This window comes from Diadema antillarum, unplaced genomic scaffold (genome assembly GCF_040938485.1).
Source record: "Diadema antillarum isolate AM-2024a unplaced genomic scaffold, OU_Dant_1.0 scf00000059, whole genome shotgun sequence".
Classification (NCBI taxonomy): domain Eukaryota; kingdom Metazoa; phylum Echinodermata; class Echinoidea; order Diadematoida; family Diadematidae; genus Diadema; species Diadema antillarum.
The window spans coordinates 278,598-422,776 of record NW_027270948.1 but is presented as its reverse complement, the minus strand read 5'-3'; the positions used below and the strand labels follow the sequence as shown (position 1 = coordinate 422,776).

The 144,179-nt window shown below is 37.8% G+C and overlaps 2 protein-coding genes across 5 annotated transcripts; both read right to left on the bottom strand.

Moving 5' to 3' along the window:
* Positions 1–32,300: 32,300 nt before the first annotated feature.
* On the bottom strand, positions 32,301–98,075 carry LOC139715985 (zinc finger CCHC domain-containing protein 24-like). Of its 3 annotated transcripts, XM_071627536.1 has the most exons (7): positions 97,358–98,075; positions 86,850–86,921; positions 73,329–73,499; positions 36,486–36,650; positions 34,591–34,650; positions 33,700–33,820; positions 32,301–32,561 (listed from the first exon to the last, which is right to left on the bottom strand). In XM_071627536.1, exons 1-7 carry the CDS (start codon positions 97,658–97,660, stop codon positions 32,551–32,553), a joined length of 903 nt encoding a protein of 300 aa, XP_071483637.1. In that variant the 5' UTR covers positions 97,661–98,075; the 3' UTR covers positions 32,301–32,550. The 3 variants fall into 3 exon arrangements, with proteins under 3 accessions (XP_071483637.1, XP_071483638.1, XP_071483639.1); XM_071627537.1 differs by lacking the exon at positions 33,700–33,820; XM_071627538.1 differs by lacking the exons at positions 33,700–33,820; positions 34,591–34,650.
* A 16,732-nt stretch (positions 98,076–114,807) lies between these two features.
* LOC139715993 (non-selective voltage-gated ion channel VDAC2-like) lies at positions 114,808–141,492 on the bottom strand. 2 transcript variants are annotated; one of them, XM_071627550.1, is made up of 9 exons: positions 141,440–141,492; positions 135,776–135,870; positions 135,009–135,058; positions 125,050–125,134; positions 123,287–123,407; positions 121,625–121,735; positions 120,642–120,758; positions 119,716–119,924; positions 114,808–116,571 (listed from the first exon to the last, which is right to left on the bottom strand). In XM_071627550.1, the coding sequence occupies exons 2-9, from the start codon at positions 135,840–135,842 to the stop codon at positions 116,480–116,482; spliced, it is 852 nt and encodes a 283-aa protein (XP_071483651.1). In that variant the 5' UTR covers positions 135,843–135,870; positions 141,440–141,492; the 3' UTR covers positions 114,808–116,479. The 2 variants fall into 2 exon arrangements, with proteins under 2 accessions (XP_071483651.1, XP_071483652.1); XM_071627551.1 differs by having other exon boundaries at positions 141,431–141,450.
* Between the last annotated feature and the right edge of the window lie 2,687 nt (positions 141,493–144,179).

Below are 144,179 nucleotides of genomic sequence, written 5' to 3'. Positions count from 1 at the left end.
GGGTTGGAGTCTCTGCCCTCTTCAAATGGTGAAATAATGCCTTCTGGTATCAGAGTGAGCTTCTCAACCGTACACGCTATACAGGTAAATGAGACTAAAGCTTGCATTGCAGTTGCTTTGATCCCTTATGTATCTTATGGTCTATAAGTATACATAGTAATGTATGCGACCAGTGTATACTATGTGAGTGATTTATTGATGTTATAATATTTTCCAGATTCACCGCTTTCAAATAATGCATGATTTGTGCCACTTTATTTACATAAAGACAGCAACATAAGACCCCAACAATCCTGCAACAAAAATACTGAGATGGACACAAGGTAAGTTTCAATGTAAATGTTATGAACATCTGCTTTGAAGCTACATGTAAAGTGCAGTGTCAAGTAGCATTTGAAACAAAATATGCCACTTCAAAGTACTGTACCAGATTGACATGCTCCCGCGAGTTGAAAAAAAAAAAATTTTTTGCTAAAAGAAATACATATTGTATCACAATGTTTGTAATTATATTCTGAATTAAATTCAACTTTTCTGTTCTGTATCAAAGCACTTTCAAAACGCCTGTATGAAGGGTAACAAGGTTTATAACAATAATAATAATATATCAATTCATAAAGCGCAAAACCTATAGACATATATTCTTCTGCGCTGCTTTTCTGAATGTTATCTATTAGTAGTATTATCATCCTTTCATCTACCGGTGCTAGAAATTGGTCTGAATACAGCACAGTGCCTAGTCCACCAATCTAGTTATCTGTTGTCACAATCCCCTCCAGGCTTTGCACGATAATATATTACTGGTAACTTAGACTTCAACTGAGCAACCAAACAAATTCATTGGCTGCTGCTAATCCTTAGCCTGCTTGATCCCATTATAAAGCAGAAGGAGCTCAGAATAGAACAAGGAAGCAACACTTACGAAACAGGGTAAATTGCTAAATCATTAATTATGGTATACTGCATGTGAGCAAAAATTCTGCTGCCACAATTAATTTGAGTGACACAACAGAATTGATAGGTAGTGTGTGCCATTACAGTTGGGCCTAATAGATAATGAAGTAAACCACTGTAGTGCAATGCACTCTCAGTCCATGCTTCAGTTACAATGATTTCACTGCATCACAATAGGAGAGTTTCAATGGTCTTTTGTTAAGGAACACAAGTCCCTGGTCAACGGTCTGTAAAGCTTGGCTCAATGCTGGCAGTCTGCCATAAAGAACTCCTGCACTCAAAGGTTGCTTTAATAGCCTAGGTAGTTAGGATCATTTCATTTCATTAATATGATGTATCATATACAATGTAACCTAAAGCCCCATTAGTTCAGACTAACATACAGATCATGAATTTCAGAGACTTCAGGGAACGCTCTGATTCCATAACCACAATGAATTTTAGTTTCTGGATAACGGTACAGGCATTTGTGATATCCTATCAAAAGGTCGAGTTAAAGTACATACATATAGTATTCATTTTGAACTATTCAGTAAAACAGGTTCAACAGTAAATCATAACACTGTAGAATGCCAACATAATTCACAGACAAATTGAAACTTGATCAGCACAGTAATCATGAGTTTTCCATGCAAGAAATTATTTTAGAATGAAAATAAAACAAAACATATATAACAAATAAATATCAGTGATATCATGAAATGCCAAACAGTGCAAAATGAAAGTTTGGAAATTATGCAAACCACATGAATTGAATGTTTAATACAGAAGAGAAAGAGAAAACTGGACAGTTCATTTCACATTTGTGTTTTAACCCGTTGAGGACGAGTCCCGAGTATCCGAGTATACTCGGGCAGGTGTCTATGGGAAATGCGTGATGTACCAAAATCAGTCCGTCCTCAACGGGTTAACATTGACATGAATCGCTGTCTCGCATAGTGCATACTCATGACCAAAACCAAGATAGGAATTTGCAATGCCATCGTAGCCTGTCATTAAGTGTCATCAAACCATCAACGTGAACGTACAGGTCCACCAATATTCTCCTTCTCAATAATGATCTTTCCAGAAACGATTCTGGAGGGTTGGAATAGTTGTACTGAAAGCATCTCATACCTTGAGTATGCTTCAAGAAACTCTTTCCTTGGTTGACATACAATCAAACCCCGTGTAGACTGATAATGACTGTTATAAGAAATATGTCATCTAATCATAAAGGAGATGGATTTATTTTGTCTGTTAATAGTGTGCTCTCCATCAAATACGAATAAACTGAAACCAAGCATGTGAGACTCTTCTACCATTGCCATCAAAAAGGTGCACTGATATACTTTTTAAACTTATGTAGCACCTTGCATAATAGCTACTATGGCTCTAGCTGTTCTTATGAGCTTGAATCATTCTGCAATTCATGCAAACACTGTCCTACATACCCATTTCAGCAATCTGAGTGGATTCTAGTAAATCTACATGCATGGTTTGGCAGGTTTGTTTTAATCAAGCTCAATGGAAAGGACAAGAGGTTATTGGATTATATATTGTATGTGAATGTAACATTTACATCACAGCTAGGATGTTAGCTAGCTCGACCAGACGCTGTGCTAAGCAAGGCACACTTGTGTACACTGACAGGGCTGTATATGGTTAGGATGTTAGCAGCAACTTGTCTATCAGCTTGAGGGCCTACAATTTCTCTGTTTAGATTTCAAAGAAAAAGATAAGAATATTTAGATGCTACTTAATATCAAACTTCCAACTTAATACACTAATCACCAATCTAGTTTTGTCACACACATAACACCAAACTAACTAGAAAAGCACTCTGAGAGCACAGACCTCCGCCTAGCAGCTACTTTCCACCGATGATCTTGCTCTTCCATAGAGATTAGTGATTTCCAGCCATACATATATTTATACATGCTGAAAAATCCCCAATTTCCCAATAGCCTTTGTTACATTATAAACCCTCAGCTGCGTGGCGCACATGGCCCTGGCAGAAACCAGAGCACGCACTTTAGTGTGCATATGAAAACCTAGAAACTGTACAGTTTGAACTCCCAAGTTCATTAACCCTACCTGCCAAAATATCGAAAATCCTTCATAAAATCCATAAAAGATTTCCGGATCACTACCAAAATTTAATCATCTGTTCCTTGTGTCATTCTCAAACTTTCCTGCAAGTTTCATCCAAATCCATGCACAACTTTTTGAGCTATTTTGCACACAGACAAACAAACAAACAAACAAACAAACAAACAAACAAACAAACAAACGGTAATGAAAACATAACCTCCTCCTTTGGCGGAGGTAAAAATCAGAAAACACCATAACTTCCTTTAGACAATTTAACAACAATCGGTTTGGTTTACAGGAGGCTGATCATGGAGCTACAACGCAGTGTTGTCATGATTGGTTATAGCTCCATGCGGACCATCCATGGTCTGATCACATAACGACATGAGGCTAGCAGGAGAGACAAATTTTCTATTTGAAAAAAAGAAAAAAAAAGTTTCTTCGCTTATAGTCACACATAACAGTTTGTTGACCAGTAGAGCTATATCGCTGAGACACAGACACAGGAATACGTGAGTACAGTTGAATGCATTCTCAGCAGCAGCACACTCACTGAGGGTTTATCGGCTGTGTGACACCCGAAGAATCTCGGCGGGTCACCACCACCGGTCGGTCGCAGTCCCATTTCTACAGTGGCACGCAGTGCAAACTTCGATTGTCTGCACTTCTCTGCTTGTGGTGTGTGATAGTTTAAACTCAAAATGTTACCCTGAGCGTAGTATTCCTTGAAAACAATATCGGATCACCGAAAAGTGTGATAATAAACTTACCCACGAAAGTTGGTGTGCTGATTGAAACAGGTAGTATTAACTGTTACCTGCAACGGACGTGAGCAGCGATAGCGTGACAGTACTGAGTGCCAGAATTAGGCACCAATACTTCCGGGTATGCAGCTTCCACCACCACTGTACTCGTGTATACTAGTACTGGCTCGTCTTCACGTGCTCAGATCCCAACGGTTACGGTTCATCCAGGGAGGTGGGAAGTGGGATCACCCCCTCCCCCCTAAAAAAAAATAAATAAAATAAGAAAAAATAATAATGATAAATAAGATAAGATAGTATAATAATAAACAACGGCAACAACACACACGCACACACAAATGCAAACAAAAACAAACAAAGAACTAGACTTAGAAATTTGTCATACTATTACTGACATGTTTATCAGACAGAGAACAGATATATATTCGAACTTGGCACTTTACGAACGATATAATTAAGCTTTACGCAATGAATATTGCACAAAATCTCAGTAAAATTGAAGTCTGATTTTCAAATTTAACCCAATCAATAAAAATGGCCACATCACAATACGTATTCCAAAGTGCCAGCTATAACATATCGAAATCTGGGAGAAATCCAAACTGAGTGAAGCTATTGCTCAATGAATATAGTCATATCAATTTTTGTTTTGGAAAAAAAAAATTACTGCCATAATGATAACACGTAAAATGGTCAAATTTTGCAATCGATATTCTCGCCATCACGACGTCATCAAATTGAATTTTGACAGAAAATTTGATAATCTACAATAAGCTAAAATTTTGGTACAAATTGGCCAAGTATTTAAGTGACAATACGGTACTCTGAATTTGATATCTGATGACGTAATTATGAACTTTTTGTATTTATTTCATGCAGAAATTTGATACTTTTATTTCCTTTTGCAAGACTTATAAACCCATTAGCTGACACTGCTGATCTCTCATCAGCTGTCAGAATATGTTTAAAAAAAGAGAAAAATGGGGGTCATCGTCCATCCCAACAAGTTACAAAGGATCTAAAATAAGCATTTTTCGCACGTTAGCACTGTATCATCAGAATGGTGGAAGGGGGACGGACGTGGCAGGGCAGACAAACAATATACAACAAAACCAACAACAACAAGAACAACAACTACAACAACAACAACAACTATAACAACAACAACACTAACAACAACAACAACTACAACAACAACAACACTAACAACAACAACAACCAAACACTACGTAAGAAAAAACAATCCCCATCTTAGCCACAGGGAAAGACCAATGAAGGCGTATAACAGTATAACACTTCAAGTCCCAATGAGAGTTTGGCGACAGGCCAACCAGGCGGGCTGCGCTTTGTAGAAATGCGCTTCTGACCCAAAGGTAATTATCAATATACATGTACAAATATAATTTGCCTTGAGAGTTTGTGGTTAAAACTATGAGTAGAGGTGACTCCAAAATAGTATTAAGACATATTTACAGAGGGGCGCAGCCCCGAAGTGCATTGTACTTTGGGAGGCACCAAGGCCCATTAGAAAATCCAAATTGGGCAGAGTATATTGTTTTATATTTGTGATCAAAATATAGGCCTAAGACATCAAACCAAAGAATGGGAAAATACTCAGTATGAGGCGAGACTTGTGTCGTAGAGGGATCCTACAGTGACCGTATGACGCAAGGCGCGAGGTGTTACAATACTGAGTAATTGTTTATTATCAGTATTTTGTGCCCTTTCACAAAGTGACCGACGAAGCAGCACGCGATGTCAGAAATGCTTTGTGATGTCACAATTGCTTAGATAGAAATGGCTACACTTGACTTTACGAAGCATTGCGCGATGAGTTTCAGAATTGCTTTGTGATGTCACAGTTGCTCAATGTCAGAAATGGTTACATCGCAGAGGGATTGTACAGAACCGCGCCATGTCAAAATTGCTTTGTGATGTCACAATTGCTTTGTGACAGCATTTCACATATTTTACAATGGAGTGTCAAACAGGCAAACATTATGAGATAGTTGAAAATATATGTAATCACGTGAAACTATCAAACAATCACTAAACCTTACTGCCTTCAAAATCTGAACTAAAAACCTTTTTGTTTTATTTGGTTTTTGTTCCAGACCATACAGCAGCGCAGCGACAAAATTAATTTTTATATCATTTACAAATCTTTCGATAATCAGCTATTCCATCAGTGAGAGACACGCTTCGTTTAGAGTTGCAATTTTCACTCTCTATCTTCTTCATTTACACCTGTTTTGTTTTTCTTTTGACATTGTGTTTGGCTTCAGTCTTCTTGAGCATACGTCGGTATATAGAAGAGGCTTATAGAATCATTTCACTTTTAACGATCGTGCCATTCAGACATACCTCTTAATGCTCATTTTTTAGATCAGTTTGCAACGCTTTTCCGACAATGTCAACTTCTTTCGGGCTGTGCTGTGCAGTGACACGATGTCCATCAGTATTGTTACTATGATCTGGCAATGATAATAACTGCAAAGAAAATTAAGATTCTGATGTTTTTACGCCAATGCTAACTCCTCAGGAGTACTTCCTGCTTTGTTTTGACTGCGTTTACACTCTTCCCACCTCCCTGGTCCATCTGAAAGCCCTCCGCTGAATTGGATGGAGAATTCAGGGCTCTGGCCCAACACAGTGCCGCATGCGTCTGCACTGGTCCAACAATATGAATAGCGCCATCTTCAGATTGTGTAACGCCAATTCAGTTTGTCCACGTGACAACTTCTCCTCCTCTCCCCCTCTTCCCCCACACCTCCTTCTCACCCCACCCCCTCTCTCTATCACCCTGCCTCGTCTGTCTGTTTCTGTCTCTGTATCTCTCTCCCTCTATCTCTCCCACCCTCTTTAATCATTTTCTTCTTCATCTCGTATAATACATTGCCATAATGTCTCTTGTACATCTTTTCGTGGCCATACGTTGGGGGAAAAGGCATTGCACGAATACCCCCCCCCCCCCCATCCAGGCCGGGATAGGGGACGGGAGACTTGGCATCTTCAGAACTGGGTGTATATGTAGAGAGAAAGTTACGGAGAGTGCATAAATGAGCTTGGTGAATAATACCTTCCGATATGATTTTTTTTTTAATTGTAGTATGTGTTTTTGTGCCTTTGGTTTGTTTTGTCTTGTCTTGGGTAATAGTTAGTGTTTAATCCATTAAGGCTATTTTTTCATTTTTTTTTCTTTCCACCCCTCGTTTCTGTGTATACAATTCTAGAGTGTACATAGGTGTGAACGTGTGTTAGAGAGTATAGTCCAAAAAAGGATCAGACGCCTGGTAATTTTACTATCATTGAATGCTATCAAAATGTTTGTTTTGTGATGTCAAAAATGTATTATGTCATATGATTTATGAAAAAGGACGTTTTTGTTCTGACCAATAAAATCCAGAAATAAAAATAACAGACACTGCAAGGTCACATTATTAATCCTTTTGTGTTTTTGTTTTTTGTTTTTTATAAAAACACACATGGACGCGTATACACGCAAATATAACACACACACACACACACACACGCACGAACACACGCACGAACACACACACACACACACACACACACACACACAAATCAAACAAATGCTGTGTCAAAGTTAACAAAAACTGGGAGGCTACAATATTAGTCCAAACCGACTTTCTGCTCAGCCGCACTATACCAGGGAAACATTCAGGGGGTGGGGTGGGGATGAGGTGGGGATGAGGTGACTGCGATTGACTTTGGGACCCCATAGCTGTGTATCTTTTTTTTTTTTTTTGTATTTGAATATTACGCAGAATTAAGAGTACGAGAACAGCAGCGCAGAACTATGGTACATTAAAAAAAGAATATGAAACTTGTTTAACCCATGTGTGCTTTGAGCTTCGATCGGCATAGAAAACACTGTCCAAAGTCCTAAATCTGCATGGTGGCCTGTTCAGTAAGACCCATGACATTGAGTAAAAAGTAAGTTCTTTCATAATTGACATTGAGTAAAAAAGAAATAAGTTCTTTCATAGTTGTCACTGAGTAAAAAATAAGTTCTTTCATAATTGTCATGTCCTCGTCCCACCCCACCCTCCCTCCCTCCATCCCTACGGCCGTGAGACCAGGCGAATAATAAAGTTTTGCATTCGGCAGAGAGTTAGAAACTTTTGTGACAAAGAGAAAGACATAACTGCTGTCCTGTTTCAGTCGACGATACAATATCACAAAAGATACAGAATGTAGGCCTATATTCAATCAATTCTCTCAGAATGTAATCAAAACAGGCCATCCGCATGATTTTGCTGAACCAATGACAGAGATTTTAAAGTTACTTATCTTGTCCCCTTCAATGAGACAAGCACGAATGTCATCGAATTGAACTCTGGGTACTTCGTGCCACTTGAAGGGGCCACTGAATGTGTTCGGCGTCTGTTGTCGAAGGCCGTCCGTGTCACGGTCGTTCCGTCACAGCTGCTCTGGATGTGCTGACTTGGCAGACAATCCCGCTCTGTACTCTCCTCAGCTCCATGCAGACTCCCCGGTACACGAGATTGAAAGAAATATCGGTTATCGCTTGTCGGAAATCCCCTCAACACAAACTTCGATAAATTTCGATAAACAGGTGCCATTTTTATACGCCTGGTCCGCACAAAACTTAGCCAGCTGAGTTTGGTAGGCCGATCCATGCTGCATCCGAAGTCTTCGCCCATAATCATGTTGGAATTTTGATGGAGGTGCATCTAAACACCTCAGTTTTATTTGAGTGACGAAATGACAATCAACGATCACCGAACCGAGTCTGTTTCGGAGGATGATTAATCATCTTTGCCGGGCTCATGATAGATGCAATACTCAGAGCAGACTCACAACAACAACAACAACAACAACAACGACAACAACAACAACAACAACAACGACAACAACAACAACAACAACAACAACAACAACAACAACAACAACAAAACAACAACAACAACAACAACAACAACAACAACAGCAGCAGCAGCAGCAGCAGCAACAGCAACAACAACAACAATTAGAAATGTCGCTAAGGTGACTGGGTGTGCCTTCGCCACATAGCATATTCTTCCATAGGTCTCCTGTACATCTTGACGGTGTGAGACGACAGTACATGATTGGTTAAAAAAAGAATCAAAAGTAACAAGTTTGGAAGTTTGATTGCAAAACGCAATGGTATGTTCAGTGTTTATAAATTCCTTGAACCAAATTTTATCTGGATTGCTAATTAGTAGTTAATTCAGAGACAATCATTCGGGAAATTAATATTTTCACTTGACCCTTGCCCTTTACTTGACCCCTTTGCCCATATTTTTCTTCAAATAATCAATAACTGGCAATATCCAATTTTCATGACAATACTTTTGAGCTTTTTATCAAAATATGGGGAACAAAAATGGCCATTTATTATGATCATTCAACCTTTGACCCCATGGCCCAAATATTTCCTTACAGATCCATTGTGTAGTAATACATGTATAATCAAGTATACAAGATTGAGTAAGTATGGAAGTATGGAGAAAATAATCATAATAGTAATTTCAGCATTACATAACAGATTTTGGGATTCTCACCTGGCCTTTGACCACTAACCTTGGATCCCATGAACAAGATATTATCGAGAGAACCATTGCCAGGCAATATACATGCATATAGGCCAACTAAGTTCATAAAGATAACATGAGCCATTTGCAAGATACGGACAAAAAAAAGTGAAATTTTAGCATTGTTGCTTGACCTGTGACTCCAAGGCCCAAAACTTTGCTTATAGGATCTTTATATAGTGATACATTTATGATAAGTTCATGAAAATAACTTCAGGCATTGCAGAGATATGGGAAAATAATGAAATTGTGAGAATTTGACCTTGACCTTTGACCTTGAGAGTGTGCACCCTAAAGTTGATAGGCACAACTTCGTCCACTCATATGCATGATACATACGCCAAGTTTCATTTCAGTGCCTCAAACCGTTTTGAAGTTACGCAATCCTCAAAATCGACTATACATACAGACGGACGGACGGACGGACGGACAACCCGAAAACACAATGCCTCCAGTTTTCTCTGAATAGAAGTCAAGCACCTAAAATTTCGTCACAAAAAAATTGTATGGATATTTTGTTTGTGAGAGTAGTGACGATCCGTGTTATCATAGAGTAATACGTGGTATACGACGTAGATCTCCATGGTGTCATTCAAGCTTATCCAGTCATAATATTGCCTTTCAACGAAATTTTCTTGCCTAAAACTCTTCGCACACATGTATTTATCTTGCCTTCTTTTGTTCTATCGTGATGGTCACACAAGCAAAAAGCTAGCTACATATTTTGATATGGTTACTTTCGAAGGTAAAACTGAACTACTAAAGTACTAATTCTAAACAATGTTATAGCATCTTGCAGCGCGGTGGACTGCATGTAAATGAGTATCATAACGGCGCCTGCGAAACCCAAATTCATGTGAGTTCAGTGAATGTTGTTGTTGTTGTTGTTGTTGTTGTTGTTGTTGTTGTTGTTGTTGTTGTTGTTGTTGTTGTTGTTGTTCATTTTCCATCTGTGAAGATGGCTGGATAGCCCATATTCAGCTACACTAAGCTGGTCTTCCATGGGGTCCAGTTGGATGTGGGGTGGGACCACTTCACCGGGTTAGACACCCTGCTCTTTGCGATGAATGAATGAAGCGGGATCTTTTACGTGCATGAGCTGTGACTCTCTCATACACGGGACCTCCATTTTATGTCCTATCCGAGGGACAGAGTGTTTTGCCTCTTGCTAGAGGGGACGGTATGTTTACACACAACATTGCTCAGTCTAATTGTTGAAATGATTATAATAGCAGGGGCGGATCCAGGGAGGAACGCCCCCTTTATTTTTTTGTTGAAACACAAGAAATAAAAAGAAAAAAATGGGGGGAGGGGTGCGTGCGCCCCCTTTAATTTTGTAAACGCGCCTCCTCTTTACGGAATTCCTGGATCCGCCCCTGTATAGGACACTTAAAGGGATTGTTAAATAGTTTTGGTTGAGACCTAACTTGAGACCTAACTTCAGGTTTCTAACATTTGTTTGTGAGATAATGAGAAACCTCATATGAAATATGAAAGAGAATGTAATTCCAAGAGGAATCAAAAGTTTATTTGATGAAAATCGGTTCTGGAAACACTGAGTACCTGTGGAGCCGGGAAATGTGCAAACGGCGGGAAATGTGCAAACGCCGGGAATTGTGCAAACGTCTCGCCGGGAAATGTGCAAACGCCGGAAAATGTGCAAACGTCTTGTCAGGAAATGTGCAAACGTCTCACCGGGAAATGTGCAAATTTCATCCACGGGAAATGTGCAAACATGACGCCGGGGAATGTGCAAAAGTTCAATTTTGCCTGGAAATGTGCGAATCATTTACTTTAGCAATATTGTGTATAAAGCTGGTAGATAAACTCCATATCAAAACTGCCCATGAACTTCCACCATTTATCATTTTCTTAATGAAATCCTTGACAGATTTTCAACAAAATTGGCAGGTAGCACGATTATGGCAATGGGATCTCAATTTGTTTATAGCAGCCACCCCCCCCCCCTGAAAAAAGGGGAGGGGGCCTCAAAGTCCCAGAACTACGGTTTTATCGAAATTCTTCTTATATTCTGTAACCAAATAAGAATTAGCTAGGTTGGTTCTATAATGACAGTAGTTTAAGTTTAATGGCAGATCCAGGGATGCAGGGCACGGGGCCGTAATTGGGGAGGAGGGCTCAAATTGAAGCCTCAGAGTCCCTAAACTAGTGCTATGAAGACATTAATGACTAAAATTGCATGTTTGATTATGACGGATTCAGGGGGGTCCGGATCGCGGGGGGGGGGGGGGGGGTGATGGGGAGGAGGGTGATTTTCTACATTTTCAGTATCTTCTTGAAAAGTCTACGACAGATTTTCACTAAACTTGTCAGACGGTGATATGATGTTTACAAGTTGAAATTAGCCCCCAATCCCCCCCCCCCCCCCGGCCGAAGGGAGGGGGGAGGGACTTGAAGCCTTAGAGTCCTAAACTCTGGATTTTTAAAATCTTTTTCTGTCGAACAAAAAAAGATACAGCTAAGTTAGTGCCTTGAAGACATTAATGACTGAAATTTCATGTTTGATTATGGCGGATCCAGGGGTGCCCTGATTGGGGGGGGGGGGAGGGGAAGTGATGGAGAGGAGGGGGATTGTCTACATTTACTGCATCTTCTTGATAAATGTCAAGAAGGATTTTCACCAGATTATTATCATCTTTACGGTGATATGATCTTATTACATTTTAAAATGAGCCCCACCCCCTCCCACCGCCAAGAAGGGGGGGGGGGGAGGAGTTGAAGCTTTAGGTCCATAAACTCTGGAATTTGTAATCTTCTTCTGTCGAACCGAAGAATATAGAACTACGTTATATGAAGACACTATACACTCTAAAAACACAAATTTTGAATTAGCATTTAAAAGGGCCGAAGAGTGACAACATTTTCAAAGTGTTGGTTTTCCTGCTAGATTCAACATTTGAAATGTTATTTTAAAAGTTGGATGCAACACTTCAAAAATGCTGTCACTCCTCGGCCCTTTTAAATGTTGATTCAACATTTGCGTTTTTAGAGTGTATAGTTACTAAAATTTCAGGTTTGATTATGACGGGTCCAGGAGTGCCCTGATAAGGGGTGTGAGGGGGAGGAGGGTGATTTTCCACATTTTCTGCATAGTCTTGTAAAATCTATGACGGATTTTCACCAAACTTGGCAGATAGCATCTTTATGGTGAACGATCTAAATTTGTTTAAAATGAGCCCCTCCACCCCCCCCCCCCCCGGTCCGCCGAAGATTGAGGCGGGGGGAGTTGAAGTCTCCCATTCGCTAAACTCTGGATTTTTCTTTTTTAATCTTCTTAGATCTGTCGAACCGAAAAAAAGATAGAGCTAAGTTAGTGTTGTGAAGACTTTCATGTCTAATTATACCGGATCCAGGGGTTCCCTGATAGGGGCGGGGGGGGGGGGAGATGCAGGATGATGAAGAATTCATTTTCAGCATCTTCTTAAACAAATCTATGACAGATTTTCACCAAACGTGGGAGGTAGCATCCCTCACTAAGCAATGGTACAAACCGCGGGGGGGGGGGGGGGGGGGGGGAGACAGGCGTTGTTGGGGTTAGACAAAGGCTCAAACGTAAGGGATTAAGTGAGTATATATATCTCTCTCACCATGCGTGAGAGAGATATAAAGATAGTACCGTGCTTTAATAGTAAGTACAGTTAATATATGGTGTAGGTTCAAGTTTACCATGACAGATGAAGGGATGCCCAACAAGGGGAGGGGGTAGGAAGGAGGCTTAATTTTCACATTTTCGTCTTTTTCTTGAGAACTCAAGACGCACCCTCGGGTAATAAAATCATATTTCAGCTATAGAGTGCTGTTATAGTAATTTAATTCATGAATTAATGTTAAGGGCGGGGGAGGCGGATTTGTCACATATTCAGCTTCTTCTTAAAACCCTTATATAATAGATATTCGCCAAGCTTGACACGTAGCGTAGCGTATTTATCTGGTAAAAAGACCTCAATTTGTTTAAATGAGCACTGCCCAACCCCTAAGGTGGGAGGAGATGGAGCCCCCCCCCCCAATTTCCGTCCCTTGAACTTGAAAGGGACCAAGACGAGGGGGGGGGGGGGGGTTAGGGTCGTTCGGGTGGAATTCAGAATTTTCTTGAAAACCCTATGAAAAACGGAATACATACTTTTTAAAGAAATTTTCTATACAACCAAGAGTAATAGAACACAATTTTATCACATTGTTAGAAGGTAGACTATCTTTGACGAAATTTCAAGTCTGCCTATGACGTTGGGGCTACCCTAGTCTTATCCCTAGTTTTGGCTTTTGGGGAAGGGGAACAAATTGGACTTGTTGCCCCTTCGAACAAAGTGGGATTCTATTACCCTAGAGATGCTTCCTCCCACGTTTGGTGAAAATCCATAAAAGATTTCTCAAGAGCATGCAGAATAATGTGAAAATCCCCCCCCCCCCCCCGATAAGGATACCCCTCGATCCTCCACAATCAAACGTGAAATAAGATATCAGGCATTAATGTCTTCATAGCACCAACTAAGCTCTATCTTTTCCGGTTTGACAGAAGAAGATAAAAAATCCAGAGTTTAGGGACTCTGAGGCTTCAAACCCCCCCCCCCCCCTTCGGTGGTGTGTGTGTGTGTGTGTGTGTGTGTATGGGAGGGGGCTCATTTTAACAAATTAAGAGCATAATTATCACCGTAAAGATGCAATCTGCCAAGTTTGGTGAAAATCTGTCGTAGATTTTTCAAGAAGATGCTGAAAATGTGGAAGATTCCTCTCCTTGCCCTCACCCCCCTCGATCAGGAGACGCCTAGATCCGCCATAACCAAACATGAAATTTCATTCATGAAAGATGTGTCCTCATAGCACTAACTTAGCTCTATCTTTTTCGGTTTGACAGAAGAAGATTAAAGAAATTACAGAGTTTAGGGACGCTGAAGCTTCAACCCCCCCCCCCCCGTCCCCTTCGGCGGTGGGGGAAGGGGGCTCATTTGAACAAATTAAGATCATAATTATTACCATAAACATGCTATCTGTCAAGTTTGGTGAAAATCCCTCGTAGATATTTCAAGAAGATGCTAAAAATGTGGAATATCCCCCTCCACCCCTCCCCTCCCCCCCCCCCAATCTGGGCACCCCTTGATCCGCCATAATCAAACATAGAATTTCATTCATTAATGCCTTCATAGCACTAACTTAGCTCTATCTTTTTCGGTATGACAGAAGAAGATTTAAAAAAAAAATCCAGATTTTAGGAACTCTGAGGCTTTAACCCCACCCCCCCCCCTCCTTCGGCGAGGGGGGGGGGGGAGGGTTCATTTTAACAAATCAAGATTATATTACCATAAATATGACTGTATCTGACAAGTTGGGTGAAAATCCGTCCTAGATTTTTCGAGAATATGCTGAAAATGTGGAAAATCCCCCTCCTCCCCCTCGATCACCTCCCCCCCCCCCCCCCGATCAGGGCACCCCTGGGTCCGCCATAATCAAACATGAAATTTCAGTCATTAATGTCTTCATGGCACTAACTTAGCTCTATCTTCTTCGGTTCGACAGATGAAGAAAAAACAAAAACATCAAGCGTTTAGGGATTGAGTGAGGCTTCAACTCACCCCCCCCCCCCTCCTTATTTCAACAAATTACGATCATCTCACCATTAAGATGTTATCTTCCAAATCTGATGAAAATTCGTTGTGGGGTTTACAAGAAAATGCTGAAAATGTAAAAAAACAAGACAGATGGTCCCCAAGACAGGTGGTAAAAATGGTAATGGTTCGTGCGCAGCTTTGATTGAGAGTTTCTCTTCCATCAATACGTAATATAGGTTAAATGAATGGTTTGAACATTAGTGTATAATAGGAGACATAATTGTGATATCTTCACCTATAGTAATTTGCATGTTTATTATGTGAAGTTGCAAATATATTACTTCGATGAAATCATGCAGAAATGTATGGGCACCGTTTTATGAAAGTTGACAGTTCTGTCAAGTTGTCAGTCTCTTACAATTTCAGTAAAATCCTCGGTTTTCATTTGCTTGAGATGCTCTGGTCACTGACTGTTGCCATGGTAATTGTCAGAGACTGACAATTTGCATGGCTGACAACTTTTATGAAACTGTTCGGTGGAAAGCTCCAATCTTTTTTATTTCATGTTCATTTTTTTTTAAAATTCAACATCTCCCGTTTTGTTTCTTCGATTTTATACCAGGGAGGTGGAGATCATACAATCTACCTTGTAGTGTGGTTTGACATGTGTTAATTTGTGTGGCCGTGTCTTTGTACTCGGCGAGCCATCTTTTGATCAATGTATACATAATGTGTGGTCATTTCCGGTCAGAGCAGGATGTCTAGCTGTGAAATTGTGAATACATTGTATATATTATACTGTATGTTGATCTTGTACGTTGTATCTTGTATATTACCCCTTCAGTGAGCGGTTTATCAAACCCAGGTACATGTCTGATGTAATGGGGGGTATATGTTCGCTGTCCCGGAGGTTCGTTAAACCAAACATGAATACATGTATAAGACTCATTCGTTATTCCGAGGGTTCGTTAATCTGAAAAGGCAAAGTAAAATAACACGGGCCCAAAAGTATTATCTAAAAATCATCTACAAATTCATCTGAAATATGTTGTCAGTGAATAAGAGACACAGTGTGATATCTATACACCTTTTGCAATTTGCATAATGTTTATGTGGTTGTGAATATATTAGTTTGATGAAAACAAGCAGAAATATTTGGAAGGCCCAAGACTTTGTTTCACGTTATCTTTTTTTTTCAACATCTCCGGGTTTTTTTTATACTTTGTTTCTTATTTGTTACCTTGAGGTCACAATTAACGTGAAAAAAAAAAAAAACAACGCACAGTGATCACACCAGGGAGGTGCGAGAGAGACCTGTGTGTTTGACTGCTTTTATTTGTTTGCTCGTGTATCTTTACTCGGCCAATTATCTTCTGATCAATGTACATTAATATGTGGGGTCAGGTCTGGTAAGATCAGGATGCTTGACTCTAAAATTGAGAATACATGTACATCCATGTATTACATTGTACATGTACACATGTAGAGACGTTACATGTAACCTCTCAGTTATAAATTTACACTGTATAGGCACCTAGTGGTTTTATCAAAATCCATGTAGGCCTACATGTACGTTGCAATAGAAGGTAATGTTCGTTATTCCGAGGCACATAAATTCCGCATATAAATGTACCCAGATATTCTTTATTCCGAAAATGACTAACATTTGTGGCGTGACTCCTAAGGTTCGTTATTCCGAAAGTTCGTAATTCCGAAAATGAATACTGTAAGCCATTTCGGGGTTAGCTCATGGACACATGGGTACAATTAATGACCTTTCTTCTTTCTCCGTTGATTAGGCACTCCACTATAGTTAGGGAGGTCACGCAGGGCACCTCCCTGTCATGTTTCACGTGACAGAAGGCATAAGCAGGGAGGTGACTCTCTTCCACCTCCCTGACATAAGCTTGCCAAACGAAACAATTTATGGAATTCATCAGTCATGTTTAAACAAAGGATGAACTTGCGTAGACCAGGTGACCAGAATGATACTTCCATTGGCATTTTGGAAAGCATCCATTTTATTATTTCGCGTGGAATGTATTACAATCTCTTTCTATTGATATTGTCAGATACCGCTTTTGCTGTCAGGTGGATGTGCTGGCAAGCATCACTTATAAGGATCACCTGAATAACCATTACATCACAGATGCTTATCTCAGTCAATTTAAAAACCAACATACTCTGCTGGTACAGATGATATCTTTCTGCTCATGCTCAAAGTGGAACCCCGAACTTGCTTATTACTATTCGTTATTCCGAAGGTTCGTTAATCTGAAAATGCAAAGAAAGTGTGTACATGTATGTAGCAAACGAACCGTCAGAATAACGAAACTTGTTTCGTTTTCTGAACAACGTACATTCGGGATAACGAACTTTCAGAATAACGAACCTTATTTCATTTTCGTATCAACGAATTACTAACCTTCGGATTAACGAACCTTCGGAATAACGAACTAATAACCAAACTAGAAATGTCGCTATGGCGACTGGTATGCCTCCGCCATAATGCATCATGATTCTCCTAATAGGTCTAGATAGTACATGTGGACAATGTGTGATTACATTTTCACAAAATTTGCAAAATATTAAAATGACAAGTTTGTCACAAATGTATTGAATGTTCACCTTCCTTGACCTAGATTTAATTAGATGAATAGAAGAGCATGTATTTGGGGATTTAAGGCCTTTAACTTGACTTTGACCCATTCATACGTTTATGCATTGAGTAATTTTCAAGGTATGGAGAAAAAGTGCAATTTCTGTATTGAATAGTAAATTGTTAACATTTTCATCTGGCCTTTGACCCTAAAGTTCATAAGATAATCACTGTCAGGCAGAACATGCATAAATATGTAGTACGTTTCAAGATAACTTGAGCCCCTTCCGAGATATGGAGGAAAAACTTCGTTCAGCACTTCACTTGATCTTTGACCTTTTGACCTTTGAGGCAAAAACAAAAGAAAACAAAACTTTCCAGAGAATCTCTATTAGGTTATACATGCATACACCAAGTGCAAAAAAAAAAAAAAAAATCCTGCTGGCATTGCTAAAACGTGACGGTTTTGAAGTGTTGCCCTTGACCTTTGACCCCTGACCTTTGACCCCATGAACCCTTAATACTCTAGATAATCACTGCCAGTCAGTACATGTATATATACTATGTTCCATGAAGATACCTTGAATAATTTCCAAGGTACAGAGAAAAAAGGTGAAGTTTTAATATTTTTACTTGACCTTTTGACCTTTGACCTTTGACCTCATGACCCAAACTTTCACCAGAGAATCTTAATTGGGTAATACATGTATACACAAAGTTTCAAGAAAATATCTTCAGGCATTGCATAGATATGGTGGAAATAGTGAAATTTTATGTATTCGACCTTGACCTTTTGACCTTTGACCTTGAGCATGTGCACCCAAAAGTTGATAGGCACAACTTCACCCCCTAATACACATACATGCCAAGTTTCATTAGGATACCTCAAAAGGTTTTGATAGTTACCCTGTCCAAAAAATTCATTACAGACGGACGGAAGGACGGACGGAAGGACGGACGGACGGACGGACGGACGGAAGGATGGACGGACGGAAGGACGGACGGACGGACAACCCGAAAACATAATGCCTCCGGCACCACTTCGTGGCGGAGGCATAAAAATTATGTAAATGGCCCTTGATACATCATGTCGTGGACAATGACCAACAACACACATATATTATACACGTGCATTTGGATAAGTAACATAAAAGGACAAAAACAACTAGAAATGTCGCTAAGGCGACTGCTATGCCTCCGCCATAATGCATGATTCTCCTAATAGGTCTAGAGTACATGTGGACAATGTATAATTACATTTTCAAAATATTGGCAAAATATTGAAATTACATGTTTGTCACAAATGTGTTGAATGTGTTCACCTTCCTTTACCTAGGTTAAATTAGATGAATAGGAGAGCATGTATTCGACGATTCAAGGACTTTAACTTGACTTTGACCCATTCATAAGTGTATGAATACTGTAATTTTCAAGGTATGGAGAAAAAGTGTAATTTCTGTATTGAAAAGTACACTGTTACTATTTTCTTTTGGCCTTTGACCCTAAAATTCATAGGATAATCACTATCAGGCAGAACATGCATATAAATATGTAGTAAGTTTCAAGATAACTTGAGCCATGCACTTCTGAGATATGGAGGAAAAAGTTAGTTCAGCACTTTCCCTTGATCTTTGACCTTTTGACCTTTGAGGCAACTCCCCCCCCCCCAAAAAAAAAGAGAAAAAGAACATTTCCAGATACTCTAGGTTATGCATGCATACACCAAGTGTTAAAAAAAAAAATTGCTGGCATTACATAAATACATGTATGAGGGAAATAGTAAAAATTTGAAGTGTTGCACTTGACCTTTGACCCCTGACCTTTGACCCTATGAACCCTAGATTCTCTAGATAATAACTGCCAGTCAGTACATGTATATATACTATGTTCCATGAAGATACCTTGAACAATTTCCAAGGTTCGGAGAAAAAAGCGAAGTTTCAATAGTTTAACTTGACCTTTTGACCTTTGACATTTGACCTCATGACCCAAAACTTTCACCAGAGAATCTTAATTGGGTAATACATGAATACACTAAGTTTCAAGAAAATATCTTCAGGCATTGCATAGATATGGAGGAAATAGTGAAATTTTACGTATTTGACCTTGACCTTTTGACCTTTGACCTTGACCATGTGCCCTGAATTCACAATAATTCATGCTTTACTCTGGATATTACAGTGTAGGGCCTACTTTATATTCTTCATTATTTGATGTATCTTTGATTCTCGCTGGTTGAAAACGCGGTAATGCCCGTGCCGCAGCTGTTTTATAATACAAATGTACATTGTACATGTAACTGTGTTTTGTTGAATCGTGGATTTTGTAATACATGTGATTCGATTTATCATGAAATTGTATTGAATATGGAATCAATAAAAGATTATAGAAAAACAAAAGTTAAATAGCCGATTAAGAGAGTTTCAGTTTAAACTGGTGCATGGTATTGTTTATACAAATCACCATCTTTTCAGGTTTGGTTTTACTGCAAGTAACTTATGCTCTTTTTGTGAAAAAGAAGAAACATACAAACATTTATTTTACACTTGTGAGCATGTGAAATTAATCTGGGAATTATATGAAAAAATGATAGAGGATGCTGATTTAAAAAATTGTACTTCGGAAGAAATTCTGTTTGGGAGGAAGGATGGTAACAGGGGAAAACACAAGTTGTTAAATCATATTCTAATTTTGGTTAAATATTTGATTTCTAAAAGTAGAGAATATAGAAAACCGCATACATATAATGAAATAAAAAATGATATTTTAGAGGATAGATTTGAGGAAAAGAAATTAGCATCAATGAGCGGAACTTTAACCATTCATTTCAGTAAATGGGAAAATTTGAGAGAAAGTATGGAAGGACCCGGAGCCAGATGTCCACGGGGAAGGGGGAAGGGAGGGGAAGGGTAGTTGGAAGAGGGAGGGGGGAGGGCGAGGGGTAGGGGGCGATTAAAGGGAATATTGATTCCATTTGGTTGTATATCGATTTTATTTGGGTGTATATTGATGTGTTACATATTCTTTTTTTTTCTTATGAATGCACTGTCATGCTGAAAGTACAGCTCCATTTGATTTTAATGACAGTAAGTAAGCAGTGTATGTTGTTTTTTTTTTGTTTCGGTGCATTATATATTCTTTACGAATGCACTGTTTCTGCTGAAAGTACAGCTTGGTTTGATTTCATTATAATTGTGTTTTGTTGAATCGTGGATTCTGTAATACATGTGATTCAATCTATCATGATATTGTATTGAATATGGAATCAATAAAAGATTATGGAAAAACCAAAAAAAAAAAGTTTTGTCTTGGAGTTTGCATTAATTACTAGTAGTATTTCGGGGTGTCATTTGGAGTTTGCGTTGAGTTTGCATTAATTAGTATATCGGCCTTTAATGATCTATCATTGCAATCCGTATTTCTGTGCTTCATTTTGTTCTACATTTTCTGAATTTTTAAAGCAAAATAAAATCTACACGACATCTGTGTGGTCAAAAAATATGAATTTGATGATATTTCTATGAAATGATTTTACCGAGTTTTTGTTGACTGTTGAGGTGAGATGCTTGAAGTACGAGTAAACGTGACGCAAGTCATTCTTCGAAATAGGAATATAGGATGGATTTACTTGATCGATATCTGTTTCGAAACGACTGCTACTTACTAGTAACTGGCCAGAGCCAGGTCCAGGTGCTGTAATTCACCTAATTTTCACCGCTAATGGTTTGTATTAGTTTGCATTAAGTTTGAGTCAAGTACTGTAGTAGGACCCGATAAAACTTAACCTAACGCTTGCGGTGTTTTCATCAAAGAGTATAGAAGCTAGCGCTAACTTCTATACTCTTTGGTTTTCATATCGCGAGGTTTTATTCAACACTGTTCATTGGCTGTTATTGCATTGTCTGATGCGATTTATGCAAACGTCAATACGATCCAAAGAGGTTTCCTAAACAGGTTATCAGATACCTGTTTGTAAAAGCCTTTCGAAGTTGATAAACGCAAAGCTGTTTTGAAAGCCCTTTAGGTCGCCCTACTGCGGTTACGCAACCATGCGTTTCCAGTTTCTGAAAAGACGCGCGCCACGACGTAAAGTGCACACGAGTACGTGTACACAGGTGTATACATACAGCTGTGTGTAATGCACGCATATGCTTGGAACAAGGTGTTTCTTTCACCAACAAGGTTTGAAAAATAGAATAACAACAGTCTCATTCCCTTCGATCCCATGTCTCATGCCGCCACTGAGAAATATTTGAAGTATGTGCTAAACTGGAGCTGCCTCACAGATAGGAAGACAATTGATTCATGTGCCATTGTATCATGACTCGTCACTCTCAAAGGGAGATATGTCTTTATAATTATGACGGTAATTGCTTTTCGCCGTCCCTTCTTAGAAAACAAGCGGCACATTAATAGTACAGGCAGTCAGGGCTTTGGAAAGGGCTCTCGAAAGGGCTATGGAAAGGGCTATCGAAAGGGCTATCGAAAGTTGATAAACGCAGCCGACGAAAACAAGTGGCACATTAATAGTACAGGGAGTGGACAGGGCTTTCGAAAGGGCTATGGAAAGGGCTATGGAAAGGGCTATGGAAAGGGCTATGGAAAGGGCTATCGAAAGGGCTTTCGAAAGTCGTTAAAACTGGGGAAAGTTGATAAACGCAGCCCAAGTAAAATATCAATTTTGCAAATTTTGTTCGCTTTATAAATCAGATAAAGACTGTTATTATAAGTGACGTTGCTATATAATGTCATTATCCCTCGGCCTCGGGATCTCAACTTTATGCGCAGTGTAGTCTGGGCTCCGTCCCTTTTTCCTTGGTGCGATAGAAAGCTACACCGAGTCTAGGAGCTAGACTATATCCCCTGTGACCTTCGGAGCAATACATGTAACTAGGTTAGTGTCTACCAGTAATCAACGCCCCGAAAGTGGTCCTGTGCTGTATGGATATCTGTACAGGAAGTATAACACTCTCATCTCTCATAGTAAGAGAACAAGATACCGTTTCCGTCTTCGGAGTAAATGGCATATTTATTAGATTTCAAAGCATGCAAAACAAATGGCATAATTACAATGGCAATACATTGACTTGGCAAAGTTTACAAATACAGATACATCTCTCCAGTCTCACATGAATAAAGCTTCAAACAATTTAGAGAGACAGAAACATTTTGTCGAGAGATTTCTATGAAAGCTGGTAATGTTACCAACCATTCTATATATAGAATTCATAGCAACATTACAGCAAAGTTATACAGATTGTATAGGTCCATTGACAACGTTTATGCTTCACTTCGTATGTCCCTATTACAAATCATATCAACATGTGATATAGAGCTAAACTTCTGGCAAGTTAAATCAGTGAAACCACATAAAAAGATATCAAATTCAAATAAACCTGAACAGGCATTCCATCATTCTTTCTTTTTTTTCCCCTGAACACGACATGACGTGCAGATGATGTGTGATTTTTATGAAACTTGACTTGGCCGAGTCCCATGAAGCCACTTATATTGGCGAGGTTAATTATCGTGCAATATCTTTGTTCGGATGACTGCTTTCATCTATGAAAGATTTACAGTTTAAAAAAAAGTCTTGTGTGCAATTGAGTGTTTTAGCCACAGGTGAGGTTGGCTGATATAGTGATGTGTGTATAGTTGACTGTAAATTAGTGTAATGGACTTGTCTCCTTGATCATACAGCACAACGTGCCTGGTTATGAAAGATGCCGTTTGATGACAATTTGCTAGACAGCTAGGGCAAACCACAAGGGGTCGGCATCATTTACCATTTTCCAGCATGGGGTTCGTTTGTGAGGTGTTCACCGTCTTCGCCAGGTTTGCATCATTTTTCTTTACTTGAAGGGAATTGGGATCTTTACACATTACAGTGTATGAGTCGTGACTCCCTCATAACACTTGAAACCTTCATGAAATGTCCTTTCCTTGGGACGTAATGTTTTTGCCTTTTTTCCAAGAGGGGAAGATTCTAGACAACATTTCTCAGCTAGACTCACGAGTCAATGGGAACGGAACCCGAATCATTTTGATTGCAAGGCAGGTGCATGCTGTACCGACCAAGTCCCGGATATGTCACCTAACCACCCTGACACGGATTAATAAATGCAAGACTGACTTGAAGAGACTTATGTGAAACATGGCCATTTAACTTTCGTGAGGTTGATTATTGTATGAAACTTATATATGTGCTTTATCAGGATAACTGTTGGTTGGTTGGTCACATTAATCCACATACAAGTGATATGGAGCATATACGATATCAGTGTTACCACAATTTGACCACTTGAACTAAAAGCACTGTTTACTTTCACATAAGACATCACCTTGCATTTTTCTGTCTCTCGCATGCAATTACAGCTCTATATGAGAATAGGAAGGTTATCACAAGCACTTGACATAGCCGATGTACATACTTTCCACAATATTTACACTTCATCTTGTCAGTCAAGGTAGTAACATACAGTATTTCTTTACAACTAATACACATGTGATGGAAGCCAATGAAATGTACTGATAGGTCAGAATATCAAGAGAGAGAGAGAAAAAATATTTTCATGAAGTGTCCAGGTGTTCAGGAAAGAGAATGGATAATAAAGGACATTTTTTCAAGATACTGTTAGCTCTACGAATGCATGGTCAAAACCCTCATCAAAAGCTCAATTTGTTGGAGGGGAGCTAGATGCAAATGGATCAATGAAACAGATTAGATCAGGTCCCATTGTGTTCTCTTCTGTAATTTATACTTGCTTTTCTCATTAGATAGTTTTTGATGTGATCCAGATACTGTGCAGTGACTGTTTGCAATTTGAACACTGAAGGTGAGACTTCTATATTCTATACTAATGTTATCACTGACATGTAAGATGAAAGCAGTCTAGTGAAAGACTTTGAATTTACATTCAGCCCTCTTTTTTCAATTTCTAGCACAGTGAACATGTACCGTGTTTTTTTTTCCCACTGGGGGATGAAAAGACATGAAAAATAGTAATGTCACAAAGTGTGGTGATGTTCATAAACTTTCAAAACATTTTAACTTATGTTTAACCGTGACATCCATCCTACCGACATAAGGACTATCAAGCTTGCATGAGTTGTGCCAATTTGTTGCTTTAAAAACAAAAACAAAACATGGGTTTATGCTATCGAAAAAACAAACAAACAATCACATAAGGTTGCCATATGAGGACTTATTATGATTCGTTGACTGGAAGGAAAGAGTATGCCTCCTACTTTAGAAAAATCATATCTTGATTTCCAGCAGCCAAGCTAACATCTTTATAGAAAGATATGAAGATGCAGAAATATTAGGTAACAAGACTTACACCTGTAACAGCCTTATGGGTGCAATTTATGTCCAGGTTTATCATGACCTGATAAAACAAATCAGTGAGTCCCCTAACTTGCACAATGTCACAAATTTGTAACAAAAGACAATCCCACTGCAGCAATTATCAATCATCCTTTGTTCATACTCACAATCTTATAGAAAATATCCCTTAAGTATTACAGGTCAATTGACAAACCCATATATATATAGAACACTTCAACCTTGAAGGCAAGGTGCACAGCAAAGGTGAGTAAATATATTCATCCATTTTTAAAAGCAATCTAAAATGAAACAACAGTAACTTCTTTACATCCCACTGTATGAATGATTTTTAACATCTCGTTTTGATATATATATCCACTACCTGATGGGAATTTTGTGACACTATAAACTTTCTATACTGTACATAACTTGGAAGCACTCAGCTCAAACATTGCAATACGGCAATTCATAAAATAATCCTTCAAATCAACATACTTTAAAATCACCATAAATCTTAGACCATATACTTGCTAGACTGCAGACTAACTGGGTTATGCATTTTGCACACATAACAACTTGAAACAGAGTAACACATAACAGCCATGAAACCAACATTGGTGCACTAGTGCATGACATCAAGCTGAACTGCAGTGGTTAATTATCAATGCTGAGGCATGAACTTGAGTAAAACAGATCAGCCAGCATTAACGATTGACTAACTTGCAAAAGAAAAAAGACTCCAAAAATCTGTCTTATCTTATGCTTGCTGGATAATCAGGGGCGGATCCTAGTTTGCAGGCACAAACCCTTGTTGGTCGTGAAGGAGTCTGGCCGATTGGAACGAGATAATGATAATAATAATAACCATAATAATAATGATAATACAAGATGATAACACAGATAATAATAACAATACAAATAATAATGATAATTATAAGAATATACCCAAAAGTCTTAAGTCATCTTTGAGACATTTGATATAATGCTTGAACATTCTAACCGCTCTGCACAACTTCTCACATGAACATTCATGTAACCATAATAATGCCCTGAATCCCTAGAGAACTGTTTTATACAACAGTTTGCATGATATTGCTCATACATACATGGAACTTTGCATTAATGCTTTTCCTGAATCACAATATATTTTCAGACAAATGCACACAATTACTTAAGTGTACTTTTCATTCCTGGAATGCTAAAACCACTGTACTCTTTTTACCATCATTATATAAAAATGCAGAGTCAATCAACAATCCTTCTAGAACTTACATTCAGCTGTAAGTGTAAAACAGGTTCGTATCTTGTGACATGAAATAAATCATAAAAGTAACAAGGCAAATAGGACACACCTGGTCTCTATGCAGTCTTCAACCATTTTTTCTTTTTGGCAGATAACGTTTTTCCATGTTTCACCATATCCCTATCTGCTGAAGCAGCTAATCTGGCTGACAGACCCCCCCCCCCCCCCAACTCCTCAATCAAGTTAGCTTTATCTTGCATTGCCTGCAGAACTTAAGATTTTTCTTTCCCCTGGTTATCTCCCCCCCCCCCCCCCCCAATTCGGGTGCACAGTTTTAGAGACAAACTTTCTCTGTGGCTTCTTTAAATACTCTTGTTTTCTTTTGTTAATTCGTTTATGGATGTAAGACCTAACTATAGAGAAAATCTATCCTTTTTTAGCTTCATGTAAAAAAAAAAAATACAATTTCAATAAAGAACATAACATTGATATATGAGACCGGCCAGGTGGGATACTGACTTGAATTGTACCTTATCTTCAATAAGTGATAACTTGTATAGTTAAGGCAAGGAATACTATGGATGGGCTGAGGTGGTGTACACATTAATGCGTGACCTCCGTGACCTGGGCCTTGTTTTATCAAAAGATATTATTGATTATAAATTTCCTTACTACACAGGCTGCCATAGACTTAACATAGAAATCCTTTATATTCAATTATAACTCTTCATAAAACAGGGCCCAGGAAGTAAAATAAAAAACAACAACAAAAGCATTGAGATGACCAGACAATATTTTAAGAGTAGATGTCTACATAATGTATTAGCTGCAGTGTATTTAAGATTATAATGTGATGAGCAAAGCATATCGCTTATCTAACATAAACATAATAACCATTCACAGAACACAACAGTATGATGTGCAGTTCATGACATGGATGTGAAGGTTCTTTAGGGGTAGTTTTCAAGCAATAGTAATGTCTTTTGCCTCCAAAAGAGTGTAATGCTAACATTCTTCACCCAACATAAACCTGAATCTTAACTCCAATTTACTGCAGTTGTATTGAATAAAGCTTCAGCAGAAGACAAGGTACTTTGTGACAACTTCATTTCTAGGCAATTCTGGGTGATTGAGATCAGTATTTGACATCAATATGTATCTTCATCCTGAGTATCTCATCATACACCATTCTCATCTTTTCTCTCAATCTGAACACACTTTGATGGCATGTAGAATGGAGATATCATCAAATCCATGAACTTTTGTAAGGTCTTTTAGTTCTTCACACAGCAAAGTGAATGTGGTGATTGAATATTGGCAATATTAGCATCTTCCACTGTAGCATATCTATATGCAATGTTAAAATCATAAACACAAAACAGGGGCTCAGTTTAAATGGGAAAGGCAAGTGCGTGTATGTGCTTAGGGCATTCCCTCTATTTCCTTAACAATAACAAGACAGGAAGTGATAAGCAGAAATAATGTAACTTTTAAGACCTACATACTAACAGAAAAAAAATTTAGCTAACGTTTTGTTTGATGATACTGCAAATGTAAAGCAATACAACTACCAGTGGTATGCATATTTGATGTATACAACAATACAAAGATGAACATGAAAAATAATGAATATGACGAAAAATATGAATACATTCAAGAAGAAATGAAAGAATCAAGAGACTTGGAAATGTCTCAAAAGAATATTGTAAAGAAGAACAATGTCCTAAGCTGGGAATCAAACATCCAACACATGTACAATCAATATAAGCATAAGTATGCCATGATACAACAATTTAAGATAAATGAATGATAATATCAACAGTATAATACACTTTTTTACCAACAAAAGTAGTACCACAAAACCATGAAACTATCATCACTCAAAATGATGAAAGATATGCTGGATTCTACACACTAATATTCAGAAACATAGGCTCATCTGTAATGTCTAAAAAACTACCCATTTATACACATACATCAAACTAGATACCAAGTTTGTTTAAATGTAATAAGAAGAACATGTTTGAAGTTATTTGAGCTAAATACACATATCACATTCTAGAATAGAAAATATGGCAAAATACTCTGTTCCAGGAGTTCAGTTTGAAAATACTGAAGATCATTTACATAGACCTGATAAATAGAAGACTGATAAAAATAGAAAGAAAAGATGACAAAAAAGATTTTGCTCTGTCTCATTTTCTGATAATACATTAAAAAAAAATCAACGTCATGTTCAATTTTAAAAATGTTCCTTCTAGTTTTCCCAAGGCAACAAATGCAGAAACATCTTGGAAAGAAATATAAAAGGCAGCAGAACTACTTTGAAGAATTCATTTCTACATAACACAGAGAGAAAAAACAAAAAGAATGTGCTCTCCTCTTGAATGTTGAGCAGGCGATATGTTTCTGACCAATATATGCAGATACAAACTTCCTAGATAAAATGTGACACTGTTCTTCTCAAACACACTTGCAATATTTATATACAGTGATACAAAAGTCACAATCAACCACGTCCACGATTCAGAGTCAATATTTACTCTATCAAATGGCAAGAGAAACAGGGTGTATATATCCAAGTAAGAAGCTGTGGTACTCTTTCTCTCATTGAAACTCAATGAGAATTCTTCATCATGACTCTACATATCTAAAATTTCTTGTGGAAATTCTAGACATTGTGCCCAGCATCCCATTACAAACAAACAGCATAGTTGCTGCATGCTCCTCAATTTGTTCTTCAAAGAAACTTTTTCGTGTGGAAAACAACAAAAACTTCTTATCCTAAAAATAAAAACATAATAACTACATCGACTTGATTCGATTCTTCTTCAAAGTATGCCTCATTATAAGAGCTATGTAACTATTCAAAAACTTTGTGCATGCTCCTTAAATGGGATGAATGTCTTCCTGACAACTCCGAAGTGGTGCTTGACACTCTTCTTTGTCTGGGGTTACCATGGCAATCATGATTGTGAGCTTGTATACTGTTACTAGCAAATATTTCCATTGCCAGAATGATTACTTTCTTATCAAGACATATACAGCCAGTGTTTATCTTTTGATTTATAGTATACACCTCAGTCTCCTGTCATAATTATATGCACATCTCAGATCTTGGTTCCATCATTGCCCAAAAAACAAACTCTGAATGCTAGGAAATTTACAAAATCCACCAAGAAATTAGTACACATCTCAAGACTAAATATAGAACTATATACAGCTTGTTAGACATGATATATGGAGTAACATAATATCATAAATCTTTCAACATTTATGATAAAAATCCACATAGGTATGACAAATATATAAATCCACAGCTTGTTGATAAAATTTGCATAAAAGTTAACACCAAACATGTACAATCTTTTTAAAATCTAAATATACATAAGATCTTTTTTATCTTTCAGCCAGGCTTTTTGTTGTTGAATAGACATGGAGGATCACATTCCTCTTTGGCAGTTAAGTTCTTGTCTTGTTGGTGGTGATTTTGACCTCAACTTGAAATTATGTTGCACTTTGATGCACACATTCACCAGCAAAATCAGAGAAAATGAGATGCTATAACTTATTCTTGCTTCACATATAAGTCACCTAAATAAGGATGTGTTTAAGGAACAGATCACCATAAATGAATGTACATGGTTATATACACAAGAAGAAGGAGGTATGTGTTTTCCTCAAATTGATATTGAGCTTAAATAAATCGAAGGCAAGACTTCCGTTGCTAAATAGCATTAGATGGGAATAATCATAAATGCCAATTTCAAAATTAATCTGACACTTTTGGAACTGCATAATCAGTAACTGAATGCAAGTACTGGAATAAAAAGCAACTCAACTAAGACACAAACATGCCATTCTGAAGTACTGTGAGGGGATTTTACTTGAGCATTGGGGCATACATGAATCTGCCTACCTCAAGCTACTAGAGAAAGGAGCTTCCTTCCGAGCACTACATGCCCTTTCTCCTCTTCTCTCTTTAGCAAAAACATGTTTCATTAAATATTAGAGAGAAAGCATGAATATGTACAGCAAGGTTTTCTTCATAAGCGGCGGAATTCACTCCCCTTGATAAGCCTACATCCATCTGGCCTCCTTGATAACATGATTCAACTGGGTGGGTGTCAATTTGATAAGTGGAATGTCCAACTTAGAGAAAGCTTAATGTTACAGAGTATCAATGACTGAAAATTAATCACATAAAAGAATGAAAGAAAAAAGAAATGAGGAAAAAAAACTTTATTGTGGCTTCTAAGTACTTCAACAAGGTTGTGTGCACCACCATCTTTACCAACTTTTTTATTTATTTATTTTCTAATATTCCACTTCTAGGACATTTCACATTCACCTATCAAAATGAGGGAGATTTGTAGGAGCATCCACATGATTCTTTTTTTTTATGCTCAATGGGCAAAAATGATTCCAAAATCAGTGAGACTTTTCCATCATCTTGTCAAGACATTAAGCTACATATAAGTTTTCAGGAAGCCTCCCACAGAATCTGAGAGACTTTGCAGCCCTGGTATATTAATGTCATGATGCTTGCATACTGCAATGCTTTGACACAATGTTTTTACATGGCATCCGTAGTCATTTGTAGACTACACTAGTGGAGGAAAGGAGGATATTTCACAAATCTACCCCCTTCCTTTCAATCATATGAACATACAGGCAGAATTAAGTTCATTATTACGTGATCTTTAAATAATTTGTCCAATTTACAGAAGTGTGTGTGTCCAAAAATATTGCTATAGACTTGTTTTGAAAGTGTCATGATAGGAGGCCATTCCATATTTATTCTGTACATGTTTTTTGAGAAGTCACGTGATTTCTCTAGCCCTCATGTGCCACGAGTTATCACTCTGCAGTAATGAATACCAATCTTGCGGGGCTGGGTCACAGAGAAATAAACCAAGGTAGGACATAGTCTGTTGAAAAAGAGCATGGGCCAGATTTTTGTCTGTCCCTGTCCATAAAGTGTCACAGGGGCCAAACAATCTCGTTGTCTCCTTTGCAAAGAACATATTCCAGGTCATCATCAGAATGGACAATCCTCAGGGAAGCTAATTGCATTTCTACACAGAGTTAACAACTGGAAAGTCTACAAAGTGTAGAACACCACACAGAATTACCACCTTCTGATACTTACTTAACCTACTGAGAGTATAAAAAACAACAACAAACAATGTGCCAGTGGAGAATTCATTCATTGAGTAATCCTTTATACTTTTGGGAGCTTTAGATGTCCAGCTTTTGTTCAAAACATGTTACTGTAGGCCCTATGTCTAACTCTGTGAGTACATTTTTGGGTGTTCATTGCAGACAAGGTATCTTTTTTTATTAACTGGCAAGAGTGAATAACATTAGTATAACAATATCATTCCCTTTTCTTGCACATGAAAGGGGAAAAGACATAAAAATAATATGTGCCAAAGAGTGGCACTTATGTACTGCTATGAGTTGTCTTTTACATATGCTATCTGTAACTGTACTTTTTTAATTCTCTATTAAAGATTTGTAATATTTTTCCATTTAGGTTGTGCCAACAATCAAGGAAAATTTGCTGACATAACTACTCAAAGCAACACCCATGTGCTTTCTCCAAAGAAAATCCTGAAATATGAAATAAGGTAGAATGTTATGTTTCTGGAAGAGCAATAATTTAACTAATATATAAAAAAAACCAAATGACTTCAATTCATAGAAAAATAATGAAAATAAATGAATAGAAAAAACACCTTTCTTTGAGAAGAAAGCTTACCATTGCTTTAGAGCAAAATTAAATTCCTCATAATTCAAAGTCACTGCAGCACGTGGAAATTTAAAGAGAAGTAGATACATGATAGAGATGCTACACACTGAAATGACATCATCAAAAGAAAATGCCAAGATCTGGAGTGGTGATTATGTTATTTACTCACAAAAACTGCTGAAAAGCACCATCCATGGAGCTGCATGATTTGTGGCACCAGATGCACAATGAATTTTGTCCATTAGCAGAAAGGGCAGCTTCTTAGCACGTGAGCATGGACACCTATCAACCACGAACTACCACTAAATCACTAATATCGTGATATAAACTGCACAAAACTAAAATATATATTTCTATTACTTAAGATCCCAATTTGTCTGTCGGTGGCTCACAGACATTGGATACAACTCTTTATTTTTTTTTCTTTTCTATTGTACAATGGATAGGAACTTCAAAGCTCAAGATGAAGTCCATTAACTCTCTGATTATTGCAAATGATATAAGAGGTGACTATGTTGTTAAAAGGAGAGCTTATTTTCATGACACTGAAGATTTGAGTGGGTGGAGTTCACTGGACTCGTCTGCAGTAGTAGCCAAGTGCCTTGCACTTCTCACACAGATGCTGAGGGTGCTCTTTGCTCTGATCAGACACATCCAATCCATCTGGTTTCTCAAGAGGGCGCTATTCATAAAGAGAAATAAAAGAATGAACAACACTCTTTATTGACAAGTTGACAAAGAATTAAGGGTTTTAGGAATAGAGCTGAATTTACACTGCAGCTTCATTGATCATGCAAATGATTTCATACAAACTAGCAACACCATTCATGATACGTAGGTTCAACAAAAATATTAGTGTCAAACACGCAAGCTCAGATTATGAAGACATAACTAGTTTGGTCAGTTATTTTGTTTTCACAAATTATGACAATAGTGAAAAAAGCAATATATCTTTACACAGACAAGAACAAAATATGTGCATTTGACAAAGGACAAGGAATTGGTATGGCTTTACATCAGAGTAATTTTAAGTTAGAAATTCATCTTTCCTCTTTTCTCCTTTGATACCTCACTCTCCATATAAGGCTGAGGATGTGAAAAAACAGAAGCCATTAAATCTATTCTCGGCAGAGACACTGAGAAGACTGACTACTAAAAATGCATAAGTTAGACATATATTATAAATCATAAGTGAAAAATTATACTAAACAGAAGTGTAAAACAGAGAATTCCATGTGAAGAATATCACAGTGCAATGTCCTTTTTTTTCTCTCTCTCTTCTTAAAAAATAGACAAGACTGAGATCTCAACTTTGCATGCACAAGATGAGAGTGAAAAAGAAACTGTGATACTTTCTCAGAATGACTTTACTGACAAGTCACTAGAAACAGAAAAACAGAAAAGTTGTGAATGAATAGATTTTTCTTTCTTTCATTTCTGTGTGTTGTTGTTGTTGTTGATAATATCAGTCAGTGCAGGCTCTAGTTTATATTGCCTCACATGCCAGGGACATGAAATTCACATTTCCGAGCCAATGAACACAGAAATTAAAAAATGTAAAAACAAACATTAAAAACAACTAAATAGGCAATGACTTTTCATATAATGATATCAATGAAAAAAAAAATTCTACAAACTAAACATAGAGGTTATGCACTATGATCAACATGGCCTACCATCACACATTTTCAGTGAGGTAAGGTATGTTGTAACATGATTACATTCTGATTTCTCTAGTTGTTTGAATTCCATCCCTTTGTATTTGATTTTGTTATGATACCAGTGAAATGTTAGGAAAGAAGACAATCTGTCTTGCTTACCAATCCAGAGAGAAGGGGACCCTGCTTCAAACAGGAAACAAGATCGGGGGTTCGACGTACTTTGCTTGTTTGATTGGGGGTTTTTTGCCTTCATACAGCCCTCCTGAGTGGTACTCTGAAACTTTGGAGCAATTAGTTCAGGAGGCTAATTTGGCAAACAATCATGATTTCCGAAAAGTTGTTATAACAGTCATTCCTTTCCCACATTTTAGCCTCCTCATTTTATTTTCAACATTTTTGCAAGATTGCCAGAAAAATGTTCATAACATTCATTTAGGAGCCTTAAATTTGGTTTGATGTAACAGATGGTAAATTTAAACATGTTATCACCTTTTTGTGACACACTAGAAAAAAGAAAATGAAATGACCCTTTAAATCAATTCTTGATAATGTGATCTACAGCTGAATAAGAAACAGTACTTAATTTTTTCATGGCAGAGACCAAAACAGCCCCATTTATACCAAATCAGCCCCATTTACATCATTACATCTGAAAGTGCATTTTCTGGTCACCAAGATAAAACCAGTGAAACTAGTTACCCAAAATGTCTTGCATTCAACCAAACTTTAGGCTATATTCTCAGCCGAGCTTCAATTTACATGATATTCTAGGTAAAATGCTCCAAAGAATCTTAATCAAACTGGATTGATACTATTACTGCTTTCGAATCTACAGACTATGCCATGTGCCTAATACAAATAAATAAAAGATTCTAAATTCAGACTTACTATTACAAAAACAATGATTTTCTTCTTACAAATCTCGTACCTTTCTAACAGTATCCTGTGAAAATTCCCCCTTCAACCACTCAGGAATGCTTGTGCCCTGATTCATATTTGAGCGTTTCATGAACGGATGAGAGAAATAAAGTTTGTGCATAACCTCTATACCTTTATCTTCAGGTGGTCGTATGCAGACACATCCAATCCATCTAGTTTCTCTAGAGGGCGCTGCAAGGGTTTAAAAAAACAAAGAGAGGGGGAAAGCAGAAAACAAGGGAGAATATATATGAGGCACTATAAGCACTAAAACTATACACACAATAATTCATGCAAGATGGAAGAATATGGCAGTGTACATACAACATGAAATCCTGGTTTATTTGTTCCTTATTCCAATGACCTTCCATGACAAAAAATCAATATCTCTGATGGCACACGTGAAAACTTGGTTACAACAAAACTTCAAGCAGTTTTCATTTGAATTTAGTGTTTCATATAAATGGTTTAACAATAACAAATTTGGAACTGGGAGTCTCATTCACTGCCCCCTCTTCAATCAGAAATTGCCCTCCACAAGGAGCAAAAAGAGCTTTGCACGCTATTTTTGAAGCTGTTCCAAGTGTAATATATTCCATGACAGAGATCATCTATCTCTCTTTATTTTCTTTACATCAACATTTTTATAAAGAACACACAGGGACAAGAAGCCCTTACCTTCTGACCTATGAGCATTTCAACTGTATGATTAAAAAATAATTTTAATTAATTGATGATTCATATCCAAGATACACATCTTTGAAGATGTGAAGTTAGGTCTACAAAGTGCAATTCAGTTGTGGTGCCACATGTTGCAATTGGACAACATGAAATTTGCACATCACTCATGCAAAGTATATAGCAACAGTTATATAACAAAGCACAAACAAGTTCTAGATATGAAGGATTGAGTATAACACAAACATCTTCCATACAATCATGCAATGAATAATATTGAACACAGTCAACTTTCAGCCAGTGCACAAGACATAGTGAAAGGAGTTACACATGTAAGTATATTTTAAGCTGCAAGAAAACACCACAACATGTCAACAGGAAATAAAGTTAATTAACACTTTTGAAAATATAGATTACAAGCCATTGTGATAAAGAATCTTAGAAGGTCCATTTTGACAGAAACACTAACAAATCAACAAGGATAAAAAAAAATGATTCTTTACCATTTAATCTAAACAACAAAGTATAGGCCTACATGTATAAGGTATTTATTTCAACTTCTACCCAACATTGGTTGAGTGATTCTTCTTTTATTTCAGAGGCGGATCCAGAGGGGGGCGCACCAGGTAAAGGGCCCCTCTTTATTCTTTGTTAAAACAAAAGAAATAAAAAGAAAAAAAAATTGGGGGGGGGGGGTACATGTGCCCCCTTTAATTTTGTAAAGGCGCCTCCCCTTTACGGAATTCCTGAATCTGTATATGTATGCTTTCCAATTTTGCTACTCTGTGCTATTCCACAATAATGCCTCTGGCACCCTTTGTGGCAAGAGCATGCATGGAATATCCCTCTGCACCCCTTCATTTTCCACATGTAACCATTTATTTTGATGAAAAGATAAGCTAATTTGAATGATGAAGATATTCAAACAATATTCAATAGTGTTGAATAATCTGGCATTTGAGAATAGAAAGAGTCAAATAATCTAACAGAATATACTCCATCCTGTGTCTGTGAGAACCTGGCAAGTCATGTACAAAGTCTTACGTGGGAATTTAAGAACAACGAAGTGAACAAAGGAAGATTGAACTTGATATGTCACTCATTCCCAAAGATCCTCTCAGTCATGCATGACAAGTGAATCATAGAATATACAAGAGAGAAAATATATCACACTCTGTGACATCAATGAGGAGGATTTTGTCAATTCAACATGATAGTATAATTCCTTACAGTCCTGAATTCTACAAAGAAAACATCATAAACTCTCCATTTTCCCTCTTTTCTGCAGCTGCAAAATATTGGCGACTGGAGAAGGACACCGAGTCCCTTCACAGTGCTTGCCATGTTACCTGCTTGTGTGGGTAGACATTGATATGGCACTTGATACACTCCTGCCCCATGTTGGCCCAGCTGTTCCCACTCATCCACTTGCGTTTGCATTTTGGACACTTGTACTCCCCAAAGCACCGTTTTTTGCCCTGGTATGGGGTGAGTCCTTCTCCTTTTGGTCTTGCCTTCAGGAAAAATATAGAAACAGAAAAGAGAAACAGGGGAAAATGATGTCAATTCAATCAAGCTGTGAAATGACAAGACCTTCTGCATACATGACCAGTTATTGGACAGTTTTACAACTATAAGATATCCAGGAAATGGAGGTACCCCCTCTACTGTTGAGCGTAGAGCCAATACCTTGTGACCTCTGTACCCATATCATTCATCAGCTCTTCGGAATTACCCTACTGGGATTGACTTCTAGCACAGTATCTGCACAATGCAAGTTATGCGGCAGCTTTCACTCACGGACGCATCCCTCCCTCCTTCCTTGCCAGCACAGCAAATGACCAATACAATACTGTATAAGCTGTTATTTTCCTGAGGGTTTAATTTTTGCAAATTTCGCAAATCTCAGTTGGATCTCAAATTTAACAACACGCGAAAATGTCTCCATGCGCTAGGGTAATAGCGCATTTACGTTAGCGTCGGCGTCAGTTCGCGAAAACAACATCTCGCGAAAATGTCTATGACCTTGTCATTCGCGAAAATATCTGTACGCGAAAATAACAGCATATACAGTATTTGTTCATGCATCAGCAAATCCCTTATCTTTCCCCTTATCTTCCCAAAATCAAATCATGTCAAACTCTCCCTGATAGAAGTCACATAAGATTGCAGTCTGTGAACAATTACGATTATGCGACTTCCTCAATTGGGGGAGGGGGGGGGGGTGGGGTGGGGGGACAAAAAGGGGGGCATGAGCAATGGAGACCTTGCTTGTCAGAAAGTATAGCCAAGGCAAAATGCGATGCGATGCAGTGCCAACATCAGAACTTCGCAGACATTGTGAGCTAGAAAGAAAACAAAAGATATAACAATAAAACAATAACAAGGAATGTAGCCATGAGGTTTTCTCATCCCATCTCCACACACTGTAAATCTGGTCCAGTCAGCAGTCACCCACACACTGCTCACACTCAATCACCGCTGTACCACAAGCCAACAAAGTTTAGTCAAGTGTATCACAGTACCATATGGTGGCTAGTCCATGAGGCAATGCTCCCTGTTGCAGCTTCAGGGCTAAAGTTCAGGGTTATGGATGAGCAGTAACTGCACGTCTTGCTGTCTACAGAAGAGATACACATTCGACCACAGGCATAGATCCAAGATGATGCATGCATAAGTTGACAAACATACATATACAACTTACCAATGCACAATATGCAGCAACATACTTGTTAAATGAAATGGTTTAAATGTAAAAGGCCTTAATTCTAACAATGCCACTGATAACATTTTGAACAAATGCAATTTTTTTTTGCAAGTATTTCAAACCAAAATATCTGGAGATAATTGCACAATAAGTTATATTACTAAGAAACAGCTTTCACATTACCATAAGAACGTAAGAGTGACTTTATTCCAAATTATCACTGACAATCTGATCTGTTCACGAGAAAAAAAAAAATCCACAAAAACCCTAATGCATCTTACATACAAATTCTCATGTGACAGAGTACCTGGTACAAATTCTTTCATACTCAACACAGAGAAAAATGTGGCCCCACCATCCATTTCCAGCTCACAATGGTGGTCTCCTGCATTCAGTTATCTCTCATATTTAGTGGAAAAATATCTGTTATATATTCATCTCATGTATGTGTTTTGTATATATGTTTATTGCATAATACTATTGCTTATGCTTATCTATTTGTGTAATGTTTTGTTATCATTATATTCGTTGCATTCGTTGTTCTGTGTCTTTGAAATTTGTACTGAATTTGTATTTGATCGAAAAGAATGCAGAAATAAACCAAACCAAATATAAGTTAATTTGTTGTGTGCTAGTTTCTTTTTTGTACATCATGAAGTAGAGGTTCTGAAACTTTAAAAAGAGCATATAACTTCAGTACTATAATGACATCTAAAAAAAAAGTAAAATAAAGTCATGATGGCAAGTGATGTTCATCCACTGAAAACCAATGATGGCCTTGACTAAACAGAAGTGTCTACATACATATTTTTTTCCCCTGGGGAGTAATAAACCAAGAACATGACCAGCAGAAGAGATATCTGTTGCAGCAGTGGGAATTCCCAGAACTCTGGAATCATATATCAGAAACTCACAGAGAATTACCTTTAAAGAAATGATAGAGAAAATGAGATTGTAACTGTGCAACAAACACTTGGAGAAAATCATTCACTGTTGCCATATATATATATCATTACAATTGAGCACAATCACATACTTTTAATACCCATTAACCCTAAAAACTACACAAAACTTGATCTGCATAAATCTCACAATAGTCTTATCTGACTTAAATTTGCTCACATCCCATTGTTTTCAAGCATGCTACTGGTAATGTGCAGTCACGTTAAAAAGTGGGAATTTGGTTTTCAAAACAAGAAATGTTTTGATCCTTTGAACCGGAGAATGACCCCATCAACCCTAATTGATAATTTCCCTCCCTGAAAAATAACATCTACATGCAGGACCCCAACCCCACTCTACACAGCACAGTCACCCATGGGGAAAAGCCTGCCTGAGCTGATATCTGTATCTGTGAATACACTCATCGGCATTCCATTCTTGCTATAGGGCCTAATGCTGAACTGCCTCTGCCGGGAATCCAACAAGAGAGCCTTTGTTCGTCCGGTGTATTTTTATCTTCCCGCAAAATGTTTCTAGTCAACTTCCATCTGTATGTTACACCCAAAACCATGGAACAAGTCATACATAATGAAGCTATGTGCTTTGGGATGTTTCTTTTTCTTTGTTTTAACATCTGCTTGTCACAAACCTTAAATATTTCAAAGCATGCAAATACTGACTCAAATATGATAGTTTCAACTGACTTCATTTCATTATGATGGAATTATACATAATTGATGTTAATCTGCAATAACGAGTCATCCTTGCAGTCATAAGGACAAGTAATAATAGTCAAGAAGTCGTTTCTTCAAAGATATAGCACAAATAAAAAGATTAAATTAAATAAAAAACTGATCAGCAAATTCTGAAAGCTAAAAGATGAGATTTCTAGAGAGATTTGACACTTTGAATCATGGTAATATGACATGTAGGCCTACCAGTTGTAATGCAAAAATTCAAGTCTGATTATAAGCAGTACAATAAAAGTATTTTTTTCTAAGTGTTAAGGAAGGAAAATTAGTATTTTTATATTAGGAAAAAAAACCCCAAGAAATGGCGCTATGGCAACTGGCATGCCTCTGCTATATCACATAATTCTCCAAATAGGTCTACAGATTACCTTTTTGAATTTGATAACAGATGGACACACAGATAAGAAGAAAGCATACCAGGTACATGTAATGCCTCTGGTGACACTTCATGGCAGAGGCATAAAGATGTGTTAGCATAATAGACAATGCATCCTATTGTCTAAAATTTTCAGCTGTCACAGTTGCCTTCTTCAGCAAGGATTATGGGTCAAGATTTGAAGTGCTTAGGACACATTTCCATGATGATGTTAATGCAATATTAAATTTAGGCATTGATCAGGTAATCCAGAGTAGAAAAATTAGTTTCTTGCATTTGTGAAATAAGAAACAAGTTACCTATTACCCATAAATATCACAACTAACCTTATTGACCTTCATGAGGGATTGCGTTTTACAAAACCTGAAAACAATAACTAGGATATGTCTTCATAATTATTGGCATGTTTCCAGGTCAACCTGGTAAAAGTAATCTCTCGGTGAAAGGCAGATGCCTAGTAGGTATAATGACTGATGATGCATCTTGCACTGAGTGTACTGTAAACAGGATATTTTCGCAGCGTGAAATTTTTGCGAATTGGGGCCAACGGCCTTTGTCATGGCATGAAGTTTTTGTGGAATGCCTCTGGCATTCAATGCAAAGGCATACAGTGTAGACATGAATTTTCCTGTGCACTTTAATTTCGCGAATCTTGGCTCTTGCAAAATTCACAAAATTAAAATGCACGCAAACATTCCTCGTATTACAGTAGGCCTATATAGACATAGTGCTTCATCTGGCCAAGAAAGTCAGGGTATTAGAATCCCTACAGTGCATTCACCATTTATTTAGTGCCACTTTACTGAGTTTGACATCCCCAGAAAGGGATATTTACCAGCACTTCCCCTATGGCACTTGTTAGTTTGACACTAGTACCATTGTAAATGCAGACAGGCTGTATATTTTGACCTTAAACCAGGGTGCAGAGATTTCACACAGGAACATACTAAAAATAGTAACAACACATGATATGTGTGACCTGTATGCTAACTATACTTAATATGACTCATGACTTGTATTTTACTGATGCCAGGAGAACTTTCAAGGACCAAGTTGTTCCACAAATTTTGAAAGTCACTGATCAGCCACTAAAAATATCACCTTTAGTTCCTGTCATTTTTTTTTTTTTTAATCTTGAACACCTAGCTTTCTGCTTTATCATAATTCAGTCAGTATCAAGTCATTGCAATTGTGCATTGTAACAACTGAGAGAAATCACAGTCTCTAAATTCAGGGTGACATATTTTTTTGAGAGAAAATGACACAAGCATTCAGCTTTCACTCTCACAGCCCCTCAGCTCCATGCACACAACATACGAATACGATGCCTCCATGTAGAAAGATGACTGGTGACCTCCGACCCCACATGACTACTGCTCCAATACGTGCCCACCAGCATCTGTGTGCTGCACTGACAAAGGTGATGAATAGAGATATGACAACATGTGTTTCCCATCTTATCATTGTGTAACAACAGACCAGGACATGGCAGCTTCTGTTACCTTCATTAAAGATGACCCTGTTGGTGGCACACATGGCAGAGCAAGACCAGTTGTTACTAACATCTGTATATTATCACACTGACTGTACAGAAAGAATATCGCAGGACGTGGGTTCTGTAATGGCATTACTATTGTCATTGACAGAAACACAGCACACACACATACACACACACAAACACTTCTGAATGTGAAAGACCTTAAACTGTTGCTAAGTACACTTCTATCACTTAGGCCTACTCACAAACCAACAGAAGGGAAATTGGTTTCAGACATTGGTATTAATAGAAATACCCTATCTTTTCAATTGTATAGGCCTACATGCATGGTTAGAACAGCATCGTAACCATACAAATTTGGACTGACTTAAAATGTATTTGTATGTGATCCACAATCTACCTAACATATCGTCATCCTGGAATAACTATGATTGGTGTGTGGGTGTGTTCATAAGAAATGTATTCCAGCAATGTTTCAGTCTTGAAAATAAAATCATTCACTTAGCCCTACAGTATGTGCAGTCCTGTCTAAGTACACACACACACACGATGGTGTACGAATTTACAAAGACACAGTATTAAAAGGATAAAATTGACATTTGACTTGCTGAACTGCTGAAATATGTCTAGCTTTTCTCATCTTCATAAGATTTCCTTTTGATTATGTATCACTCTTTAATATTTGGATCATTCAATGTCTTTTAACTTCCCTGAAACTTTCCTGAATTTTTAGCAGGTCAATAATATGTCTGCTCAACAAGGAATGAAAGTTATGATATTTGGTTCTGTCTGGACTTTCTTATACATACAAAGATCATCCAAATGTTGGCTAGGTGAATTGTGTCTATTCCACAGAATTAGTTTGAGTATGATGACTGTCTTGTATGAAAAACAGCATGACTATATAGGCCTATATTCACACATAATGAATCAAAACATGTACTTAAACAATAACAGAAACAATACTTTTTGTCTGGGAGAAAATCACAATTTGATGACTTTATCACTTGGGCAAAGCTGTGTAGAGTTTTATCATGTCATTTCTTTTTTTTTGTTTTTGTTTTTGTTTTTTTTTTGGTGGTATCGTCATTACACTACACCAGCAAATAGCATAGTTAGAATACAATGATAAACTACAGTACCTCGAGGGTGATCTACTTGTACATTTCAGAGGTATTATTTATATCACTGATTCTCCAGGGCACACAGAGAATATTCCTGTTTCTCATTCAACTGTTGATAAGGATTACTCCTGATCCATGTATTTCCAGACAGAACAACACACATGTCTACCAATAACAACTGGTAGAGGAAACTGCCCTTTTGATTTATATTGCCTTCTCTGTGTACTGAATGCATTTAAACTACTACTGATGAGTTCCTCAGTAATCCAGCGGGTCTTAGCACTGATTTGCCCCAACAGAAGCAAAACATGGCCGATGCACCTGTCCTGAAGATGAAGCCCCCAAATCAAGATGTCAACCTCAATATAATATATGACTTCAAAGGGGGGGGGGGGAAGGGGGGGGGGTAGGCAGTGGAATAATACAGCAACATCATTTAGTGTTCACACGGCTGTTTCCTTCTGCATACTGTCTCTCATTCTAGTCTTGTTTCACTGCAGCAAAACTTTCACTGAAACAAAAAGTCTCTCGAATAACTTTTGTAAATATACTAACATTGCTTTTCATCTCTCCCTTATGTTAAGTTGTCAAATATAGTAACTTGTAACAAGTACTTTAGTCATGATGTACACCAAACAAAATAAAATTATGGTTCATACAGCAGATACATATTTCTGAATCATTTGGCTCAAATGAAAGGTATCTGACTGAACATAAAGCCAGACAAGTAAATACCTTTAGAACAGCTTGAGATAGGGAAGTTAATGAAATCATTTGGACTGGCAGTTTCATCTTTTTTGTTGTTGTTGTTGATATAATGAAATAGCAGAACAGAGAAGTATATAAGAATACACACATGATAGTTTAGGGCCTGAATTTTTACTTCATTGTTTTGAGCATTTTGTTAAAACTGTGTCCATTAAAGGGGATGGCTAGTAACTGATCAGTGGGAATCAGTGGGAATGCTGGGGGATGATTGTTCCAATCCTTGTGGGATTCATTGAAGAGAACATTATGTATCTATTCTTGTGTGAAAATTAATTGCTTCAGAATGGTCTCATATTCAAGTAATGTGCAGTTAAATGTTTCCAGGTAAGCGTCCCTGGTCAGTGATGGGGCATTAATCTGCACATTACTTGAATATGAGACCGTTCTGAAGCAAATAATTTTCACACAACAGTAGATATATAATGTACTCTTAAATGAATCCCACAAGGATTGGAACAATCATCCCTCAGCATTCCCACTGATTCCCACTGATCGGTTACTAGCCATCCCCTTTAAACGAGAGTATACAGTATAACAAATATCCTGTTAACAGTTGCCTGTAAGATTGTACAATGTAGGCCTTCATATAGTAATATCACAGCTCCATGCTACTTAATAAAATATCATTCCCACTGAAACAACACTGTTTTTTTTTTACAATGAAACTGCATTTCCTTTTCTTTTTATTCATCTGCTACTAATTCCAATTAAACATACTGTAAAACACGATATATTTGCGGCATGAAAATTTTGCGACTTGCCACTGGCATCCAATGCATACTGTGTAGGCAATTGCTTTCACGTGCATTTTAATTTCGCGAATATTGCCACTTGCGAAATTAGCGAAATTAAAATGCACGCGAACATTCCTCATTTTACAGTAATCTGTTGGCCCTTTCTTTAAATTGAATTGAATTGAATTGATTTCTCATATTTCACAAGAAATTACAATACATATCACTGAACAAAATAATATCAAATTACGAAATTACAATTTGAAACACAAAAAGTAATAACAAATGTAGTTGCAATGATACATGAGCAAGCAAATAACACAAGGCTGTATTGTATACAAATAAATGAAGGAACCAATGCTGTACTCTCAAAAGAAGATATGCCCTGTTCCCCCATGCTATTAAAATAGCTAAAATACGATAATACATGTTTAATTTGAATAAAGTACCAAAAAAAGTTCAAAGGATTTTAATGGGAAGGATGATTTTTGAAGTTTTTGAAGAATTCCAATTTTGCTTCAATAAACACATCACCTTTAAATTAAAAGTTTGTTGTCCTAAGGAAAAAAGAGAAAAAAAAAAGAAACTTTCTAAACTACAATGCTGATGAGTCTGACAACTCATTTCCAGTCAAAGGTAGTCTGAATGATATCTGGAACTTCAATCTTGTTCCTACTGCATGGACAAGTTCTAATGTCAATCACTCCGGTAAATGGAATTCATTCTTCTGCCCTTTATAACCATATTGGAATTCAAAGGTTCAGCACTGCAACCCCCCCTTTTTTTTGTTTATTCAAACAACTCTCAGTATGTAATACTACCTTACCACATGTATATTTGCATTTAAAAATTTCTTACTTTCTGACAGAGCATGAGTGATATATTCAAACAATCTCAGACTCACTGAGGTACTTAAATTAGAACATTCATCACTGAAAATAAAGGACAAATAAATGTCAATATGGCAAATGAAATACTGCTTTACAATAATTGCAACAACCGAAGTGCATTTTCCATGACAGAGGAAGTTCCTTCCACTTGAATTCCTGCTCAAACTATACTTCATAATGACATTGCCATATTCCACTTCTTATGACCTGGTATAGGAACAATATGTGTGGTATAGCTGATAGATAGAATGCACAGTGAAACAAAAACAAAACAAAAAATCCCTGTGCCTGTAATTACACACAAGCCACTTCAATACCTTCTCTGCTCCTCTGTTCTGGAAAGTCATTGTGAAAATAACTGATATTTATATATTGCAGAGCAGTTGTTTATTCTGCAACATTAAAATATCTACACTCTTTCTCCTTGACAATAAGATTGAACTAAATTCCCACATATTGTCACATACAAAGCCAATGCATGATAATCTGTTAAAGTGAAGAGAATTTGTTGTACCAGTAATTTAGCACAAAGTACAGTTGAACCTCTCATATCCGGACAAGTCGGGACCGGGGCTCATCCGGATAAGGGATTTGGCCGGATACGGGAGACTCAATGCTTTATACATGTGCATATACATACACATGCACTGATGTAGCCCATTGTAGTACCACATGTAGTAATGTGTATACTGCAACCTTTTCATTGTTACATGTGAGAGGACTCAAGCGCATAATCTGTCCATGTTCTTGCGATGATTTGGGGATGTTTGGGATGTTAAAATCTGATGGTAAGCAATTTGGAAGGAAATTTGATGTAATGTATGTTAATCATGTTGGAAGTAATATGTAATTCATGTGTTTTTGTGTAGGAGTTCTCAAGGAGTTGGGAATCCCCCTTTCCTCCCGTAATTATTAAAAAAAAAAAAAAATCACGGCGAGAATGCGTCCGTATAATAGAGAGATCCGGATAAAGGGAGGCCGGATAAGAGAGGTGCAACTGTACCTACATTGTGCATGAACTCAATTCCATGTAGGCCTACAACTGTAAGTTGCTTTGCCTCTTTAAACCTGTGGCTCAATTTCAGGCATTGTGTGACTTTGCTGTTCGCATGAGCTGCAATTGTGGTGTCAAAATGTACTATGATACAGTATTCCAGCACACAAATGTTCGAAGAATTATGTTGTCACTATCAAGAGATCTATGAGCAAATGTCTATAGTCTTTCGGAAATATTGAGTATGGTCACTCCAAGCACTCAAAGATTTTCACTATTTGAAGAATTTTAACATTCCTTTTCAACACAAACTTTCTCTAAATTTCTCATTTACACAATATCAGAACACCTAGTAACATATAGGACCATGCCAAATTAGACTTTTCAAACTATGTGAAGAATCATTAGTGTTTGGATAGTGATACAATCATAGATTTAACTCTAACAGGGCCATGTTTCGCGCTATAATTCTGTAACGCAAGAAGGCCTCGTCGTGAGGCTTCTTGACTTTCTTCGTTCAAGTCTCACACAAGTTTTGAGACCAAATTTGCAACGTCCGCACATACCTCTCGAAGCCATGCCCATTTTTGTAACGGCATGTCACCCCAAAATGGGCACAATTTTGTGATTTTGTGTACATTTCCTATAGAAAACAGTGCTCTGTCATGAAAGTCATAAAAACCTGACAGTTTTTACAATTAATCACTTTCATTGATTGATTTTATGCTAACTATGGTAGAAAAGTGGTCAGTGACAATTTCCAATAAAAAAAGAAAAAACAAAAGTTGAAAAACCAAGAAATACATAAGAAATTCTGAAAACAATAAAATACATAAGAATTTAAATGAGTTTTGGAAGTTTTTGTGATGTACAATTGTTAAATATGCTAAAACAGATTTAAAGACCAAAAAGTAGACTCTCAATGCTTTTAATTAGGCTAAAATATGATCTTGAGCTTAATTTGCATAATCAATTAATCAAAATTAAAAATTGGTTGTTTCAAACAATCTTATGACACAATCTTGTAAACTTTGACAGGGGTGTCACGCATGTCAAATTTCGTTGCAATTGCTCCACTGATGGCTGAGATCGGGGGGGGGGGGGGGGGGGGCAGAATTCATCCCCCTCCGGTTTTAGCATGGCCAAAAAAGCCCAGCCTGATTAGGGTGAAGTCCCAGCCATTTACACATCAGCAAAAAAATGATACTTTAAATCTCCAAACTGCAAACATTGGTACTGGTACATTGTACCTGCAGCTTCTCAATGTACCTCGTATGTACTGTAGGCCTATGCACATGGGCAGATCTTTCTGCATGAACTTACAAAAATTCATGTTAATGCATACAACTGTCATTTGACATTCATCTCTCTCTCTCTCTTTGAGAAGATGAATCACTTCACGCTGTCATCCTACTCCTATCACATCATTCTATAGTGATTATGATGTGACTTGTGTTAGCAGCACCCTACACACACAAGCCTCATTCATCAGCATCAGGGCATGTCTCTTTGGCTGGTCATCCAAACAAGTTTACTCAACAAAGGTGTCTACCAGTACATGGTCCATTTGAGGTCCATCATTTTTAGGACCTCCTGCAGAACACAAAGGACTTGTGTTACTAGGACACTTGATAAGTGCTTTAATAAAGTCTCATCATTACAAACGTTCTTTTTCTTGCCTCAATGTTTACATTTCATTTATTTATTTATTTATTTATTTATTTATCTATCTATTCATTTATTTATTCATTTATTATCATTATTTTTTTTATTTTTTTATTCTTTATTTTTATTTTTATTTTTTATTATTATTATTATTATTATTTTTTTTTTTTTTTGGGGGGGGGGGTACACTACAATTCATTGCACCAAATATCAAGACCATTTACTCCCTTAAAACAACATAACCTTTCTTGCCCTATGTCTAGGTTCTTGGTATGAAATTGTTACTTGGACCTTGGAATATCAAAACGTGATGCAAGAGAACAGTGATTTCCCCAGTCCCAAGGAATTGCTGTAACAAGAATCCTTTGTAATTCTTATAACAGAGTGGCTGTTCTCTGGGCATTTTACAGCTTGATGAACTGAGAAAGGCCATCCACCCTTGGTACAATATCCTGCCCCCTCCATATTTGGAACTCAAGATTTTTGCCAATAAAAAACACAAACAAACAAACAAACTCTCTTTTTTGTGGTCTACCAAGGAGAGAGGGAGTAATAAAATTGTTTCATAGGGCTCATTCTCCTTCCTTCATCACAAGTGGCAGGAACTTTTGCTCTGGAAATTTGAAGCTTTGGAAAGAGCTACAGTAAACCACGGACAGTTTAGTTGCCATGGTAATGGGAAATTCCTGGGGAGGTAGGTCACTGAAAGGTTCCATCTGGTTGCTATACAAAGACTTCTGCTGCGCATCATCTGCTCAGAAAAGACCCAGTAGCCCACCCTATACAGGAAAGTTTTTTTGTCATCAGTTTTACACCTTTGCCCAAGGGATGGTAATGTGAGAGAAATATGATGGGCAGATCTTATATGAAACTGGAAAGGGAACTGGCTGTCTTCAGAAAACCTGGCAATTTTCTAGAAAAATATCGACATTAAAGGTACTGCTCAACAATTTTTTCACTTTGAAAAATCGGACCTGCATGGTTGTGCGAGATAAGATTGACCATACTCGATATTGCCCAAAGATAGCTGTGTTGTATCATTGAAAAGACAAGTTTATTGGCACGATGATATTCAGTCATACACATTTTGATAGTGACTGCATAATATTTTCTCCTAAAACTTTTATATGCTGGAGCATTTCTTTTTAATGTGTTTTAACATCATCACACACAGCTCAGTCAGTACAATCAAAAGTTTCTGAAATTGAGTCACAACAATGTTAGACAATAAATGATATTTTAATGTCTGGTTGAATAGGAAGAAGTGTGGCATTCCATGACTTTCATCTTACTTGCCTGGTAGCATGGAGATTTATGGAGTGGGAAGGCTGACCTGTTGGCACATATTAGAGAATTCCCTCTACAAATTGTGCACAGCATATAACTGATCTCTTTGTGTCTACATACCTGGTACATTATACACAGGTGAATAATCTCCTGGAGGCAACCATTACAAATTTAGCGTATGCTTTGGCAGGTGCAGGTATTCACTGATTGGTGCTTTTTGTGGTTTTCGAATTTACTCCAGTAGGCAGCGAATGAATTGGATCACCTATGAATCCCTGTGCTACCCAGTAGCACAGGGAGACTCGAATGGGAAGGTTAGCCTGATTGAATGGATCTTAAATCATTGGTTGTCCATAGTCATGGATAATACAAGATTTCTAGTTTCACTATGACAAATTGAACACAATCTAACAATGTCTTGCAACAAAGCGGACATCTACAGTAGATCTGTCATGCGATTTTTTTTTTTTCAGTTTGACTTGTGTTAGCTGTTTTTGACATGGAAGGATACTGTCTTTACTAGAAAGAGAATAGGAATACAATTTAATTACACAATAATTAATCTACAGCAAAACTATTTACAATGGGACTTTTACTTTCTATAAGGGACCCCTTCCTGTTTAGCCATTTTAAAGTTGCTTGAGAATGTTGTTCTCTTGAACAAGCATTTTATGCCATAAGACGTAGTGTGCAGGCCTATATCAAGTAAACAAAAACTAAACAGACATTGATTCTATCTTCATTCACTGGTTGTCCATAGGCATGGATAATACATTACTTCTGTTGTTTTTTTTTTCCTAACTTCAACTACTTATACATAGGCCTACTATTAAACCTATTCAGCCCTAGTGAGAAATATCCATCTACTGCTTCTATCATGATAAAAACCAAAGTTCATGTTGGATAAACGCCCTGCAGTCACAGATCGGTAAACTGGTTACTGCTTAAAGGTACTGTTTACCTTTGGGAGCAGTGATTTTAAAAATGTTTGAGTTATCACATTTGATGCATACGTGTAGGTCACTTAAATCACAAAACATCATACCATATAAAAATTTAGCAGTAAAGCCTGAAATATAAGGAGATATCACTATTTTTCTCACTAAACCACAACTGTATCTTAACTGTATCTTATTTTAACTATTGTTCACATTTTGTATATCTAACCATACTTAACATTATATAGGCCTACTGATTAACTTTTTATGCTGGTTGCTTCTATCCCTAACTCACATTCCAGAACTATTTTCAAGCACCAAAACTGGGTTTTTGTTTCATCTTCAACTGGTAAACGATGCATTTAATGATTATATCTCATCATCATTGTAACAACAATATTCCTCATACCACAGTTTATTGAGAAATGTGCTCTTTCATATTCATGCAGGTAAGGTGAGACAAAAAGCTGTATAAATTTGACTTCAAGAAGTGGTATGTTTTATTTGCAGACTGCTCACTTTGAGGGAATTTTACCCCAAATATGTGGGTTCAGTGATCGCAAACTTGCATGAAGGCCTACATACGTAGGCCTACGTAGGCCTAAGCAGGACACATCCGTGAAGTTGGAGAAAAATTGATCCATCCATTCAGAAGTTATGGATTTGTGCCATCATCACTACAAAAAACAAACACACATGTGACATTACAGTAGGGGAACGGTAAAGGAAAATATGAAGAGAATTCCACATATTTTCCAATTTCTAGCATAATGAAAGAACTTATGACTTTTTGTATCTTCTTTATCAGTCAGAACCCGGGGGAATAAAAGCCAGGTAAGTGAATAAGCCAGTTCGTAGTTCTACTTTGCGCATGAGCAGAAAAAGGTCATTGGAACCAAAACGCAAGATGGTTCTTAAATTCAGGGAGATAAGCATCTGTCCTATAATGAATATTCATGCAATCCTCGTACATGATACTTGCCATTACATTCACCTGACTGCAAACCTGGTATTTGGCAATACAAAGATAAACATGTTTTAATACATTCAATACAAAACAAAGAAATGGATGCTTCCCCCCCGAGGGTTGTTTGACGACCATTCTGGTCACCTGGTCTCGCTATGCAAGATCATTTTTTGTTTAACACGAATTCCATAAATTGTTACGTCGGGCAAACTTATGGGTGCGCATTATATTGCTTTGAATATAAGTGATTGTGAAGTGCCTAACCAACTAAGAAAATAGGTCATTTGTACCAACGTGCACATGAGCTAATTACGAACTGGCTTATAGGGCCTATGTACTTTTCATATAAAGTGAAACTTTGTAGCCTGTATTCTTGGTATTGTTCCCCTACTGTGAAATCATAGACTATTGCTGCCTTTTTGTCCAGCAAAATATAGGGAACATTAATTTAACAAAAGCTATAACATTTAGTAACTTTGCAACAGATTGTCCCATTTTCCTAATTGTCACAGATGTGTTCTTCCAATATTTCTCTACTGGATATGTTATGCAGTAGAATACAAGATTGCATGCACACGATTTCATGATTCAATAATCTCATCATTGTCAGAATTTGGCAACACCTTTTCTTTGGTTACTTTACTTTGGCTGACTAAAAGACTGATTTTCATCTAAAAGATCAATTAATTGTCCTGTTTCATGGTTTATAACTAAACTTCATGGTTTAATTTCCTAATAAGGCAATCTAATGGCAGTATTTTCCATATACCATTTACATACAGCTAGAAAAGTACTCAGAGAGCGCAGACCTCCGCCAAGCAGCTCATTACCACCCATACACGTATGCTGATAATCGCCCAATTTCCCATACCAAGAAGCCTTGTGTTTACCTCAAATCAGCCTCCTGCATGCTGCGCGGCGCCTCAGGCAGAGCACATGCTTTAGTGCGCGTATGTAAACCTCAAATACGCGCAGCTTGAACTCCCAAGTTCCATGACCCTATATTTGCCAAAAGATAACAAAATCTTTTAAAAATTCAAACAAATTCTCGAATCACTATCAAACTTTGATCATCTGTTCCTTGTGTCATTATCAACTTTTTCTGTAAGTTTCATCCAAATCTTTTCACAACTTTTTGAGTTATTTTGCAAACAATTTTGCAGTCAAACAAATCAATGCCAACATGAACATAACCTTCTTGGCAGAGGCAATATAATATCATATTGTACATTCATACTAACCCGGGAAAGGTTCATGTCTTTTAGATTGTTTCAATGCCTGAAGATTAATCACGACATTACTCAAGCATACAGAAAATCAGATTTTTTTTTTTTTTTTCAGAATCATAACAAATAGGTTCAAGATCTATTTTCATCATCATTATTATCGTCATCACACCAGCACAGTCACTGGTTTAGAATACATCACCTTTGCTTCTCTAACATTACAGAAGTTCCCTCCAATGTTTGTTGTGATTTCATAGCACAGACACACAAGCAACAGCCAAGCTTATATGCCATACCCATCATGGATGCAAAGAATGAGACCAATCAGCCAATAATCATAATAAATGACCTGGGTCCTGTTGCGTAAAAGGATGCAATCACATATAAGTCACAAAGTCAAAAATAAGTCAGGTATCAGCCAATCAGAACTGAGTATTCACAGACTTATGTTTGATTTTCTGACTTATATTTGTATGATCTCAACTTTTATGCAACAGGATCCTGGTACAATGAAGACAGTATTATTACCTGGTACAATGAAGACAGTAGTTACGTTCAGACGGGAGCCCTTAACTTCGAAGTTAGGAAACTTCGAGGTTAGAGCTTGTAGTTAGGGACCGTGAAGACGCACTCGTAGTTAGCAAACCTCGAGGTTTGCTCGATGTTTCGAACCACGAGAAATCTTATGGTTAGCGCTCTAACCACGAGCCGCGGGGGGTCCCCACTCGTAGTTAAGCACCGTGTGGACACAAAAAACAACGAACTCGAAGTTAAGAGTGACCTCGCCGTAAACTCCAGCCCCCACAATTTCCCTCTGCTTCCGGGTCAACCTCCCAAACGTCCACCACAAATACACTACACGTGAAAAACCTATGACGCACGACACAACAACATCATCTTTTCTTCCCATGCGCTTGATCTCTGAAACTGAACACGTCGAACTCGCTACTGTATTCTATATTCTTCTCCGACGCTAAAAAAAAATGTTTTCGACGAATATCTTCATAAAGGCATAAAGTCATCAGTGCAGTGCTATCGCTGCATACCATGACAGAGAAAAAGAGTACCTGTAAGCGAGTCCGACAGGGTTGGACTAAAGAAGAAATAGACGCCTTGTTATCAGTGTGGGCTGAAACTTCCGGTTTTGTGGTTTTAACATCGAGTGGGACCCACTCGTAGTTACGGGGGGCAGAAGCTTAACCTCGAGGTTTCGTAACCTCGAGGTTAAGATTCGTCGTGTGGACACACGTCGTAGTTAGGGGGCAAGAGCTAAACCTCGAGGTTTCCTAACCTCGAGGTTAGGGCCTGCCGTCTGAACATAACTAGTAGTTATGTTCAGACGGCAGGCCCTAACCTCGAGGTTAGGAAACCTCGAGGTTTAGCTCTTGCCCCGTAACTACGACGTGTGTCCACACGACGAATCTTAACCTCGAGGTTACGAAACCTCGAGGTTAAGCTTCTGCCCCCGTAACTACGAGTGGGTCCCACTCGATGTTAAAACCACAAAACCGGAAGTTTCAGCCCACACTGATAACAAGGCGTCTATTTCTTCTTTAGTCCAACCCTGTCGGACTCGCTTACAGGTACTCTTTTTCTCTGTCATGGTATGCAGAGATAGCACTGCACTGATGACTTTATGCCTTTATGAAGATATTCGTCGAAAACATTTTTTTTAGCGTCGGAGAAGAATATAGAATACAGTAGCGAGTTCGACGTGTTCAGTTTCAGAGATCAAGCGCATGGGAAGAAAAGATGATGTTGTTGTGTCGTGCGTCATAGGTTTTTCACGTGTAGTGTATTTGTGGTGGACGTTTGGGAGGTTGACCCGGAAGCAGAGGGAAATTGTGGGGGCTGGAGTTTACGGCGAGGTCACTCTTAACTTCGAGTTCGTTGTTTTTTGTGTCCACACGGTGCTTAACTACGAGTGGGGACCCCCCGCGGCTCGTGGTTAGAGCGCTAACCATAAGATTTCTCGTGGTTCGAAACATCGAGCAAACCTCGAGGTTTGCTAACTACGAGTGCGTCTTCACGGTCCCTAACTACAAGCTCTAACCTCGAAGTTTCCTAACTTCGAGGTTAAGGGCTCCCGTCTGAACGTAACTAGTATTATTACCTGGTATTGCTTATCACCTTTCATCAATTTTAATCAACTTCCTGCTGAGTGAAGCAGTGAGCTTCCAGTTTAATGATAAAGAATGCTAAAACTAGGTGCAGCTTTAAATTCCATTTCAAGGTAACCTTCCCCTGTTCCCTCTGATTATGTAACTCCCCTGATAGAATAACAGTATGTGTGAGGGCAAAGCTGCCTCTTATTTACAGCTGTTTATTTTCTCACAGTTCCTGCTTATACACCACCAATGTTTCCTTTTTCCACTCTGCCCCTGGCATGCTTTATTTGCACCTGACCACTTCCTGAGAGCTAAATTCCAATCATAACACCCATGAGAGTCTTCACCAAGCCCTGCCATTACTATCTCACAACCAGATCAAATGATCTCAGGGTGTTTGTCACTGAACCTCCTTCCATTACAGGGAAATTGTTTGTCTGTCTACAGACTGCCAGATTTGGCAAGTAGTACACCACCTATCTGTAGTATTCACTAGTACAACTTTTTTCCAGATGACTACAGCTACATATATGCTAGAAAGTGAAATCTGTAAAAATATATGTAGCCTTTAGCCTTACCATGGCCTTACAAACAAATTGATACCCCGTATATCGATATATATATATATTTAAAAAAAAAAACAAATACACATTCAGCATATATGTTTGTGCTTACATAGTTACTGGCATATCTACTGTACGTGATTTATTCATACACACATACATAAACACACGCATAACTCGGACAATGACAATAAGAAAGTTTTAGAATGTCTTTAAACGTTATGAAAAGCCTGACAAATAGTTTTCTTGTCGACACAGAAGTTTATCTGACAGTATCCTCCCTGGCAACAAATAATGATGCAAACTGGTTCACACTCAGGCATTTAATAACATAAGTAAGATCTACTACAGCTAGACAGTGCTCAGATCATCTTGAACTGACATCAAATATCAGGACATTATATAAAATACTTGTATTATTTCATTGTTATTTCCAGTGTCATGAAGAACGTAAGACAGAATAATCAACCTACAAACACTGATACAGTTACGTATATCCAGAGGACAAAAGGGACTTAAGAATCAACAAGGAAGATTGAAATGAGAAAGAAAAAAAAAACTGCATGAAATCTAAAGGCATAATTTCTCTATCTTTCTACTTCACTATATTTTCATTCTTTTTATAAGTTGAGAAATATGCTCAATAAAGTCACTCCTAACCTGTCCTCGAATTATTACAACAGATTTAATACATACTCTAAATTGATAATATAGATATGTTAACTAAATGTTACTCATTCCACTTATCCAGAACTTATCAATACAATGGCCTCTACAAAACATTACAGACATTGGTTTTCAACATTTTATACTAAATACATATTCAAATTATTATATCATTTTCATATAAGTCATCTACATGACATGGACTTTGATTGCAACAAATATAACCTATACAGGGATTCACTAGTAACCTACATTAAGTATTTATTACAATTAAACATCTAAGTTAGATTTTGATGATTGTACAACCATTTTTAAGAAGTTATATTCATGCAATATTAGATACATTTTTTTTTTAGATGATAATGAAACAATCATTTTCTTAAAGGACAAGTTCACCTTCATAAACATAAGGATTGAGAAAATGCAACAATATTAGTAGAACACATCAGTGAAAGTTTGAGGAAAATTGGACAATCGATGCAAAAGTTATGAATTTTTTAATTTTTGTGTTGGAACCGCTGGATGAGGAGACTACTACAGCTTGTGAGTCATATGCGTACAACAGTATAAAGAAAATATAAAAGAAAATTCAACATATTTTCACTTTTTTCGCATAATAAAAGAGCAACTGACTTGCCTTTTTCTAAAGGCAGGGGGAATAATATTACCCATAACATTTATCGGTAACGAGTCAGGGGAATGTGTACTTTTTTCAAAAGATGGAATTTTGTGAAATTCTCTTTATATTTTCCTTATATTGTTGTACGCATGTGACATCTAAGTTATTCATACACTGCAGTAGTCTTCTCATCCAGCGGGTACTGCAAAAAAAAACTTCAAAAATTCATAACTTTTGAACGGATTGTCTGATTTTCCTCAAACTTTCAATGATGTGTTCTACTAATATTGCTACATTCTCTCAATCCTTATGTTTATGAAGGTGAACTTGTCCTTTAATATGAGTGTGTGTGTATGTGTGTATGTCTATATGTATATTTAATCACAATTCATATTTAATTAAAGTATGTATTCAAATATATAAAGCATATTCAATGATAATTCAGGATAGGAAAGCAAAGAATAACAGATATAAAGAAACAAACTCCCGATCGCATGGGAACGAGTATTGCTTGGATATCAGACATAATAATTTGAGACTTATCATTCATTTCAACTGCCATATTCACAGAAAATGCATAAAAACATCACCTCATCTGAATGAACTGACTATGATAAAATCACATAAACCCACTGCGTACATGGAGTAAATGAAGACTACAAATTATGACACAAGATCCTGAGTTTCCCAGTCCTCATCCCCTCTATGATATACATGTATTAGTCAGTTCATAAATCTTGCAAGCACCAGATTTCGCGGTATCCAATTTGATATGTCGGACTGGTATTCATATGGTGCTGTGTTATCATTTGAATAACAGGTTTTACAAAGTGGCAAAGAAGCACATTCGCCACCTCACGGTCACACAAATAAACATTTGGGCCTTTTGAGCATGCCACTATTGTGTTTTTGTGATTTTTGTGATCTGATATATTTGTGAAAGATAAAGAGTTTGATATGAAGATTCAAACAAATAGGAAGGAGTGAAATTTGAAGAATGGACCAAAATGTGAACATTTGCCACTTCTTGACACCATCGACGATATTACACCTCAGTTTATTTGTGTACTGTGTCATTTTCCCCTTTCCATTTCAGTTTTGTACTTCACATAAAAACTTGAAATACACTGAACAGACCCATTACACAAACTGATGATTCACCGACACTGATACAAGAAGCTGATTTCTCCCCTGCTATTTGCATTACTTCAAGCTCATGAAAGTTTCAATTCATCACTTTTCAGAACCAGTTAATCACCATGGTTGAGGTCTGGACATTTCAGTCAATCCTATACAATCCAGTACATTCACACCAATAGCTGCCTTGGTCTATGGAGAAAGTCTAATCAGCAGATTTATACGAAATATAACATCTGGTGATGGGTATTCATTTTCATTTTTGCTTTATTTTCACTCCTTTGATCATCTTGAGGGTTTTTGAGGTCTCATTCACATTTTTCTTTTGATCATAATAATTTTAAGCAATGCTACTGATGAGGAATTTTGCAACGTGACAATATCCATTAATTCTTTTGGGTGGACATGGAAAAAAAATTGCTTACTCTTGTGCTTAGCATCATAATGCGAATATCGGTCCAGCTTAATTGTTAAAAATAAACCTCTAAAAAACTCTTGCCACAATTTGGCTCATGTGGCACGTGTGGACGGCACACAAAGAAATGTCCGATTTCTTAATCCTATAATGCAACTCACCACACTACAATGTATGTTCACAAACTTGGGTGCCCCAGATCATGCCCTGGTCATTGTTCAAGCATGCGCTGTCTGGATATTTAAAGTGCCTCATTTGCAGCCTACTAATTTGTTGTTGTTGGTTGTTTGGTTGTTTGGTTGTTTGTTTGTTTGTTTGTTTGTTTGTTTGTTTGTTTGTTTTTTCATGAATGATCATTGGCAAATATAAAGCTTTTTTTTTGGGGGGGGGGGGGGTCGCAAAACCTGATACCTTCTGTGTGTGAATATGGCTAGTAACTACAGACACCCCTGATTTTCTTTTTTTTTTAGATTTATTACCTCCATGAAGTTTATCTACCTTGGTTGTTTTTATGATTTTTTTCCCCACTCTACCAATAGAAAGCATGGAGAGAGGGGGAGAGTAGGAAAGACTCACATTATCAGGTAGGAGTGATCAGATGAGGGCTGGATATGAGCTAGGTTTACTCTAGGATCACTGAATGAGGTGGGTATAATGCAAATTGAAAGGACCTTCTGAGTAGAAGATAAGTGTGATCAGGAGGAAAATGGGGTGGGGTGGGGGGGGGGGGGGAGGGGGCAGAGACAAAGGAGGGGGAAGGAACAACCAGGGGTGTGGATGAACAGTTTCCTGGACATCACAAATCAAACAAACTTGGTTACACACTTGCAAATTTACTTGCTACTGTCAACAAAACAAAACCTGTTTTCTCTTCTCTTGGAGGAAGACACGCACACAAAAAAAAAAAAACTTGTGGGAAATTTCATCAGCTAGGGCTTGTCTGTCTTGTGGTGAGAAAATTGAGGTACAATGACTCAAAGGCTCTATGGGTGTGTTTATCTACAAATTTTCTGAGCTATCACATCCTAAACATATTTTTCTCGGTGGCATTTTCAGGTGATAGATAAACGCAACTGTGTTTGTGTTTTCAAATGCCTTCAGAATAACTGATTTGAAATGGCATCCAAAAGAAAATTTGAAGTGAGTCAGAGACCACGATTGCCTTTCTGCAAGTAGATAGTGGCAATGCCATTTTGAAATGCATTTATATCTCCAAGGTGCCTAGGTAATTTCCAATTAAAAGTATGCACCATTTGTGTTCTCTACACAGTGCTTGTGCAAGAATAATCAAGGCATGTTTGGTGGAGCGCAGTTGACCTCTTCTTCCCAGGTCGAACGGCACAAAGCAGCTGTACAGTGACAACACTCAAATGATTATATGATGGTAAGATAAATGCGGCACCCCAAGAATCGCATTTCGAACCATGTTTATAAATGCCATTTGAAACACATTTTTAAACATTATTCTCTCTCTTGAGTTAGATAAATGCAGCCCATGTCATTGCAGCAAGTAGTAATAATTGACACCATATTTCCATCTTCTACCCTTCTTCACTCCTAGAAGTTACTGCATTTACTTCAGGCTTTCCTTACACTGATTATTCAGCTTTTCTCCTTGAAGGTTGTATGCTCCTTTGACTAACATCACATAATTTTGCATGGCTAAAGAATAATGTCTGCTGACATTGTGTATGAAATCATTTGGTAATATGCCTTGGAGTTAAACAAAAATAAAAACTAACCCCAAGTCACTCAAGAATACGCTCCCCTTTGGTAGCATCTGTAAGTAAGTTTCTTGAAAGTCTGAAATAATTCACTAGAAGTCTGTAGTATTGTTTCCCCCTCCATCATAAAGAAGTTCCCAGTTTTATCATTCTACGGAAAGGTCTGAATTACACACCTACGGTTGTATCTTTACAACAAACCAGCTTGTAAAAGGAATCTTATTTTTAGGGTTGCAAAAGGAACACACAAACTTGAATTCTAATTTTGATGTACAAGTTACAATTACAGCCTTATCTTTACATGATGATGGTAGACATAGAAATCTACAGTCCGTACCTCTCTTTGCTGCATCCTGTGTGGTAACTGTGTCATTGCCTTCCATCCATTGCAATTATCTACTGTGACATCTTATCAAGACATACAAACCATTTTGTAATGATATCTACATTGTATTTGCATAGTTTGTATGCAGTGTAGATTGTCTGGCAATCCAATATTTTCCATTTTCTCTCGCTAAGCATGTCATGCAAAATTCATCAGTATTCATGAATGTATGTACAATGTATTCTAATAAATGTAAAAAAAAATAATAATAATAATCCGTGAAATACCTATAGCATGTATACCCCCAGAAACCGCTAGGAGCTAATAAAACAGTTTACTCAAACACTCTGGTGTTCAATTTTTCAAAACTAACCACACCAATCAATCCAGCCTACTCATTTTCATAAATCCTAGTCTACCAGTCTCATACAAATAGGTGATTAATCATTTAATCCAGGATGTTATTGTTAAAAGAGTTTGTTCCTAAAATTGCTGTATAAATAGCTACATCATAAAGCCTTTGCATTCAATTAACTCTTGAAGTTCTACTGGCACTCTCAAACCAGGGGATGACTGCTGGATATGTCATGACCACTCAGTCCTAATCCACAGCGACATCAGTACTAAAGAGTCCAATCACTCCTGTAATCACATAATTAATCTCTTCAACTATAAGTCTTTTCACATTGTCCTCTCTTTATTCCTTTCCAACTCATCACATTTTATTCATCCAACTGACGGACACGCTCACACAGGCAGTTCCTAAAACAAATAAACAAGAAAATAATCCACCCATCAAGGACTCTTAATCAAATCTCTCAATCAGCATCACCATCTGACACACACTGAATGGGAAATGCATGTTTGTTACTCGCCATCTACCCTCCGTCGCTGTAATTGTACATGGCTGTCAATCGACAGTCTGTAATTAGGGGGCAGAGTGCCAAACTAGGTCAATTAAAAGTAGAGGGTTCATAGGATTGTCATTTTTGGTGTCTTTTAAATAACAACTCCTCAGGTACAAAATGAATAGGCACTCTGTTCAATGACACATCAAAATGTTGACAAAATGAAACTCATCCTTACTGTTTTTCTCTGTATGCTAATTATTCATTAATATATGTCAAATTGTGTGACCATTTGATAAACAATTCAGATCTTATTTGGGTCCACTTTGTAAGCAGTTCAATATGGCTTCTCCTTGAAAACAGTATGAATCAATTATACTATAAATACTTGGACTATTCTGTGCATGAGCTGAACAGAAAGTAATGAAATGGAACAGGTGTAAAAATTGTAGTAACAGAGCTACATCAGTGCATCAAAATGATTAATTTCTGTCTACACCAAAATGTGTACATACATGAACACTCTGTCTCGGGAAAGATCTTTGTTTTCTTTTCTTGCTCCATCATGTTTGTTTTTCCCATCTTTCTTTCTCTGATCAAAATGAGACCAATTAACAAGAACTGCAAATGATTTGACACAAATTATGAAATTTCATCCATATTCTCACTTAGGATAGGAACATGTCATTACATAATCAGTTCTGGTCAAATGGCAGCCTTGCATATTGAGATATCCTAAGCATACACAGTAGTCAGTAGTACACTCTTCACTTGACCTGTAAGTGTAGGGAGCAACTAAATGCTACCCTTGCTATGATTGGAGGGTTCATTAATCACAAATGTCAAAATTGTGCATCCACATACATTTGTATACTGGTACTGTATTCTATGTGCATATGTACTGATGCACACACAGACCTAAATTGTTATGTCAAAATGAAGGTTAAAAGACACAGCAAATAACACTAGATAGGATAACATGTAAACCCATCTACAGTGTAGTTGAATACTGGATACTGTGCTGTGGCCAGAATCTGCTCTTGAGTGTACCATGCCATTCGCGGTTCATCTCTACCCTCCATAGTGCACACATGGCAAGTGGAGCCAGAGAGACTTGGTTGGTGGAGAGAGTGTTTTTACATGGAGAATAGGAGCAGGGTAGATGGAAGATGGTCGCCGTGGTGACTCAGATGACATGGAATGAGAGCAATGACATCTGATATGCACTATGCATGATATCACATCGAGATGATTCCACTCCTTACGCTACTCCAATACAATCTCATCTACTAGCACCATTGACAAAGAATATCTTGTATTCAGAGCTCAGAAGATTCACATGGAGTTATCTTACCAGGAACATTCTTTATCCCTCTTAAGCATGTTTGTCTGTCTGGGATTTCCAGTCTACAACTACGAGAAATCATGACAATTGACATTCTATTTCTAGAGCATGGGATTTTACTTCGAGCGAACATGGTACAATGGTATCAAACCAAAAACACACATTTGTTCACATCATAATTTTGGTTATCTCACAATCTCCTGTCAATAACTAAAAAGGCCCCATGCCATGCCATGATGTGGTTCATATATTTTATAACATCTATTATCACCAAATGTTATCGTTTTGTTCCAATGCATAGGAACGGAGGTTGAATTTGCATCTTTCACATGAGGCAATATTCACCATACTTTCAGGAGTACAACATAATTAGATATTCTGTTATTTCACAAAATACATCTATATATGGTATGGAGAGTGAATTTCTGTCAATCTCAAATGTCCTGCTTCCTTTTTTTTTTCGCACTCTACAGAATGTGAAGGTGACTCTCATATATGTCAGTGACAAAACTGATATCAGAAATGCATGAGCACATGAGTATGCAATGTAAGGTACATGTAACCCTTCTTGAAAATTCATGGTATATATAATATCAATAACCTACTAGGTAACCCTAAAGGTATTCATTACCAATACTTTTGTGCCTTGCCAACACTATCAACCATTATCTACTATTTGCTGTTATCGCATGTGTTTCTTCTTTTTTTTTTTGTCCACTAAAGTTAGAAGTCAGAAATTTCAATGTCACTACAAGAACCCGGTGTGTGGTGTTTTTTTTTTAAATCTTTGTGTGCATGACTAGTAAAATATCACTATAAACAAGATACCCATCCTATAGCCAGTCATGCCAACTATCTGGAGTAGAAAGAGTATATGGGAAAATGATTTCTTCAACAGTTTTAGTCACCACAGATCTTATACAAGCCACCACAAAGCAACATAACCGAAACTTACTGTAGGTTAACATTCACTATGTTTGTAGTCTGTCTGCATGGGACATACATGCAATTCTCTGACATCTAACAGACTATGATCTTACATAGGGCATAAATGTGCAATCAATGTTCAGTTTTGGAGAAAAACAAAAATCAAACTTTATTTCTCCATGTTCATCAAAAAAGATTTTTTTTTCTTTTCCTCTGTTACAATTTTCTTTAAAAATCAGTGTGGCCTCGATAACTTGTTTTGCACTTGTCTGAGTCACAATGCTAACAGCAAATTTCCTCTAGACTGGAAACAAAATTTAAAGGTAGACCATCAGACTGTGGAAGCAAGCTATACACTGTACAACCCTTACACAATATTGTATTCAGTTTTCTTGATAGAGTTGAAGAATGTAGCTCTGAACATTGAGTGAATGGAGACTGAACACACAACTCTACTAAATGATGTTGGACGAGACCAGGTAAATCCTGAACAGAAGCAATTTCCAGGTCCACCTTTCAATGAGGACCTCCCCCGCAGAATTGGATGCTGCCAATAAGCACTTGAAACGGGGATCAACACAACAATGGGGCCCTCTGGATTGCATTGGACTAATATCAATTGAGGTAAGACAACTTAGCCTACTGTTTATTCATATTTGTTGACACACTGTCCTTGTCATATCTGTAAAATGAATGAAACACTTTCTGGAATGATTTAGTGCTTTTTACTTCATCCCCTACTGAAAATTCCCCATATCTACTTTTTCCTGAATTTTCATGAATGACTGTAAGTTCTTGTGACTTTGGATGATATGCAAGAACTAAATTACCTTGAAACACTTGGACTTTAAAAGGGGAATTCTAAACCAGGTAAACCTTTTTGGAAAAGAAAGATTATTATTTTACAAGCAAAAGAGTGGAAATTGGAATTAAATGAGATTAAAAGTAGGGAAGTTATGACATTTTAAAGATTCGTTAAATTTTGTAAAATTGTTATTACACAGAAGTCAGTAAGCTGATGATGTTGTCATCTCATAATTTTTCCTTTACCATGTACAAAAAAATAAAGATTTTATTTTGTTTTGTTATAAAAGTGCAAAACATAATGTTATTCTTAGTTGAATAACTTCAAAGTTATGATCAGTCAGGAGTTGAGGCTAAGGCATAATAGCGTTGGATCAAAAAAGCTGGAAATTTCAGTATTTCATGTAAAAATTCATATTGGCTGTTCAACAACAGCTTTATGAATATAAGCAGAATTTCACACTTTCATAACTTTCCTTCTTCATATCATATCTTTAACACATTTTCACTGTTGTGCTTGTAAAAGTGTACTCTTTCTTTTCAGACTAGCTTTCACCTGATCCAGAATTCCCCTTTAAGTACAAAGATACACGTATAAAAAGTCTTACTCATCATGTGATGACTCAGCCATACAACCAAGAATTTTTTTCATGATCTACATAAAGCATTTGTTTGATGACTCGTTAACATATTAAACAAACATCCATAGAATTAATGAAGACAGCAACAATTTCCTATAAAAAAAGACTTTGGAATCTTGTCAGTGTCAGCCCCTCCTTAGTAAGAGGATGTATGAGGAAATAAGTAATAAATATGAAGACATTCAGTCACTGACAGAAAAGTGGCATACAACATGTTTGCTACTATCAGCTGATGATAACAAACAAATTATCATATTATGAACAGTTATTGCCAGTGATGTATGGAAACAAAACACATCATATACATTGCCTATTGATCCTGTTGTGGCATCCAGGAATATTTGATCATCATCCAAAAAGGAAAGAAAAGAAACCACAGAGCTGCCTGAACTTGAACTAGGACAAGAGGAAATTATTGAAGTATGCTGAAAATACTGAGCAAAAACTCCTATGAAATCAATAGATAAGAACATGTTTGCTTGCTTTTCTACTCTCTATTTCTCTTGTAACCTCCCTTTTAATCTACAGCCAAAAGATTAAAAAGTTTAGCCTTGTACACCATTTAGGCCTATACCTTAACCTTGTATAGTTCTTTGAATTCTGCCTTCAAGGTTGTTATCATTGGCAAATTTAACAAGATATCCTTCATCCATTACACGCTCTCTGAGTGATAATTATACAGTCTGGCTTCATCATGACAGACCAGGATTTCTCTGTAGCTGAGCGACAATTATCATCTGATTACTGAAAAGTTATGACAACAGCCAAAGATAAATAGTGTCATAGAGGAATCTTCCTGAGAGAGCTTGGCAAACGTCTCCGTTTACATGAGGAAGAGGGTCGGGGGAGGGAAATGAGCGACAAGAATCCAAATGCCATTGCCAGTATCATATCACATTCGCTTCTCAGACAGCAAGCATCTGTTGGAAAGAGATGTCACTTGAAGCTTGTAAAGTGCTGAGCAAGAAACACTGGTTCTGCTTACCATTTGTTATGCTGTTCTTTAGCAGAATGAGCAGAAACTGTAAAGTGTTTGACCTTGCAAATTACAATGTACATGTATATATTCCCATGCCACATCTAATGGTGTACAAATTGTTACACAATTTAGCCCCACCGTACGTAATCAAACTTGTGACCAAACGCTCTACTACTTACATGTATACCACTCGATATGCCCTTTCTTGTCAATTACATATACCCAAACCTAGAACTGAATATAAGAAATGCTCCTTCACATATGCTGCAAGCAAATCATTTAATGAGTTACCCATTTTTATTCAAACAGCCTCCTCATTGTAAATATTTAAGAATCATGTACGCCAACATCAATCTCTCATTTGATATGAACCCTTTGCACTAGCTATGAATCATTCAGATATCTATTTTCTCCGCTCGTTTATGTTCTTTCTTATGTGTTTTATGTTCTTACGAACCGATTGTTCTTTAGCTGTGTCTTATCTATGTTTGATTTGTTCTTATTTTTATTGTGTGCACATGTAATGTAATGTATATTAATGCAGGGCTCCCTTGTAAAGCAGGCCTTTGTGGCACTGAATGGGACTACCCTGCTTTTAAAGAAGACTTAATGAATAAATAAATGAATTGACGTGATACTTGTCTCACACATTGCCCACAGAGCCTACAGACTAACCAAGCTTGTGAAAATTAATCACCAATAATCTTATCGCCTATGAGGATCTGGTAAATTCTATACAATTATGAAGATTTACCATCTCCTTACTGGGACTGGGTTAAATAATGTTATCAGCATCCTTCGAGGGTGACAGTTTGAACAGCTTTGGGTCAAATGAGCCCTGGACATCACAGAATTTGAAATGGTTTCATCTGTAAATATTAGTTTACATTCCACTCAAATCATCCGAAGTTCAGGAAACATTTAGACATTCCCATATTCATCCTTTTGGTCTCTAAAAAATGAGCAATATTAAGACAAGACTACTTTATGTTAAGGAGCAACATTATTACTAATTGATTGTCAAATTAGACATTATCCAATTATGAAATGTCACTGAATAACTGGCAGTTCTCCCACATTTTGAAGATAACCTGCATACACTATATAAAATATATATATATCATCATTCATTCACCACTTTTAGAGGAAAAGGTAATGTTGGCAAGGTAACTTGCCAAATGTACCCTCAAACAAGATTTCTTTAAATTACCAACAGCTACATTATTTTGTATACAGCATAACTGTTCTAACTTCAGTAGAGTTTGGGTTGAATATTATGGTCTGCTACCACAAATAGCAATGTGCTTTCAGAGGAGGTTCACAGTTACTCAGAAACTAAGGGGCAATTCAGAAGAACAAGAGTTGACCCTCCAATACCAAAATGAATATCTTACCAGTAGGTTCATCTTCTTGAATCTATTTGCTTTGATGGAAAAGTGGAGAAAGATAGGGAAGAGAATGCCCATGACACACACATACACACTCAAAAGACAAAATTTTGAAAGAATGAAGTCATCTGTTCCTGCTGTGACTGAAAGAAAGGCACAGATGGAAACAAAGACAACCGCCATTCATCACTGGCTCTCCCAAATGACCTCTAATGACCTCTCATCATTAACACACTCCCCTAGGAGGAGATAGCTGAGAGGTGTGAGGGAAATCTGCCCTTTTGTACCACTCCAGTCTACCTACACTCTCCCTCACATAGCATCATGATGTAAACCAGTGACCCCATTTTGACTCTGGGGGATTCATTATCAAAGTATGACTTTCCACTATGACTTTCCACATACACATGTTGTACTGTCTTTATAAGAATATATAAAGGAAACAAATATCAGAGCATTCTCTGTGTCTCACTTGGGATCTAGTGGTCACCGGTGGTACTGGTATGTTAAATTGATGTTCGTTTTGATACCCTAGAGTAATGGTATTGGGGTTTACCAGGTCTGAGTATAATGTAGTTCTCATGTAAAATTTGAAATTTGTCATTGCAGTTTTTCTAGTACAACTTAAACGTAGCTGAATTGAGATAATAATGCTGAAATAAGCACATCTAACCAATTAGACATCCTAAGCACTTGGTTATCAATAAACGATGAACTAAGGCATTTTCCACAACTTGGAATTGGTTACAGAGGTCTTGTAACAATGTTTATCGCCAGAGAATCTTTATGTTTTTTTACAATATCTCACATTTATGATTTCCTACTATCCTTGCAGTAGCAAATTTCCCACTCTACATGACAGGTTGTCTCTTCATTCAAATGTCATGAATTCAGGTACTGTCAACCTTGCTTAAGTCGACTTCACATAAGTCTCATGATCGCTCAAGTGGAAGGTCTTTTCAAGTCCTCTTCTTGTTATATTCTATAGATTTAATTCCTACAAAAGTCAAATTTTCTCCCCGTCAAGCAATTTCTTCAGTCCAAATCAATTTGATATATAGGTAAGGTTTACTGTATTTGTATTTTCTCCTTTCAAGCATTCTTGAACAATAGTACCAGTCTCATTGCAAGAATTTTGAAAGTTGGGTTGAGATCAGGATCACATCTTTTTGATTCAACTTTCTCACTGTTCAAAAAAAAAAAAAAAAAATGAGGGGTCCTGATCATTTGTGAGTGGAGAAGCATGTTATGAATGGTATGCTTACTATCTGTCTCAACTTCAAGGCCGATTTAACAAACTGCAGAGCACCACATCACAGCATGGTAAAAGCAGCAAGGAGCTACACATTCAGTGCATTGTGGGATATAAAATCTCGAAATTTTCTTGCAGTCACCATTCTCACTGACAACTCTGTATCTTTTAGCAAAAAAATGGCACTAATTTGTGTGATTTAAATCCCAACCCAAGTCTCGCGGAAAAAAACCCAACAAACAAACATGTAGGACCTATATTCCGTTCTCAATGTAAAATTCCTAAATTTGGTTCTCAATCAGGATCACAGCCTAAAAATATGCTTTTTTTTAGTGCATGAGAACAGCACTAGTGAGAGATGTAGGTCCTACACGTTTCAGAACATTGACACAAAGGCGGAATACTCCTCTTCAAATATTTCCATGAAAATCATGGCTTTCATATCCACCATAGAGCAGGTCTGGTGTTTGTTTCCTGGATTGAGAGGCAGACTGTGATGGAATGTGATGTCTCTGAAGGTTTCCTGACAAGGACTAGACTTGTGGTAACTTGGAATCTGGTTTGTTTTCCTCATGAGTAATACCAAACCCATCATCAATATCTTTAATGACCTGATCCACTTGAGATTGAGCATCTCAACCCATATTCCCCACTACCACCCCCCCCCCCCACTTGCTTGTTCCATTCGTGATATTTGACCTCTATGGAGATGTAAGCCCCTATGTAAGCTATTGTCCCATCAGTCACTGTATCCATATGATGAAGGAAGTTTCAAGTGAAGAAAAACTGTACAAAGTAGTTCAAATGCTACATGTATATGTATATGACATTTGGGACAAAATAATTGAGACATTTCCACAGTTTATGACTGATAATTTCCATATCCAATATCAGTTTCATGCAGTATGCAAACTCATGTGTGTGACTAAATATGAGCGTTGTTTGGAAAACATAACAGCTCTCCTCTTGTAATTATTATTACAAATGCAACTAAATTCTAAGGTAAATAGAGGAGCATCACCCATCTTCACTAAGTACTGCATCCTTTGACAGTTTCAGGTGGAATATATTTGAAATTCTCCCAGTTACCTGCCACTCAGAGTTTACACAGCTATTGTCACTGCAACGTACATCCTTTTCACTATGAAATACTGGCTCAGTCTCTTATGCGCTTTTTCATGGAGGTATACACGTAAGGCTAAGTCCTACAATTGTTTCATGAAAACAGGGTCCAACACACACACGCCAAGGTGACTGACTGCTTATTCAAGTGGAAATCTCTTTCTTGTGGATACAAATGTGTCCACGAGTCTTGTGAGTATGTGTTTAGCACCCACTAAGAAATCATACTTTAATACTTTAATAATTATACAGAATGACAACAGAGCCTTTTTAAAAATGTCACAGATTTTCTATTTATTTATTTGAGCAAAGATTGAATAACATCTTCATTTCCTCATGAGACATCACTTCATGTCTATGAAATCAAACAAATGTGCTTACACAAGACTAATGGAGTTTACACAGCCTATTTAAGGAATGGCTAATTACCCCCTTACTCTAGAGGCAATCTTCCCACATTAAAGAGATCAAAATATCTACTCAAAATGAGGCTAACTTTCTTTCTTTTATCCCCAATGATATGAATAAATGAACAGGTTTTAGTGAAGAATCTGTCCTTAAACACCATTAAACTTGCATAGATCTCAGGCAATATCATCAAGCAGCCAGCCTCACTCTGTACGCCTTATGAACAAAGGTTCATACCCAGCCAGAGACACAGGAAATTTCTCAGGACGATTGATTTCCTGCCTCGTTTCCACCTCCACCCTTTTGTATTATGAGTTCAGGTTTGTTTGGCCATTAATGTCAGGACTTGCTTTGACATCCTCCCAAGGTCTGTTTGGGATCCTACATGTTTTCACCATCCAAGCTCTCCTACCACTGACAGTGAATGTCTTCCTTCTTTGACAATATCATATTTCATGCACCTGCCTTCTCACTCATGCCAGAAGCACTTATCACAATGGGTGACAACTACTGACAACTTGAGCACACTTTGTGACATACACCCTACCACCTGTACTGATAAACAAACTACAATATTTTACTTCACTTGATGAGTTCTTTGCTCTGCATTTAATAAAACTTTTAGGAATGTTCCATGCATCGAAAAGCCAAAAAAGTTAAGTACCACATAGACATTTCTAACAAAAAATGTTTAGAGATTATGTTGTAATGAATTTGAATAATTTGTATGAAATGTAAATGATAAAGAAAAACATATGGCTCATCCACTTAATGTTTTACATCGATTTTTAAGAGTTACATTTTTTTTACTTAGTGTGTGTTTGTTCTGTGTTTAGCTTTTGTCCATATAACCTTAGTTCAAAGAATAAATTACAGTATTATCTATCTTTTCTTCTAAATCTTGCCCCAAAGATAGAATGAACCAGACTTGACTAGCACTTGTTCCTTTTAAAAATAGCATTTCACATTACCATTTCATTCGTAAATTCATTGACTTTCAATAATTGTTCATATCATTCATAAATACATGCATGTCATGTTCCTTGTATTCTTTTGTTTCCTAGTATTCACATGTATTCTCATTTATATCTCATATCCTATTTGTTGTTGACATTGTAAACTTGAAGACTAGTTTTTAGTCATTACTTGTTGGTATCATTGTTGATGTTGTGGACAAACTTAATGCACTGGTCCCTATACTTGGATACTTAAGTCCTTGCAATGCCCTAATGGGTATGTCACAATTTGCACAAATCCTGCTTGCCTGCATTTAGGTATTATTGGACTGTCACAATTTGTAAGCAATGAACACTGAAGAGTGAAATCATGGAGTTTTAACTCCTTGGCAAAATGAAGAGCACAGAGATGACGCAATGTTGAAATATTGCCTAATATTCTTTTTTTTTTTCAGTGAATAATGAATGCTTGGAAATGACCATACGCACTGACATACTGCACAAACACAATATGTGCAACTAATGATGACACACAAGAACAAAAACACCCAAAATGCTGCTTGCACAAATAACCGAAACACACACACACATTCTTGCGTTACAGGCTTACATCTGGGTATGTTCAAAACAGTTTCACAAACACACACACATAAATGCAAGTCAGATATACAAGTTGTACATCTTCTTTCTTTTTTTTCCCCAAAAAACATTTATCCTTTTCTCAGGCATCCATCCACTACAGTACCCATCTCAGTAGGTTCCCTCTGCTCTCATTTCCATTTCTGCACTGTTCACCTGTCTGGAGTGGTAGATCTCAGTACAGAAATCATGCAGGTCTGATTTTACCAGAATCACGGTCAATTACCTACTGCTGTTTTCTCCTTCCAAATCTCGGTCACACACTGGTAAGCTCATTGGAAGGAGGACTGTTTTTTAGGCCTACCTCATGCAACATGGCCTAAATATCAAACTCCTAACCTTGCTCCATTCAGCCGTGGCAATATTTGTTGCCTTTCTGGTTTTGAAATTACCTGTAAACTGCACATGTGAATTCATATTCTCAAGAGCAACAGTGACCATTTTTCTCCTGTACTTCTCTTTGTGTCTGCTTATCTACTCTCATAGAGCATGTATGCCTCATCAGCACAGTGGGCAAAGTACTATCAATTGTAATGATGGTGATTGTTAATAACTGCCTCAGCAATGATAGCAAAAACAATCATCGATACTGTCATTTTGGTCTATATTTGAATATTGATAATGGTGTTCAATAATTAAATAAACATATGAATAAATAAAATCAACAAACTTACATGTATCAATCAATAAAGAAGAACACAAACAAATCCCTGATGAGGTTTCAAAGGAGGTTCTCTGCAGCCTCTTTGATAGAGCTATGACACTGAAAACACCTCACTATGTCACTACTCAAATTGTCTATACAGTGACAGGTTTGCTTTAGGGCCTACGTGTACATCCTGATTTGCTGTCTTCTCGCCATCCTTACAGACACAGTATAGTATGTAATTTCCCAAAATAAGAAACGTTCCAAATAATCACAACTGAAGGCCATTATACATGCAGCACCACTATACTTTAAAAAATTATCAATCCAGTCCCTTCCAACAGACATCAAAAACTACAAAGTACGCAAAAAAAAAAAAAGGCTCGAGATTTGTTCCCATGAAGTTTTGATTGCCAGCCATTTCTGCTGATAAACAGTTAACTGTGCTCAATGAAACCAATGTCATGCACTATGAATGCCAGGAATGGTGTGGTATATTCTTGGCACACCTCAGTGAAAGACTGAAGAGCAATCTCACAGATGCACCTGTTTCACTGATCATGTCTACCATGAACTCTTGCTATCAACTAACGCCATTGTCAAAAAATGCCAGTCATGAGGAAAATCATTCCTGATTTACACTTTCTTCCTCTCGAGATGAAAAAACAAAATCTGCCCAGCAAATCCTCCATTGATTTGTGGTGCATTGTAAACGTCTACGGCCAATACCAATGCATCAAAATCAGGGAAATTCTGCAGAGCACCCAGGAAGATACATGTGTTTATAATACATGCATGTATAAGGTGGAAATAGTTTCCAAATCAGGGAGGATTTTATATTTTCCTGTCAGTACAGATATTTAAGGAAGGGAATAAGAAAGACTTGGCAGCTTTGCTACAGGTACAAATAATTATAAAATATCACTCTTCTCTCTCAAGACTTATATCATTATATAGGACCTACATGCTCACAATACTGTACATAAAACTACCATTATGGTCAAATATGGCACTTAACTGGTCAGCATCATTTTAGGATGATCATCTTTCTAATTCAATTCTCCCTCATAAACAATGCTCCAAAATGCAGATAAGAACTGTACCGGTAACAATAAGGCCCTATTACACACCAGTTTTGTACTTGTCTTGATTGTTAATGATTGCTTTATTTGACTGCTATGCAATAACCTCTTTTCACCATTAAAGGGCCTATGCAATAACCTCTTTTCACCATTAAAGGGCCTATGCAATAACCTCTTTTCACCATTAAAGGGCTGGTATAGTATTGGTTGAGGTAAGAATTCAGCTTTTCACTTTTTGCAAGATATTTAGAAATCACTTTATGAAATGCTCAAGAAGCCTACAATTCTTAGAGACATTCAAAGTTTATTTGATAAAAATCAGTCTTGAAATGGCTGGAATATCCAAAAACAAAGTAAAACAAAGGGATCCTAATAAAAGGTGAGTCCAACCTTTTATTACAATCCCTTGTTTTTGATATATCAGTCATTTCAAAATCAATTTTCATCAAATAAACTTAGAATTCCTCTTAGAATTATATGCTCTTTCATATTTCATACGAGGTTTCTCATTACCTGGAAAAAAATCACCATAAAAAAACCTTTGGACACCTCAAACCCCATATTACCAGAAACTGTACCACCCCTTAAAGCCTGTCAAATGGATCTTTTTTTTTTTTTTTTTTTTTTTTTTTTTTTTTTTTTTTGGGGGGGGGGGGGGGTCTTCTTTATAGAAAATCGACAGAAAAAAAATGACAGCCTGTTCAGTTCATAGGAAAAGGAAAAGACTCACCTCTGGGCAGTCCTTGATGTAATGTCCCTTGTTAAAGCAAAGATGGCACAGGTAAGTAGGGGGCGGCCTCTTTCCAGGCTTTCTGTCATTCACTGGTACGAGGGAGAGATCGTTGAACTGGTCTGCCAGATCTCCCACGCTTCCATAGGGTGATGTAATGAGCTTGGTTTGCTGGAGAAGGCACAGACACACACCAGAAATGTTAGTAAATCAAAGGCCCTTTCTCACTAGGAACTAGAATTATCACTGAAGGTAATTAATACCCCCGCCCCTAGTGTTGCTTTATGGTATGTGATGTCATGAGGGTAATGACGTTAATACCAAGTTTGTGCATTTGTCGAATTGGAAACAGAATAATTTTAGGTTACTGTATAATCACACAGTTGACACTGAGTATAAAACTTACAGCAAATGAAAACATGCTTTCCCCCAGCATCACTACACTTTAAGACCATCATACACACCAAATTTGACCTTCATAGCTTGAATGGTTTATTTTGATACAAAAATGAGTGGTTACCATGGCAACACATTTTCCTTAAAGGACAAGTTCACCTTTATAAACATAAGGATTAAGAGAATGTAGCAACATTAGTAGAACACATCATTGAAAGTTTGAGGAAAATCAGACCATCGGTTCAAAAGTTATGAATTTTTGAAGTTTTTGTGCAGTACCCGCTGGATGAGAAGACTACTGCAGTGCATGAATAACTTAGATGTCACATGCGTACAACGATATAACGAAAATATAAGGAGAATTTCACAAAATTCCATCTTTTGAAAAAAGTACACTTTCCCCTGACTCCTTACCGACAAATGTTATGGGTAATATTATTCCCCCTACCTTTAGAAAGAGGCAAGTCAAGTGCTCTTTTATTATGCGAAAAAAGTGAAAATATGTTGAATTTTCTTTTACATTTTCTTTATACTGTTGTACGCATATGACTCACAAGCTGTAGTAGTCTCCTCATCCAGCGGTTCCAACACAAAAAATTAAAAAATTCATAACTTTTGCATCGATTGTCCGATTTTCCTCAAACTTTCACTGATGTGTTCTACTAATATTGTTACATTTTCTCAATCTTTATGTTTATGAAGGTGAACTTGTCCTTTAAACTAACACATTGGTGTCTTGCAAAACTAATCTTCTAGATCATGATACATACTAATTAATTTGACTCTAATTGCTTGAATGATGGAAAAATTATTCGATCTGCAAGGTTTTGGTAAAATTGTGGTTACCATGGCAACAGTTTGTGTGACAAACACAAAAATTATGTGTTCCACATCTATACCTCAGGGCCTACCAAATTTGGTTTCAATTGCTTGAAAACTGTGGAAGAAGTTCACTCCACAGGATTAAAAAAAAAAACGGTTACCATGGCAACGCATTATCCGATACAAATAAAAAGGACATTTTGCAAAACTACACTTAAAGAGCATCATACACACCAAATTTCACCTCTATAGATTATTAAATGGTTCAATTTGATACAAAAATGTGTGGTTACCATGGCAACACATTTTTCTTATATCAACACATTGGTGTCTTGCATAACTACACCTCCCGATCATCATACATACTAAATTTGACCTTAATTGCTTGAATGATGTGGAAGTTATTCAATTCACAAGGTTTTGGTAAAATTATGGTTACCATGGCAATGCTTTGTCCAACAAACACAAAAATTATGTGTTCCACGTCTATGCCTCAAGGCCATAATGCCTACCAAATTTGATTTCAATTGCTTCAAAACTGGAAGTTGTTCACTCCACAAGATTTTGAAGAAAATATGCAGTTACCATGGCAACTTTGTCAAGTACAAACACAAAGAGTTTCTTGCATAACTACACCTATAGATCATCATAGATACCAATTTTGAAATTGATTGCTTAAATACTATGGAAGCTATTCAATCCACAAGGTTTTGGTAAAATTATGGTTACCATGGCAACGCATTGTCCGACAAACACAAAAAACATGTCTTGCACATCTATACCTCAATATCATCATTTACCCTAAGTTTCATTTAAGTTGCTTCAAAACTGTAGGAGGAGTTCGCGACGCAAGATTTTGCAACAGACCGCCCGCCCGCCTGACCAACATCACGGTGATTCCTATATACCCCCTTCACACTATGTGTGGCAGGGGTATAAATATTGCCACAGTTTACCAAAAAAAAAAATCATGTTTGGATTTGTTTTCCACAATGACATTAAAAGTGGCCAAGTAAGAACTTTAACATTTTTTTTATTAAAATGAATTGTTTTGATTTCTCATATCTTACAATAAAACAAAATACAGTGCACAGAACAGCATCAAAATCAAAATAAGATTTTACAAAGACATACAATCCGACCTCTCCCATATGGACATGTTAGGACCGGCACTCATCTGGATAAGGGTTGGCTGGATGGATATGGGAGACTCAGTTTTTAAAGGACAAGTTCACCTTCATAAACATAAGGATTGAGAGAATGCAGCAATATTAGTAGAACACATCAGTGAAAGTTTGAGGAAAATTGGACAATCGATGCAAAAGTTATGAATTTTTAAAATTTTTGTGTTGGAACCGCTGGATGAGGAGACTACTACAGCTTGTGAGTCATATGCGTACAACAGTATAAAGAAAATTCAACATATTTTCACTTTTTTCGCATAATAAAAGAGCACTTGACTTGCCTCTTTCTAAAGGCAGGGGGAATAATATTACCCATAACATTTGTCGGTAACGAGTCGGGGGAATGTGTACTTTTTTCAAAAGATGAAATTTTGTGAAATTCTCTTTATATTTTCCTTACATTGTTGTACGCATGTGACATCTAAGTTATTCACACACTGCAGTAATCTTCTCATCCAGCGGTTACTGCACAAAAACTTCAAAAATTCATAACTTTTGAACGGATTGTCCGATTTTCGTCAAACTTTCAATGATGTGTTCTACTAATATTGCTACATTCTCTCAATCCTTATGTTAATGAACGTGAACTTGTCCTTTAATACATGCAGCTGCCTACCCAATGGAAGCTACAATTGTACATGGACACTAGTACTTTTGCATGAACATGTCACGTCCTCATCAGCTGGTCTGCTTTCAGAATTTTTGGATAATTTGCTGATTTTGCTCAATGAATGATCACCTGAACTGTGCCCTGATATATCAAAAAATTTTCTGTCCATTTTCTTGCTGTGATTTGGGGGTAGCAAATGTTTGAATGCATGTTATCTAGATGAAAATTAGATGTGAATGTATATCAAATATGTTGGGAATGATATGTAATTCATGTGAGTTTGTGCAGGAATTTTGTCCGAGTTTGGAATTCCCCTTTCCCCCATAATTATTAGATTGAAAAAAAAAAAATCACGCTGAGACTGCGTCCAGATGATAGAGAGATCCTGATAAAGGAAGGCCGGATAGGAGAGGCCAGACTGTACAATGTAGAAAATAATCATAAAAGTAGATGCTATTATGAAAGAGCATGTAAATAATAAAAAGTTTTATGTTGATGCAGGGCAATTAGTCAATCAGTTGCAATAAAAAGTTTATATCTAAATAAATGACAAAACCAAAGCTGTGAGTCCATAATGAATAAAAGACTGAAATACATGTCAGACAGAACCAACTAAAAGCAATGTTTGCATGAACTAGATGGTTCCTTCAGTTGAGTGCATCATCATATTTTTTTGCCACACTGATGTGCATGCACAATCACCATGACAGTTGTAGCAAGGAGGTACTAGGCAAGCTTGTGGTACCTCCTTGGTTGTAGCTACAGCTATGACATCACACTAGCCTGGGCAGCTACAACTGCATCTGTAAGTTTTGTGTGTGGATGGAGGAAGGAGTGTGTGATGCCCATATGACAAAATAAATATAAATTTTCAGCTATGAGTGCTCTCTTTGCAAAATGCCATTACAAACTTCACGACATGTACGAAAAATCATTACACTCTGATCTGTATTTTTTGTGCTTCTTACACTGTACATTGATTTTATTTAGGGCAAAATATGAAGATTTAGTTGAGGTGAAGTTTGGAGTACGGTTACCTAACCTCATGACCTCACATACCTTCTTGCCTCCCTAGCAGTTTGACCTACTCAACCAATGACCTCCAATTTGTATAAAAATAAACAATCATCTCTGTCAAGAAATCCATCCAAGGCATAAGGAGGAATAAAACCACAGTGAAGAAACAGTTCAGAAAAGACTCCTCCTCTGTGAACAAAACACTCATGCACACAGCACGTACAAGTACCTTTGCCCCCTTCCAATACCTTGTGTCCTGAACATAGAAACCCCTCAAATACATGATGAAAAGTAAATGCACAAGCATAACAAATAAAGCAATAGTGGCATATACATATATGTATGTATGTATGTATGTATGTATGTATGTATATATCTAATTTACATAAACATTATACATCATGTGTTCTTGTCAAATAATATATGTGCTTTCCCTTGAGTGGCTCTAAAACAAACCCAAAGCTACACAAATTTTGAGTAATTTACCCATAAATTTATCATCTCAAGTATTCATCCTGACTTTCTTGAAAAAGGGGGATTTTTGTTCTAACACTATACACAAGCATTAAAATGACAATTGAAAGGTAGTGTTGGTACAGAGATCTTCATTCCCCATTCACAGAACAGTTTCAACTTGCAAATACGACTTTTCATCACAAGACTAAATTACAACTTTTTCCAAGAATGTATTCAAATAAACCTGCTTTTGACAAAACTGAAGGAGAAAAATACAGCCAATGCATTTGAAAATTAAAAGAAGATGAACTATCACAATAGCTCTAGTCACCTCAGACAGTGAAATAGTCCTTCTGGCCATATACCATGATATTTACACAAAGTTAATGGATTCTTTTCATTTACTGATGTTAAGGTCTGCACTGAGAGCATGAAGGAATATATCGTTGGCTAAGAACCAGAAGGGCGTTATCGCAATTTTTGAGGGTATTGAATTATTGGTATCATGTTGTAGAGCTTGATCTCCTCTTCATTATGCTGTCAATTTTAAATAACCATCATTTTCAGTATGATGTTCAAAATTAGAACCACAAGGGCACTATTTTACCCAATATTTGGAACAATGCTTATAAAATCTACCCACTTTTGATTTTTGCACACTGTAGTATTTCATGAAAACTGATTGTTTCATTTTTTTCTTACTATGCTCATATCTTTGAATGCAACAGTGCCCTTCTAGTTCTCAGCTGATGATATAATTTTCTTCTTCATAAGTGGTAGTGTAAAGACATATCATCATTACTTACATAAATTTACATCATAATAAAGATTATTGGCCAGAAAACATTGTTATATCATTGACACTCACCACATATAGACAGTAAAAATAATTTTACAAGTGATGTAATAACATTGAAAACAGAGAGGTACAATGTATAAGTAGCTGACTTTTCCCCCTAATTAATTGTATGGCAAGTATTGTAACTTTGTTGCATATCTGGCAGAGAAAGTAAAAAACTTGCAGGAGTACACAAAATACATAATAATATGGTCATGGCAAGAGGAAGAATGGAGCTTCAATCCAATCACTTGAACAGGTTTGTGTACTCCATACACGTGCCACACATGAAGTGGCACACCACTGTACATCACACAGCAGCTGCTCTGGTCATGGTACGCTCGAATGTCAACTGCTTGGCTAGAAATAAAGTCAAGTGGAGAATATCGTCAAGGCCTGAACTCAATATCCAGGCTTTCTGGTCTGTTAGCCATCATCAAAAAGTCGGTATCCTTTCACTGAAGAGTGCTTACTTAACAAGGGCTGATGCTTTTTTTCTTTCAGAGCTCATATTACAACACACATCACAGGTATTGCAAATGTGTTTGAAGCTTTTATAAAAGTGTACTGACAATGTACACGTACATACAATGTACGCACACAACAAATACTGATTTATATGTACATTTAACTCACATTAAATCCATTTTTTTTTTGTTCTTCATCCTTCTTTACTATCAGATGTTTCAGATACTAGCTTTAACATCTCCTGGTACCTCTGAATATGTTTAGCTTTTTTATAGTATTTAGATGTAATCATATGGGCTTACATTGTACATGTAGGCCTATGTGTTGTGTGTATGACAACCAGCTGTATGCTGAACTGAGAGTTTAATAATTCCAGATATTATCCAATTATTTCCAGTAATCTGTGTGATCTCATACAAATTGTGGAACACAATATAAAATTGTAGACTTGATGTATCCAGTACACATTACATGTAATCTAGTGTTTCTACAAGAAATCAGAATTTATGTCCATCGCACTGCATGCAAATTTTTGGCATAACAATATCAAACATGTAATATACCACTAAACCACATTTGTGAGTCCCTGTGAAGAAATACAACTTAGTATTTGCATGTGTGCATACAAACTCAAATGCTCCTTGGCCCCAAATCAGGCAAATAAAATGCAAAGACACTAAGCTGGTAGTACAGTAATTATGAAGTGGACACTCCCTTGATTGTTCAATAAGAATGGAAGAACAGCATCATTCTTGTATCAATAAAATTCAAGTTAACTATTTCTCCTGAATAATACCAGGGAGGATATCCCACCTCCCTGATTACACTAAACATCCAATTCTATTTCAAGTAACCTAGTGTAGATTTTTTAAAATAAGAGCACAGTAAGCCACAAACACTTCGGTCAAAGTACAATCTCTACAATATCCAATAGGATTAAGATAGTAGACAGTATGGAACAGTTAAGATTGTAAAATAAAGTTTGCTCTGGGAAGACATGCTGGATGGTGACTACCATACATCAGCAAACAAGAAAAGTATGAATGAATCACACTAAAGGGCATATAATTTGGATTGGATGAAAAATACAAGGACCAAATCAGCGATGTCTTTGAATTCATCCAATACGTGTATCAACAAGCTGGAGTTACACCTCTGTGTACAAGTCAAAAGCCTACTGCTATTGTTCAGGGTGTAGGCGTATATGGCTACAGACTTCTGTTATTGAGGAAGCAGCATATTAGATGAGACAATTCTCTGGCAGGCCAAAAACCATGCTGGGTTCAAACCTGACTCAACCCTTCAGATAGCAGTCTATCACCCTCACTACACTGTGTCTCCGAAGTTGTTGCACTGGCATGTTAGGAAAAAAAATGATAACACCCAGCAAGAGTGTGTTGGCTATTTTTGTGCAGTAGCTGTTAGCAATGAAGCACAACGCCAGCGCCTGCCTACCTGTGTAACACACCATGAATTGTGGGTAGATTCTTATGGCGGGCTAGGAAATGTATCATCTGTCTCGTCTGAGTGAAATGAGTCAGTATATGAACGACTTTACATTTCGTACTGGTCTTACGTAATATCATAAAAATGCACCTTCCATTTTATCACTTCGTGGCCAGCATGTGTTGGCAATTTGAATGATAGAAGCCCGAAACTGCCAAGAATAACAAGAGATATCTTTCTCACTTTTTGGTAAGGGCAATATGCAATTCTGCAAGGACCGAACAAATTTTATGGACAAGTACCAACACATTTTGCTGACCAAGCAGTGAGTTTGGGTTCACTCGGAATGCAAGCATTGTGGTCAGCAGCACACTGAAGTGTACAAGTCCAGTAAATTCATGACTGTAAACATAGTCTGTCATAGCTCCATGATGATAGCTTAAAATCATTGCTAATTATGCACACTTTCAACAAAATCATAAAAAAATGATCACAGCTTAGTATTCACGCAAATGCCACACCACTTAATGAAAGCTGAAGCAGAGGTAGAATTCCACAAATATGAGTGATAACAGGAACTTCTCAGAGAACTACATGTCATTTTGCATTGCAAAAAACAAACAGGAAAATGTCTTGCAAAGGTTTTTCTTCTCTTTCTTCTTCACTTCATAGCCAAAACAGCAAAGAAAACTTATCAATTACATCATTTTATAACTTGAGAATCATCATGTAAATACTTTGTATCATTTTGTGCCTCCCCAAGGCCAAAATTGAGAGAAACTGAGCGCTGAAATTACATGTAAATTTGGGCACATTACAAGGGAGCTGATGATCAATGATGAAGTAATGCAGAAAGTAATCATCTTTCTGTTACGTACAATATACTGTATGACCATGGCTCAATGTGCATTAAGCTCTGAACTTTTAACACAAAAGACAACAAAAAAGAAAACTCAAAACAATCTAGAGAGAAAAGATAATATTTCCAGAGAGAAACTTCATCATGAACGTCTTCTTGACTGCCGTATAAGGTACATAAGACTACTATCCAGTTCTTTTGCGTATTCCCTTTGAGAGAAACCTATAAATACATTCATCAATACATACATGTATTTCAATTAAATCATGATTTTTAAGGTACACATAAATACACTAATATTTGCTCATGAATTCAAGGACCTGAAGATATGAAGCATATAAAATACATGTACATGTGAAATCACATTTTGTATCTCAAAAATTCAACAAGGATTGTGAGTAGAAAATCAATATGTGTCTTGATGCCATAAAAAATGTTACCATAATTTCAATCATCTTCTGCGTATCTCTCTGAAAGAAACATACTGTATATAGATAGGCCTATCATCATACATTGTATTTCAACTAAATCAATGTTTCTCTTACACATGAATACAATAATATTTGCTCATGATTTCAAGGACCTGAAGCTACTAATCATTTTACATGCATGTACATGCAACATCAAGGAAAAACATTATTTTTTCCTCAAAAATCAAACAAGGATTGTGAGTAGACAATCAATACGTGTCATGATGCCATAAAAAGCTGCACCATCACTTCACGTTTCAGCATTTCTTCTTTTAAGACTTACAATGTATGACATTCCACCTGGACTCAATCTGGTAACATCTGGAAGTTTCTGCCTCCACATCAACAGTGGCGGATCCAGGGAGGACCGCAACCAGCGCAAGCCCCCCCCCCCCCCCCTTTATTTTTTGTTGAAACAAAAGAAATAAAAAGAAAAAATGGGGGGAGGGGTGCATGCGCCCCCCTTTAATTTTGTAAACGCGCCCCCTCTTTACGGAATCCCTGGATCCGCCCCTGCATCAATCTAGAATGAGAATGACACGTTGACAGTGCTACAATGTACATTCTATTTTCAATATCAATTAAATTCAACAGTTTGTTCATTTCCATTAAAAAATGATCCAAAGTGGTACATGTGACAATTTGACTTTCATCAAACTGATAAGAACGGTTCATTGAACACAATATAAAACATATGCACAAATGATATTATAACAAAAAAAGGAACAATGCACACTTTGTCATAGTAAAAAAAGAAAAGAAAAAAAAGAAGTAATCATAACGATGGAAAAGAGTGTTCCACTGAAAAGCCAAGCTTGTAGAACATGGAACACATGAAATAATATTTTTATTCACCTTGACATAGAATGTATACATTATAGTACAACGTAAAACTTCAATACTTCATAGCGAGATATAAAACTTGGAGCTGTTATTGATTAATGAGTATCTTCTACAGGGAATGTAGGCCTGTATACATGTATGTAAATCCTATATCATACATGCACACTGTATATCTCTTAATACATGTAGATCTATGATATCAATATAATACTGAGTATTTATATTGTACATCTGCATGTTTTGTTGAACACCAGCATTTGGCATGAATTTGAATTAATTACAGTTCCTCTTTATTAAAAAGAGAAACATTATATTGTTTTTAAAAATAATGTCGTCAGCACACTTTAATCATCACGTTTGAATTCCAAACACCTGCAAAAGGAGACGGTTTTTACACATCATTCCCATCCTCCTCTCCACATGTAGACAAAGAGAATGAAGCAAAATGATCATCATATCACTGTATCTGAAAGACCAAGTGAAAAAATTCTTCCTCAGCTCCTGCTGCTACTACCAGTCTATATTATCACGGCTCCCCACATACCACAAGACTGAAAGGGACACAATTGTTCTAAACAATGTGATAAAGATGTTGCCTGCTACCATCATTCATTATTACAACCTTTATCAATTTATTTATAACATATGAACATTCAAAGAGTAATTTTACTATATTGAAGAAAACCTCTAGGAAGCTCATGTAGCTATCATCTTCTGCCATTTCAACTGGAAATCACAAAACTACTCATAAGATTGCTATGCATTGCATAAAAATGTTCAGTACTTCAACCCACTTGTAGAATACAGCAAAAATACACTTTTTGCTCAGTACAGAAGATTTTTATGTCTTGATTTATGCACATTCTATTCATAACATGAATATCCATCTTTTTCGATGTAAAACAGGAGCAACAAACTTTTTAGAAATGCATACAAAAGTGAACCTTCCCATAAAACATCTTCAGATCTGCAGATGCGAGTTTCTGGTTCCACAGAATAGCCGGCCTTCACAATAGGCCACTGCACAACATCAAAGTAACACTCCAGCCATTTCAAATAAGAGTTGTGATTGATTGCAAATGGCTAAAGAGTATAATGAATTCTGCCAGCTTGAATTTTATGTTTCTTCTTCTACTATCAATGGTGGACAGAAAGAAAGATGAACGGATCAGAAAAAAGAAATCCCAGGCAGAAATAGACAGCACCTCTCAGTCTCTGCTGGGGAAAACCAATTAAAAGTAGGAAAAACACAGGCAAAGTGTATTTGCATTAGAATGGTAATTAAATGCCATGGTAATTTGTTTTCACCTACTGTAAAAGTGGAAATTTTCGCGGTGTTGAAATTTTCGCGCATTTCGCTCAACCAGACGCTAGCGCCAAAATAAAAGCATGCGAATAGTTTTACGTGCCATATGTTCCAGTAGTTGATGTCTTGATTCGGCGAAAAATTTGTCGCGCGAAAATATCAACTGTTACAGTATCACATTGGTGAAATACCACAGTATTACATGTACTGCAAGTATTTCAGTTGGTATCGTTCTTATTCAAAAAATACCGTGGCACTTTGGCCCAAATTACAACTCTCCAATGTACTGCAAGTAGGCCTACTACACAAAATGCACGCATATCTCCTACAGGGAGAAGACAGGTATTGTGTTAGGTCATGTGAGAGATTCATACACCTGAATGTGGTGGATGGTATTTCATGTGATTCACGCTAAAAGCTCGAACGAATATTTTGCACCAAGTTTGAATGGTTACAGCTCGTTATTCCAAAGGTTCGTTATTCTGAAAGCTCTTCAGTTCGAAGATTCGTTATTGCGAAAGTTCGTTATTCCGAATTTCATTTTCGGATTAACAAATCTTCGGAATAACGCCACAAATGTTTGGATCAATGAACCTTTATTCATTTTGCGGATTAACGAACCTCTTAGGTATAGGGAATTTGTGTGTTTCGGGTTAACGAACCTTTGGAATAATGAACCTTCGGAATAGCGAACCTTCGGAATAATGAACAGCACCCACTTGAATTACCATCCGAAATACCATGGCATTGGCGACGTACATTCATGAGGTCTTTTGCAGTCTATTTGCGTTCACATTATGAGATACTGCAGTATTTCACTGAAAATGTACAGCTACAGCTGTATAAGTGTGAATGGGCCTTGCAAGATCAAATGCCATTCAAACATCACTTAAAAGTACCTTAAAGGTCCATTTCATTTCAATGATCGAATGTGGATGAAAAATCTGCTTAGAACATTCAGTTCTGGAAAGTTCAATGTGAAAAATCTAAAAATCTAACGTAATCTGACCGACCAGATTAAACAATATCAACTGAGGTTAAAACAGAAGAATGCCTTTTTTTTCATATACTTAGTGTGGTATGAAAGAAATGCAATCTCATGAATTCTGGTCTTCATTGATTTTCTGATCATTTGCTCAAACACACACTACACTGTCTCTTTTACTAGAGAGGAAAGGAAAGAAAGCCGTTCCACTCTTTTTTTCTGGTAGTTGCAGAAAAAAAGAGTGGAACAGCTATTGTACTTTAATGTCTTGAGTGTGCCTTTTTAATGAGCAGTTAACTCTGCTACATCAACAATCTTGGGGGTTGATTTGTTTTTGCAAAATATAAAACCAAACCAAAGGTTTGCATAAAGGTAATGCCTTCCTCTTGAAAGAGGAGTCAGGAACATAAGGGATTTATTCACTGGAGTTGAAATATCTTTTTTGCATATCTATAAATATTTCACTCATATTAGTGCATAAAGATATTTATAGACAATACAATATGATGGTTATACTCATGTGCTTATGTGCTCTTAACATTTTCTTCTCTCCCCGATTGTTTCAAGGAAATTTAATACCAAATGGATCTTCTGCAAAAATGAAATTGATGGCATCCCACATGCCTTGTTGAGAAAAAAAAAGTTAAGTGTAATACAGTATATTTTGAAGGATTGTATAATTCATTTCACTTGTATGCCCAGACATAAATTTCTTTTATCAATCAGTATCTCACACCAGTAAGCACATGAGATTGTTGCACCTGCCTTTTCCTTATCTTTCCATTCAGAGCACAAGAATTCAATGGAGACAGCTGCATAATCAAACTACCTCTGCATAAGTTAGGCCTATATGAATACAGTATCAAAAACCAAATTTTCATGTGCATTTTAATTTCATTAATTCCGCACAATTAACACACACACAAAAGTTCTTGTCTACACTTTAATGCACATTGAATACTGTAAAACGAGAAATGTTCGCGTGCATTTTAATTTCGCGAATTTCGCGAGCGTGAAGATTTGCGAAATTAAAATGCACGCGAAAGTTCGTTTGTACACTATATGCACTGAATGCCAGTGGCAGTTCGCGAAAATTTCATGCCGTAAAAAAGGCCATCGGCTCCAATTCGCAAAAAATTCATGCCGCGAATATATCATGTTTTACAGTACCAGTATTGTAAATTCACAAAAATTTCATGCCACGGATATTTCTTGTTTTATAGTATACAGTATACCACAATCACTGAGTGACCAGAGAAAAAATTTGACCTTCAAACTTTGCAAATTTCAGAATGCAGAAAAGAATATGACTAACAGGTTTTCTTTAGCTTCTACAGAGACACACAAACGCACACACGATACAAGTAGGCCTACACAAAGTGCCATGACTGATAAGGTTCTCATCTTCTCACCTTCCTGCATAAACAAAGATCTGTATTGTACATGTACTTATACCATTTCATCTGATCACGCGCAACTCCTCGATTTCCTCTCTGGTATGTATATATTATATCAGGAATTATTGCCTTCATAAATCATCCACTGGTATATCAAAGGGGGTGTTTGTGAACTTATTTAGTACCTCCATGGTACAACATCAAGCATTGATTATAAGGTCAGCAAGAGAGAGTTATAACCACACAGAAAGACACTTTCATCACAGCAACTCTTGACAACATTATTACATTTAACGCAGTCAGGTCAGTGCCACTTCAATGACCTTTGACACTAGTCATGATCCAGAGCTGTGGAGGAGGTATGCCTCCAGGGGCTGGTAAAGAGAGACCGTGATTTAAATGTTTGCACCAAGCATCTACTCACTGTTGTGGCTGTGACTGGGATGTGCCTCTCCTCGCGATGATAGTGGTGGGGTGTGTGACCATAGGGCAGATTCTGGAGAAGAAGAAAAAACAAACAGAAGAAACACCATTAGAGAGTTATGTTTAAATGGGTGGTATGATTACAGGGGAATATTCACTACAGACAAAGTTGGACTGAATTTCCACAGTATAAAAAACACAAAGGATAATAAGGAATTGAGAATTAAGGAAAATGTTAATGACCCTCTTTATGGACACCAGAAGAAAAAATTAACAGGTAATATGGTCTCATATTACTTTTACTTGAAAGTTATGTAATATGAATTCACAGAGTATCTCTTTTATTCAAATTGAGATTATTTACATGTGTATACGATTAAATCCAGCAAAAGTTTTTTTTTTAAATCTATACTAGGAGAAAATTTACTTCTCAAAGCAGAGCAACAAGAATGTGTTTCATTGGGTTTCTTTGGGCTAAAAGCTACAATTAAGATTGTGTAGATATTACAGTCACATGATAAATGTGTTGCCCAGCACATTTCACATTTGATTAGACCCTTCAATGCTGTTTGTTGCATTTTGCCAAGATCCATGTAAAGACACCTTTTAAAACAGTTTTCCCTATGCTGTAACCTTCTTCCTTGAATTAATAGCTTTTTCTTGGAGGTAAAGTCTAAAACGTTGGCCTTCAGCCAGAGGCATAAAAACTTCACATATTTTTTTTCCCAATTGACATATCCTGATTTAAGATTAGTTATAAATGGAAAGAATCATCTTCGTTGGTTTCTTTTTCATTTCTTTGAAATAAGCACTGTTGCTTTATTAATCTGAAGAAAAAGATTATATTCCAACTCAAGTAAAATATTCTTTAAGAGCAACCATGCAATCTGCTTGTATTTTTGAAGAGTTTGAACACAAAACAAGCTAACTCCATTCCTGTTAAGTTATTAATTAAAACTGCAATATACATATATATATATATATATATATATATAGTAATGCAAAAGCAAGGGATATTTGTAATCACAGCTTCAAATTATTCCTTGTTATGTTATAAATGAGGTTTCACAGGAAAGATATTATTTTGCTGTTTCCAATAAAGGGCTTATATTACAGGTGCTGTTCGTTATTCCGAAGGTTCGTTATTCTGAAGGTTCGTTATTCCAAAGGTTCGTTAATCCGATACACACAAATTCCCTATACCTAGAGGTTCGTTAATCCGAAAATGAAAAAGGGTTCGTTAATAATCCGAACATTTGGGGCGTTATTCCGAAGGTTCGTTAATCCGAAAATGAAATAGGGTTCGTTATTCCTAAGGTTCGTTAATCCAAAAATGAAATAGGGTTCGTTATTCCGAAGGTTCGTTGATCCGAAGTGATATAGGGTCTGTAACGAACCTTCGGAACAACAAGCTTTGTTTCATTTTCGGATTAACGAACCTTCGGAATAGCGCAACTTATTTCACTTTCGGATTAATAAACCTTCGGAAAAATAAACCTCATCACATTTTCGAATTAACGAACCTTCGGACTAAAGAACCTTCGGAATAACGAACCTTCGGAATAACGAGCTGTATCCTATTTTACAATGGTTGAAATGGTTTTCATTAGCACACTTTGTGAGCAAACTCTTCATTTTTAGTTTGGCAAACCTTCCCTGAAGGAGAAATCTATCAACTGCCTACATCATATTTTCTTATCAGGTAAAAATTTCAAGTTCATTCTGAATACATGAATACCACTTTCATCCAGCTGTACTCAATCATCTGTTCATCTAATTACCAGCATATCATATTCCCATAACTGATCCTACAGACATGTCACTGAAGTAGTGTATTCACATACTTTGACCTTGACCATTAGGACCCCTGACTTCGCACGCGCGCGCACATACATGCACACACACACACACACACACACACACACACAAAGACCTCAGTGAATGGCCAATACACCTTTGCATCCCCACCCATTTCAATGCTGTCTGTTTATCACAATGTCATAATGATTTACCGTGAGAAATCCGCCATCATCACTGTTTCATTTTCAAAGAAATTCTTACATGCCATGGAGGGTTCACACCCTGTTTTCATTCATTATAGCATTACCGCAGTCATTACTAATAAGGCGGGGGGGGGGGATCACATTCCGATACACGAAGCTCCGCCCCACTTCATCACTTTCTGGTTTTCTCACGAATCACAAACGGTTGAAGAGTTTGTTCATGCGCGGCTTGACCCCTCCCTGATGTTACCATCTCAGGTACGGTTATTGTGAGAAACTTCCGACAAGATGTTTGCGCCACGTTTGTGATTTTCCCTGCTGAATGGGAGGAATTTACAACGGATCAATATGCGTGTAACACGGTGTTACAAGGAGAGAAAAAAAAAAATGTTTTGAGCGCTAATTTCAGACAGAAAAGTGTCCTTTCTGCAGGTCATCTTCGTTGTTGGACATTACTCGCAGATCCTCTTTCTCTCTCTCTCTCTCACTCTGAAAGCCGTGAGAAACCGATACGCTCAGTGACAATCTCCCTATACAACGTAACAATCTTGAAAAGTGGAACTTTGCGTATACAGCATCAGACAGTGTTTGCCGCTCTACACTTACATCTTCATTTGGCTTTCCAATCGCGAACCGTCATAATATCACAATCTAATACCGGCCGTACGAAACCCACAACACTTTACATTATACCCACAATCGCTGGAGACATTATAAATGCAAGAAAATTCCTTGCAATCTGATACCACTATATGAGAGATACATACATGTACAGCGGCACTGATGGAGGATTCATTTATAAAATTATCTTAAACGACGTTTTGAATGTCTGTTATGTACAATCATACAATCTTTATTTTCTTCTGTGTTTCTAAGACTAACAGCATACGGGTGATCGCATTGAACTTTCAACACTTCTAAATACACCAAATTTGTAGGGCGATGTTCCTTCTCACCTGCCGTTTAATATTCCGAAGGTTCGTTAGTCCGAAAATGAAACTCATGAAGGTTCGTTTATTCCGAAGGTTCGTTATCTCGAAACATGCAAATTCCCTATAGGCCTACCTAGATGTTCGTTAGTCCGACAATGGAAAAAAAAAAGGGGGGGGGGGGTCGTTAATCCGAAAAATGAAATAGGGTTCGTTATTTCAAAGGTTCGCTTTCAAATAAGTATCGTTATTCCGAAGGTTAACTTTATTAATCTGAAAATGAAAACGAACAGACGGTGCTTACTAACGAAACCTTCGGTATTATGCATCCAAATTCATTTTCGGATTAATAACAAACCTTCGGAATAACTATCCTTCGGAATAAATGAACTGTAATCCACACTTATTGGTGTTCATCATAATTATTTTAAGAACAACTTGACACAATTATGAGATGTTTTGCTGACTTTGACATCAAAATGACCAAAACACGCTCGCAATTGTGCTCAAAATAATGTCACCCAGGTCGTTGTTAAGACGGGCCTATCAATTCTCAGAGATTTAGGCTAGGCGTGAGGGCATGAGACTCATGGCGCGGCGTAAGGATGTTTCTAACGGTTACAGCTCGTTATTCCGAAGGCTCTTCAGTCCGAAGATTCGTTATTCCAAAGGTTCGTTATTCCGAATTTCATTTTCGGATTAACAAATCTTCGGAAAAACGAACCTTCGGAATAACGCCACTAATGTTCGGATTAACGAACCCTTTTTCATTTTCGGATTAACGAACCTCAAGGTACAGGGAATTTGTGTGTTTCGGATTAACGAACTTTCGGAATAACGAACCTCCGGAATAGCGAACCTCCAGAATAACGAACAGCACCCGTTTCTAACGGTCACACGCTTGACAAGCTTTTTCTCACGCCTTACACACACAAAAAAAAATCAAATAAACAAACAAGATCTCGAAGAAAATACCAAATTAGATATAAAGCCAAGGTTACAATCTCAAACAAAATTACCATGCATTTCCAGAAATAAAGCAGAAAGATGTCACCAATTCTACATGACCAACGATATAATATATTGGATCTAGTAAGCTCTGACTTGAAAACTGAAAACTTGTTCAAATTTTTCAAATTCATGGAATTCGAGGTGTTTTTACTTTAACTGGTTGACAAATTGCCCTGTACATCGACGTACATAAGCTCTGAATTGATCAGTGTTTTAGTAGTAGCCATGATAAAAAAATCATGGGCGTACGTACTCGAATTGTTCGAATTTATTGATAAATAAAAATGATATTATTAATAATAATAATTATTATTATGGCATAGTATTGAAGTAATAATGATGATAATTACATACCAACATTAATATAACAATAACGGTGATAATAACTACAGGACAAGTATATCTGTCAGTAATGAAGAAAATGATTGCGTCTGTAATTTCGGGGTCTTTATCTTCTTCTTTTTTCGACTTTCCTTGTTCTATTGGATTTTCCATGTCGGGACAATCTTGAGGCGAAAGAGTTTTACGGGAGAATAATCTCGGCATCCATCTTGCTGGTCGAGTCGCCTGAGCACTGACAACGGCGGGATAGCGAGGCCAAGCACCGTCTCATGGAGTACCGATGTGGCTGTATGTTGCATAGACGACAGCCAACGCAGCAGTTCAGATAGTCTTCATTCAAGTCTTCTTATCTATCCGAAACTCCGTAACGGAATAATCGATAAATTTCAGTCAGTATTTAATGCGGTCTATATACATTGATTTTACAAACAAATTCAAATACATGTACGTTCCGAAATCCGAACGTGACTGTGTTACTGTTAGATCATTGTGTTGATTGTAGCTCAATGGTTTAGCGAGTTCTTTTCCAAGCCAACGTGGCATTAGATGAAGCTGGAGACTACTCTTCACTCGTAATTGGAGCCAGGAAAAATGCTTCGCCGTCTTCACAACAAACCATCTGGAGGTCATGACCTCTCAAGTCGGCTCTGTACTGCTGAGCTTTCAACAATGACCAAAACGGTCTACAGCAAAGGCAACTTTCGTCCTATTTTGCAAGAATAAACAGCAACGCCCCGTTCTCCCGATGGTGATCTATACATTCCACACTAATTTGAATAATGGGCAGTGATCCACAAAACGAAATGTGACTTATTATAGGCCTACATTCCGCTCACATTTAAGTTTCAGGTTAATACGTGAGGTGCTCATGTCCTTTCAGTTGTTAATATACCACACAATGTACTTCATTGACGCGCACACTCGGCGCTGCTACGTGTACATCGCAGGTTTAACTCATCATTTCTTGAATTTGCAACGAATATCATATTTATTTAAATAACGTCACAACAGATTATCGAGAAAAAAAAATAGTCTCTGCAAGTCCGAAAGAAAGAAAACACAACGCTCCACGCGTTACCGTCTCCAATTGACAGCCACAGGTACTCCCTGGAAAGTTGACAAAATCTCTGGAGGAAATCGCCTGAGTGACTAGACAACTTCCCTTGACTTCACTCTTGCTTCATGCTCGACATCGCCTATGCCCGAGTTTTTGTTTTGTTTTGTTTTGTTTTTGTTAAAATCCAAAATCACTGACTGCGTGACAGAATAGCCGAGACAAAAGAATTAAAAGAAACTGAACACTGGAGCAAAACTTGGAGTCGGAAGTAGTGACAGTCTATCCCCAAATCCCCAAACAATTTAATACTAAAGGACGCAAGTCTCACTGGTATCAGACAAAATAACCAGAGTTAAAAGACAGCTGACTTGCCAATTTCGTGGGAAACTAATAATCACTTCTCTGTGTACACCAGCTTCTGAAATAAGGAACTCCGCCTATTAAGCCCTTGCTTTTAGCTTTTACTTTAATCGACAGATGCCTTTCAATTGGTTTTCCAAGATGAGTCGGTTTGAACTGAAAATTTGACAACCTCATAATCAGGCCTGGATTGCTGACAGGCGCGCCGGAAGCAGTTTTGGATTGGGGGGGCAAACATTGGAGGGGGCTCAAGATTAGACCATGCATATGTTACACAATATACACATACACACACACACACACGCACACACATATATTATATATATATATATATATATATATATATATATATATATATATATATGTATATATATATATATATATATATATATAATATATATATATATATATATATGTAAAGTGGTGTACGGTGGGTCGAAACATGGGAGGAACCATAAAGTAATTTTGACGGTCTGTATGTTTGTGCGTGTGTGCGTGAGCAATAATGAGACTACAATACATTACGGAATGTGATACATTCAACAACGCAGTCATTGAGGAACATTGTAAGTTTATGGAATGACGGTGTGAAACGATCGACAAATTATATACTGTCAGCAACATAAGGTGAATGGCATAACAATAAAATGCGAGCGAGCGACTGAAGCGAGCGAGCTTGAAAATTTTGATATTCTACAGTTCCAAAACTGGAGTTTTAATTGTAGCTATATATTTCGCTTTGGAAATAAATGGGGGCGCATCGTGCGCAACTGCTGGCAATTATTGGCAGCAACATTAGGAGAATGGGATAAAGATTCAATGCGAGCGAGCGAAGCGAGCAAGCTTGAAAATTTTGACATTCTACAGTCCCCAAACTGGGGTTTGTAGCTATATCTTTCACTTTGGAAATTAATGGGGCGGTGTATCGGGCGCAACTGCTGGCAATTACTGGCAGCAACATTAGGAGAATGGCATGAGGATTCAATGCGAGCGAGCAAAGCGAGCGAGCTTGAGAATTTTGACATTTTACAGTCCCAAAACTCCCGTTTGTAGCTATATATTTCGCTTTGGAAATTACGGGGGGGGGGGGGGGCATCGGGCGCAACTGCTGGCAATTACTGGCAGCAACGTTACATAGGAGAGTGGCATAACGATTCAATGCGAGCGAGCGAAGCGAGCGAGCTTGAAAATTTTGACATGTTACAGTCCAAAAACTCCCGTTTGTAGCTATATCTTTCGCTTTGGAAATTAAGGGGGGGGGGGGCATCGGGCGCAACTGCTGGCAATTACTGGCAGCAACGTTAGGAGAGTGGCATAACGATTCAATGCGAGGGAACGAAGCGAGCTAGCTTGAAAATTTTGACATGTGACAGTCCAAAAACTCCCGTTTGTAGCTATATTTATCTTTCGCTTTGGAAATTAAGGGGTGGGGGCATCGGGCGCAACTACTGGCAATTACTGTCAGCAACATTAGGAGAATGGCATAACGATTCAATGCGAGCGAGCTTGAATATTTTGACATTCTAGAGTCCAATGATTGCCGTCGTAGCTATGTTTTTCGCTTTAGAAATTAAGGGGGAGGCGCACCGGGCTCAACTGCTGGATGCGAGCGAGCGAAGCGAGCGAGCTTGAAAATTTTGACATTTTACAGTCCAAAAGCTGCCGTTTGTAGCCATATTTTTTTCCTTTTATTCATATATATACATATATATTTTATTTTCTTTGTTTATTCATTTATTTTTATCATTATTATTATTATTATTATTTTTTTTTTTTTTTTTTGGGGGGGGCTTTTTGGGGGGGCAAAAATGCGTTTTGCCCCCCCACTTTTTGGATTGGGGGGGCGGCCGCCCCCCCTGCCCCCCCACTTCCGGCGCCTATGATTGCTGAGTCTATCAAGAAGTAGGAATAAGCAGAATTTGAGGCCAAGTTACTTTCTACTTTGGGTCTTTGGTATACTACATGACACACATTTCAATAATAATCGACCCCACCCCTGGGCCCTGCCTCAGCGAAGAAAAGGTGATAGGAATTAGGATATGTGGTAAACTTTTATTTGCATCCTCCGTTTCCTTTACAAGCGTGATAACTAAACGCGTATGGTATTGATGTGCACAACTCCAATATCAGACAGATTGTGATAATTTCTTTCCATTTCACGACGTAGAGCGTATTCCAAACGTAGGATACCTGCGTTTTCTCACGATAGTTCTTATTTTTGTCTTATGGTTTTTTAATGGAAGCAAACGGGTTTGTGAATTGTCACTTGAAACTCCGTTTAATCACCGTTAATGTGGGTAGTCATTTCAATGACGAAACCATATACTTCGTTTGACCCAATAATATCACAGTCTGTAATTTTAAGTTCTTTTCCTCATTTTGAAAACCTCGTTTTGCTCCAGTTATCAGTTTGTAATCTTTAAAGTTCTTTTCCTTATTTAAAAAACCTCAAAATCTCCATCAAATTGGAAAGGCAAATATAAAAGCTCATCGTCGCGGAGAGTGTTTCTACACATTTTCAGCTTTTCTGAGGTCTTAAAAGTTCAATCAACAAAAAGAAAGTGCCTCTGAAATGTTTCCCGTGCATTTTACCATCAACCGACGACACTTCCAAGAGAACACCAACTTCGCTGCGTACAACTAAAGAGTTGGAAACCCTAGGGCTCGGCCTCTCTCCACATAGCATTCTGGCCTTCTCAAGTCAGCGGTTCCACCAGTATTTTGGTCGATATAATAGCATAATAGCGGATATATCGGCAGGTTGCTACTCTTGAGTTGAGTACACATGTTTTGTGTCAGGGTCAAAAGTTAGTTTACACGAGCGATTAGGGCTTTTGTGCAGACAATTGTGTCAACAAAAGGCGGATAATTCTCGGACAATAAAAGCGGCATTGCAGCACTTGAATAGGAATATCCATCATAAGGGAACGCGCGCGTCACACGCCAGAGGGCACACACGTGGCGTGCGCAGTGCAGAGCTTGCTTATAGCTGCATTGACTCGCAGGCTTGACGAGAAAAGAGGGTACGGGAAACTCTCGGCCTGCGAACACGACAGCGATCCGATCATATTCGAATGAAATCTGTTGTTAAATCAGCGGACCACAATACTTTCGCTAAAGATTTTCTTTTTCTCCCTTCCGAATTCTGTTCCGAGATTAAAATTACACGTACAAGTTAACAACGGCTATCACCTCACTAAAAGTATTTACAGAAAATGTTATTTGGAGATTTGTTACCTGAAGAGTACTGGTACTGTATATTGTTTGACCGACAAATATGTCTAATTCCGCGAAAAACTTCTCATTTATAGTAATGACATTTGCTGGGTCTGTTTTTCATACTGACCCAGCAAATGCCATTACTATAAATGAGAAGTTTTTCGCGGAATTAGACATACTTGTCGGTCAAGTATATTGCATGACCAAAATATTTAATATACCGTGACAACTTGGCTCTCGTCATCCTCTACACTTGCACGGTGAGGTGTAGAGAATTGTGAGGATTGCCCTGAACTACCAAATTTATTTAGCTTCCAGTCAACCAACATGGCCCTTCCCGTCCTGTGTTAATAGGCCTACATTCTTCCAATAATAATACTGGTATCTTATGTTAGTCGCTATGGCGTTGCTTCATGTCTAGTGCATGCACAAATTCCAGTAATTTTTCCTGGACGTCGAAAAACACAAAAAAGAAGAAAAATTAACAAGCATTGCTATAGAAATGATATGATTCACACTGTTTAAGCATAAAAGTCATATACAGCGTACTATCATGTTGTTGGCCGTTCCCCCAGGGCCCAGTTAAGCGATTGGCCGGACAGAAACAGCATCGCTTCGATGCTTTCGTTGTCGTCGATCTATACTAGAACCATTAAATTAAAGATTCTTGCTTCTGTTGTGAATTGTGGTGCCTTATTTCTTTAAAAATTGTGAACCTAAATCACTATTATCATGACAGCAATGTAGCGTCAGTGTTCGTCACCTAGTTAACGTAGGTTGTACAATGTATATGAATTCGTATGTACAATACAAGTTGCAATTGTGCATGGATTTTATCGAACACCGACAGAAACATGAAGAGCCAAGAGTATAAACTCGTAGTCATACAACAGGTCAGATTTCAATCGTTTTGAAGTAGTGAGTGGAGTGGTAGAATAAAACAATCGTGTGATATATGCAGTAATGTGTGATTGACTATTTCTCCAGTAAATATGCACCGTAAACACTATCTTGGGTTTATATATTTTTATCTAGTATAGATGGCTTTCGACTATTTCCAACGCTCGATAAGCACGTTAAGTTCAAAGGTCACGACACTGAGCTGATGTCAGAGACAGAATATTGCACACAACACGCACATACCATAATTCGCCCGTCTTCAGTTCTGCCTGTACGAAAACCTCCGTGACGTTCGACGTCAACAACGATAAACGAACTCTTTTACCAAGTATGTGCTAAACAGAAGGCTAAGACTGATCATTTCTTGTTCTGCGAGTAACAGTCAATCATACATAATTATTGTTTGAATTTATATCCCTTTGATATATCAACAACTTTTAACGAATTTACACTTGGAAGACGTTCATCGCGTCTCGAAATTCGTTGCCGCCGTTCACCATGCACGTCAGAAATTAAATCGGCATAATTTTTGTATGATTTGTATATGCCACAGATCCCCCATACTTTTACAATGACTCTTATTGCCTTTTATTTTTCTAATATACTTGAATTCATAAAATATAAGAATACAATGAATGGGGAATCAAACTCAGTACAGACTTTCAGTTCAGACACAATTGGCATGTACCTCGTTGATGTATTTTTCCGGCCAGTTTCCCGTCAGTCCAAGACTGAACTGTTCGAGTGTGTGGGCATGACGGCTGTTACTCGTCACAGCCGTGCGGGCTGCGCCCGCGAGCTCGCTCCTGAATTGCGCTTCGGTCAGGGCTCCATTCGTAGTGGCGAAGTTATTACTGTCACCAGACCAATACACCCCGTTACTGGTCAAAATCTGCCTCGTTTGTGGGGAATAGATGGCTGAAGTTGCGTTGAGGTTCATATCAAATATTTGTGGCCACGAAGCCTTCTCCGCAGCCATGACTTCTCCCATGATTAAATATCTGATCTCTCCACTTATATCTTGCTACACGCGTACGGGTATATATTTCCGAGGGGATATACTCGAGAAGAGCGAAGAGACGTATCGAAATCAGGGGTTGAATTCCGTGAACATCAGATGATAAAGTCCATGCATCAACAACTTTACGCGAAAATATATCATCCAAGAAACAAAATAATCCAGTTGTTGCTCAAATGAAGCAAAATTCGTTGTTTGCGATCAAAAGCTCCATATTCTTTTTCCATGCGTAACTTTTTGGCCACCTAAACTCCCACGGACTGTAGCTCTACAACGTGCAGCTTCCGATACTCGGAACACTGGATCTTCCATGGGTTCAGCGTGGATTCTCATGTATGTACGTCATGTACATTACACAGGGCAGGCAGTCGTCTGCACTGTAAGCACTATCAACTGCAGGGGGACGTATGTCAATCATTGGGGGGTACTAAATGACCAATCACAGCCCCCTTTCCAGAAGAGGTCGCCGGAAGTCTGAACTTTACTGCCTTGGTTTCAAAAGCAACTACAGTACCAGTACACTGCTATTGCATAACAAAGCGAACCGTGTGAGCCATGCATGGCACAAGGAATCGGCATCCAAAGTGTAAACAAACGAGCCTGGATATGGTTGATTTTGCAGATGACGATTCCCGAAAACACCACGTTTCGATGATGACTCCTTCACACAGTAAGGGGGCGTGTACTGAACTAAGCTATCACAACATAATATCACAACACATTTATTTAGATCTAAAAGTTCGAAGTCGCGGACACTGGAATTGTGAAAGGCGACGAATCGCTAAGAAACCAAAGATAAACCATGGAGGTAGCTCCATGGATAGACATTACTCCGCTCGAGCCTAACCTAATTAGTCGAATTGTATCTAGCAAAGAGTTCATGTTGCGAAAAGGCTAATTGCTAAAGAAAAAAAATTCGTCACATAGTGATAGATATATTTATCAGTACCACAATGAAACAAACAAACGAAACCAATTTGATTCATGATTGTCATTGATAGTTATCCCTGTAAAAGTTTAAATTCACTTTTATATTCTATATCTTATATACGGAAATTATCACTTGCAGCACAATATGATACGTACTTATGGATATATATATATATATATATATATATATATATATAACACATATATACATGTATACATATCTATAATATATATATATATATATATATATATATATATATATACATATGCCTATTCCTTTGTTTAGCCTTTATTATTGAAAACAGAAGCTTATAAACACCACTTGCCACTTTCCACCTCGCCGAGGTGCCGAAATCTACAGTACGCAGGTTTTGGGAGTCCCTCGCTGCTGCAGATCCCGGCATCTACCTCAATTGGTCTATAATATTATGTAAAACATATTTTTCTAGGCTATACGTTCCTTGCATACGATGTCCTCGTAAGGACAGGGGATTTCTTCGACGTTATACTTATATATATTTATATATTTTTTCTTTGTGTATATGTCTCCTACTTTCTGGCACTGATTTTCCACTTTCTCCTTCGGCTTGAGGCCCGCAGGCACTCATACATCATTGAAACCACCGGTATATTTGTACAATGTTTCTCCGATGTTCTGCTGCAAAACTACTTTGCTGTATCAACGCCTCTGGTTTTTCCCCGAATCAATGTTATAATCTTTAAACCTCTTTGTTATATACATTGTTTATTTATATTTTTCTTTCCCTTTAAACAATGATTGCTACAGTATTTTTCTCTATTTTATAATACATATAACTGTGTGTATGCCTTATTCTAAATACTGTATATCTTTTTGGGTTGACCCCTGATATTAGTATGTGTGTGCGTGGTTGGATGTGTGTGTGTGTGTGTGTGTGTGTGTGTGTGTGTGTGTGTGTGTTTGTGTTTTGAGTGTATGTGTTTCGAGGATTTGTGATGTAATTTTGAAAAGTGGATGGTTTAGTTTGTTGTCTGTTAGTACCAAACCTTTTCAGGTTAATGATATTTGGTTAAAATTATATGGAAAAGTGATTAGGATTGGTGACATATACCTTCGCGAAAGATTTACAAGCATTTTTTAAAACTGATTTACAGCAATGATATACATTGTACATTGGAAGTACGAGATCGACAGAGCAATTTCGCCTTCTCACCAAAAGTAACCTAAGATATTTTTTTTGTCCGACCCAGAGTCACAACTCTTATCCCAAAGCTTAGTGAATTTCAGTCTTCTTCATGGTGCACTTTACATAAAAGTTAATCAGTTGAGAATTGGGTTTGTTTAGGATGATCTTTGTTCTTTCTGCAGTAAAAGCACTGATACATATTCATATTTATTTCGGGAGTGTATTAAAGTGCAGGAATTGTGGCAAATTATTATTCAGAAATTGAATTTAGAAAAAATGGGAGATATGAATTGGGAAGTTGTTTATACAGGCATATCCGGAAACTCGTTAAAAATCAAAGGATGGAATACAATTATATTGATGATTAAATGTATTTCATATATATCGAGATCAGAAGGGGAGGTTTGTTGTACCAAAGTTTAATTATGTTAAAAATTATTTCAGGATGTGTATAAAGAAGAAGAAAATAAGATAGTGATTAAAAGAGGAACAGTTGGAATGCATTTGTTAAAGTGGGAATATATCATGCATGATGCCGAGGATGAAATGTGATTTTCTTTTTCTGTCTTGATTTTGCCGTATCTGCGAGTTATTTTCACATCGTTGTCGGGTTGTCTTGTTTTTTCCTTCTTCTTCTCTATTGCTTCTACCACTTTCACATCACTTCCACATTATGATTAGGATGTATTTTATTGTATGAGAAAAAATGACAATTTACACGTCAGTCAGAGCACGGTCAGAGTTATTCAAGAGTGAATGGCTGAAGGCATAGGGACAGGTGGGGGTTGCATGTTGACGTTTGTGTGGTGTGTGTGTGTGTGTGTGTGTGTGTGTGTGTGTGTGCATGGGGGTGTGTTTCTCTCGCAAATGGCCTCGATTTCTTTTTTCTTTTGAGAAGCAATGGAATATACCCCGTTTGTTTTGAGCAAACTATCATGTCCCCATTTTGCGGGCATTTTGCGAGAATATATGTGTGTTTAAAAAAAAAAGCGGATTTCGTGTCTTAGGTTATAAAAAGAGTTACAATGTAAGTTTGACATTATTATACCCAATGTTTGTGACACTGCATTTTGTCTTTATAGTGTAAGATTTACATTATTTTGTACAATGTTGTGTATAATGCAGTTTGTCTTTGCATGATGTTTTGTTTTTGTTTCTCTGAAAGTGAATTCTGTGATATGAAATTGAATAAAATTCGAATAAAGAATTAAAAAAAAAAGTATGTGCGTTGGTGAGTTAGTGAGCGGTATACATGCGCGCGTGTGTTGTATAGAAAAACCATTCGAGTTTGAGTGAAGGAAGTGAGGTAATTCATCAACATAGATATTGTCACCTTATAGTCTTCTTTTATAAAGACATGACTATTACTCTTGGCACTGAATAATATCACTCTAATAATTAATATTTGCATGAGCTCCTTTGTGGGGTTATTTTGTATGAGCTCCCTTGCGGAGACTTCCGATATTAGCTCCCTCGTGGGTACTTTATGAGCTCCCTTGATGCGGAGACTTCCAAGATGAGCTCCCTCGTGGAGACGATATGACTCAATTAATATGAGCCCCCTCGTGGAGACATCTATGGTATATACCTTTAGAATTTATTATGTTTGATTTATGTCAGTATTGTCTGGGGCAAATTATTTGTTGTATAGGGCCCCATTTTTTCTCTCTCTTCTTTCTGTAAAACACAGCTACAACAAACATCACTTCAGTGGACACTGACTTGCTTATACTTGGGAACTAACATGGAGCCTACACACAAATTAGCGGGTTACAAAAACAAAACAAAAAACAAAACAAAACAAAAACCTATCGCGATCGCAAGCTCGAGTGTTTTGCACGTGTGGACACCCCCCCCCCCAAAAAAAAAAGAATTAAAAAAACACACAAACAAACACCCACGTAATTAACGCGAACAGCAGCGCGATGCTAAATCAAAAAAAAAATAAAAAATAAAAAAATCTTGCGCATATTTCTGAATTAGCGCGCTTATTTGCCCTGCGGCGACGGTGTGAACGCTCGACCAAAATAAAAGCTCGAGATTTTATATCCCATCATTCAAAACGCACATCACAACAGTGTGCGGCTACACCTTTGTGAGGCGCAAGAACAATAGATTTATTGATCAGCAATTAGCGAGCTATTTTTATTTTTATTTTTGTCTGAATGAACGCTGGCAGAAAATCTTTAGATTTAGATCATGATCACTACTATCCCGCTATTTTCTGAGCGTGTGAACGCTCGTCAAAAAAAATCTCGAGATTTGGATTGCGCTCGTCATCTCACTATTTTGTACGTGTGAATGCAATTGTATAATGTACGAAATCTATATTGTCTTTCAAGTTATGTCTTATGTAAAGTATTAACACTTGTATGTTCAAGAGATTAAAAAAATAATAGTGATTTTGTTTTGTATTTGCTTTGTTTTACCAGACAGAAGAAGTTTTTTCACACTGAACTGAACTATCTGAAGAAGAAAAAAATCCGACATGCCAATGAGACCACGGGACTTCTAACACAATGCCATGCTCCTTGATGAAATCATGCATTCTCAACACGTTAATATGCCTAGTATGTGAGAATCTTTTGCTAGTTCATTATTTGTTTTCCTTTTTTTTCCCATGAGTCGTCGCCATGCACAATATTGGGCGAATCTGACAGCATTATGCGGTGCACAAACAAGCAATGTAAACGTGGCCATTGTTCTGCAAAAAGGGGTGGGGCACAGTAAATGTTGCTGGTGCTAATCCACCTAACTCGCTACCCCGAAAATCAAATTTTATATGGGCTTCAGTGCTCCTTAGCACGGGTTCTTTGACTTTGTAGCAGGTATACTGCATTGCGTATAATATAACCGGGCATATCATTTTGTGCAGCACTAACGGCTACAATGTTTCTGCTAAATGTATACTCATGAATGGTGACACCAAGAAAAGAAAGTGAATCTCTACTCTTCTGATCAAAATCATGACCCTGTCTGAAAACCTAACAACAACCCCTTTTCTTGGGGGAGGGGGTGGAGGATTCGCAAGATGGGGGTAACGAATGCGACTTACTGCTGTCCTTTTTTATTTTCATCACCATACCTGTAGGCCATACAATAATAATGTATAAGTTCATGATAATGATAATGATAATGATAATGATAATGATAATGATAATGATAATGATAATGCCCAAGGACGCATTGACTGCATTTCACCGGCGTGCGCATACACCACTCGTTGCGTCTTCCGACAATGATCGAGTTTATACGTAGATTCATTTCATTTAATTACAATGCATGTGGTTATGACCCATTTTGTAAGGTATTTCTTGCCCGTTTTTAATTACTCGATGAAATGACAGTTTCACCCTCATGAAATGTACGCATTCTTCATGATAAACATGAACAGAACTTTATACAATTTGATGGAGTACCGAGATAATTATTATGTTTCACTTTGACTGAAGACTACAGGGAAAAACAACAACACATGTCTTCATTGCAAGCAAGCTTCATGGATGAATACGCGATCTCCAAAATAAGAGCACAGCACAACTACAAGTGTATATCCCCCCCCCCCCGTTTTTACCCCACCCATACGCACATATCCAGGCTATTACCAGTACTTTTGCACGAAGTTGTCCCACCCCTTCCCGAAACAGGTTATATCCATTGGCAATCGCGATCGCAACTTCGATAGTCGCATGTATATATATATATATATATATATATATATATATATATATATATATATATATATATGTGTGTGTGTGTTGTGTGTGTGTGTGTGCGTGTGTGTGTATGTGTGTGTTGTGTGTATTTGGATGTTTGTGTATGGGGGGTGGGGTATGAAGAGAGTGATGCGTGGAAAATAGCAGCGGTGGGATGCCACGGATAGGGTGGTGGTGGTGAGGGAGAGTAAGGTGTAGATTAGGGGAAAAAAAATCGGGGAGGGGTGAGGGGAGCGGAGTTGATTTTGCCTACTCGGCTGTATGACCAAATATGGCACATGCGTTTTCACGGTCCAGCATTCCATCAAAGATTACGAATAGGCTAATGGCGATAACAGGGAGAGGGGAATGCGAGGCAGATTTTCCTCTCTCTCTGCATTACATCCGATTTCACCCGGACCAGAAAATCGGAGATGATTTTTCTTTCATTTTTGCTTATTGCTAATTTATCTTGACTTGACAGAAAAAACTGTACACACCCTTCTGTAGATGAGATTCGACAATAGGTCTTGTAGATCTTAGTAATCTGAAGAAAGACCCACTTTACCACATTCCCCCCAAATTTTCTGTTAAAACGTACAGATTTGATGTCCTTGGGTTTGTGCGGTGGCTTTCGACGAACGAGTGGTCGTGCTCGTCATCCATGCGCGCGCACCATGTGCGCCTGTGTTCCCCATCATTACTGCGCTTTTATTGTATTCTCTCATCGGATTTGCTAGGGGTGGGGGTGGGGGTGGGGGTTTGCGATTTTGATCAGGTAGGCTACGCATGCATGTATGGATGGATGGAGGTATTGTATATGTACATTATAGGATATGTATAGATAAAAATAAAATAGACAGGCTTACACGCACAAAAACATATAATGTGCGTGTGTGTGTGTGTGGAGACCGTCCCAGGGCTTTGGGGATCGAGTAAGATTTAAATATTTGAATAATTTAAGTAATGAAGTATAACATCATGCTAACATATATTTTGAAACAGCTATCTTTTATGTAAAAATGATGTGTCTTGGGTTATTTCCCCCCTCTGTGCTTCATAGCTCAATGGGTCTAAACTTCCCCAACCCAACCCACGGGCGACTGCTCGGTAGCGTGACGTTACAATCGCCGCGGGTATGAGCGAAACCGGGGAGCCGTGACATGCGAATATTGAGCGAGCCTCACCAGCAATGATGGAAATCAGAAACGAAGACCGGACTGTCTGTTATTGTCATTAACTATCCATCTGCCTTCAATTATACTTCTTCGGTAATTAGGGAAACAAAAAACATGCAGTTGGCTAACCAAGACGTGGGTAAGCATTCGGTCGGAACTGTGGCGAGTGGAGCGCACAACGTCGCTCGGGCTAGAAGCCTGTCTCTTTTTCAACCCAAGATGGCGGCCTGAAATTTAAGTCGCCAATAACTGGCGACTAATATCATTAGTTCGATAATGAATGCTCGACGAAAATAAAACAAAACAAAAATGGTGGAGATAGCAGTTGAAGGCCATACTATCCTCATTAGCCAGGGTGGTGACCTCTCTGGTTTAGCATGCTGCAACGGGATAATTCGTTGAAAGAAAGGAACCAAATAATTTATTCACCAACTTGAAAATAATTGTGAATCACGTATGGCATATAGACTGAACAGAAAACATATCAAATGTTAAATAAAACAATTAGGAGATTGATATGCGCACACACAATCAAATGAACATGCAATCGTTGAATGGGAAACATCACAATACCGATCAAGGTTAGTACCCTAACACAATTTGCTGTTGGAATATTAATAATGCAAACGGAAGATTTTAAAATTAAACTTCATTAATCCATAAAACTGCTCGATGTGCCCATGTAGACGCTTCGCAAAAAAAAAAAACAAAAAAAAAACAGTACAAAGGTATCCAAGTCTTTGCTAAGTATCTCACAGATCTCGTTTCTTTATGTTCCACTACTTCGTCAAGATCCCTCCGTTCATCCTCTACAATGCAGTTGACTCCTGGACTTCGCACTTCCACAAAATATGGTGATCGTGCTTTTTCTACAATTGCCCCTTCTTTCTGGAATTCTCTACCTGCCTATATACATCTAGCCACTTCCATTGATCAGGACTCTGCTAAAAACTTATCTTTTTAGTAGATAGTCCTTTGGAATGGTCCAGTTTTGGGTCGGTCGATGGAGGAGCACACTGATTTTGATTTTCAGTATTTATCGCATTTATACACTGTATCTATCTATCTATCTATCTATCTATCTATCTATCTATCTATCTAATATATATATATATATATATATATATATATATATATATATATATATATATATACGGTGTGTCTAAAAAAACCAACTATAAACTTTTGAAATGGCTCCCAAATAAGAAATATATGATTCTGGGGGAAAAGGTTTATATGTATGGATAGCATTTGGACTCAACTTTCATATGACACCAAACAGTCTAAAAATAATTCACGCTTGAATGAGCACTGCTCACTTTTGTAAAGGGTATGAAAATTAGGCTGCGCAGGAATTAGCCTTCCAATTTTGCGAGAGGTGAATCCATTGGAGCTTACAAAACTGAAGTTGATATGATAGGTAGGGATTATGTAACACTGAATATTCAATTATGGATTGTCAAAAAAAAAAAAAAAGAATGTCAAAGATGTCAGCTACTTATTCTTCAGGTCAATGGGTAACCTGAATGATAAGTAGCCAGTAGCTGTGACATTCCTTTTTCAACAAATATGTATTTGAATAATGAATTTACATAATCCCCATCTGGTTATACAAATACATTTTGTTGAAAAAGGAATGTCACAGCTATGGCTAATTATTATTCAGGTTACCCATTTGACCTGAAGAACAAATAGCTGACATCTTTGACATTCTTTTTTTTTTTGACAATCCATTGTTGAATATTAAATGTTACATAATCCTTACCTATCATATCAATTTCAGTTTTGTAAGCTCCAACGGACTCATCTCTCGCAAAATTGGAAGGCTAATTCCTGCGCAGCCTAATTTCATACCATTTACAAAAGTGAGCAGTGCTCATTCAAGCATGAATTATTTTTAGACTTTTTGGTGTCATAATATGAAAGTTGAGTCCATAAGCTATCCATACATATAAACCTTTTCCCCCAGAATAATGTTTTTCTTATTTGGGAGCCATTTCAAAAGTGTATAGTTTTTTTTTTTTTTTTTTGGAGACACACGGTATAGTCGAGACAATGTAAATGATGATAGCTTCATATATATATATATATATATATATATATATATATATATATAAATGTATTGTATCATTTTAAGTACATCAGTATCTATTAGATCGTCGTGTCCAAGTTAAATGTATTCAAGAATACAATGATTTTTAGTTTTACAATTTGCTCCAGTCCAGACGAGCTTCGTTTTGTGTCATAAGGTAGAAATTGCTGAACGTGTATAATGAAAATTACTTTTGTTTTACACTTAATTTTATTCAGGATAGGGGTACATTGTGTTATTTCCCGAGGCTGATATGCATGTTCAATAATGCAAAGTAGTCGTTGCGCTGTAATCGCATTAGTTGCAAATCAAAGAAAAAAAAATGTTGCGATTAAAAACAGGTATATCTAGTGTATACCGTGTGTCTAAAAAAAAACCAACAAAACAAAACAAAACAAAACAAAACAAAACTATACACTTTTGGAATGGCTGCCGAATAAGAAGTATATGATTCTGGGGGAAAATGTTTAGATGTATGGATAGCTTATGGACTCAACTTTCATATTCTATGACACCAAAGTCTAAAAATAATTCATGCTTGAATGAGCACTGATATTGGCAAGTGAAAACAATTTTGTGATTTTTCAAGATATGTTTGAGGATATAAAACAAATATATAATGCACTATTAGGAGCCTCTAGTTAGAATTATAGATTCCTCTGTGAGAGGACGAGCGTTTCTTTCTTTGGGCCTGTGCCACTCATATTCCTGTCATAGCGGAATCAATTTCAACTAGATGATCTCGGTGCATGATATCCAAACTTGGTATTTTGGCTTGTGTACATTTGGGAAACTTCATTCCCAGAAAGATTTGTTTCTTTTTCTAAATCTTGCTCTCGGGTGGTGGAAAATTTGTCAGAAAATAACATTTCTGAGAACTTTTGTGTGCCTTTTGATTTCAATTCAAGATGACCACGCAGCATCACAGGCCTATCATAATACACGTAATTATGACATGTTGCACGTTGTGAGACTGTCTATAGTTTATTTATCATGTTGCACTTGACAAGTATGACCTATTTTAATGTATATTGATTGGAAATGAAAATAAAAACATGAATGAATGAATGAATTAGAAGAATACAATATTTGTTTGTGCTACATCACTTGCAGTATTTGCTCGTCCCGTGTCCGGTAAGTTGCTACACACGCCTGCCGCTCGAAAAGGGAACCCACTGCAATGCTCGTGTGCTCGTGTGCATCACCGGTCTCTGGAGCAGAGCTGGAGCAGAGATACATCAGTGATGTGTACGCTCTTTTTCCCTGGCGCGGTTTCAGCTTGCCCATGGCATTGGGCCGTCGTAGATCGCAGCACACATTAACTGTCCCTCAATCCGGTCGTGATGAAGACCATCGAAAATTTTCTCTCCGATACAGGCGCGACCCCGACTTTCACCAAGCCACAGATTTGGCCATAATTATTGACCTCATACAGTTTCATGTAAATGTAATCAGTATATTTTACTGAGCATGTGAACTCGTTTTGTTAAAAACAAAACAAAACAAAACAAAACAAGCAACAAACGGTAATTTGGCAACCGATTGATTCAAGGTAGCATGCAGCTCGCATTTGTAACGTTTCTTGTGATGTCTTATCAACTTTCCATGAAGAGGGAGGGAGCTTGGCATCCCTTCATATCATTTGTCATCTCAGGAAGACCATGGCCCTGTTGCATAAATTGTGGTAACTTAACAATTAATTGTAACTGTGCAATCAATGGTAACAATCGGTGATTTCTTGGCTTTGATTGGCTGTGGAATAGTGTTGCTATGGTAATTACCATTGATTGCAGTCACCATCAATTTTATGCAACAGGGCCCTCTTCTGGATGTGACGTCACTTGCAAAAAACACAATTCATCATTCTCAGTCTGTGAAGAATTTTCTCTCAATGTCCATTTCCATTACTCTGCCTAAACCAGTCATACATGTATATATCTGGTAACACTTCTTCTAAACAACAAATGTGATTCTGTCAAAACTTTCAAGTGATTAATATAGTGTCTGTATCTAAACAGTTATCAGCAATCTTACTGCACCTTATGTAGGGCTGCCCCTGTTCCACTATGCCGTTCTCGCTACGATATAATTTTCTCAGATCGGGAAGGATCGGATAAAACCTGAGCCGATCTGGAGACAGTACGATGTTAGAACGCTGCAGTTACGACTACCACGTGCTTGCTACGCTCTTACTACGATGATCGGATATGAGACATTACAATCTCTGCAGCTGCAGTTACGCTTTAGAACGATGTAGCTATACGCTGTCAGCGCGATGTTGCCGATGACATCCGATCGATAAACTCTGTATCTACGCTCTGAACGATCTATACGATCTTATCACGCTGTTACCCCATTTACAGAGAGCTGAAAAGTGCCCGATGTGCCCCGATGTACCCCGATTCGACTGTCGATCCGCAGTCAGTCAACTTATTAGCATGCAGAACCTAAGAAATATACTGTGGACCTCGAAGACGGGCTCCTCAAATCACGGTTCTTCTGCAGCAATGCATTATTAATCAGAGGCGTGCTGATCTTTCTAAGGCTTTTTCTTGATATCCTTGCTTTTCTAGTCCGTCTTCCTCCAGTTGTAGATGATTTCATGTTCTTCAAAATTCTACTATGTCCTCTTCTTCCTGCTCTTTGAGCATCACGTGCAATCTCTCTTTCTTCGCCCTTTGTGTAACTGCTTCGCTGCTTTCTTCTCTTCTTTTTCTTCATCTCTTCTTCTTCGAAAATTTGAGCTCCTTCTTCATATTCTGCCTCGACAGGTGCAGCGACAATCTCCTCTTCCTCCTCAACAGTCTTGCCTCTCGATCTCTTTGTTCTTCTTCTGGCAGACATTTTGATTGTGATTTTTTCCAGCGTATCGGCTGCGTCCCTTTTAGAGCGGAGAGAGCGGGAGACTTGATTAATTGAGTCTGGGAAGGCGTAGGAACAGCGTAGCTAAAGCGGAAACAGCGTAACTAAAGCGGGAATTAAGCGTACTGAGAGCGTCGTAGGAACGGGCCTTGATTCTATACGAGAGTAGAGAACGTAGTGAGAGCGGCGTTAAAGCGGGAAGATCGTGCTTTGATCAGGGAAGAGCGTCGCAGCATCGCAGCAGCGGGACCACGTCGGTGTTTAAGTTTACTTCCCGTTCTTGTGCCGATGTTACTACGCTCAGAAAGACCTTGTTACGCTCATCCCGCGGTGTTTACGCTGTCACTATGCTCTCCCCGCTTGCCGTACGATTCAAAATAGGTCAACTTTGATCGGGGAGATCGCGAAGAAATTTTGAACAGGTTCAAAATTTCTTCCCGATCTGAAAAAGCGCCCGCTCCAACCCCGACTTCCAAACGCTGCAACTACGATGCTTCCAATCCCCGTACGCTTTTGCCGCTCTCTCCCAATCTGCTCGATCGGGACAGATCGGGATCTAGATCGTGATAGTGGAACGGGGGCTTTAATCCTATTCTAACGGGGGGGGGGGGGGGGGGGGGGGGGATCGGGGGTCAAATTGACCCCCCCCCCCCCCCCCCCCCTCGGCATTTCGCGCCACGATTCCTCAAATGCGCAAAGATTTTGCCGCGTTATTTCATGACTTTTTTCACTGAAGTCTTCTGCATATTTTGAGACCCAATTTGCGACGTCCGGGTACACCGTTCTGAAGTTACGTAATGTTTTGCATATAGTAAGTGTATGCCAACCCGAAAACAGCTCAAATTCATATCGTGTGCAAATCCAATGCAAATTGTGGTTTGTTTGTTTTTTGGTAAAATTGACATAAATCAGATTATTTCAACTTTAAACCATTGAAATCAATCAATTTTAAGGTAGATAAGCTTGAAAGAGTGCCTGCAACAAATTTTGGGAAAAATAATAGAAAACAAAAGGTCGAAAAAACAGTAAAATATACATAAGAAATGAACAAAACAATAAAACACAAAAGAAATTGATTTTGATTGTGTACATTGTACTTTTTTTTTACAAGAAAATTGTTTAATGTGTCTTGAGGAATTCTGACACAAAAATTTAGCAATCCTTCAGTCTTTTTAATGGAGTTACAGGTGAAAATATGATTTCAAGCATAAATTTGCATAATTAATTTACTAAAAATAGAAAATCAATATTTTTGTATTGTATGACCATGTGATCTTGTAGTTGACATCCGGCTCTATGTTCAGGCAAAATTTTGCAGCAATCGCGCCATCAGCACCCGAGATCTGAAGGGGGGTGGGGTCAAATTGACCCCCCCCCCCCAATAAAAACTTGGTCTTTAAAGACAGCCAATCCCTTTTGCGTGCACATTTTTGAAAAATTGGTGAGAACACTTTATAGGTATTGAAGAAAACACTATTTGGAAACCTCCTGTAAATTTTGAACTCAAGAGCGTCTTTATTTTAGTTAAATTGACCGTTAAGATTTGAATAATTTTTGCGAACTTCGCAAAAATTACAAATCTAAATACTAGTCTAGTTTTACAGACCTGTGTGATGCACTTAGTTGTACATGTAGTTCATGTAAGTGGTGTGCTATTTGCCATTGATAACAAAGTAAGAGAAGCTAGTGAATTCTTCTTTTCTGACAGCTTTAACATGCATATCTGTTGTTCGAAGTATAAGTATCATATCACAACCACAGGAGAATTAATGTATGCAGCTGTGCCTAGTACACGGAATACGTTACGGTGAGCGTTTGGTGCATTACATGTACTTGAATTTTAACGGCTAACAACCTCCAAATATCACAGAAATGTTATAGATTTACAATAGTCTTGTCATTCTGGTGGAATACATCATGTTCTGTGCTATTTGGGAAGGAATGCAAAAGGGAAGGGCCATCTTTAAATAGCCCAGTTAAAATAGGGTTAACACTAACTTTTTCGTCTGGTGGCACTACAATCTTTAAAACTGAATTTTTCGTGGCACAAAATAGACGGAAAAGAAACCATCTATTCTGCCTGATTGGGGCACCAAAAGATAAATTTGGTGGCCTGACGTCAATTATCAGCGGCCCTGGGCCACCAGGACACTAATTTTGAGCCCTGCCCAATCTTTTGTATCAGGTGTTTTTTTTTTTTTTTTTGTTGTTTTTTTTTTTGTTTTTGTTTTAACAGGTAGGTACATCTGTACAGCTGCAGGCAGATCAATCTGCAATTCTCCTTCCTCTTCTGAAACCTTCCAACGTCGGGTAATTTGTTTCACTGATTATAGATGCACAGACATTGGTACTTTAACCTCTACATTTTGTCTACATTGCTCGTGCGGTGTGGGTACTGTATCAAATGTCCATTTTTTAATGTGTGTAATGCAGCCAAAATTGTGGATTTAAAATGAAGTCTACATCAACTCCAGAGTAGCACAGGGTTAGCCTCAATATGCTACTGACTAAGTTTTGTAATGCACCGACTACAGAAAACGATGTTGTGATTCCCTTTTCTGATTGTTTTTCTTTTTCTGATTTGTTTTTCCCCAAATATAAAAAGACCAAAAGAGGGGTGAAGGGGGCGGTGGCTGCAGCGGTGCTAGGTTGGCAGCATACCGCTCCTTCACTGACTCCTGATTTCAAATAAACTCTTCTTGACAAATTGATTAACCATCTAATTTCTGTCAATTGTATAAACTTAACCATTGACCCCAATCCTTGAAAACACACTTCAGATAACACTGTCACCATGTCCTCGTAAGAAATATGTTTTCAAACTTTTTAGATTAACAGAGTATTCAACATAACCTTAAAAATTTAATTTGGAACAGAAACCCCGACTATGGCAACAAGAATAAAGAATTTCCCCAATGAATTGTATTCTCATTTTATGTAAATGTCACTGAATTTCATTCATGAGTTACACCAAATGTACTCATACTACAGGATCTAACCCTGAACTCTCTGGGCCACGCCCCCTTCCTATTTTTCATGTAATTAACACGTTGTTTGCACGACTATACTACATTGGAATTTTGTTTGTATGGCCAAATAAATAAGAATGATGAATATAAGAGTATACGAATTTGAACACCACACTTTTTATTTGTGTAAATGCAAAAGTAACTTGTAGCTTGAAATGTGTACTTGGCCTTTGATCTTCATCCCACGAAATCAGAGTAGATCTCTGTATCTGGATAAGCAGGGATACTGAATCACATGACCATTTTTGCACATGTACAATTCTAAGAGCCCAAACATGTTGAGAAAGAAGAACAGCACACACCGATATCAGAATCAAGCCGAGCTAGAGGTGTTCCACATTTCTGGTCAAGTGTTTCACATGAATTCCTGAATCTGTCGTCAGAAATGTCCAACTACTGCAGAAACTGGTTCCTTGTGACCAAATCTGATGTGACTAGACTTCGATGAAGATGTTGGCAACATAAATTTCCTCTCACCTTTGCAAATACACCATTAAAGGACAAGTTTACCTTAACAAACATGTGGATTGAGTGAATGCAGCACCATCATTAGAACACATCAGTGAAACTTTCAGGAAAATGGGACAATCTGCTGAATGCTGAATGAGAAGACTACTACAGTTTGTGATGTCACATGCATAGAATGATATCAAGATGATATCAAGAAAATTTAACATATTTTTACTTTTCTTGCTAGTTGCATGATAAAAGAGCACTTGACTTGCCTCTTCAGAACACTGGGGGAATTAATGTCAGTGACAAAGCGAGGGAATGTGTAGTTTTTCAAAAAATAAAATTCTTGTAATACTCTTTTATATTATTCTACGCATGTGACATCACAAACTGTAATAGTCTTCTATTCCAGCAGTGAGGGCAAAGAAACTTCAAAAATTTCTAACTTTTGAATGGATTGTCAGATTTTCCTCAAACTTTCACTGATGTGTTCTTCCGATATACCGCTGCATTCACTCAATCCACATGTATATCAAGGTGTACTTGTCCCTATAACCCTAATCCCATCGGGTTTTTGAGGGACTCGAAACCACCGCGGGGCCTTTTTGGCCCCCCCTTCGGATCTCAGTCGTGGATCGCGCAATCCTCGCAAAAATTTGCACTAAGGTAGAGGCCAATGTAATCTACAAGACTGTTTAGATTTTCCAAATTTTAATTCATGTATTTTACATTAATTTATGCAAAAATATTTTTTTGCCTATAAATAAAAAAATAAAGATCCAGGACTTCTAAGTTTTGGTGAACATATTCTTTTCAATATCCTCAACAACAATATCAAAGCAAAAGTTTGGCTTCATAATCAATTCTTATGTATTTTATTGTTTATTAAATTTCTTATGTATTTCTTTGTTTTATACTTTTTGTTTTTGTTTTTTTTCGTTAAAATTTGTCGCAGAAACTGTTTAAAGCATAGTCAGGCTAAAATAAGTCATTATCAGCCATTGGAAGTAAAAATATTTATCTTTATATGAATTAATTGCAAAAACACAATTTACATTGGCTTTGTACACAAAATCATGTTTTTGTGGCTTCAGAACGGTATGCCTGGGAGCAACAAATTTGGTCTCAAAAGATGCGCGATACTTGAAAGAAAAAAGTCATAAAATGTCGATGCGAGAGCATCGCGCGTTGCGGAATAATCACGCGAAACGTCAAGGGGGGGGGGGGCCAAAATGCCCCCACCCCCGGTGGGAATAGGGTTAAGAACAAGCCTTCCCTTGTGAATCGTGCGACAGATATATACATGTACATACATGGTATACTGTAAAACATGATATATTCGCGGCATGAATTTTTCGCGAATAGGAGCCGACAGCCTTTTTCGTGGCATGAAATTTTCGCGAAATGCCACTGGCGTTCAATGCGTATAGTGTACACAAGGACTTTCGCGTGCATTTTAATTTCGCGAATCTTGGCACTCACGAAATTCGAGAAATTAAAATGCACACGAAAATTCCTCGTTTTAAAGTAACTGAAAGTGTAACACCGAATCATGTTGCGACCAATATCACCATGTGTAAAACATGTGAAACATTATAACTCTCTCACTTCCTATCTTGGATTTTGTTGTTCTCCCGCCCACATCTTCCTTCCATGCATGCATTCATGTTGTTCTTCCATGCAAAACACAAATTGACTTCACAAAACCTCTACCATTCTCTCTGGCTGATTTCACACTTGCTATTAAAGCCAATTAGAAAATTGTGTTTAATTACACTTTAAACACTGAATTGGGGTTCAAACATATCTTCAGTGGTCTAAATAGGCATTTTCACGTCAGCCTGATAAAAATCCAAGCTCGAGATATTTTCCAATTTCCCAAGTCAGAAAATAGCGTGCTATTTCAAAACATCGGGCTGATGTGAATACGCCTAATGTGACAGTATTCTTTTCATGCCCATAGCACAGCATGGAGTTTTACGGCTTTCAGATTTTTTAGTCCAGGACGGCTGGCTGGCATTTTAATTATCCTTTAGAGGACATTCAGGGAGTGCTTCCATCTCTCATTATCAAATCTACTGGTATTCAGTCACAAGCAGATATAAATTATGTGACAAATGCCATATACGTGAAACATAATGGTAGCTATGAGCATTTGCCTACAAAGGCAGCAACACTGAAGCCTGTACACAAATTCTGTTATGGTACGTAATGAAATTGACTGTGTCTAAATACATGCTACTCTCCAGCACAAAAACACTCACAGCAAGAGAGAAAATTTGTGACTGAATTAATCATAGACTTTATTCCATGAAAAGTCAATAAGTCAGTCAGTTATTTTGCTATATTACTTGTACATTTTTCTCATGTAAATAGTGTCGCATACACACAAATATGTTCCAGGAAATCAATGGACTGTTGTAGCCACCCCAACAGAAGCAGGTTAGATTAGCCAATATACAACCATGTGGCATGATCAGTCATAGCAACTGTAGCTAGTCATGCCAATAAGTCCTGGATAGGTTCATGCTTACTGCCTGAAATCTTTCTTCTGTGTTTTTTCGTAGTTTATGCCAGAGCAAACTCCTGAAAGTGAATGGTTCATATTGAAGAAGTACATCACACCAACAGACCTGAATATCACAAAAGAATCACTCTATGATACATAAAAAAGTTATTCTCGAAGCCAATTACTACATGAGCTACCAACACCATTCACACAAAATGATGCTAACATTCTACAACTTTGTTAACAATATATATACTTTCTTTTTAGGGTAAATACTTCACCAAGATATAGATTACACCCCGACAGCTGAGCTAGTCAACATATGGATCAAATTGCTCTGTAATAGGATTAATCCTAAATATACAAAAGCACATTTAGGAGACAAGCAATCACAATTCTTTATTTGGAACAAATATAATGACTTTTCAGAGCTGACAGCACTTTCTGGACGAAAAAGTCCAGACACATTTAGACGACACTGCCATTGCAAGAAGCATTATATCTACCCTTCACCCCTACTGTAGCATGAGGTATTGCATGTATGTTGAAACTATTAAAACAGCTGACATTTGCTGTGGGTTCTGGTACCTAATTAATTAGATGGCCAGTAAAAGGGGAAAGAATGAATTCAAATACACATGTACTACTTTACTTGATGAAATCACATCTTTCAAGGAGCAAGAAAAACACACACACACATACGTCTGTAGATTGCATCCAAACCTTTCCCTTCCTAGTTGTCCAAGTAAAATATCAACCATTCCTGCTTGTTCCATTGAGGAGGAAATTTGGATAAGATTTCCCTAAACATCTTCGTAGATACAAATACTCTCTTCTGGTAGGTAGAGTGCTAGTAGCGGTGGAGTAGCGACCTAGCATTAAGCCTCCAGGTCCAGTCCCAAGCCAAGTTTGTGTCCGCCTTGGTTCAGGCTCTTCCCATCGATCAGGGATGACAGGGTCAGCTTCACTCCTGCCAAACGTAAGTACACAATGACCAGTTAAGGAAAAGTCTGCTCAGATGCAGAGATAACAGACATCATATGTGACAGTGGATCACAAAAAGAACAAAAAGTCGCACCCATTGATTTTACGTGAGAACTCAAAAAAGGTCAAATGGGTCAACCAAGTCAATTTTGAGTTTTTCATATTTTCTGAAAGAGCTATCCTTCTTCTACACTATTCTTTAGTTTAGGCTCATAACATGAATGCGAAAGTGTGTTTTCAGCAATTTTTATACAACCCTTTTTTTGGGGAGAGTAGAATGATCAGGTATGTCTTAGAGACCCCTTTTCATTTCTTCAAATCTTTTGCACTCTCTTTACTTTCAAGTCTAATAACTTGTGAAAGGATAGAGCTACTGCTTTGAAAGTTGGTATTAATCGTGAACTTAATGTGTTGATAGAACACAGTCAATTTCAGCTTAATCTGATAATCCCTTCATTGTTGTTGCTCTGGTGGTTTACATCCTGTGTTTTGTCCCTTTCGCCCCCCAGTTAGCAAGGCTTGGTAAGGATTAAGGTAGGGAGTCTGGAGCATTTTTGCAACTTTTGAAATTCTATAAAAGGTGTATTATTAACTATTTCATATGAAAGAGAATAATGTCAGTAATATATATTTCAAATTTCGTGGCGAAATTATCGTTCTATCTCAAGAAATTTAACTTTCAAATCACTGCAATATTACACCTTTTTTTGACGAGCACGCACGAAAACATGTCCAAATCATGTTTGCAAACGCTGATAAGTAGCACTCGCGTGCGGATCTCCAGCGACTGGTTAATGAGCGTACAGCGGTTTGCTAAAACGCGTAACCAGAGCAGAAGCCACTCCCCCTCGTGTCGTCATACTTTGCGTGCGCTGTGTGTATACACGCTGTACGTACGTACGCGTCCACTCTACTACACAATCCCAACATTGCAAGCCCTGGTGCGGTACGCTGTGCGCTCAGCGTAGTGAATGAATGTAGCATGCATTGTGATACGGAAACATCGGAGGACGAGCGAGCATGCTTTGAGTGTGTGTACCAGCTACACACGCACACACACATGCTACGCTACAGTGTGTGTGACGACCACATACATACACGTCGATATGTCAGAGCAGATCTATGCTGGCAGTTCGTGTGAAAATGTAAAGGCTAGAGCCTTCGAATTGGTGGCACATTACCACCATTCGTGCATACATTCATGGCTAAAGAGTCTAGCTTCCGAAATTTTTTGCTTGCCCTTTTTGTCGATTGGAAGTTCAGTCGTAAAAATTGGTATTTGTACCTTCCACCGCTTCACAATCAGCTTGCGTGATGCGTTGTGTAGCCCAGGCCTATCTGCTATGCACATAAGTTCGCGCAAAAGACTGCAACTCTTGCATCTGAGTGCAGTTTTCTATTGAAGTATTACAATAAATAGCAATGACTCTACGTGTTCATTTGTTTGTATGCCTAACTCATGCATTGTAGGCCTATATGATCGTTACCAATCTGGCAGTAATAGTACTTTTTTGTCCGTTGAAACTGATGTGCCAGGTGGTTTACGAGCGTAAGTGTTTCCATTACCTCTATCCACACATGCACATTGTGAATGCTAGGGAGTCGTAAACCTCAAAGAATTCAGTGTTCTAGAACTATCGCAAGCGGAGCGACAGCTCTGTCTTCAGTGGCACGGGTGAGCACGTACTCGTATCAGGGAGGTGGATCTCTCTTCCACCTCCCTGCTCGTATGTAGACACTCACACACACAGCGAGCTAGCTACCTTACTACGGTAGACACACACACATACACAGCGAGCTAGCTGCATGCACACACGATCAAGCTCCGCGCCATGTGGCGGCGAATGCGTGTTACATTAATATAAGTTATTATGTATCAGCTTATTTGCACGGACGTTACTATGGTTGTTGCATACGAAGCCACGCCTGACACGTTCGCTGGGACCAAAAAATTATTGCAAGGGGTCTTTTCAAAGCAATATCCCCACCCCAAGACGTGGAGCTAGCGAAAAACTAACCTCACCATCGGATTCCGCATATCCTAAACTACTCACATGCCACATATTGGTTCGATTATCGAAGCAGACGCTGAGATACAAGGACATATGTGATTCTAACGCTGTTTTCATCAACTTTTAGTCGAAAATATTTACCAGCGCTCTAATAGAAGATGGAGACCAACTTCTTCTTTCATATGATACCAAATTTGTTAAGCTTTTTTGGCAGCTTGCCATGGGGAAAAGACGATAAAGGCAAAATCCGGCTCAAAATTTCATTTTAAAATCGGCACTACGCGCATTTCCATCGCGCCCTATGGGAGTTGCGTGTCATGAGATAGGGTGCACATTCGCGGTAATGTTGGCAGCGCACGATCCGACACCCTAATTAAGGGCTTGAATAGACCCTGTACGTCAGAGCCTCTTTTCTCAGTTCCCACTTTTCCAGAGTGTGTGCTTTCTCTCTAGTATTTAGATAGGTTAGGGGAGTCCATTTGAATTGAGTTATACATCATTTTAAAGCTTACACTCTGCTCTTTCACATTCAGAATCTGTCCCTAACTAAAAATCCATGTCTGGCGACTTTTTGTTTGTTTTGTGGTGCAGGGTCACATATAGTGTTGCAGTTCATTTCCTTCCTCTCCTTTCTGAGCCACATAAAAAGTGGCTCATGAAATGCACACCTCCTACGCTCATGAACCTATCATCACAACTCTCCCCATAAATCACGATGCTTGTAGCCAGAGACTGCACATTTTATGTAGAACAGTAACTTACATGAAACTTTTTGCCTATGAGATGTTCCACACATACCCTATGCCTAAACTCTACATTTCTTTTCAAAAAAAAGAAGAAAAGAAAAGAAAAAAAGAATGAAGTACAAACCAAATGGAAAGCTTTGAAGTAATGCTATATCAGAATCAAGTCTGCAACAAAAAGAGCTCATTACATGAAGACATTACTGCCTTTCCTCTGTATGATCATCTCATAACTGACATTAACGCTACTTTCTGGTACCAGTGCTCTACTAATGTTATACACATTAGGAACATCAATCATTACTAATGGTGACAGGAGCAACTGTTCAGATGCAGCCTTCACAATAGAGTCGCTGGGTTTGGGCCATGACTCACCTGGCCTGAGGGTTTGTGTGTATCCGAGCCCGACCTGGCTGGTGTTGCTGACCTTGGCATTGATGTATGCATCAGCATCAAGGACATACTTTGCCCCCAGGGCAAAGCGGGTGGTGTTGGTAGTGGAATTCCAGCCGACATTGATGGCAGTCTCAAGGCCGTCATTGACCTTCTGGTAGATGGAACCACTGAAGTCTGCCCCATCATTCCTACAGGAGTAAAGGGCATACACAGAATGTGAGACAAACTCAGTGGTGTTCTTCAATCTAAAGCTTACAGCGTAGTGTTTATCTATGGAAAGTAATATATTGTCAGTGAAATGAAAAGAAATATCACACTGACACGACTTATCTGCCTATGTCACAGACAACCAAAATGTCAACCATGTTCAATCTTGCAGACATAATTTTCAAATTAATAACTGGAATTAGTTGTCATAAGAGACGAGACAAGTGAGACAGATTCATATCTGAAGTTGAAGAGAAATGAGACGTCATGGGCTAAGATCTTGACTACCTCACAAAGAATCCATGAAGAAATTTGGTATTGAGTCACTTGCGGATGGAATAAACTGTAAAATCATCACTTCATCATCTGAACTACTAAAATACTATCTTCCTCAATATACTTCATGAGCAGAGACCGAGAGGGAGTACATTTCCTGTTTTTATCAATATTCATACGGTGGACTCCCGTCACAATGAAGTCCTTGGGACCAGCAGTCTGCTTTCATTATATTGAAATTTCGTTATAACTGAACAAATAAACAATAAAAAAACAAAGAGCGGATAATGATACGGTCTGAATCTTTATTTCATTGCAACCGGAATTTCATTATAACCGTGTTCATTATAACGGGAGTACAATGTATTCCTCTCTCTTTTAGGTGGGGGTGGGTGGAGTGGTGGAGAGTTTGATTTACGTACACAGCAGTGTGAAGTTGGAAGTCACCAGTCTTGTATCCCAGGGCAAAGTTGCTCTTCTTTAGCTTTGACTCAGCTGTGTCAAAAGAAACCTGGAAACCAGCGAGCCATCCTTCGTACCTGCAATTGCAAACATAACAATTGTTACCATTGCACCCCTGCAAGAGAAAATGTATTAGGTCACAAATCTAAACATAGTCCTTAAATCAATCTTAATATCAGCAAGTTTATTAAGACCTGTTATTTAAAGCTGCAATAACATTATGATATAAAACAATATACAGACATAAATTATGCCATTGCAGTTTACAGTTACCATCAAACTTAATATGCAAAATATCTGAATCTATCAGTCATATCTCGACATTGTATTTTACAGTTTTTCTTTCAAGTCTCCTGCATCTTTTGACGCCAAATTCGTGACATCCAGACACGCAGTTCCGAAGTTATGCATAAATATGTACACGCACGTCAGACCAAAAAATGCTCAAAAACATGAATGTACACTTTCAATGCAAATTGAGCTTACAGTCAAACTTCTTAGAAGCAAGATTATTTTTTGGTTTTATTGATTACAATCAATTAGTAACATATTTTCATGCTTGCAACAAAGTCATGGACAAAAAAAAGAAAAGAAAGAGAAAAAGTCGAAAAACAAGGTAACGCGTAAGAAATTAAAAAAAACAATAAAACAATTTTTTTTCACTTACTTTAGCTAAGGATACTAGAAAGAATATCTACACAAAAAAAATGTGCTTGTTTGAACCTATTTAGTGATTTGTAGCAAAGAGTCTAGATTTTAATCATACATTATGCATAAATCAGCATAATTTGAAATCAATAATTTTTTGAAAAATAAAATCTGTGGTTTTTTAGATTATGTCACAGTGTGCTGATTTTCGTTGCGATCGTGCGGTCAATGGCTGAAATCAGGCTTTTTTTTTCAGTAAAAAAGATGTCAAACAAAACAACTCAATAATACCAACCCAATGACACCGGTACTATGCACAGTTGGTCCAGCGAAGTCAAAGTCAACATCTGTCGTGACATTGACGTAGTCCCTCTTGTAGCCTGTCTTGATCTGCCCACTCTTCTTGCTATAGATGCAGAAAGGAAGGAACATCATCACATGTAACATGGGATAACAGACTACTGTATACGCCAAATATTTCGCAAGGTTTTCATTTTCGTGAATTTTGTGAGTTAGGTGCTATTCACGAAATTAAAGACACGTGAAAATATCGACTCTGATCAAGCTATGAATGTGACGTACGCATATACATTTCTCCATTCAGTAAAGGACTCCACAATTGCAAATTTAAACACTCGCGAAATCGTCTGGAAGTTCCCATTCGCGAAAATTTAGACTCGCTAAATACATTGTGTATGGCGTATACAGTACCTGATCAACTTCCACAGCTCAATGTCCTCTAGAAACTGCCTTGTCCTTTTTAAAAAAAATATTTTACTTCATTGTTTTACTTTGGTATTATTGGTGATCCCCCCCCCCCCCCCCTTCACTATTATGCAAAATCCGAACTGACAAGGTATTGGTCATCTGTCTATACCCATTATACAGGAGCTGAGTTGACTGGAGTTAATATCAGAGATATCTGCCATCATCTCTGTACCAGATTTTCACTTCTTTCCAATTGATACAACCCTGAAAAAAAAAAAATCAACCCTACAGATTTTATGCTTCTTTCCAATTGATACAACCCTGAAAAAAAAAAAAAAAATCAACCCTACAGATTTTATAAGAGGAACAATTTCCTATGACAACAATTGTTAAATACATTGACATCATATGACTGTGTCTTCCCAGTTGCTCACATTAATTTAGGTTTGAAAAGAAAAAAATAATATGTACACTAAAAGCTTCCTAGAAATGAAGTTAAATACACAATTTCCAAGTTTTGTAATCTCATGTCGCTGAACAATGTTCATAAATATCAAATTAAAATGACAGTCGGGTAGTGACAAATGTATCACACGGTTTACTAACAGCAGTTGAAACTCTTTCCAGTGATGAGAACTGTTGTATCATGGGTTACAAGAACATAACTAGTGACTCCAAAATAAGAAAGGAACAGAAATAGGTGTGATTGTCAATGTCTCTGCTGTTTACTGCCAACCAACTGTCTCCAGTCATGTACCAATACTTATGAGCAACATTGTCAATAGGTGGCAATGTTGGAATGCATGCTGAGACATGTGCTGAAGTTATTTGAATGACTTTCAGAACAGGCTATTAACATGCAGCTGTATAAGGTTACATAATACGACTTGCCTGGGCAACTAGACACTTTACGAATTATATCTTGACACAACACGATTTGCATATACAATGTATCTAGACACAAGAAGAACGTATTCTTACTTACAGTACCAGGCATATTTCATATTTGTTCTCTTGAGCCCAATTTCAACAAAGTAACAGATAAAGAAGTACCAGCAAGTTGTTGAGAGGAAATGGCCATAATAAATTTTATTATGGTTTACTTCAAACAAAATGAATTGAGGTAACAGCCCTACAGAGAGTGCAAACTATTACCATTTTCACTGGAATTAAACCTACAGGTACATGTATTATCTCCCATGTGACAGCATCTGACATTTCTTCTTGTGATATCTACCACAATACATACCCTGTCTGAGGAGAGAAACTTGTGTCGAGTGTGACTTTCATGCCTTGCGCAATCTGGTCCTCAATAGTGACTTCTGTTGACAGAGTGTTTTCTGTGTTCCACTTCTCCTTGAAGGAGAGACCTGATAGGCATTGAAAAACGAGGTATACCTCAAGAATATTTCTCTTTTACATGCATAATAATGAGCAAATGAAAATTCCCAAATCAGGAAGACTTTGGCATTCTCTTGTCAGGACATAAAGAGATACTGAAGTTTTCAAGAACATTCTACAGAATCAGGGAGGCTTGCAAGTTTCTGTCTCATCATGCTTTTGCATTTCAAAGTGCCCTCTGCATAAGCTAAAGATAACATGTCTGGTTCAGGTAATGAGAAATATGTTTGTAAGGATACCGTATTCGCCGGCGTATACGTCGCAGTATTTTTCAGAAAAATAAAAATGAAAAGTCGGGATGCGGCCTTTCCAGCGGCAAAACCAAAATTGGTCTCTGCAACCTGTCAAATCAGGAGTAAAAACTAACACATTTATGCATGTATGGGACTACACAATAGGCAACTATGGAGGCAACCATCCTCCGATGAATACCGGTTTAAATCTTACAAGCAAAGCTGCATTCCGTGTTTGTTTCGCAACTTGACTTTCCTCATCAGCATGTCCTCTTTGTCGTTTCTATGAAATTTTAATGAGGCAAAAATAAAACTTAAGCTCAAAGCGTAGAGCTAATAATGAGTGTTTGTCAATCAATGAGAATGACCTGTCACGAACCTGTCTATGACATGACTCGATGAACACAATGAACACAATAGTGCTATTCAACGTACGGCACAGTGCGGCAAGCGTGGGTGCACAAACGATGAATGCTCTGCTCACAACACGTATTGTTATGAATGGGCAACCCATCCCCGCCAAACCCCACGAATTTTGTGGGGTGCTTTATTTACAGCGCGCATGTATCTTTGTTGCCCCAGCAACTGCTGCAATTTCTTAAGCGCGGTATCGTGATATCGATCTCCTAGATCCTCAGAGAGTGCGTGATGATATCTGTTTACCTGTGTCGAATTACGTTAGTGAGTGTGGCGTAAGTTCTCTATGTTTCCCGTCCATTTCTCTCATTTTTCTCTCTTTTGCTTTTGTATCATTATTTCTCTTTATTTTCAGAGTACAATCGTACTTCTGAGAGTGTTTTGTTCATTTTTGTTAAGTTATTACCTTGTTGGCAACAATTTGGAGGTGAGTATTTGTTCGAGTGTTTGTTTGAGTTTTTTGATTGAACGATGTAGATTATCTACGTGTGTGAGAGAACATCGTACTTTGTATGGCACCCACTCGTTTGTTTCTGTGGAAGCATTTTTACCATAAAGTGTCTTCATCGTTTGTCTTCCAGCATCGGGTTTTCACCCTAGTTTTTCAGTGACTTTTTTTTTTTTGGCTTTGCCCAAATTGGGGGTGCGGCTTATACGGCACTACGGCCTTTTCGCCGGCGAATACGGTACATAAAATCTTCAAAAACTCAACAGACTTACCATGCTTCGTGGCCTGTTTTAGTTTAGGTTTCAAAAAGTTGACAGTGAATATGCGCATCACAAGAACCAATAATTGCATTATCAGTTTGAATCTTGTTAATTTGAGAATTCTTTTATCAAAGCCAGAGTCCCTATTCTGAATAAGACTGCTAGCAGCAGTATTAGGCATGAACTAAACCATTTTTTTTTTACACAACACACAATGATGATATCATCACATGCAATCCGGGCAAGCACTTACCGTACTCCTTCCATGAATACTTGGTTTCCAGACTGGCATCGACTTTGCCAGTGTCATTATTTGATGCTGATGACACAGTGAACCCCTATAATAAGATCACAGAACAAAGAATGTGCAAATTTCTTCTTCTTCACAAAAATTAGTACCATCACAAATAAATAGTAATACACATCAGCTAATGCAGGGCTTGACACTAACTTTTTTTTCTTACTTTGGTAGCCAGGTCAGGTATACATGTATTTGAATCTGAAATTTTGGTGGCCTAAAATAGAAGGAAATAGACAAATTCACCTTGAATGTGTACTACCTGATCAGACCACCAAAAGATGGCCTTTTTGGAAATTTCGTGACCCGACATCAATTTCTAGTGGTGCCTGGCCCCTGGCCCATTGCTAATGTCAAGACCTGACTAATGCACCCACCACTACATCACCTCACAAGCATTTTACAGGAAATGCAGCCTGAACCCCTCCTCCTCCCTTACCTTGAGATATCAGAAGGCATCACTTCGGACAATGCCTTAAATTACCTCTGAAGTCCATTAATTATTTCTAGCAGTATCTTTACAATTAGTACTCTTGCTCTTGCATTTGTAGATCATCTGATCACATCTGGTTACTGCATAACAGAAAATGCTTGACTCATAGCAGGGCAAGAGTACACAATGGTCAGCATACATGTAGGGTCAGGTCTCAACTAACTTGGAAAACACCATGCACTGCACTTAATTATCACCTCTTCATTACACACTGTCACATGACACTATCCCTTTGCAGATAAAAACAACAATGCATGCTCATAGTCTTTGATTTCTTACTATTTAAAAATCTACACAAGTCTTTCACAAATATTCATATGAGGATCCTGCACAGAAATTAGCCCCAAAATTTCACAATGTCAAAGAGGTTTTATTTGTGACATACAATTGTAAATACAATAGTACATACACTGTATATAGTACAAACATATAGTGGACTCTCATTATAACAAAGTCCTGCGGACCAGCAGTTTTCTTTTGTTATATTGAAATTTTGTTATACCCAAACAAATAAACAGGAAAATACATAGAGCAGGTAATATTGTAGCCTGAATTTTTACTTCGTTGTAAGGGGAATTTTGTTATAACCTTGTTTGTTATAACGGGAGTGCACTGTAATATATTGACCCAATCTAAATAGGTATGCTGTTCTTTTGAAGCATGAGAACATTAACGGCATGGATATCTTTGTACATAATCACAGTGAAAGTGGCCACTACACAGACACACACACACATACACAATATCTTCACACAAGATGACTCGAGTTCATTATCTGAAAATTGTCCACTATTAATCACTGTCACACATTTCTGCCACACAATTAAATACTTTGTATTTTGGCTTTCATGATGTCCTAACTTTAGCAAAATGTATTATCTTCGCCAAGGAAGGAGGAGGTTAAGTGATCATCGTGGTTGGTTAAATTTGGTCAGTGATCAAGGATTTTTATGGATTTTTGGAGGATCTTTATATCTTTTGCCATATAAAGTCACTAAGCTTGGGAGTTCAAGCTGCACATACTGGAGGTTTACATATGCACACTAAAGCACATGCTTTGCTCAAGCAAGGCACCAGGCAGCTGAAAGCTGATGACATAAACAAAAGGCTTCTAAGAACTATATTGGGAAATGGCATGCCTGTATGGGTGGAAATGAGTCGCTGGCTTGGCGGAGGTCTGCGCTCTCCAAGCGCTTTTCTCGTCAATAAGTTATTATAAATTGTATTTTCCAACACAAGAAAGTAGCATTTCAGTCAATAATATTGGATATACCAGGGCTGCACACTGGCGCCGGTCCGACGGTCAAAGACCGGTAAAAGTCACTGTCGGACCGGTAACTTTTCAGGAAATCCACAAGTTACCGGTCCGACATGACCAGTAAAAAAAAAAACATTGGTGGGGTCAGTAGAAAGAAAAAGAGCAGCCCCGATCAGGGAGAAACAGAGTGCAAGATACCGCACTGTTCAACAAGTTTTACGCAAGTTTTCGTTTATGTCTACCGGTGCAATTTGTACAGTAAACGGGATTAGTTTTGAGCACTAGCAGTCGACCAGTTATTCGCGCTAGCTTGCGCATTTGGCGCTGCTCATGCACTGCATGCAATGCAATACATGCAAAGCATGTATCAGTGTAACTGCTTTTCGGGTCAATCCACGTCAAATCATCCAATTTTCAGAAAAGTTGTCACCCGACCCCCTCCGATTTTCTTTAAAATCGCACCAAATGTTCCCCAAAGTGTCTGACGGAAAATCCCAAAATATTTTGCCCCAAGGTCAATTGGTTGCTAAGATACAGCCTCACATAGCAACCAATGCGCATTCCAAAATATCAGTTAAAAGAAAATTATGCATTTTTGATTGATTGTGGTAGCATGGATATTTATGCAAAAGTGTTCATTATCTGGAAATTGAGAGAACTTTATAGTCTTTGCAAGAAAAACTGACTGTGACGCGAAATTGACTTTTCGTTAACGTGCACGAGGTCACCGAAAATGGTGTTAAATGTTAATTTTGAAAATTGGTTCTAAAATATTATGCTGTTGAAGGCTTTGACTTGCTCAGTGATTTTGAAAAAAATCAGCGGATTCGTGGCCACCGTTTTTACGGAGAGCGCCCTCAAAGTTGACAAAAATGGAAAATGTGCCAAATTCAAGGTCACGGATCACCCTTCGTCCCACCTAGGAATGGCATCAATTTTTTTGTATTGACAGACATTTACCTATATTATCTTGGGTTACCAAAGAAATTTTGCTACCGAAATGTTCAATGGTAAATTTACCCCACTGAAAATGATCGTAAACGGCCAAATTCCCATGTAATATCACACATTGGGTTTAGAGGACATTTCAAATGCCCATGCTTTCAAGATGAAAAGCCCTAGCCCTGTGATATTTGCTGTAGGGGTAGTCTGTTATATATATTTTAGTAATATTTACCATAAAACACTTTTATTACATAATAATGACCATGAAATTTAATCCAAAATTTGATAAAAACGATAAGTCGCTCCATTTTCCTCATTGCACTGCATGTAATATGTGTTTTGAAAGACTTTTCACAGAGCAATATTTCACGAATTATGAAAGCTGACAGCCTACCATATTAAGGTTTTAAACTATTTGTGCTCTTCTTTCAGATTTAGTGTCAATTTGATCATGAATGTTATACCCTTGACCTTGAAGTGCTTCTAAAAATAGCTGCAAATTTGTTAACTACAAATTACATACACAACAGGTGTTTTATGGCATAACATACCAGTGATTCTTTAACAAACACAAAAGTTTTTAAAGTGTAAATGTTATATACTGGAATAAATCTATAGGTTCTTGCAAGATTATGTTACAATTAATTACTTTGTTCTGACAATGACCCTGAACTTATGACCTTCAAAATCAGGAAAAAAGCCTATTCCTGCCCATAAAGACCTGTATTAAAGTACATAATAATAGTTGATATTATGGACATTGCGCCCAACACATAAGATTCTTATTCTAGCCTGTGAAATGCACATTAAAACCACTGAGAGTCTTCTTTTTGGGGGGATTTGTTCTGTAACTTATGATAAGTCCAAAATCATTTCCATTCTTATGTATTTTCTTGTTTTTGGAATATTTGTTATGTATTTCTTTGTTTTTTATTTTCTACAGCATTTGTGGGTTTTTTTTATTGGAAATTGTCACAGCCGACTTTTTCTACCATAATCTAAATAGAATTAATCAATCATATTGTGATAGATTGTCAAAATGGTCAAGTTTTTATGAGTTTCACCACAAAGCACTGTTTTCCATAGGAAATGCACACAAAATCACAAAATATTACTGTCCCCTTTTGTGATTGAAATTGAGGGTCATTGTCAGAACAAAGTAATTAATTGTAACATATCTTGCTAGCACGTATAGATTAATACCAGTATGTAACATTTACACTATAAAAAGCTTTTGTGTTTGTGAAAGAATCACAAGTATATCATGCCATAAAACACATGTCATGTGTGTAATTTGTAGTTAACAAATTTACAGCTATTTTTAGAAGCACTTCAAGGTCAAGGGTATAACATTCATGATCAAATTGACACTAAATCTGAAAGAAGAGCACAAATAGTTTGAAACCTGAATATGGTAGGCTGTCAGCTTTCATAATTTGTGAAATATTGCTCTGTGAAAAGTCTTTCAAAACACATATTACATGCAGTGCAATGAGGAAAATGGAGCGACTTATTGTTTTTATCAAATTTTGGATTAAATTTCAAGGTCATTATTATGTAATAAAAGTGTTTTATGGTAAATATTACTAAAATATATATAACAGACTACCCCTACTGCAAATATCACAGGGCTAGGGCTTTTCATCTTGAAAGCATGGGCATTTGAAATGTCCTCTAAACCCAATGTGTGATATTACATGGGAATTTGGCCGTTTACGACCATTTTCAGTGGGGTAAATTTACCATTGAACATTTCGGTAGCAAAATTTCTTTGGTAACCCAAGATAATATAGGTAAATGTCTATCAATACAAAAAAACTGATGCCATTCCTAGGTGGGACAAAGGGTGATCCGTGACCTTGAATTTGGCATCTTTTTAATTTTTGTCAACTTTGAGGGCGCTCTCCGTAAAAACGGTGGGCACGAATCCGCTGATTTTTTTCAAAATTACTGAGCAAGCCAAAGGCTTCAACAGCATAATATTTTAGAACCTAAGGTGATGAAATGTGGAAGATATTAGCCTCTAAATATGCATTAAAATTTTCAAAATTAACATTTAACACCATTTTCGGTGACCTCGTGCACGTTAACGAAAAGTCAATTTCGCGTCACAGTCAGTTTTTCTTGCAAAGACTATAAAGTTTTCTCAATTTCCAGATAATGAACACTTTTGCATAAATATCCATGCTACCACAATCAATCAAAAATGCATAATTTTCTTTTAACTGATATTTTGGAATGCGCATTGGTTGCTATGTGAGGCTGTATCTTAGCAACCAATTGACCTTGGGGCAAAATATTTTGGGATTTTCCGTCAGACACTTTGGGGAACATTTGGTGCGATTTTAAAGAAAATCGGAGAGGGTCGGGTGACAAGCACTGGATGATTTGACGTGGATTGACCCTTTCGTTTGCTTGCGATCGGCGGTCATGCCAGACAAGAAGCATTGATAGAAGCGCACGCATTTCTGGGTCATTTTACTCATGATTTTTAACGCAAGATCAATCCGATCCCGGCTTTGCTGCAGCGTGGCAGTTATGTTAGAACTAATTTACTAGTGTCGATTTTTAGAAAAAGTAAAAACATGTTCGATATTCAGCGATACAGTAAATGGATCTGATTGCGTTTATTTTCATTTTACGCAGTCATTTCACAAATGAATATTTTCATTCGCTCAGAATGGTCTCATAATGAAGATAGGCGCAAAAAAGGATCACGAAATCGGCCCTTCCGTGAACTTTTGAAGAACGCATGCACAAAATGTGAAGAAATAAAACTAGGGAGAAAAAAAAATCATGAAATCATGGCAGTCCCGCTTACATATTTGAGGTAGAAATCGTCCCAAAAAGGATCATGAATTCGACCGGCCGCGTCGTATCTTTCAAAATCTTATGATGTACGAAATGCGAAGAGATTATAGAGGAGAAAAAAAAATAAAGGAAACATTTTGGCGCGTGCATCATAAAAGATTACAGCCGAATAACAATTCATGAAATCAACGCAATCCCGTTGAAATTTGAGGAAATGATAGGCGCAAAAAGGATCTTGAATTCAGTCCTGCATGCCGTGTTGTTCATCAAAAACGCATGCACAAATGCGACAAGATTGTCGGGAGAAAAATAAAAAAAACATTTTTACCCTTCTGGTGCGTGCATTACAAAAGATTACATCCGAAGTACCGTAAAGTTCCGTGTATAAGACGCACCCGTGTATAAGACGCACCCCTACTTTCGGACCTAAAATTTAAAAAAAAAAAAAAATTTCCATGCAAATATTGCGTGTGTCATACATATTATTTCAGCTCAAAATTTCCCTAGAATGCAGCATGTATTTGCTCTATTTTTCGTTTCCTTCTATATTTTCTTTTAACGGTATTCATCGGACATCGGCAAAATATGGAAGACGCAAAATGCGAGACTTGTCTCGGTACTCACTTGCTATTAAATGTTTCGCCTTTCAATCGTGGTACATGTGTCATGCATATCGTACTCATGAGTGTACAGTACGATCTTTGCTGTCATACATAGCAGCAGGGTGTCTCGCATAATGACGCATGTCAGACTGGAAGGTTCATTACGAAAAATAAGAAAGTGTAGCAGAGGGATCATACGGCAAGACGTACGGTGCGTACGGTAATTACACTCATGCACTGTTGTTTCGCCCGGAGGGATTACCAGTAACATGTGTGTCTCTTGTACCATGCTTGTATGCACAGTGCTAGCCTTTTGCAAAAGGCAGCTCGCTATAATTTCAGCACACGCACACAGAGAGCAATGGACTTGCACACACAGCTTGCAACGGGCAAGCGCACTTCGATCCGATCGCTGTGTGCACGCGAGTCCATTGCAAAAGCCTCTCTGCAGCTACTGCCTTTGCCAAAGGCATGCTAGCAAGCTAGCTAGCTACAGTGTAGCTATGCTATCCTGGCTGGCCTCGTGAAATGAAGAGCAAACGAACGACATGGATATGCATGCATGCTTCACACATCGTTCATATTTACGGTGACATAGTATCGATCCTACTCCGTATTTTACAGCTTTTGTCTATGGCCATATTGATACTAGTACATTGATAAGTTTTACGGTATCGGTAATTTAGTAATGATACCTGTACATCGCGTATTCCAGCTACTAGGTTGGCTGTTGGTAGCTTGGTAGACTGACATCGGTAGCATACATCAGTGCTGTTACAGCTGTTGTCTATGGCCAGATTGATACATCGTTACTGCACAAGGCCGTTGTAAGTTTATCTCGTATTTGCAGCTTTTGTGTGTGTCCAGATTGAAAGATCGCTCATTTATCCGTAAGGTTTAGTGATTGCTTACCTTCCAAACGTCGATGGGCATACATGGCCCCAAGTTGGCCTTATAAAATTGGGTGTACATGACGGATTTTTTTCCGTGATTCGACTGTACCCCGTGTATACGACGCACCCCCGATTTTCAACGTTTTCCGACGAAAAAATAGTGCGTCTTATACACAGAACTTTACGGTAATTCAGAAAATCGCCACAATCCCGGTGATATTTGAAGTAGAAATAGGCGCAAAAAGGATCGTGAATTCGGCCGTGTCGTATACCTTTTAAGAACGCATGTACGAAATGGGAAAAGATTAGTGGGAGAAAAATAAAGGACACATTTTCACCCCTTTTGGCGATTGCATCATATAGATTACAGCCGAATAGTAATTCATGAAAATTTCGCAATCCCGTTGGAATTTGAGTAAACAATAATAGGCGCAAAAAGAATATCGAATTCGGCCCTGCATGCAATGTATAATTTTGAAAACGCATGCACAAATGCGAAGAAATTATCGGGAGAAAAATAAAGAACATATTTTCAACCCTTCTGGTGAATGTATCACAAAAGATAACAGCCGAAATAATTAATGACATATCGCAGTCCCGCTGATATTTGATGTAGAAATAGGCGCTAAAAGGATCGTGAATTCGGCCGTGACGTAAAGGCATGTACGCAATGCGAAGTGATTATTGGGTGAAAAATACAGGACACATTCATTTTCAACCCCTTTTGGCCCGTGCATCATAAAGATTAGAGCCGAATAATAATTCATAAAATCATCGCGATCCCGTTGAAGTTTGAGGAAACGATAGGCGCAAAAGAATCATGATTTTTGGCCGTGTCGTGTATCTTTTAAGAACGCATTTACGAAATGCGAAGAGTTTATCGGGGAAAAATAAAGGACACATTTTCAACCCCTTTTGCCGCGTGTATCATAAAAGATTGCATCCGAAGTTATACATGTATCATCGTAATCCCGCTGATATTTGAGGTAGAAATAGGCGCAAAAAGGATCGTGAATTCGGCCGTGTCGTATACTTTTCAAGAACGCATGTACGGAATGCGAAGAGATTATGGGGAGAAAAATAAAGAACGCATTTTCAACCATTCTAGTTGGTGTGCACATTACAAAAGATTACATCTGAAGTAATTCATGAAATTGCCACAATTCGGCTGATATTCAATGTAGAAATAGGCGATAAAAGGATTGTGAATTCGGCCGTGTCGTATACGCAAGTACGAAATGCGAAGAGATTATTGGGAGAAAATAAAGGACACATTTTCAACCCCTTTTGGCCCGTGCATCATAAAGATTACAGCCGAAGTTATTCATAAAATCATCGCAATCCCGCTGATATTTGAGGTAGAAATAGGTGCAAAAAGGATCGTGAATTCGGCCGTGTCCTATACCTTTCAAGAACGCATGTACAGAATGCGAAGAGATAATGGGGAGAAAAATAAAGATCGCATTTTCAACCATTCTAGTCGATGCGTGCATCACAAAAAGTTACATCCGAAGTATAATTCATGAAATCGCCACAATTCCGCTGATATTTGAGGTAGAAATAGGCGCAAAAAGTATCATGAATTCGGCTGTGTGGAACATCTTTAAGAACGCACTTTAATACGAAATTCGAAGAGTTTATCGGGAAAAAGTAAAGGACACATTTTCAACCCCTTTTGGCGCGTGCATCAGAAAATATTACAGCCGAAGTAATTTATGAAATCGTCACAATCCCGCTAATATTTGAGGTGGAAATAGTCGCAAAAAGTATCATGAATTCGGCCATGTGGTGCATCTTTTTAAGAACGCACTTACGAAATTCGAAGAGTTTATCGGGAAAACATAAAGTACACATTTTCAATCCATTTTGGCGAGTTATCATAAAAGATTACAGCCGAAGTAATTTATGAAATCGTCACAATCCCGCTAATATTTGAGGTGGAAATGGGCGCAAAAAGGATCGCAAATTCGGCCCTGCATGTCGTGTGCCTTTCAAGAACGCATGCACAAATGCGAATAGATTATCGGGAGAAAAATAAAGAACTCCATGGAGCGCGTGCATCATAAAATTTCACAGCTAAAATAATTCATTAAATCGTCGCAATCCAACTGACCACCAAGAGCAGGTTACGCAGCAAGTTCGTGCGCCGATGTTTAGAAAAAGTCACAAACGCATTTGATACAGTCTAATTTTGTTCATTATCATTTTACACTGTAATTCACAAACAAACATTCTAGTTTTTCCTATCTTTTTTTTTTCTTGTGCAATAGATAATGCAAGTTTAAAAAAAATATTAATCTAGCTGTAAAATGTACATGGGTGGGGGGTACGTCCATAAAAAAACAAGAAAATAAGTTTATTTTTTAGGTTGTCGTTGTTGACCGGTACATTTTCTGTTCAGACCGGTAAAAAATGTTAAAACGGGGCATTTACCGGTCCGACAGAGACAGGTTGGACCGGCAGAAAAAATGGGTTAGTGTGCAGCCCTGGATATACAACTCAACGTAATGATGTACTAGCAACTCTTAGGAAAAAAAAAATCGATCTAAATCTACACTTGTATATTAATGGATTGACAATGTGTAACAAAATGCAGAACAATCTGTACATATCACATATAGTATATCACACACCACAGTTCTGTGTGATCTATCCTTTAAGTCAAGTATTTAGAAACTGGAGCTCCACAACTGATCCCTCTCTGAAAGACGGGTGAAAGCCTAATTATTTACAACACAAGATTACAACTTCCTCCCTCTGTGTCTCTCTTTCCTCTTAATGAGTCAGATCTGTAACTCACTTGAAACAGCACACACCCACAGAATGATACGGATTCAAGATAATGGGCAATATTTGATTTACTTGAGATTAAAACATTAAAAATGGGAGAAAATCTGCAAATTTCCACTTACAACATTGTTACTTGTTGTTGTCTTTGCATCCAGCTTCACGAACCCAAAGCCTGAAATACAAAGGACAAGACAGAATTTGAAGCAAATTAATAAAGAACAAAACCACAAAAAATAAAACAATAACACCAACACACAAGTTGAAATAATGTATTACCTGACAACCTTTTATCTGGCATCAGTACTTATGGCCAATGGTCCATCGTTTATAACCTTGTTTACATCAGGGCACATTCTTTAATTAATTGGTAAGAACTATAATTAAACATCATAATACAAACTAGCACAAAACTCCACTACACTGTACTTGCATAATTCTACTTTGGTATTATGTTGCATGACACAGTGATGAAGGCATTTCAACTCGGATGTTTTTTTATCACACAATTACTAAATATATTTTACACATAATGTACCCTATAATGAACTGAACCCCTTCAAGAGACTGCTGTGGATATTTTCCTTTTCAAATGGAAATTGCACAAATGACATGTTCCACTTTTATAAGAAAGTGACCCACAATAACCGGGGGAGATATCAAGAAATAATTTTTACTGTGAAACTGTACCAAAATCTTTTAATACTCAATTGGCCCAGCATGTAAATTTTATGGTGAGAAAGTTTACATTTCTACAGGAGTCAACCTTTCCATTACTTAGAGCCAACAGGAGGCATCTTGACCATCCATTTATCATTCTTGCTTTCAAGTTCAGGCATATGGTAAGCAGAATTACAATCTTCACTTACATTGTACACGAAAAGCTACTTACCAAATCCCTTCCCAAAGATGTCCCTGGCTGCCTTTCCAAGGTCAGAGTATGAGGGTGGGACTGCCATTTTGAATGTTAAGTGTTGGGTGCTGGAGCTGCAAGAGAATCATGCAACAACAGAGCCACTGAATTATACCTGCAGATTTTCCTTTGACATGAGTTTATGCCAACATTTGACTATTCGACTACAATCTGCATTTTGCCACTAATGTTGTTGATTGTATCACGAACACTCGTTCCACTTGTACATACTATAGTATCTTTTACAGATTTCACCAAACATAGAGTAAGTTGTATGGAAGTAAACTGTAAAAGTCCAATCATCATGCTAAATCTCTGACCATTAAAAAAAAAAGAGCACTATACACAATGAATTGATTAAAATGAGAATATTGGAATGGTATGGCTGCTTATTGGCTGGTAGACCTCATCGTTGCATCAAGTTTGGCTGTATTGCATCGTTGAGAAAGCTTTTTGTTGAACTACACCTTGTATTGCTTTATGGAAAATGTATCTGCGTCGAACCAAAAGGGCAAATGGTTTTGGTATGGAAATGAAATTAATTCAAAATTTCATCAATAAAATCTATACAGCTACCTAGACATGTTGGCAATCCTGTGGTCTGGGGGCAATGCACAGTAATGACATAACAATGTCCATTTATTTGAGGTTACGGAGTCAATGGTATGCTCACATGTTTCAGTCATCTTCTCAACAATGCTACTGCAATCCTACATGTACATGGTATAGCTACTTACTAGCTGGCAGAACTCATTATTGCATCAACTTTGGCTGTATTGCATCATTGAGCATGTTTCATGTTGAACTACTGTATTTCTTTATATGCAAAATGTATCTGCATTGAGCTAAAAGAGCAAACATCTTTGGAATGGAAATGATATTGATACAATTTCAACAATTCCACAATGGCACTATAATCCTACATTGGCAATATATAAATGACATTTTTTTTTCTCCTTCAAATATATTTCGGACAGTAACTCCACTTTACGGCAAATGTAAAGACCGTAGTGACATTCTCAAACACGTTATTACATGTATGATGTACATGTACAATAACAATGATGTACAATAACAATGTCATTCCAAGATCACGATTGCACGCTGCCCCATATGCCCTGGATAGCCAACAGGTCATCCAGACTAGCTAGACATTGTCATAGAACATCAGGCATCATAAATTCTGGCTTCATTGGCAGAGTATGACACAGTTGTAGATCCAGTTATTAGGGCACTGATGCACTCAGCCATACTGTATACACTGTACATGTAAATACATCAGGAGTTCACTCAGTCACCAAACAAAACTGTACATCCAAATGAGCATGTGCTTCAGATGCATCGCACACAAGAGGAAGACGACTGGTAGCTAGTCAGAAGAGAAGACTTTGCAAAGTTTCAGAAGCAAGCATTCAGACTATTCATGTTTCCAGAAGATTTGCAGGGATCAGGAAATGTTCCTAGTTTGAGTGAGAAGTTAACTCACAAAGTTTAGCGAGAAGTTTTGGGAAGTTTGCAGTGACACTGGCAAAACTTTGAGAACTTCTTGAAGTTTTGTTTTTATCAACACAGTTAGACTGAACGATCAGTCTATATCTATTGCCAGGGATATGCTCCACAGAGACAATGTCTGGCTTCAAGGCATCACTCTCCTACAAACTGAAGGCTCTCATACCCAATACTGTAGGGGGATGCATACCCAAGGAAACCAATCTGATTGGATAGCAGACACATTCGCCAATGTGCAGTTATCGGTGAGCTAATAGCACATTATCAGTGTGCCGACGAGCTGGTAGCTGTTTCTTTTTCCATAAAAATTCCAGTCAAATTCCACCAAAATCTTCAATATTTCAAACAGCTGAGGGCACTGTAGTTTACACTTGTTGATCTAGGATTGTGAAGTAGACATTCAGGTCACATACAACAAGTGTACCTGTAATCAAGGAGGGTGAAATAAGCCTTACCTCACCCAGCACATCCACAAAGGGACAGTGGTTAGAGTTCTAAGCATCCCCCCACAGCTGCGTTTATGACTATGACATGCTTTCATCTATCTCTTCGCAGAACCATCAGTTAAAAAATGTTTAAAAACTCCTCTGAACAGATAGAATTTTCCGTCTACACCATAGCTAGAGTAGCAAGTAGCAGCCTACTTGTATGGGTCTCTCTGGTCTAAGCGATCAATCTCTACTGTGGCATTTCACGACATTTGGAATAAATTTTGTTGTAATCTCAAACTATGGCACTGGTGTACTTTTGCGTCAGCTCATCAAATGATTTCTTAACATGCATGAACTCACCCTAAATATTCTATAACCTAAAATAATTCCATCTGAGTGTCTAGTACAAGTTACGTTTTGACACTTTTTCAAGTGTTGGAATAACTCCATCACTTGAACTGCACCTCAGCACACAAGCAATCGGTATAGTACGAATACGATCAGTACATGCAATAATAGTCAGTTGTTTGATCTGAATGGAGCGATCATGGCAGATTCTTCTATGGATTGGTGTCTTTGAAAATTCAACCCCTCACCACCCTCCCTGTCCCTCAGCCAAGTCTAGCGATAGTGGTTGTCTACACAGGGTTTGAAGGTTGTCGGTTACTGTGTATGTGTCAACCCCCTTTTATTTTAATTTTCTCTCCTTTTCCTTGCATTTTCAAGTACACTGTGTCCCTATCTTTTCCCTTTCCTTTGTATTAGTCTTTTCTTTTTTCCATTCAACTTTAATGATTCCTTATCAAATCTTTTCTGCCTGCCACTTTGTTTCTCTTTCCCTCCCTCAACCTTTCTTTCATATCTTTTAATTTCCTTTTCAATCGGTATATTTTTTCCATATCTTTCCTTTCAGTTTTGATTCTTTTCCGTTCCATTCTACAAAGTGTAGTTCAAAAATTTCCTTTCCGTTCCCCTTTCTTTTTTTTGTTCCCTTTTTTCCAACCCTATCTTTCCCTCACAATGTAATTCTCTTTTTTCCCCTTTTTTTAAATATTAAGTCTATCATCTATTTTTCAAACTTTTTGTCATATTTTTTTCCCCAGGTCTGCCTTGTACTGTATTTCTTTATTATTAATTTTCCTTCACCCTTTTCCTGTCCTCTCAGTAAGTCTCACTCATCCCCTATCTCTATTTAAAGTCAACTTTGCTTTTGGAATTGTCTTAAACCACCATTTTCACATTCTTATTTCATTCAAACACACCCTCACATTCACGAACACACACAACACCACTTTAATAACCTACACCCAAATCCCAATCAACCGCTCCCACAAGCCAGGCCTTGGTAATTAGACCTACAGTGTTGTATGGTTGAGGGGTCTAGATATCGCGCATGAAAGTTTGTGATGCTCTTAAAAATAGAATTACTCCACAATCGTACCTGAATTTCTCAATAAATATCACTAAAATGCAGAAAAATCACCTCCCAAAATCTCCTGATGATACGATGATGGAGTAGTGCGCTGTCGCTGTTTGTATGTCGGACTTGAATTTCTGCGTTCAATTTCTCGGGGTATATAAAGGTCGCGCAGCTGGCAGCATACAGTACATTGTTCTCATGTATGATGACGTCACGCGATACGTAAACGATCGATCGAACAAATTATGAATTCTATCGGCTACGAACGAGACAAGCGAGACGACACGTCTAAGCTACAACATCCTTAAAACAGATTTTAAGCTAAGGTAGGTAAATTACAAGGTAAAAACTTGGAAATTTAGTGAAAAATATGTTCGAAATCCAAATTTCTGACCTGCTTCCTTCTCATGTGTAGCGGTTGTCAAGTATGTTTATTCCATGGGCGTACTGGCAAATTTTGTGCTTAGTCCCACGCGTAATATTGCTTGCTATACGCAGTTTCGCTATGCGCGACCATCAACTTATCAAGTCCCTCCGCGAGATCTAATCCCCTTCACCATACATGCTGACAGAAAGGGAAAAAAGAAGTTTGTCTTTTTGAAGATACGTGAACACATAGAACCTCTAGAAAATCTTTCCATGATCGCTACAGTACAGGGTGCAATAATAGCAATATTCAGACTAGAACCCCTATTAAAAGTAAGATTTAAAAAGACAACTGACCGTTGCGCTGCGCTGAAGTGTGAACTTATTTCATACCGTGGCGTGGGCCTAATGTCTGCTCGTGTCCAGCAAGAGCTGCTGCGGTCGAGTTATTCCAACATGTGGGAAAGTGTCAAAACAGCAAATAGATATGCCTAGTCTTGATCTAAAAGATCTGAGTCGCTGACAGAAGCAAATTAGAAATAGAACCCTAGTCAATACCAATATTTTTTCTTGGTTGTTTGTTCAGAGTGAGCAAGTTTGAAAATCAATTGATGTGGTGGTGCAACATTTTTAAAATTTTAGTTAGCTAGGTCATTGAGCACTAGATGGCGCTCTCGCGCAAGTACATCGTTTTCTTCACACGCAGTGCTCAACTCTTAGCGATGATTGCTAGCTGTAGCAGTTATGACAGGGTGCATCGATATCATTCTTTTCAAAAGTAATACGGCCCTATGTCAAACGACATGTTCGAATCACAAACCTGAACTACTTTTGCCTTCCTTGTACGTTGGTTTGAGTCTGCTACGAACCGCTAAGGTAGCCCGAGGAGGACGATCTGTTAGCACGCTAAGTCGAATTTTTGCACTTATTTGTCGTGACCTTGGTGTATTTTGTACTTAATCCACATTGCGCAAAATATGGCAGTGTCGAAACTTAACTTTTTTCAAAATTGAAGTGTTTTCTGATTTTTTGAAAGGAAGATTTATCGACCCCAAGTAAGCCCATGTGGTAAGAACGGTACACGAAATGGACCTTGCAATGCCCGTTTCAGTGAAATTGGCTGCCCAATCGCGCAGCCCGTGGAGAGCTTCGCGGTTGCTCCCACGGGAGTCGCTATAGGTGTTGTGTGATTTACGACTGTCCGCGGACGCCGCGCGGCGGCCGCGCGCTGGCTCGGCGCTAGCGAGCTCTCTACTTATGAATACGATGATGGGCGAATCGAAGCCACCCCTACGACAGGCACGCGACAAGTTATTAAAATGCGAGATTTTTCCAAGAAAATGAAAAGATGGACTGATTTAAACACTGTTTATGTGTATGTTACATATCAATCAAATCTATGGATAATTGATCTCATTTCATGGTTCGGTGAAAAGGATGAAGGCTATTTTAGTACACGGTACACTAAACCTAGTCTAGCGCTCAAACTACAGTCTAGCTGTTACACTAGGCTAAATTCAGAGAATTCAAGTGAAAATTTTCATGATACTACTGTACTAATTACGGGTCATCATACTCAGTCAGATACTAGTACAACGTCTAACCTTAATGATCAGTAAGTTTTCAACTAGTAATTGCATGCACAACTGGGGCTACGTGTAAATGTACATGCACGCAATGAACGGAAGTGCTCCATCCTCAATCCAGCAAGCACTCACATGTTCATCTGCTGATGCAGATTACGCACCAGGACAAACGAAATTAGAAGTTATTATTCCCGATACACCAGATTTAAACGTCGTATTAAGTGGGGGCGTAACGAAATAAAAGCCTAGATAACCATAGAACAAACATCCAGTTTCAATCATTGCTTGAAATGCGGCAAATACGACAAAATAATACTCAGACCTTTCTTACCACTTGAGCCTAAACGCCGGTAATGTCGAAGCTGTTCAACGTGCGCGTATGCTCAGTAACGTGTGTATTCCTATGGTAAAAAATAGTGCGCACGCGTTTAAATGGCCGCCGACGCGACGACGGTAAATTCACGTATTATATTGCTGCCCAGGGTCCTATTGAGGTAGCGTGGATATGGAGCACACGCACTACCATAGACAATCACATGTTTACGAATGCAAGGACTGGTTCGATCGCCATAAAGTGAATGGAAATGCGTGCGTACAACGAGCGGTGAATACTTACTAACTGCGCTGCTTTGTGTAGATGCCGCGTGTGCTGCACAGCAGTATGTGCAGAGTGGAAGGGCAAAGAAAATGGGCAGGTTACCGGATACAGTTGCTCGGGTCAAACTTGCGAGGTATTTGGACGGGTTTCTCGGGCCCAGTGCGAGGGCATCAGTCAGACCGCAACGTCCTGAAAAGCCTTCGCATTTATCGTACGCGTATGCATGGACCTCGCGGACATGAATACGTAATGAGCTGGGAGACCACATTTTTAGAGTGTCTGTAAATCTAAACGACATTATCAATCTTCATGATTTATATATCGATAAAAAGCTGAAGAGTTGTACTTTGATGAAATTCGACCACTTGATAGGTTATGACATATAAAATATACTGAACAAGGAAATTATAAAACACAAAATTTGCATATTTTTCATTCTTTTTAAGGGGTACACTAGACCGACGAAATTAAGGTGGACCAAAATGGAAGAGGTATAAAATGAAAGAGGAAATATCATTCTATGAAACCATAATGACTTTATGTGGACTGATCCTATGAACGGGTCAGGTTGGCGAATAAATCATTGCGTTGTACAATTAATTTTTGACGAGATTTCAGTTTGCCGCGAATACGCGTTTCTGATTGGTTAATTCCCTCTGAGTGGAGAGTTGAACGCACCTCGCGGAATGACAGTAAACGTGTACTCTACATAACAGTAATGCACTGTGTGTAGATGACAGTGTAGGACCCTATGGTGTGTGTGTGTGCGCGCACACAATGTATGTATACGCGCTCAGGTTCAGGCAACTGCAGCTGGTGTAAGATCTCCACGTAAACAACAAGAACAACACCCCACTCTGATCGACAGCTCAACTTTGGCTTGAACTTTTTTTGCCGGCACAACTAGATAAGAGTAGAGTGCATTAATAAATAGCATACAAATCAATAATAAAAGATCTAGCACTGTGTTTGCACACATGAGTTCTTTGGGACTCTCTTTTTGGTATTAGAATAATTATTCCTTATTAATCCACTGTATACATCGCTGAGTAATTTATCTAATGATACCCTGGGAGCGCATGTATCTCAAATTGCCACACTATGATTTTTACTCGACGAGACTTTCAATTTTTATTGTTTTCTAAGCGAGGGACCAATTCAGTTCTTAGTGTGCTATTGTAACAGGTATATCTAAAACGTTGACTATCATTCATGTGGTGATTCAACCTATGAACGGGTCGGGTTGGCAATAAATAGAAAGCCTTGTTCTAATTTGTCTCAGGGTCGTTTGGAAAATATCGATATAATGCAGATATATGAATAATGGTATCATAAGCTCATTTTGTATAATGTAAGCAGTAAGAGGTGTGATTTATTTCAAATATTCACAAACCATGTCAATTAGTCACGGATAGTAGATCTTCATGTTGCCAATAAGTGAATCTCGTAGACCATGCACTTTGTCTCTGAATTATCTCGCAAAATCTCGGGTGCTGAGAAGGACATGCGCAAATACCTGCGCGTACGATAAATTTTTGATTTGAGCTCATTAACAGCAGCGTTGCGGTCTGACTGCATACACGCGACCGACCTCAGTACCTGTACTGAAAGCATGCAACGGATATGGTTGCGCACTCATCAGCGAGCGACTCGTTCTTTAACCACGCCCATTTCTGTACGTCATGAAGTTATGCAACAGGCACTCGCCCTTCGAACAGCATCATAAAACAGAGATTCAGCAGGGCAACTACTAGTAGTAGTATTTTATGGGTTGGGCCTAATTGTAGAAAATCTCTAAAAATGAATATAACAGTTTGGTTCACTCTATCACAAGAGAATAACACCCAGCCCTTCTTAAAAACAAACAAACAAATAAACAAACAATCTAAGAATCTTTACATGAAATACAAATAAGTAAAAAATAAAATCCCTTTTTAACGTTATTCATCAAGTCAAAGAATGCATATTGGCATAATTTTTTTTCAAACATAAAACACTAAAAGACTTGAAAATGAAAAATAACACACTAATGATCCTTTTGCAAAAAGGAGAATATTGCTCGATCATTATAAGGCCCTATAAATTGTGACAAGGAATCTGACAAGGAATAATGAACAAGGAATAATGAATAAGCAAGACAATGTATTTAGGCCTACAATATCATTTTAAAGACTTGCTGTAATTCCAAGCAGCCCTGTACAGACAGTATCTATACTAAAAATGATAGCATAAGTGACTGATGACAATTAATTGTTTTGTCTATACAGTATTCTGACAATACTTATTATGAAAATGATAATTATCATCTCCTTCATCAACAAAATTCTGTTCAGAGATTGGTCTACATAGCATCATGTGAACGAACAAGAGATTGATATGATACTGAAGTAGTGCCAATGGAGATATATGTGCTATATTCTGCAACATGATATTCATGCGCTTTACCATGAATATTACATCATATACGCAATCA

Excerpts from the sequence above, each read along its gene's own strand:
- LOC139715985 (XM_071627536.1), bottom strand. The coding sequence starts at position 97,660 with ATGGGAGAAGTCATGGCTGCGGAGAAGGCTTCGTGGCCACAAATATTT. Across the intron at positions 73,500-86,849 it reads TCCCAGTCACAGCCACAACA|CAAACCAAGCTCATTACATC; the intron begins GTGAGTAGATGC and ends TGCCTTCTCCAG. Across the intron at positions 33,821-34,590 it reads ACGACCACCTGAAGATAAAG|TTTCAGAGTACCACTCAGGA; the intron begins GTATAGAGGTTA and ends ATTGCTCCAAAG.
- LOC139715993 (XM_071627550.1), bottom strand. The coding sequence starts at position 135,842 with ATGGCAGTCCCACCCTCATACTCTGACCTTGGAAAGGCAGCCAGGGAC. Across the intron at positions 123,408-125,049 it reads GTATTCATGGAAGGAGTACG|GTCTCTCCTTCAAGGAGAAG; the intron begins GTAAGTGCTTGC and ends AATGCCTATCAG. Across the intron at positions 121,736-123,286 it reads AGTTTCTCTCCTCAGACAGG|CAAGAAGAGTGGGCAGATCA; the intron begins GTATGTATTGTG and ends CTGCATCTATAG.